The sequence below is a fragment of the Scaptodrosophila lebanonensis genome, unplaced genomic scaffold, assembly GCF_003285725.1.
Source record: "Scaptodrosophila lebanonensis strain 11010-0011.00,11010-0021.00 unplaced genomic scaffold, SlebRS2 tig00000159-arrow-arrow-pilon, whole genome shotgun sequence".
NCBI lineage: Eukaryota > Metazoa > Arthropoda > Insecta > Diptera > Drosophilidae > Scaptodrosophila > Scaptodrosophila lebanonensis.
Window position 1 is genome coordinate 853,943 of NW_022060596.1, and position 144,179 is coordinate 998,121.

General features: G+C 39.4%; 9 protein-coding genes across 11 annotated transcripts in view; 1 reads left to right on the top strand and 8 right to left on the bottom strand.

Moving 5' to 3' along the window:
- LOC115629550 (cytochrome P450 18a1) overlaps nucleotides 1-409 on the bottom strand; it is a 5,076-nt gene extending 4,667 nt beyond the window's left edge. The window contains exon 1 of the mRNA XM_030526034.1: nucleotides 1-409. This exon is cut by the window's left edge and continues 287 nt beyond it. Coding sequence (XP_030381894.1) covers nucleotides 1-101 — 101 coding nt within the window. The 5' untranslated portion in view covers nucleotides 102-409.
- Nucleotides 410-32,482: 32,073 nt separating this feature from the next.
- Nucleotides 32,483-89,714, bottom strand: LOC115629574 (cholecystokinin receptor type A). Its single transcript, XM_030526065.1, has 5 exons — nucleotides 89,402-89,714; nucleotides 49,445-49,645; nucleotides 45,926-46,411; nucleotides 33,070-33,349; nucleotides 32,483-32,986 (listed from the first exon to the last, which is right to left on the bottom strand). The coding sequence occupies exons 1-5, from the start codon at nucleotides 89,712-89,714 to the stop codon at nucleotides 32,581-32,583; spliced, it is 1,686 nt and encodes a 561-aa protein (XP_030381925.1). The 3' UTR covers nucleotides 32,483-32,580.
- On the top strand, nucleotides 34,776-38,104 carry LOC115629622 (probable cytochrome P450 308a1). The gene is made up of 4 exons (XM_030526120.1): nucleotides 34,776-34,966; nucleotides 35,406-35,945; nucleotides 36,148-36,717; nucleotides 37,760-38,104. Exons 1-4 carry the CDS (start codon nucleotides 34,776-34,778, stop codon nucleotides 38,037-38,039), a joined length of 1,581 nt encoding a protein of 526 aa, XP_030381980.1. The 3' UTR covers nucleotides 38,040-38,104.
- LOC115629626 lies at nucleotides 46,767-48,639 on the bottom strand. 2 transcript variants are annotated; one of them, XM_030526127.1, is made up of 2 exons: nucleotides 48,358-48,639; nucleotides 46,767-48,299 (listed from the first exon to the last, which is right to left on the bottom strand). In XM_030526127.1, the coding sequence occupies exon 2, from the start codon at nucleotides 48,150-48,152 to the stop codon at nucleotides 46,800-46,802; it is 1,353 nt and encodes a 450-aa protein (XP_030381987.1). In that variant the 5' UTR covers nucleotides 48,153-48,299; nucleotides 48,358-48,639; the 3' UTR covers nucleotides 46,767-46,799. The 2 variants fall into 2 exon arrangements, with proteins under 2 accessions (XP_030381987.1, XP_030381988.1); XM_030526128.1 differs by having other exon boundaries at nucleotides 46,767-48,182; nucleotides 48,358-48,456.
- On the bottom strand, nucleotides 75,551-76,761 carry LOC115629561 (serine/threonine-protein phosphatase alpha-2 isoform-like). Its single transcript, XM_030526052.1, has one exon. The coding sequence runs from the start codon at nucleotides 76,759-76,761 to the stop codon at nucleotides 75,679-75,681; it is 1,083 nt and encodes a 360-aa protein (XP_030381912.1). The 3' UTR covers nucleotides 75,551-75,678.
- Nucleotides 89,715-115,348: 25,634 nt separating the features above from the next.
- On the bottom strand, nucleotides 115,349-116,322 carry LOC115629607 (cofilin/actin-depolymerizing factor homolog). Its single transcript, XM_030526103.1, has 2 exons — nucleotides 116,222-116,322; nucleotides 115,349-116,143 (listed from the first exon to the last, which is right to left on the bottom strand). Exon 2 carries the CDS (start codon nucleotides 116,122-116,124, stop codon nucleotides 115,678-115,680), a length of 447 nt encoding a protein of 148 aa, XP_030381963.1. The 5' UTR covers nucleotides 116,125-116,143; nucleotides 116,222-116,322; the 3' UTR covers nucleotides 115,349-115,677.
- Nucleotides 116,323-135,077: 18,755 nt separating this feature from the next.
- Nucleotides 135,078-136,805, bottom strand: LOC115629618 (cofilin/actin-depolymerizing factor homolog). Of its 2 annotated transcripts, XM_030526118.1 has the most exons (3): nucleotides 136,640-136,805; nucleotides 136,248-136,570; nucleotides 135,078-135,354 (listed from the first exon to the last, which is right to left on the bottom strand). In XM_030526118.1, the coding sequence occupies exons 1-3, from the start codon at nucleotides 136,712-136,714 to the stop codon at nucleotides 135,294-135,296; spliced, it is 459 nt and encodes a 152-aa protein (XP_030381978.1). In that variant the 5' UTR covers nucleotides 136,715-136,805; the 3' UTR covers nucleotides 135,078-135,293. The 2 variants fall into 2 exon arrangements, with proteins under 2 accessions (XP_030381978.1, XP_030381977.1); XM_030526117.1 differs by having other exon boundaries at nucleotides 136,248-136,805.
- A 361-nt stretch (nucleotides 136,806-137,166) lies between these two features.
- On the bottom strand, nucleotides 137,167-137,967 carry LOC115629575 (transcription initiation factor IIA subunit 2-like). Its single transcript, XM_030526067.1, has 2 exons — nucleotides 137,793-137,967; nucleotides 137,167-137,418 (listed from the first exon to the last, which is right to left on the bottom strand). Exons 1-2 carry the CDS (start codon nucleotides 137,862-137,864, stop codon nucleotides 137,167-137,169), a joined length of 324 nt encoding a protein of 107 aa, XP_030381927.1. The 5' UTR covers nucleotides 137,865-137,967.
- Nucleotides 137,968-138,421: 454 nt separating this feature from the next.
- On the bottom strand, nucleotides 138,422-139,658 carry LOC115629614. Its single transcript, XM_030526112.1, has one exon. The coding sequence runs from the start codon at nucleotides 139,580-139,582 to the stop codon at nucleotides 138,605-138,607; it is 978 nt and encodes a 325-aa protein (XP_030381972.1). The 5' UTR covers nucleotides 139,583-139,658; the 3' UTR covers nucleotides 138,422-138,604.
- Nucleotides 139,659-144,179: the final 4,521 nt, after the last annotated feature.

A 144,179-nucleotide genomic window follows, 5' to 3' on the forward strand; every position in this document is an offset into this window, starting at 1 on the left:
GCCAGAAAGCTGAGGAAGACCAACAGCAGATGCTGGGCGTCCTGCTGCTGCACTTGGAACTGCCGCAGCAGAAACTTTATCAGATACGAGTCGGCCAACATTTTGGCGATAATGGCGATATAGTATGTACTATATATGTGTACTATATATGTGTGTATGCCTGTCTGCTTATCTGTTCGAGCTCGGCGCTCGACTTCAATGTTTCGTATTTAATTTGCTGATATTTTTGCGTGTCTTTTATTTGTTGCACTTTGCGGCCATTTGTCACTTTTGCTTTTATTTTGGGCGTAATTTAGGCGCGTCGCATGCTCTGCACAATCATTTGGGATTTGTTCGACGAAAAAAAATTATCTGTTCATTTAATTTGTCGATAGTCTTGGCCAAAAGAGTTTTTAGTGTTTCTTGGCATTTAAATTCAATTCAAAAAATTGCAATTGTAATTTATCATATGCATATAGATGTATATATCTATATATGTGTGGTGTGGCGTTTAACGTTTTTGGTTTATATATTTAATTGGATTTAAAAAAATTATTATTATTATTATTATTATTTTTTTTTTTTTGAAAAAAAAAATAGTTGCGTGCTCGAGACCCGGAGACGATTTCGCGTCGAGCGTTTATAGTTTTCGACTAATGGCTCGTTCGTATGTCCTTGCCACTTTTATAACAACTCGGCCGCTTCGCAGAGCAGCGCCGAACGAGTGATCGACGGTGATCGCGGCTCGGTCGCTTGAAGCGTGCGCGCACTCGCCGACCGACAGCAAGCGACGCCGTCGTCTGCGACGTCTTTGTGCTCTGCTCTGACTCTGGCTCAGCGCTGCTTTGCTTTGCTTTGCTCGCTGTTGTTGCTGTTGCTGTTCATGTTGGTGTTGCTGTTACTGTTGCTGCTGTTGGTGCTGCTGGTGCGTGTGATCGCCGCCGCTGCTGCGACGGTAGCGGCAACGCGGCAGCAGCGGCGTTGCCTCCAAAAAAGCAGCAGCAGCAGCAGCACTTTGGCTCTGACTCTGACTCTGACTTGGGCCCAAACGTTTTCGACGTCGTCGTCGTCGTCGTCGTCATCGTCATTGTCTGCACTCTTGGCCTGGCTGATAGCCATAACCAAAGTTGAGCGCTGCTGTCGCCGCTGCTGCCAACAACACGCTCATATCATATCAGTAAGCTCACAGAGTAAGCTAACAGAGTCTTGCGATCTATCCTCGCCCCGCGCACCGCGCACCCCCACCCCCACTCATCACCATTCGTATTACCACCAATCAACACAATCGCCAGCGAACCCAACCGAACCGAACCGCACTCTTCAAGCTTCGTCGCAATTCCACTCAAGCCGCGCAACATGTTCGCCCCAAACATCGAACCGATTGCAACATGTTCAAGCTCAAGCTTTCGACTCAAACGCACGCTTTGTTTTGAGTGTAACTTGGCACACTTTTGGCTCTCTGTTTACATTTTTTAAATGCGCCCAAAGCTCAAAGCGCTCAAGGCGCTCTTCGCTGACTTCTTCTTATCACAGCAACAACAGCACCAACAGCAACAACAACAGCAGCTGGCACGGCTACATTGATAAGCGTGGGGCCTTGCTTGTTAACAGACTCGTGCAATTTACGGCGCGAATTTGGAGATGATTGCATTTAATAGTTTTCAAAATCCTACAGCATTTAAGAAACGATCGTGTGATAAAGTCAAGCCTTTAGATAACAGTAATTACTTTGATATTGTTTGTAGTGTTATTTTTATTGTATTCGTAGTAATCTATACAAATATATAGATACATATGTACAATAATGATGGTACAATGTATCTATGTATGTATGTATGTGATATATACATAGGTATACAGTATGTGTCGTTTTCACAGAATTTAGGGATACATCTAATAGAAATCGGACTAATTCGTTCTAAGCCGATTCCGACTCTAGGCCGTGAACAATCTTCCCATGTCTACTCGTATGTACTGGTCTGTGAAGAATTTCTTGCAGACCTAATCTTTTCCAAAATGAAATCCACACAGAATTTCATATAATATATTGCATATTAAGTACATTTAGTAGATTTTTTACTTACAAGTAATTATTCCTCTTCAAAAATGAGCCTTTATTTTCAATCAAAATTCATGCAATTGGCAGCATGGAAATGTTTTTGGTGAAAACAAATGAAACTAACATAAAAAACCGATATTAATCAGCACTAATTTGGTGATTTGATTAGAGAGTGGAATTGTTGAGTCTGAGTTTTATTTACATATGTATGCATGTATGTCTCATATAGGTTAATTTGATTAGTTCTGATTCCCCTTTCATAGCCACATAGGCGGATTATAGCTTTGCTGCTTACCCAAAACACTCCACAAAACTTCGATCTTATAATCGAGCTGAAGGGGGAAACTTTTGCACTTCTTACTTCCTTGTTCTATTAAGTGGATGGCTGCATTCATTTATTTGGAATTTATTTGGCAATCGACTGACGATCTGTCGCTTAGCATCATGTGCTGACATTTTTGATTTGGTTGCTCTCCAAATCACATTCAGTGTTCATTTACATTTAAGGTCAACGGCACATCCTTCAGTGAGCGCAAGGTGTGCGTGTGTGTGTGTGTGTGTCTAACAGTTGCAATTGTATTGTATGAGAATTTCAAAGCAAATTATTAAAATAATATGAAACGATCGCATTCTTGCTAAATATTTCTCAGCACGCCCGCCAAAGCAAAACTGACGTCAGCTGACAATTCCAGCCGGCCAGCTAACAAGTGATTCAAAAATAAAAAGAAGAAACAAACAAACAACAAAGAAGAAGACAGGCAGGCGGCAGACAGAAAGACAGACAGACAGACAGACAGACAGTCAAGTTCAAAAATAATATTAACAATAAAAAGCAAAACAGATGCAAAAAGAAATAACAATAACAACAGTAACAGTAACAGCAACAACAACAACAACAACACTAACGATGAAATCGATATCGAAATCGAAACTGAGAATTTTGAAACGCACAAAAAATAAAACGAGACATACTATAAATTCAAAAAACAAAATTCAAATGCATTTGTAATGAATTCTGCAGAAGTTTCGATTGCTTTCGATTTTTATTTATGAGTTTATTTATTACTTGATTATTTTCTGAATTGGGCTTAAGGACAAGGTTCGACCCTCACAACACGGAAAATATACTATAGTATATGTATACTCGTAGTATACCCATATATACATACATACTTAAATATTTTTGTGTGTCTGCGCAGAATTAACCAGAAACAGACGAGGCGGCTGCTGACGCGGATGGTGGCCAAGAAATGTTACGATCTGTGCATGCTGCCATTGTTCAAAGAGCCGCTCAAGAAGCTGAAGCGAAACAGATAAATATGGCAATAAATATAAATACATATGTATATAGTATATCTTCTTAACTTATCAACTTGTCTAAGAAATGCATTAGCGTACGAAAGACTGTATGCACAAATAACTTCCGAAATCATGTCTTCCATAGCAGTCGAGCCTCGTAGTATTGTTTATCATTCAAATGAAATTAAAGACTGGGCAACAGTTTGCGGCTATCGATGGCAATTGGTCATCTCGTCATCTCAGGCACCTTCTCATCTACAAAACTATTATCACATTCTAGTATAATCAAATGTTCAATGCTATAGTTAATAAATTATATTGTCCCTTAACAGTGTGAATAAAATGAATATGGAATATAAGTTTCATGGGATTTCGAGTGTAAAATTATCGAAATCTTTTTAGTCCTAGCGAGTAGGGACATCAAACTCGGTATGTCGATTTGTCTTATCCTTACAAAATTCAAGATTACTACAAACCATATATATGCCTATTATATGATCAAACTCCCATAGGATCGATCCTTGAAAATATAACTTTTATTGTGATAACTTTTGTGTTGGTGAGGATATCTTGAAGAAAGTTTGCACTTCTTCTGTTCATCGGAAATAATGCATTTTATGGTAATCATGATTTTGTCCGACTTACATTAGTGGATAGTAGCACCTGCCTACTACATAATACCTACATGTACGACAAATGCTCTGCTGCTGTTTCTTGTTTAAGTTTTCATTGAAAATTTTCCATTCAAGGGGCATTCGCCCCTTTAAGAAAACTGGTTCATGGAGTTTTAGAAATATTTAGTTTTCAATAACAAATATTTACATCATTGAAAAGCTGCTAAGCTAGGTATTGCCTAGACTGAAGATGTTTTTGAATGCTATAACACTACAGGCATTACAATCCCTTATGCATTGAGGCGAGGGGCAAAAAATATTGCTGTCAGTGAAGTTTCTTTTTCTATTTATGTATAAATGTACAAGATGGGACGGATATCCGAAGGAATCTTAATTGTGTCGAGTCTATTAGAAACAGAAATATTGCAAGATATATGTATTATTAATTGAAAATAAAAAAAATGTAAAATAAAGAGAAAAGGCATGGCGAAGGGCAAAACTGGGACGGATATCCCAAGAAATCTTAATTGTGTCGAGTTTAATAGAAACAGAACTATTGCAAGATATATGCATTATTAATTGAAAATAAAGACATTTAAAATTTAAAATAAAAAGAAAAGGCATTGGCCAGTCGGGAGATATGCCTTATTAATTGAAAATAAAAACATTTAAAATTTAAAATAAAGAGAAAAGGCAGGGCGAAGGGCAAAACTGGGACGGATATCCCGAGGATAATATTGTATATTAAATGAAAATTAAAAGAAATTTCAAAATAAATATTAAAAGATTCAATTAAAATAAAATAAAATTTGAGTCCGATGCGCTCTATACGAGGCCAGGCATCGGACTGAAAATATTTTGCTAAAAGCGTCAGCACATGAACGGGGAAACGAACAGCCTACCCTAGTGTTGTTCAAAAGGATCATTAGTATTGGGCAAGGTGTGGTTTCGGCTGGCTGACAGGGTGCGAAATAGAACTGTTTTCAATCGAATCGAAATCGATAACGATATTCTCGCACACTTATCATAAAAGCCAGAAATAATTCAGCAACAGCAAATATTTATGCAAATTGCAGAGTTTTGTACAATTCATGCGCCTTTGTCAATTTTCGAATATATTGTCAGTGCCAGTGTGTGTGTGTGTGTGTGTGGGTTGCGGCCAATGAACTAATTTGCATCTTTTCAAATTCAATTCAATTTTCGAGCCAAGTGTGTGTGTGCCTCTCCGTGTGTATTGGTCGATGCCTGTGTGATTAGTATACAATTATAATTGTCATGATTCTCGTCATTATTATCAGCAACAACAGCGGCAATAATCAAATGCTGTGCTCGGCAAAATAATACTCACATATCGCACAAAACACACACACACACTAACACACTCGGCAAACATGTAGTCATCATTCAACAACTTACGTATTGCTCTTGCTTGTTGGTGTTGTTGCTGCTTGTCAGCTGATAGCAGACAATGCCATGCAAATGCAGTCATTTGCACACACACACACACACATTCAGACATAGATATATACATATATATGAACATGCATATGTATGTATGTATATATTATTTTGATTAATGGTACGCATTAGACGCTTCTGAAATTAGAATTTTGTGCAAAAGAAATCGCAGATCGGAACGCACGGTGGTGCAAAAAAATAACAAAAAAACCAAAAACAAAAAAAAAACAAACCGGCATTATGAAAGCTGAAACAACAACAACAACAGCAACAACAATGAATTTCGCGCACGCCAAATGCCAAATGTTAAGATCAAGGCTGCGTTCTACACGCGCCAAAAAGTGCACAGCAATAACACCAACAAGAATAACAATCAATTGAAAAATATGTACATATTACTTACTACTTATATATACATATGTATATGCACATACATTTTATGAATTATAAAATTACTATAAATTAAATCAAGTCAAATCAAATGATCACCGAATTGCTGATTAGTTGTTCGAGCCACATAACCGAAAGTTTTCTATTCAAGGCTCTTTGAGTGCACCTTGGGAGCATTTGCGCACTTCAGAGTTTTTCCCATTTCGATCGCTCGTTCTGCTCTTCTCGCCTCACTATATACGATATGTTTAAAAACTGATAGGGCTAGAGAACTAAAGATGAGACACACAATTCAGCTCTCAAGTGGGGGAAAACTTGTGAGGAAATCTGTGGTTCTTTAATGCGCTTTGGAGAACGAAAATTACTTTAATTACTTGATTTGTTATTTTCTCGTTTCTTCTTCTAGCTGTCTATCGATGTTATAGGAGCTTGAGGAGCATTCAGTGAACAGTATAAATAAATACAAGCATGTAGATAAAAGTGATGTGTCAGTTTTGAAAACATAATTTGAATATTAGCTTCATCGCTAGAGTTATGCAACTTTTAATTAATTGTGAAAATATTCTTTTATGCCTAAAACTAATTGTCCAGCTATCTTTAACTTTAACTTATATTGCTCATTTGTTTTTTGGACATTCACAATTACTCAGAACTGATTGTTTTTCAATATGCATTTTTTTTTTCAATTATAAATAAATACAATTATTCGAATAGATAATGACCAATTTAAATTTTGTATTGCAACAACTTCAGTCTGCAGTCTGCAGTCTTTTCGGGCTTTGTTTATTAAGGTCCAGAAGGGACCTGCATTGTAATGAGTTTGTCCCTGCATCCAAACTTTTGTAACAGCCCTCGCAAATACATATCTGAGACTATGTTGCGCCTTTGTTGCCGATTTGTGACAAAACACATTATCAATTGCGTGTTCATATTTATGTGCGTTCCTTCAGTGAATTGTTTCATGATTAATTACTTAGCTACTTTCGCGATGGTCGGCCTTTAGTGGTTTATTTTCTGACCTTTAATGTTGGCCTATAAGTGCAGACGACGTCAAATGGGGCTCGTGCTAATCCCTAGCTCGCTGTGTGTATTTGAGTTGAATCTCTGGCCACGGCTAAGGCTAAGCTGAATGAATGCAGAATGGTCGGCGAATGACAGGAAAACCAGTTGAGGGCCTGAAATTGGAAACTGAGAATGTGAATGGAAATGGGAATGGGAATGAGCCCAGAGATAGAATCAGAGTCAGAGTCAGCATCGAAGTCAGCATCAAAGTCGGAGCCTGCGCATATTTCTGCACTGACTCATGTCCGGCGCTGCTGGCTCAGCATCCTTGACGGCAGCGCCTACGTCGGCGTCGCAGCCGGCTTCAGCAGCGGCGTCAGCGCCGAGCAGAGTATGAGGGAAGAGTGCATCAAAGATGAGGCCGTGCTCATTTATTCTCAGACTGTACTACACGACATACTAAATATAAGTATTATTGCCTAGCAGTCATTAGCCTTTTGGCAGTTTCGTTGTTTACCAGGCTATGGGCGCAATGCCAGTTCCTGGAAAGGTCTGCCCTGCCGACAAGCAACAGCACTTGCACTCTGTCTATATACAAACATACATATGTACGTATATATCTATGTATGTATATACATACCTGCATATACATACATACGGGCCATTGACCGATTCCAAGGCCAATGTGAACCGTTTTATTTTACGCTGTTTTCTCTCTCAACTACACGTGCGCGATCCTGGCAGACATGTGCCGACCCGACCCCGACCGCGTCCCCAACCCCAACCCCGACCCCGACTGCCACTGCCACTGGCTCGAGTTCCCCGATTGCCTGTAACCACTTGAGCTGCCTGTTGCCTGTTGCCTGTGCCTGTTGATTGTTGTCCTGCATACATGCATTCGTGCATTGACCTCCAGTTGCTGTTGCTTTTGCTTGTTGCTGTTGCTGTTGCCGTTCAGTGTTGCTGTTGCTGTTGCCTCAAGTGCTTTGTTTTTGACTTTCTAGAATTGTCCTAGTTGCATCTTGCGACATTTACCCCGCCCTGCCCCGTCCTGCCCTGTCCTGCCCTGCCCTGCACGCTGATGTTGTCGAGCAGACTATATACTAGAGTTCAATGACTTGTGATGCCGCTTTATAGTTCTGTGATTTTCCATTGCCTGCTGGTCTCTTCCTTTTGGCGGCAAAGTCAACAACGATCCTCCAACAACAGCTTCTCTTCTCTGCTCAGCTCAGCTCAGCCCAGCTCAGCTCTTCACTGCTCTGCCTGTACAGTTGGCCTTTGGTTGTGTCGCTGATTTTCTGTTGCAACTCTAAGGAGTTGGGTGTTCTGATCTTAGGATATAGTATATGTATGTATAGTATGTATGTATATGGAAGAATCTAGTACTGTTTTAGAGAATTCTTGCTGACTAGTGGTTTTCCCAATCCCAGAAGTTCCATAGACTTTGTAAATTGTGAATTGTTCGCTATGGCTATTTATTCCCCTGGCCCGTTTCCTGATCACGCCAGCTCTTCGACCAGTTTATTTCCTCCTCTGCCAACTGATCCTTCGCAGCTTTAGTCAAGTTTCGCTTTTCTTTCCTTCCAGCTCTGAAATGATATTTGTTCCCTCATAGCAGCTCAACTGTCAGATACAAGTTATCCTGTTTCAAATATTATTTTGCAACTTATTATTTACATACCGTTTTAATATGCGGGTATTTTTCATGCAATTTAAGGAAAAATATATTCAAAATCTAGGGTCGACAGTTCACGCTTCACCGAAAAGAGAAAACAATCTTTATTAAATAAGTATTTACCGAAAATAAAGCAATTAAAGGGCAATGAAAAGAAATTAGAAAACATAACATAATAATTAGGATTGAAGTGTTTTTATAGAAGGATGAAGTAAATAATGTAGCCTGCACAATTATGAGAGGATGGCAAATACAAGTATTATGATTGATTTAAAACGGGGGATATTCTAATGTGTTCAACTATACTTACGACCGTGGTGGATAATTCAGAAGAGTTTATTTAAGTAGAGCTTTAAAATATATACAATATTTGGTTTTACTCTTCATTAAATTTTAATTTCTCAGAATTTTTGTTGGAACCATTTCAATTAAGCATTTTAAAACATTTGGTTATCATAGTCAGACAAAAGTTATTTCAATATTTGGTTTATCTATAAATTTCTTGCATGATTGCCTCCCTGAATGTTAAGTTCTGGGATATTCTTAGAGCCAGCTTCCTGACTCGATGGCTTTTCTTTTTGTTTTCTTTGTATTCTACTTATGATGTGTGGGGGAAATAATGAGAACAAATTTCCCACAAATAATGCCGCTGCACGGAACAATAATCTTTATATTAAGAAAGAGGGATATACTTGTAAAAGAAGAAAAAATGCTTCAAATAATATTTGCAGTGATAGTGGAAGCATAACTCTTAATACAAATATTAGTTCTTAACTCATGCTTTTATTGAATTTACATAAAAACATAAAATGTCAAATCGCACATAATTCGAATCTGGGACATACATATAAACGCACTGGAGGGCTGATCATGTATATAGCTATAAGTAGAAGTTGGCATTAAGCAGACTTCTTTGAAAACAGATATGGAATACTTTGAGTTGGGCTTTGTGGAGAGTACACAAATTATAGAGCCATTCAATTGTTGCGATACATATGCACGTATATAGTACTTATGTATGTACATATATACTATATGTACTACTACTTATCTATCAAGAATACTACACACGTAGCAGGCATTATTTTCATATGTATGTACATATGTACATACTATAGACTCGTACTCGTAGTATATTTGTGTATTTAAGTAACGTGATTTCAGCAGATTGTAGATTGCCATTAGTTGTCGTTCTTTGTTCTTCGATTTTGTCGTGTGAAGTGTACCGCCCACTTCCCCCTCCCCCTCCCCCTCCGTCCTCAAGCACCCAGCTACCATTCAATTAATGCTGGCTGCGATTGGCGATTGGCGATCGCGATGGCGATTTGTTTGCGTTTAGATCTCCATACATATTCCCCCTTGAAGCGTATTATTAGTATTTGTATTTCATTCGTGATGCAACATTTAGAATATTTGTTGTTCTCTCTACTTTGTCTTCTTCTTTTTCTTCTTCACTTTTTGCACTTGCTAATGCGCACGACCTTGGGGCGGACACACGCACACACACACACACACAAATAAAGCTGGCGGATAAGCAACAAAATTGAAATTGAAATCAAAACCATAACCATAACCACAAATCCAACGTCAGCCTGTTCTATACTTAAAAAAAAAAACAACAACAAATCAAAACGCCATAAATAACAATACAGAAATAATGATGATGCTTGAAATTAATGACGGTGGGGGGTGGGGATGGTTGTGAGGTTGCTTACTGAATGGGGGATTGTGAAGCTTTCTACATATTTAATTAAATTAGATGTGTGAGTATCTGGTCCTTTTTTAAAATTGGTTCATTAATGTTGTTGAACGAGCTATAGATACTACATATATAGTATGTGTATGCTTAGTATACATAGCAGATATAATTCGATTCATTTCATATTCATAATTTGGTTTCTAATTTACATTTTGCATGAAATTGTATTTAACTTTTATTTCATGGATATCATGAGCTAAACAATTCAGCTACATATTGTCTGCTGCACATTTTAGACAATGAAAGGAGTAATATATTTTGTGGGGAGAGAGAGAGAGAGGGAGGGAGAGAGCTGAAAACTTGAAGAAACCAATTAAAAATAAAATATATGCATGTATTTTTGCCAAGGCGTAAACAATTTTTTTCTTGTTCAGTATCGATGTCTTGTATTTAGAATTTTCTACGCAGAAAGGCAATGGGAGAAATCGGCGATTGCGCAAATTCTGTTGTCCTAGCGTGGCTGAAGAACAAGAGATATGCAAAATAGCAACAAAAAAACATGCGAAATTTAAATTACGCTGCTTTTGTTGTGGCCGTTGCTGCTCTTGAACTTGAAAACAGCAGCGCGAATTCCTGTTAAAAACATCATAAATAACAACAGCCTATCGAAAAACACAAAAAAGGCAAACAACAAAAAATATACATAAAATAAAAAACGAAATGAAATGAAAGAAAAAAGAATGTCTGTCGAATGACATCGCAGATTCAAACGAAATGAAGCAGCAGCCACATACTTGTAGTAAGAACTGTCCAGCCAAGTCCAAGCTCTGACTCTGATTCTGATTCTGATTATGATTCTGGCCAAACGGGAATGGAATGGAATATTATGAAATTCGCGACGAAAACAAAAATAAATCTCATAAATTGTTGAACGTACCATCGATTGGCCATCAATTCAGCCATCAATATGTTTAGCCGCTCTGGCCATTTCGGCCATTCAATGCCTTATTCAACTGCGCAACATCTGCATAATCGTCACCATCATTATCATGATCATTATCGGTATCATCATCGTCTACTATATGTATATCTACATCTAAATACATAATTTGTTGCCTCTGTTATGCTGCCGCTCACCTCGCAGCCGCCTTTCATCCTTTTTGGCCTTGAAAATTTATTAATTTTTATGCACACTAATCGATGTGACGACGTTGAAGTCGCCACCGAAGTAGTCACAGCCAGAAGCGATACTCGAGACAGCTTGAGAATTTCACAACATTCTTCAAAATGCTCATACATATACCTAATACTTCCGATAGTAGAACAGGTGATGCCCTATAAAGCTGAATGGCTTCAGTCTCACCTATGTACTTGTATGAGCAAAATGAATTCAACGAACAGATTCCTTTGCTATTGAAATGATTGCTGCAAAATGTTATAAAAATGAGGAAACAACTAGCACTATAATAGGTATATATATAGTATAAAAAAGTGCAAAAATAGAGATCACATCTGGAATGCATAGTATGTACTTATAGATGCTATGAAGAATTTAAGCTTCTGTGCAAGTTTCCGATACTGCTTTTTTAAATCATGCCGAAAAAAACGAGTAATGTGCGAGAAATGTCCAAATTGAAAAACGTTTTGTATGGTCCCGGGATACTGAAACATATTCTTTATACTTGTATAGATTTTCAATGTGTAATTTAAAAAATACAGAATTTTTGCAGGTTTTTTCTTTTAATTTTGCTTCTTTTTCATTGCAATTGATGTTTTTACCGTATTTTTTATTTTAAATTGCTTAGTCCATCTCCAAATTTTTGCTTACATTAATACAAAGTATCAGAATAAACAATTCGCATTACTAACTCAGAACTATTTCAATCTGGGATTTTTAAAATATTGTTTCTTTTTCATGTTTTTAAATTGTTTAGTCTATCTCAAAATGTATGCTTGCATTAATACAAGAACGAAATATATGTATTAGTTTATAATTTGCATTAATACCCCGTAGTCACTGAATATCTACCTGGGAATTGAAGTAAATTGTTGCCTTTACTTTAAATTTGAGATCGATTTGTAATTAAATGAAACAAATGTTAAGAATCTTTATGAAAAAATGAAATAAACGCAAGTCAATAATTTACTCTGAATGGATACAAACTAAATCAAAGTCCTGTTTTTGCTTAAATGCGAGCTCAAATCAAAATGATTTTTAAATAGATTGGAATAATCGAGAAAAGTGTGAGTTAAGATCTGCCTTTGATATATGTGTACTCGAACTCATATAATTAATGCGTTTGGAACTCTGCTGTTCTGTTGATGTAACACAAATGTGTCCAATCCCATTCAGACTTTTTTTTTTTTTTTGCCTGCGAATGCAAAATTTCAGCGACTATGGGACTTAGTGATGTAAAACAATATGTCAATAACATTTAACATTTAAAATTATACGACAAATTGTGTATTTTGGTTTGTGTTCCTCGGCTGAGGCGGAGGGAGGGGAGCTATTGTTTATGTAATTGTGTGGCATTCATTGACGGCGTGAAAGGCGCAGAAAATACTGAGTCTGCAACTTTGCGCTAAAAATTCTAAGCTTGCGAAATATCCCTCCCCTCTTGTTGTTGTGGTGTTCTTGTTATTGTTGTTGTTGTTGTTGGTGTCCGTGTTCTTCAGTTGCTGAATGCGAAATATGCATAGCTTAGAGATTTTTGAAAGGCGGGCCGGGCCGGGCCGGCCGTGTGAACCGTTTGTGGAATTCATTGAACCCGAAAATATGAAACTGCGAATATTGAAATCGATTCTCTTATATAATTTGACGCGCCATATACTTTTATTTATTTGTTTCGTCTTTACATATGTATGTGTATAAATTAATATTATTAATATATTTTTTTTTTGTTTTTTTTTTGTTTCGTAGTGAACAGGAGACGTCGCCTAGGCCGTTGAAAAGTTTGGGGCTGGTCGAGAAGAGAGAAGAGCTATGCTCGTAAGTATGCGTAGAATGTGCGTATTTCTTCTTCTTCATCATCTGCTTCGTTGTTTGTTTCATACTTTAGAGTTCATTAAACTGCCAGTAGCTGCTGCTGTTGTTACTGCTGTTGTTGTTGTTGTTGTTGTTAGGGCCTGGCTGAAACTGAAAACAAAACTGCGACATTTCAGCGGCGGGTGCGCGCTTAATTAACTATTAATACCAACAAATGATAAACAACAACAGCAGCAGCAACAACAACAACAACAAAAACAACAAATATTAAAAACACAACAACGTTGTCGTCAGCAATCGTAAGTTCTACGCAGGCGGCTAAGGCAAAGGCAAAGGCAAAGGGCGTTCGCCATTCAACCTGTTGCCGAGTGCTCGTTGCTGACTCATGCCGCAGGGCAGCCACAAGCGCTCTCTTCTTCTTCTTCTTCTGCTTGTTGTAGTTGTTGTAAATTGTTGTAGTTGTTGTTATTCTTGATTGACCCTACAGGTGGGCGCGTTGTTTACTACGTGATGTTTACGCACGTTATACATATGTAAGCAACTGATAGATGTCGATAGAAAGGCAGATGCTGTGACTTACAGATACTACAAGTATATACATATGTACGTACTATACTTGTACATACATATAGTACATACATACTACAATGCTTTACACATCAATAAGAGCTTTAATTATTTGCAACTCAATAATCTCGAGTGAATGAATTAGAGATAGAGATAGATAGAGGGATTAACACCACTATCAGGTTATGATAAATTTCTATGAGATATGGCAATTGCTTCTTAGTATTGAGTGGAATTACTAATTACTGTGTGGCAAAGGGCGTTACCCTCTCTTCCGTAGTTGAGAATGGATGGTTGGAAAACAAGTCATTGTCGTGGAATTTTGTTTACCAACGCCGTTTCTCCAAACATATATTTAAGTGCAATTTATCTTGAAAATTGTGGCATTTAATTTGTTTACAAAAAGGAAACTTGTAGATTTTCGAAGTGATGCTGAGAAAGTTCATATAAGTAAGTACTATATTATATTGATATATACTCGTAAATTGTTAATGGAAAAATTATAATAAAAATAAAACGTAAACTTAAATATTTACACTTAGATCTAAATATTTTCACCATCGTTTTTTCACCATAATGTGTTTTAGTAGATGCACACTTCAATTTCGAGTTTAATAATAAAATATTGATTTCAAAGTGTGACGAACGCCAAGGGTTTCTGTTTTTAATAATATACTATTTTTCCCACCTTTTTGTTTACTCTTCTAACGACACTATTCATTGTTTTTAAAATTATTTTGTAAATTGCATTTCGTATATGTTTATTCATTTTATAGAACAATTTTATTAGAAATTAATTTACGAATCAACTTGTTATTATAAATATTGATGTTTTCCGCTTTTTAAAGCTTAGTTTGATACTGATATTAATTAAAAAGTGAGAAACGAGTGATTAAATACACTTACTTGACAATTTCTTAACCACCAAATATGTCAGGATCTTACACTTCATATTTATACCACACAACAGCTGAAACCCGACTTGGGAATTCCAGTCAATGTTTGTCTCTATTTTGCATTTGAAAATATTCGAATTAATTATTAAATATATTACATGAAATACATTAAATGTAACTATTTGTTTTTTGAAGTGGGCTTATATGAAAATTAAATATGGTTCAACATTCAATCGACTGTAATACACTTTAATAACACAAATTCACACTTTGTTTTGAATATTATTCATATTTAAATCATTAATTTAATTTAATATGTTAATTTAATATGTTTTTAGTAAAATTTACGTTGTTTATATTTGATTTGTAAACAGTTATTAAATAGTGAATAATAAATTGAATATGGAAATATTCATTACTACTATGCATTTTTTTAGAGTTTATTCAAATATGTATGGGTATCAGTTTTAATATCCATCTAGAGAAGCGTCAATATAATAAAACAAAATATAGATTTGGTGTATAATTGATGGCGACTTTTTGCGAGTTTTTTAAAGAACATTTTCGCTTGCACTTAATTATTAATAGGCTTTTACAAGGATCTGTGCAAGGATCGTTTTCATCTGCGGCCAATGTGCAATGTTTGTATGCATATTTCAAATTGATTCGCGAAATGCATACAGGGTGCGCCATCGTTTATGTCGGTATGTAGATATTGAATAACTTTGTCATTAGTGAACCGATTGACTTGAGTAGACCAGTGTTGAAAACCTCAGTTCAAGAAATTCTACAGAACCAAATTAAATAAAAATATCTCATACTTGAAAATCGGTTGTTTATTTTCAAGGATATTCAATGTTTGCATGCCGACATAAAAGATGGCGCACCCTGTATATATTTTATAAACACTTAACATATTTGCAGCATATTTGTTTGTTGTTTTAAGAATTATTTTGATCGAAGTTATTTATAACGAGAGCTAAAGGCAATGAAAATATTTGAATTGCATTTCGTAATATTTATTTATATCTGCAGATAGATGACGACAAGAGTGAAAAATATGGTCAAGATTTCTTCTGAAACTGTCTTAGGAGACTGAAGGGCGCTGTATGACGTGCTTGCGCGTATTCCTATAGCCATGAACTTTGGTGGGCGTAGGTTCTAATTCCTAAATGAGTTGTTGTTGTCGTTGTTGTTACTGTTATTGTTATTGCTTCTGCCGTAGAGGTATTATATAATGCTAAGCGATGCGCTGCGCTCCAAGTTGCCGCATACGCGTGTACAACCTTGAGAGCGTACGCTGACATCGGCAGCAGCGGCAGCAGCAGCAGCAGCAGCAGCGACAGCAGCAGAGTTGACAGCAGCAGTAACAGTAGCAGAGTTGACAGCGTTGGCAACACGGCACGTCTCACGTCCAAGCCTCAAGCTTCAAGCCCGAAGCCCCGAGCCCCAAGCCCCAAGCCTCGATCGCGGTCTCGGTCTTGTTCTCAGTCTCAGTCTCGGTCTCGGTGTAGGTTTCGATTTCGGTTGCTGTTGCTGTTGCTGTTTCAGTTCCAGTCTAGATTTTTGAGCCGTTTAGCATTCTTGCTGCTTGCTGCTTGTTGCGCCATAACGTCCAAATAAGTCCGAGAGTTCAAGCACCTTAGCGCACCTCAACGACAATGATAATGTTGCCGGGCAGATATTCTCACGATGATGGGGTTGGGCGAAGGGGTTGCGTCCACCCAACAGCAACAACTACAAAATACAACAACAACAAAATACGCAAAACAATAAAAATATCTTACAATCCCATGACTTGGACTTGCGTCAGCAGCAATAGAAGCAACAAATTTCGAAAATATCCAACAGCTAATCACCATAAAGAATCAAAGCCAATAAAACCGACATGCAAATTCTGATTTCATTTCATATTCCTTGCCAAAAAAAAAAAATTAAAAACAGGAAAATTTTAAAATAATAATAAATACCCAAAAATTTGTCACTAAATAGGCGGCGAATTCGCTGAGATCTTCTAGAGCGACTAGTCGATTAACAACAACTGCGACAGCAAAGATAAAAGAAAACACGCCACACTTGTTTTGTCCTAGCCACTGGCACCTGTCAATGAACGGGCCCAAAAACTTGCCCTCCGCCCACTTCCCCCCAACCCCCCTCCCACCGCGATCCACACAGAAATCCAAGCTCAAGTCCACATCCACGCTCTGGTCCAAGTCCATAGATTTCCGGATTACGCGAGTTGACAAGAATCTTGGCATTAAAAAAAAAAAATGAAAAAAAAAAGAAAAAAAGCGCGCCAAATTGTTGAGCCATTTGTGCGCATGACTGAAAGTTCTTTGGGTTTTTTGCCACGTTCTTTCAATGGAGCCGGGCCTGTTCTAAAGCCACAAATGCCGGACCATTGGCATGCGTGGCCGCTTCATTGAAATGTCGTAGCAAGTTGTAAAAAATAACAAGAAAATGATGAGCAAAAAAAAAACAACAGAAAAACAAAAGCCGCGTGTTCTTTTGAATTATCATACGTGGAGCGTGTTATTTTCGACAGCCTAGGAACCCCCGCAATCCCGCTGCCGATCCGTTCCCATCGCCCTCATCCTCTTGACCGCTCCAACCACAGTCACAGTCTATTGGCGTCAACACTCTGTCGTACTCTCAAGTGTTTATGTTTTGATTCTGAAATTTTATTCGTGTAGTTTTTCGGGTTCGGCATTCAAGGTTACTCTTGTTTTCATGTCCATTGACCTATTTGGTTTTACAAGCTCATTTGAATGAGCATGGGTAGCTCTTAACGTTGCGCACCCTGCACTGGGATCGCTTGGAACTGCCACTGGCACTAGTCTACTATAATTGTCTAATTATACACCTAATTCTGTTTTTACACGCTTTGAAAATTACAAATGTTACATATGGCTACACGACTTTATTCCATTTAGCACGATTCATTTTGCATTTGATCAATGTCTTTTTTACACGGTTTTTTACACGACTTTTTTAGGAAGCAGTCTCCCGTGTAAAAACAGAATTAGGTGTCTTACCTCTCTGAGTTGCACGACAAAGGAAAGGCTGACTTACTAAATATATTGCATACCATGTAAAATCCCAAATATGTCACTTAGTTTCTTCCTCCTTATTTTTCAAATTTCAATTCAAACATGTTTTCAAACCTGCTTAATGTTTGCAAAACAGGACAAGTTTTTGGGCAAATTATTTCAATATCTGACCGAAGCTTTAGGCAAATATAATTGAAAATGTAAGCCGAATTGCGATATGAAAACTATATTAAGAAAAAAAACAAACTTTAGCACAGCCAGCATAATATTATAATTCAGTGTTACTGTATTTAAGTAGTGTGTGCAGTGTTTTTAAATATATAAGCATTCCAAATGAGTTCATCAAAACAATCATTTTTTATTGTACTTCAAATTATTGTTTATTGTGTAAAATTATAGCAAAAGCCCTGGCTCTAGGAAGGAATTCATTTAAATGAATTATTTTATATTATTTTAGCAATATATTTTGGAAAATAGCAGTAAGTTCAAAAAACATTTTCGTAGTCTTAGTTGGGGGAAAACTATTCGTGAGACTTTTCTTGACAGAAAGGAGAAATACGTAAATAGTTCAGATTAATTTTGGAAAAGCTTATGGTATTTTCTGAGGCAACATTTAGCAAATGCTTCGCTATATCTAGGTTTGATCAAGAAAGCAACAAAAAGCTGCTTAAATATTTTAAAAAATTGTAATTAATTTTTATTTGTCTTTAAAAATGTAATTCGATGTTTACTCTGTTTAAAAAAAAATTAGAAATTGCAAGGGCGTTTTATATAATTTCTACATACATATTTATTTCTAAGCATAATACAAATTTGATTAATTTTATTGACTGGCAGTTTTGTAAATTTGTAGCCATTCGAGCTCACATTCTTCATCCCATATATAAAATATTAAATTGAATTTAGTTATATCTTGAAAATTTGTAAAGAATTAGAATTAATATGAAAGTTTAGTTTAAGCTTTTCGTTAACGAAATTTGTTTAATTAAAGTATTTCCAAGCAAACGGGCAACATACATTTAATTGAGGCATTAATGTATATATAGTATGTTTGTCTTGTGTTAGGCTTCTATATATAAAGCCTAATTTCAAATTAGTGTAACCTTCTTGTTTCTATAAATAGTTGTAACTGCGATTTGGCAATAGTTTTTCGAAAGCATTCACGGCCTCGTGTAGCGGATGCTTCTTACCATCTGAACCGATTCCCCAAAGATCGCTGCCGTAGCCCATCGATTCCAACCACTTTGAAATTCGCATTTGGTTTTGCCAAAAAAATACGAAAATGTTGTTGTGTCTATTTCGCCAATTTGTTGTTGTTGTTGTTGTTGCCCACACTTATTTTTGTTCTATCGTCTTTCTCAAGAAATTGATATTGATTGCTGCTTGGGATTTTTTTATTGTCAAGCTTCGGACCCCAGGCGACCAGTCGACTGACTGCCTGAAATTGTTGCTGGGGCTTTAAATTTGCAATTTATTTAAATTTTAATAATGGGACCCTTGGTTTTTGGCTGTTTAGTAAGTGCATTAATCACAGTTGACATTATGCAATGATTACTGCAAGTGCCGAGTGCAGAGATCAGCAATTTTTGCCATTTTGGCGGGCACATGTGACGAATGGGCGTGGCACCTGCCCCACTTAATCACGGCATGTCGGGAGTTGGGGCTTTATCGTGGACAGTCGCACAGTGATGCGGTCCGTCGGTTTGTTTACGATGTCGAGCCCATGACACGGATGAGACGCAAGCAGAGTAGAGTCTGATGGCACTGCAGGGCGCTACTGTTACTGTACTGTATTGTGTAATACTCGTACTACATATAAGTTCACACACACAGAGATATACACACATCCGTAGTTATTCTACCCCATCAGCAATTGTTGATAAAAACAGCGCCGACATACCTGCGCTATTCACTTGACCAGTGATTAGGAACAGGCTGTCAGACCTTAGAGTCCAGACGGTCAGTAGCCAGTGCCTTCACAATCTGGTACGTATATGCACATAAATAATATTCTCACGTATATAAGTACATATGAATATATGTATATTTATATATACAAGTGTGTGAATGCATATCATGATTTGAAATACAGTCAGTCAGTCACCTGTAATCCGAGACGCCCGCTGAGCAGCCTCGCTGTGGATGATAACTAAGTGTTAAGCACATGCACACATCCATTCCATCTACTATATACTTACACATGTATGTACATACATACAAGTATGTGCGAGTACATACGGGTAATATACGAGTACGCATACACTGCGCGGCATAAATACCATACAATTATTTATTTGAGTAGAACTGTGGATGCGGAAATTAGGGAATGTCGATAAAAGAAGTCACCTTTCGTAGCAGAGACGGGTGCAGGGTATACAGGGGTCGGTCTCTTCTCGTTCCCAGTACCACTGCTTTAATGCTAATGAAGAAGCTTATTGTCAGTCGAAATATGTACTATAGCTCGGATATATGTCAGAGCTACAATTAACAATTATCAAAAGATATTATTTTTACATATACATATATTTCCATATAGGTTCGATCTAGTATACTTGCACTGCAGTTTTTCTAAATTATAGCAACACTATTTTGATAAATCTTTCGTTTTGTACCGTGAACAACTAGTGGAGTATATCGCTAGATGTGCAACATTATGAGTTTTATTTATTAAAGGGCTTTTATGTTTCAGCTTGTTGAGTGTAATTTCGGGTCGTCCTTTTATATAGTAAGTGGGAGGAGACGACAATTCAGAGTAGTCTTTCAGAGCTCTCTATTGAAACAGACAAGCAGACAAACCGATCAAATAGGAAATTATTTGATTCAGAAAAGCATAGAATCGTGTCACAGGATCAGGGAGACAAATAAATTGCAAAATCAGTCACATTTAAAATTCACAGATTTTCCAGGAATGTCAATGTTAATCTATTCGAAAACAGATCTCAAAACACTTGCTTGTCAACGATGACGAGTTTGTGTGCAAATAATTTGTCTATTTGCTTGTTTTTACTTTTCCTTTTGGGCTCAGAATTCAATCCAACCCATGAGGCAAGAGAAGGACTTAACGGACTTTGAATTTAAAATTGGGTTCGAACTGATCTTAAATATTTAAAATGTTACACTTTGAATGCTTTGCTATTTCCCACAATTTTACTTGTAACTTTCTGACTAATTTTTATTGGTTGCATTTAATTTTAGTATCAATTAAAAGGATTTGTACATATTGGATAGTCGTGGAGTGCATTAAAGCTCTTTTTTTATTTATTTATTTATTTACTCATTTATAAGCCTTACTTAGCCTTACAAGTCTGTTTTCTGGGAGTGTTTTCGTTATTCGCTACTGGCAATGGCTTAAAGACACACTAATTGAGGTTGGCTTTTTAATGTATATATATACATTAATAATTACAAGTCTATTGTCGGAATCAAAGAACTTTCTGATGCTCAGCTCTGAAGCTCATCACAATAATTGTGGCGATCAGTGTAATGGAGTATATAGCGTTGGTGGCAAATGTGCCTGATACTTTCTATAAATTCATTTCATGTTCAATTTGAAATTTGTGCTGGCACTGGCTGGGGTCGGTCAAGTGTGTATAACTTTTTGGCAGAGGCAAGAATTTGCTGCTGTGATTATCAACTACAAATAATCGCAATGATTAAATTGTGTGCACTAGTTAGTGCATTTGCATATGCATTTGCATTTCCATTTCTATTTTCGTTTGTTATTTTATTGAGCTTTGTTGTCATTGGCCTTGCCTACAATGCAGTTGTTGTTGTTGCTGTTGGCATCTGCGTCAGAGCAGATAAGCCCCACAAATTGCTTTTGAAATGTCGCATACGAGTGCGTCTGTAATACGAATACTTGAAAAATACGGCTAACGGGCTGCTTCAAAGGGCGAACTTTGCCATTTTTCAAACCCACATACATATAGACCGTTATTTTATCCATGTGTACGCGTATAAATAAATTATTTGTTATAAATAACTGACTCTGAATGCCCTAAGGGAGTTGATATACCCAAATGTTTAAGCGTTCAAATCCAGTAGAAACTGAAATAAACTCTGAAAGGGATCATAAAATACAAGTAGATGCTTGTGTAGCTCTTCAATGTAAAGTAGTTTATTAAATATTGCTCATTAAGTACATATACGTTGTAAAGTTAACTATTAATTATGACACACTTTCAAAAACGACCGATTCCATACTGGACCAGGGATGCGTCAATAGGGGATGCTGGCGATAGCCTTATGCCCCCATATCCTAAATTCAGCCTTCCTGGTAATTCGCTCGACCCGAACAAACTCTGCTGCTGTTGTTGTTGTTGTTGTTATTGTTATTTGTTAGCTTTCATTTTCCATTAAACATTGTTTAAACACCAGGTTACAGTTACTCCTTTGGCCAAGGAAATATAAGTTATTAGGTAATTAATGTTAGGTCATTTGAAAGGAATGCTATAAAATAATATCGAAATGCATTGCTGGAGAAATTCTTCAATATTATTTATAACTTAGCTTATCCGGCTTTTTAAGCTATCCGATGTCACAGCTTTTCCTATACGTCCTTCGCTTTTTATGGCTTCAATTGTCGGCACTGTCGTCCATCTTTCTACGTCTGTACAAAGGATTTGCATCGTTGCTTGAATCAGATGTGTTCTTGTTTCGTTTCTATGGCTCTAGATATGGATTTCCTTTCGCAAAGATCTCCTAAATGTGATTCGCGTTCACCGGCATTTTCAGCTGCACTTTTTTTGCACATCCTTTTTTTTACCAATAGATACTTCATTTGGTGGAACTTGTTTGAATTTGATTTTGCAATTTTATTTATTTATGAATAAAACACTGACAGACAAATGAAGAGAAGCAGAAAAAAGCCAGAAAACGATGGTAGATTGCTTTGACGAATGGGCACGAAACTTCACAGGATCAACCACGGGACTATTTTGAATATTGCCACAAAGTTTGATGGAAATCGGTTGAGAAGTTTCAGAGTCTATAGCGAAATTTGGACATGCATATACATACTTATATATATGGCTAGATAGATAATTGAAATATTCGATAGAGCTTTAGTTTGGATTCTTCCCCTTTTAATTATGGTTATATTTAATTGTTAATTGGAATTTTTCGCAATGTTCTTTACCAGCAATTGAAAGTTATGTTACTCATCAAATAATAAGCCTATGGCGCAGGCTCATAGGCCTATGCGCAGGTCTGGTCACACTCGTTCAGCTAAGTAGCTGGTTCTGTTCTTGGCTAAGCCGTGCTTACTAAACTGAACGCCCGGGGGCGCTGCAAAATTCAAGTGATTGCTAACATCGCTTGCTCTCCACAACAATATTGTCGAGAACTGTTGGCTGCTGCCTTTCACCAGCCGTGCAACTGTTTAATAATAAAAGCAATATTTAGGTCAAATACATTATTAGCATTGTTAGCATTATTACACATACATACATATGTATGTATGTACGAGTATACGAGTATAGGAGTGAGAAATCAAATTCAAAACAAATGCTGCATACTTGAAAATATCATTGCGATCGATGGTGGTCGATGGTCGATGATTGGTGGCGATTGTGGGTTTTCGGCTTTTGGTTTTTGGTTTTCGGTTTTTGGTTGTCGTCGGCCATTCGAAGGTCAACTGCATGAAATGCGCGAAACTTCTCCGAGCCTGCAAAGCGCGACAGATCAACAGTAATAATTAATATGCAACACATTTATTGATATTGGCGCAAAACCCGTTTCAGCTAAAGCCGTTAAGCAAATGTTAAGCAAAGCCGGCCAACGACGAGCCGATGACAATTGTATAATTGGGCAAAAGGGCGCGTGTATTGCGCAAAATCCGCCTCGGGACCACAACAATAACAACAACAACAACAACAAAACAACAAATTAAAGGCAACGACGACGACGCCAACGAAAACTGGTCAAGGTCATTAGTAGCCAGTCTGGCATTTAAACAGTCTGTTAGAGATGGTACAAGGGGATCGTGAGGATGTTCTTCAGAGTGAAAGTTCGTTAGAGGGATTGCATAGTTGTGGATAAGTCTCTAAATAGATTTACCAAAAATCAGACAGGTTTGTTTCTACAAACCAGAGTATTGTGAGCTCAGAAATCATCATCAGTCGGGGTCACCATTTAATAAGGGGATCGTGAGGATGTTCTTCAGAGTGAAAGTTCGTTAGAGGGATTGCATAGTTGTGGATAAGTCTCTCAATAGATTTACCAAAAATCAGACAGGTTTGTTTCTACAAACCAGAGTATTGTGAGCTCAGAAATTCACGAAATGGAAATGCTTAGTAGTCGAGCTAATCTTGAAGTGTACTGTGTATCCAAAGTGTTGATGGCAGCTAAAATCTGGTCATCAGTCGGGGTCACCATTTAATAAGGGGATCGTGAGGATGTTCTTCAGAGTGAAAGTTCGTTAGAGGGATTGCATAGTTGTGGATAAGTCTCTCAATAGATTTACCAAAAATCAGACAGGTTTGTTTCTACAAACCAGAGTATTGTGAGCTCAGAAATTCACGAAATGGAAATGCTTAGTAGTCGAGCTAATCTTGAAGTGTACTGTGTATCCAAAGTGTTGATGGCAGCTAAAATCTGGTCATCAGTCGGGGTCACCATTTAATAAGGGGATCTTGAGGATGTTCTTCAGAGTGAAAGTTCGTTAGAGGGATTGCATAGTTGTGGATAAGTCTCTCAATAGATTTACCAAAAATCAGACAGGTTTGTTTCTACAAACCAGAGTATTGTGAGCTCAGAAATTCACGAAATGGAAATGCTTAGTAGTCGAGCTAGACTTGAAGTGTACTGTGTATCCAAAGTGTTGATGGCAGCTAAAATCTGGTCATCAGTCGGGGTCACCATTTAATAAGGGGATCGTGAGGATGTTCTTCAGAGTGAAAGTTCGTTAGAGGGATTGCATAGTTGTGGATAAGTCTCTAAATAGATTTACCAAAATTAGACAGGTTTGTAGATAACCCAGAGTTTCGTGAGCTGAAAAATGCACGCAATGGTCAGCAGTTGAGGTCACCATTTAATAAGGGGATCGTGAGGATGTTCTTCATATAGTGTACTATATATCCAAAGTGTTGATGCCCATTTATTAAGCCCAGAACTGCAAAGCAATAATATTTTGTATTACCTATGAGGTATAATTACGTATAAACAGATCATGACGACTATTTCATTCCTTAAAAAGATTTATTGAATTAGAATTGATAAATGCATTCTTCAAGTCTAAATTAATTTTACAATATTTTGGCATTTTTGTTTCTATAACTAAGTATTCACAATATCAATTAGTTGACGGCATTTTTTTTTAGTGTTCCATCACGCGCCCATCTCTAGGCTCTGGTCAAAATATGCGAATGCGCGATGCCGCTTGGCCTAACTGTGCATATGGCCACCGTTAGGCTTGGACTTGGGCTTGAGCTTAATTCACGCTTTCAATGCAACCATATATGGACGCAATGACTTCAATGTATAACCTGCTACAGTTGTTGTTATTATTGTTGTTGTTGTTGTTATTTTGATTGCGGCTATTTATAAACTTTAATAAGTCAGAGTCAGGCGGCATCAAGTCCGTCTGTCCGTCCGTCCGTCCACTTGAAAGTTGAAATATGTATGTATGTATGTACATACGAGTATGTACTCGTACGAACAACAACAACAACAACAACAATAACGACATTAAAATATGTAATGAGCTCATTTCGCATGGATATCCGAAGTTTCGAAATTGTGTGCGTTACGCCACGCCCCTTCCCGTCACTGCTTGACTCTGCACTGAGTCTGGGCTGCGATTGCATAACATTGCATACAAGTATGTATGTATGTATGTACATATGTATATGTATGTATTTTTATTTCAGGCATCATAAGTTCAATATGTGTAGTCGGTGGCTATAATTGACTCTTTTATAATTATGGATCGCGTAAACTGTGGGTTGGGCCGCCGCCTCAACAATCGGCGGCATTTGGTGTGCAGTGAAATTTTAAGATGTTTACTTCTGATATTATCATTTGCATGAAATCGTATAGTCTTGGGGAGATGTACGTCGAGAAATTCGACAACTGGTACGAGTTTTTCAATGAAAACATTTTAGTTTATTTCCACAAATCAATCAGCAATTGAAGAAAATGCGAAATAAAAACAGTCTGCTATATCAAATGACAACTACTAAATGAATTTTTCACAAAACTAAGCCAAAAAATAGTATAAATAGTTAAAAAAATTAAAAATTTGTCAATTAACTAAGCCAATGCGAATCTTTAAAAAATTGAAGAAATTGGAAGATATTAAAGCACTCCATTCTGGAAAACCTCAGCTACTCTATTATTTTCAAGCGAAGCATACAAAAATAGTTAGCGACACCGAATACTTTTCGAACATAAAAAATCTGTCCATTTGAAATTGTATGTTTTTATATAAACTGATATAAAATTGGCATAATTCTGAGACAAACAATACAAGTACAAACAAAATCAAAAAACAAAATCTTGTTGCTACTAAAAATGTATTTTTTTAGAAACTAAAATATAATGTGGAAGAGCAAGTCTTTGATTTGGACAACAATCATTAAAAAGATACATATATGGGTAACTGTTCAAGGTCCAAAGGATTCCTAGAGAAAGTGCGAGTCGCGAGTATTCAAAACAGTAATTTGGCGATTTTTTGAACTCAATTTGTAGTAATCATTGCAGGGGACTGCAACACTCTTTGGCTACCAAAGGACATCTGCAGTAATTGTTGAATTAAAGTTTTGTATTTATTTGTTTGTTTCAGACAGAAATCGAATTACAAACACACATATACCAAATTAAAGTAATTAATTTAATTATCGTTGCACAGGAGTAGAAATTTACATAACGACTGCTCGTGCGTGTGTGTGTTTTGTGGTTGTGCTTTGTAATGCGAGGATTGTTCGTTCGCTCATCTGTAAATTTTAACGCCTACCCTACACTCGGGTAGTAACTCAATTGACTATTAATTATTGCAATCGTTTTAATGACTTAAGCCAATTAGCTAAATGCATTTTGCACGTAATTTCCCTGCTTTGCAGCCTGGCACTCGGCTCGAGTTCCCCCAAAGTGGGCAAATGAGCAAAGTCATCTTGCCAATATCCCGGCGATTTTTGTTGGCCGGGCACGTGGCAGCAATTCAATGGGATTTGTTTATAAATGGGGAAGGGGAGGGGCGGTGGGGGAAGTACGGGTAGATCGTGAGCACGACACCTGTCGCATATCGCGTGGCAGTCGCTAAAAATAAAAGTGAGGGAAAGCGCAATGCGGGTGCTGACACGAGCACATATACTCCATAAAACAACAGTCGAACATCATTATGGTGGACAATTCGTTGACAAAAGGTTAATAGGACTTGTACTCGAATGGAAGGGGCATCTGTGAAGTTGGGCACAATTTTAAATATCTACATGCTTATATAAGAAATGAGTTAGTTTTTATAATGGTACAAGTATATCTTTGACGGACGAGAACTTTGAATAAATTACAAACCAATATAGCTAGCTTTCTAAAATCAGCTCTAAAAGGATATTCTCTGATATGTTAGATTGAAGATGTTAGTAGTAATAGAATTTTAGTTTAAAGATTAGGAATGTTGCGCTCAACCAAATATTATGCATACACTATTATATTGTATAATTATAATCATGGTTTTTTCGTGTTTTAACAGATGGGAACAGGCTCTCTCTATTTGAAATTGTAGAGAGGACCCTAGCTCGAGCCCGCTTTAGCGAAATATGCCTGTACCTTATCACGAGTATGTATGTAAGTGACCGAGTCAGTGCAAGGAGGCCGAGCCGGGTGTGACGGGCATGACAGGTTGCTGGCTTTATTTCCGTTTGCGCCATCCTGCTTTTGATACATATAGTATATACAAGTATACATATATGTACATATCTATACAAATACACATAAATGGCCATTCATCAGGGGCAGTTTGCATTTGTATATTTGGAATTGCTTGAGAATTTGCGCAACTGTGTCAGGTGGGCAAGGCCCTTAAGTGCCTGCCGTTGTTTCTGTAGTTGGTTGGTAGCTGTTGGTGTTGTTGTTGTTGTTGTTGTTCGCGTGTCCAAGCCCGCTTTCAATTCATTTTACGTGCTCGCTACTACGTAGACATTGTCACAGTCACAGTCACAGTCAGAGTCAGAGTCAGAGTCGCACTTGGCCGATGTTGATGTTGATTTTGATGTTGCGGCCTCTTATGCTGGCCATGATCTGATTTAAATTCCAAGAAGGTTTCATGAACGCTCGCTGCTCACTGCAACAAAAATAACAACAGCAGCTGACAAACATTGGTAAGCGAGTCCGTCTCTGGTCGAGTTTAGTATTCTTTTTAGTGGGTCTCTATTTTGGGGGAGGGCGTGGTGGAAGCCGACTGCTTGGGTTCGCTTGTCGTGCACGTATTGTTGTTGTCTTTGCTGCTACTGCTGCTGTTGTTGTTGTTGGCATTCATTACGTGTAATAACTGCGGTAATTGTCACGTAGCGATCGTAACAGCTTAAACAACAACAACAGCAACAGCAAGAATAGCTAAGGACACTTCCTCGCTCGCATCATCGCTAAATTATGCCACCCAAACGGCCCATTGCAATTGTTACAAATAGCGGCACGAATCGAGAATTGGGATGGCGAATATACATACTTGTATGTGTGTATGTATGTATGTATGTTCGTACGGGTATGGCGGTGAGTTTGGAAATTGCCACGCGACATGCATTGCATCCAATTCGCAGTCGTTGCTCATCCCTTCAATTCCATTGCATATTATAGTATACCCTTCATCGTCATCATCATCGTCACCCTCGTCATTATCATATAATCAATGATGCATTAAATTGCTTTGAGTCTCGCCGAGTTGCCTCGAATTCGTTTTTCTTTTGCTTTCCAGCCATTTCAATTGCTGTGCTTGCCAACATTTTAATTGCAATAAATGTAATGAAACTGGGTTTCCCTTTTTCCGGTCTCGGGGTCTCGGCGCGTGCGACCACGTTCGAATCGTAGCCTATCAGTCAGCGCTCTGGGGCGCCTCTGCCGAACACGACCATCACTTATCATGCCTTATACTTCATTTATTCTGGTCAAAGTGTAATTGATTTCCCTTGACCAGCGCTCACTCTCATCATCCAAACACGCCCATATACATACATATATACATGTATATATATATACATGCTACATATACATATGTACATATGTAATGGATGATGGCTAGGCGCTGGGCAGATATTCACATGCTCAATGGGCAGGCAGTGTTGCCAAGTCAGCTTATTTCAGGTTAGCTGCTTAAAAAAGAAATGGAAGGCAGCGGATCTGGGACTGGTTTGATAAATATTTTCATGATTGAAGGAAGGGTGTTAATCTTAATCCTTTATACCCTTCACAGTTCGGGTACAGCCTGTACAGAAAACATCAAACATCATCATTGGCCACTGTATTAAACAGACTCATCAATTACGTGGGTAGTTATCTAAACCGAGTTGAAATTTGTTTAAATTACAAAAGTGAATATTTCATTCAAGTTGTATAATAATGGAAAAAACACTTGTAGAGAAGAAAATATTGGCACGAAGTATTGAATGTATAACAACGGAATTATACTACAAAGCTAAGTGATATACATTCGAATACTTACAAAGATATGTATGTTAGTCTATATCAACATGTTTTTTCTTTCTTACTTCTTCTCCACTACACTCGAATATTTAGGAAAACTCATTCATTGTTTTCGATAAGCAGTCTCAAGTTATGGATTAGTCATTTTTTTAATTAGCAGTCTCAAGTTAGGGAATGACCTTCTAAATGAGGACTGTAATACTTAAGTAAAGATCAGTTAGGGAATGAATTCATGAAAACAATTGCCTAAAACTCTTAACTCTCTGTTTTTGTTGAGCAGGCTTTGCGAATAGAGCTGATATAGGGAATAGCGGAAATAAATCAGCAAGCCACCGATCACGGAAATATGTTACAATATCAAATATCTGCTTTAAGTATTAAATGACATTTTACAACAAAATTATAACAATAGCGCATTTTTCAAACTGACAACAAAACACGTATTATTCTATTAGATAAGACTTTGTATGCATTTCAAGAATTCGCCTTGAATGTGCTTATTAAAAATGTCTATAAATGCGCCATGAATGCGGAATAAATATTGCATTTATATAGTTTTGAAATTTTTAAACCGATATCACGGTAATTGGGTAACGAAATCAACTACGCTATTTATGCTTACCGGTAAGTTTCCAAAAAAATAACTGATGTTTAAGGCACATTTTGATGGAATTTAGAATAATAATAAATTCAAACTCCACTTTCAGCATTGATTATTACTGCAATAGGTGTGGATGGTTGTAGTTTTATTCAGTTTTTTATATAAATTTCAAAAAATGCAAACACATTTCAAAAATATTTCCCTTTTGTGTAAAGATGGACGGCAAATGTTCTTTTCCTTACGTGAACAAGGTCGGGAAACCCTGTGATCAGTATTAATTGTTTGGCAGTGCCTATGCCAGCAATATTGCACAATCATACATGTGCCCACCCACTCACAAACACAAACACATGCACAAGTACACTGAAATACACACGGGCACACAAACACACAAGCAGATAGGCGAAGCGTAGAAAAGTCATTTGCTATGTTGTACATCATTATTGTTGTTTATGTGTTCTCCACATTGCCATTGTTTCTGACCAGACGCGACGTTTACACCCACATACACTCCCACACACACACACACACACACACCCCTTAATCGAAGGCAGTGCAGCAATGCGTAGTCTGTGTCCGGTCTACAGTGTCTGCTGTAGGTAGTCGGCCACCTGAGCTTGACAGCTTCATGCCCCAGTTGCTGGCTGCTGTTGCCACAACTTGCTGCCATTATGAGCATGTGACATCGGCAAGTCGGCTAGATTTATGTGTCCTTCATTAGCTGAAATGGGAAAATGGGAAATCAATGCTAGCATGGGATAAGCAGATCGTGGACCGTTTGTCATTTGCATTTATCTGCAGCAAAGCAGAGAAATCGCAGCCTGCCCAGCCTCAAGCCACACCACAAATGGACACATCTGGGTCCTTGGATTACAGTCCATTTAAAGCTAATTTCCAGGCATTCGTTTCATGTGAACTGTATGTATGTACTTCCTTTTGTGAGTGACTGTGTGTGTGTGTGTGTGTGGATCTTCGCGCAGGCATTTTGCATTTCTCTGCTGAGCCCAAAAGTATGCAACACCTTCTTTAAGTGCAATAAATTCCAATTCTGCTCTTTTTCCAGTTGCTTTTTTTTTGTTGGTTTAAGGTATTTATTATTTACATAAGACATTTAAATTTACATATTACATAATTGTAATTGTTATGTTCGTTGAAGTGTACAAGAGCGAAAAAATTACACATAAACCTTTATTCATTAAATATTCATATTCATATATGGAATGTACTTTATGAATTGTTGTTTGCACTGTTACGGTTTGCAAAAAAAAAGTATTTATATATGTATATATATATATTTGTTTCGGCAAAAGCGAGGGCTGAGCAATCAGTTGTGGTAATGTATTTAAAAAAAATGCAACAAGCTCGTATTTATATTTCATGTTCGTATTTTAGCTATTTTTGTTGATTCAACCATATAAACGCAACTAAAAAGAAAAAAGAAATAGTTTGCTGCTTATAATTTACAATTTAATATAAATTTTAAACAGTTTGCTGCTTATAATTTACAATTTAAAATAAATTGTTATTACGTATACGGTAAGTATGTCACAACAAAACTCCAGTATTTCTTATTAATAATGCAAGCGATATCGGAATAAATATTTTAAAAACTATCAACTGTATAAGAAATTAAATGTTGAGTATTAAATTATTATTATATTGTTCATTGAAACCTTTTATTTATGTATTGATTTCTCTCACTCGACAATCAAACTCGTTGCACAACCCTCGGCCAATGTTTGTTTGCATGATTAGGTTAATTTATTTAAACTTTGCTACGCATTTTATGCTGCATCTTTGCGCTGTTCTTATTACTTGATTGCTTGCACATTTATTATATTATAGTATATTATAATTTATGTAAAAAAAAGCACAAAAATAGCTTTAAAATTGCTTTACTTGGCGTCAGATACCGCAGATGCCAGAAAGCCTAACACGCTCTACTGGGCTCGCTAACGATTTACATTTAACAATAAGATGCAAAATTTACATTTAAAATACAATTCAACATCAATTAGGGCGAGGGACTTGGGTCGGGGTATCGGGATTAGGTGAGCACATTTGGCACCCACTTGGACACATCTAGAGAGTAGATTATTATGCATAAGTATAAGTATTAGGTTTTAAGTACACGTAGAATCGTTGACAACCACAGTTTCAGTTTCGTTCGTTCGTGTGCCGCACGACAACGAGACAAAAACAAAGTCGCACGGCACAACAACAACATCACATGTTACGGCCACGCTCGATTATAGCCACGCCAAGCACATCAGCTCCAGTCCGACCGCACTGCACAACACCGTAGCCTTGCATGCCGAAATGCCACGAATTGCGTGTTTGCTTGAAAATGATTAAACTCTTTAAAGTGCTTATTTATGTTTATTTAAATTCATTTCATTGCTCGGATTTATGAAATGGTACCAAAAGCCAAAGAGGTGAGGTGTACGAATGACACAGAAGCTCGACGAGATGTCTAAAAGCTGAGTCGTATGATAGACTAGACGTAAAAAATTGTAACAATTGTAATTAAAATCGTTAAGAGCATCACAAAATATTGTGGCAAATCGGCATGTTCGTAATTCATTTAATTGCTGCACAGTACCATTTACAGGGACTCGGATTCCATTTCGTTGCGACGACTCGCACGTTTGTCACGCGAGCGCTGGCGCCCTCATAGACGCGGACTCTCCAAGATCGTATGGCTTGACATGACCGAATTGGCGAGGGCAATCGAATTGCCAGCCACCGATAGGTTCGTTTCGTTCTTGGAACGTCGCCGACAAAACCGACCGCCATCGCTCAGTCGCATACCCTTAAATGTGTCCACAAAGGCGCGCCTAAAGCTTGCATTCATGAAGCAATAGGTAATCGGATTGCAGCAACTGGAGGAGTAGGCCAAAAGCTGGAGAAAACTAATGGCCGTATAGTCCACATACTCATAGACAGCGGGTCCAATGAACATGGTCATCGTATTGATTACGTATAGTGGGGTCCAGCAGATGAAGAATTCCAGCACGAGCACAAACAGCATTTTCACCACACGCTTCTTGCTCTCCAAGCTCTTGGTCTCATTGGATCTGTCAGAGAGATGGGGGTTGGCGAGAAGAGGGGATGAGCACTCAAAGCACTTAATTGAGGTTCTCCATGATCTCAGACTCACCTGCGTAGAGCAGCATCCGCGTTGATGCGTAGACTGGGAGTCGAAAGCGATTTGCGCCGTTCACTGTCCGTCATATAGAGAGACTGTTGTTGATGCTGTTGGCGTAGGAATCGTTGTGGGGGCTGCGATGAGTTTGGGGCTCGCACACAGCAATCCCCGCCCCCATTGGGGGTCTGACGTAGCGATTTAAATGAGGCGCTTCGTATGCAATACAAATGACGTCGGCCATCACAGGAAGTCAGCAACTTGCGTTTGCTCCCTCCGTGTCCAAAGCTGTCCGCTGCCATTTAAAAAGGGAGAGTGGAAATACGAGAGAGTGTGAGTATTTGCTTACATGTCTAAATCATAAATCACAAAAAAGCAACAATCACTTAAACTTGATTGAATAATGATGATGAATTTTAAATCACATAAAATTGCTTCGCATAATGATAAAAATCGACTAAAAACACTTGTAATAAATAGTATTCTGAAACTAGAGATTGGCAAAAAAATATTATATCTCAATAAATGGACCTAATATAGATCAACCTAGATAAATTTAATTTTATCTAAACCTTACCTTATCTAGTCTAATCTAACCCATGTACATACTCTAATCTGCTTTTCCCGTTTTCTACGCAGAAACCAAATTAAAAATGACTAAAAAGTTCTCCTAATCTCAAAGACTATCTTTGACTTTGATTGAAAAGTATTAAATTATTCAAATTAAATACAAGTAGTTCTCACAGTCTCTCCTATTCTTGTGGCCATAATTTATAATGTAATGTTTTTTTTTTCAATTGTTTTTTATACAGTTTGAGATTTTTTAGATAAGAGACCATTTTTATTTTTAAGCTGCAAGAAATGTTGAAATTATGCTTTTATGCGATGATGGTAGGCTCCGTGATTCGTGGGATGTCTGTTAGATCGTCGAGCTATGCCAGGCCCCAATAATGTAATGTTGAGTATGAAAAGTTTGAAGCGATATTAACAGCTTCATCTATAAGATCATCTTCTCTTTAGATGGCTGATTGAACGCTCATGTAAGGTAAGATTTCATTCTAGAGCAGCTGGACGCGCCTAGGGTTGGACCAATCCCCAAACCTAGATGCCGTAGATCCATGTTCGGACAACGACACTCTAATATGCAACCCTCCTGCATTTATTTATTTATTATTACAATTATTACAATTTTAATGACATCAAGCTTATTATTAGGTTATTTTCATATTATTAATTTAAGTGTTAGCATCAAACATTTTTATTATTCTTTACAATTATGTATATTTATCGCAGGGGTAGTTTCAACTTGTCAGCACTGATTGAATTCAAGCTCTTTGCTCAACAATTTTTGTATTCCAAGCGGTAAGATTTTCTAAATTTATTGAAATCTTAGGTCATTTCTTATAGATATTGGCAAACATTCATATCGAAATCCATGTCCATTGGCAATTAAAAAGTAGTTTCGGATCGTTTACGATCTCCGTGTCATTCAACGTAAATGATTTTCGTGATATTTGAAAATCGGTAGAGAAGATGCTCCAATACTAGTACCAATATGAACGGTAATGCTAAAATGATTATATGATTGGAAGCGCGTGCAGCTGATTGCGTGACTGCTGAGTGCTTGTAATGGACGAGATGCCGAGTAATGGACTTCAGTTGGCTGTAGGCTATAAGTCGTTTAACTTGGCCGGGAGAAGTCAGTGAAACGAGCACTGGTAATGACTGCATTGCTGCTGTTTCTCGTGAGCGTTGCTATTGCGCTGATTGGAGCTGGCATAGGGCGCCACTATAGCTACTGGCGACGTCGTAGTGTAAGCGGTCCCAGACCCGGTTGGCTACTATGTGGCAGCCTGTCGGATTTTGTGCGAGGCCGTCAGTCATATGGCGATATCTACGTACAGCTTTACAAGTGAGTTCATTTCGTCTTCTTTGAGGTACTAGTATATTCGCGAAGATTTTAAATGTGCTTTGTGACGCGAAATCATCATACAAATAAGAGGTATTCTTATATTGGAATTCAGCTTTGACTATGAACCGAAAGAATACAGACGAAAGCATAATCTCTTTCCCCAGAGCTGCTTTTTTTTTAAGGCAATCCCTTCAGAACATTCGTCCTTAACAATTCGACATAAGGACTGGATATATGTACTATATTACCTCAGTGTCAACAACATCATATTAGAGAAGAACGAGGCTCTCAAAAATTATTATTGTGGCAATAAAATAAAAGTAAAACTCTTGAGTAGTACAGAGAATAAAACGGTCTCGTTTTGTATTTAAAAAAATAAACAGTTGTAAACCGAGGGAAAGAACCTTTCATTCAATTATTTCATTTGTGTGTGTCTCAGGTCTTGGCGTACTTGGCGCTACGTGGGCATTTATCGTCTCTTCAATGAGCCCGCCATCCTGGTCAGAGATCAGGAGATGCTGCGCGAGCTGCTCATCGGCCACTTTTCGCACTGTGCTGACAATGCGGTGTGCGTGGACGCCAAGCGGGATGCCATTGTGAGCCATAATCCGTTTATAGCCAGTGGGGAGCATTGGAGGAAGATGCGGAGCGAGCTCATGCCACTCTTCACGCCGCGCCGGTTACGCCAGACGTTGCCACACATTGGCGCTGCTTGTGCACAGTTGCGGGACTATGTGGAGCAGTATTTGCCAGGTGAGCGCTTTGAGGCCAAGGACCTTGCCACACGGTACACGCTTCAGGTGGTGGCCTCGGTGGTCTTTGGTTTGGATGCCAAATGCTTTGAGCCCAGACAGAATGGTGAAATGGAGGGGGAGTGGTTCTCGCTGCTTGGACCGCTATTTCAACCAAACCCCCTGAGTCTGCTGGAGACCATAGCACTGTTGCATTCACCCACCATAGGTCGAATCCTGGGGTATCGGTGAGTAGCTCTCGATTTCCCTATAAAGACCATTGCATTGTTTTTCATTCGCAAAAAAAAAAAAAAACGTTCATTGTTCATTCTTCAAAATGAAAGTCTCCTACTTTTCATTTTCTATCAGCTGAGTAGCCTGCTTGAGGAGAAGCAGAGATACTGCAATTGCATTTGTTTTCTACTCATTCAACCGTCGTTCATTCTCTAGGTACATGCCGCTCAACTTGCAACATTGGTTGAGCAGGATTGTGAAACAGTTGCTGCAGAGCTGCATCGGCCGCCAAATCGATGGCAATGCCAGCTTTATTCAATCACTGGTGGATGCACGACAACGGGCCAACTTGCCAGTGGATGTGAAAACAATAATTGGCCATTGCAGTACTCTGCTGCTGGAAGGCTACGAAACGTCCGCCTCCCTCTTGGCCTTTGCACTTTACGAGCTGGCGCGCCATGAGCCGGCACAGCAGCGTCTGCAGGCAGACATTGATGCCTTGTCGGCTAAAAATGATGGTCAATTACATAGGCCCGAGGCACTTACCTCCCTGGCGTATGCGGAGGCGACGCTGTACGAAACACTGCGCCTACATCCGGCCATGTCCACGCTGCAGAAGAGATGCACAAAGCCGTTCGTGCTGCCGTCACAGAATCCGGAAGGTCGCAGCTTTTTTCAGGAGGTTGCGGGTCCGGAGGCCGAATACACAGAAGCTAATAGAGATACCCAGGAAGTGCATATTCCAGTAGGCATGGTATTCGTCATACCCGTACAGGCTATACACCAGTAAGTACACCTAACACGACCCCTTTAATACGAATTCGGTCTAGCACGATTAAACCTTTGATAGCTTTTCTCTTTGAACGCGCTGGAAACCTCGTTCTTACACAATAGACGTTGAGAACCATTAAAAAAGGAAGGGTATTACTTGAACTCACATTTTTTGTTGCAATATGCAATAAATACTAACTAAATATGAGTGCTTAGATACAAGTTTGTTCGTTCAAAACATACTAATACGAGTATTTGAGGCGATTAGGGTTTCGGTTGCATCGATGTAATCATGCCTTGAATTGTTTATTTCATCTCTAAAAGAGCTTAAGAAGGCAGCAGTGAATGGATATTGGAAATGATAATTATGACCAGCGGTTATTTACAATCGCAAAGCCCTTTATTTTTTTTAAAAAAAAGGATTCAGCAAGAAAATGGCTTTTAGATTATATGCCAATGGGACCAAATGGTTCTTAAATTTTATATTAACCTGCTTCAACCATTTCTTACACTTACAAATATTTTCCATTTATAATAAGATTAATCTGTTAATGATAAATATTCAACCTTGAAGTAAGGTTTTGTTAAATTTGAAAATGTTTAGACTTTTTTTAAACCAGTTCAAATTTAAACAGCAAAACTTTTTATGCATTTGTCAAAATCTGCGAACGTAACCCCATATTTTTTATTGGAGTCCATGTCTCGTTTCACACGAGTTGTATTCTATTATGGAGAACTTGAAGCTGTTTTCATGAAAGGCAAATGCAAAAATGCGAAAATCATGCAGGGGTCACAATTTATTTTACGATTTTCGATGTGCATTATGAAGGCAAGATGGTTGAAAACTGATGGTCTTCTGATATCATTTCAACAAGATGGTGCCAGGAGGAAAAGCCTAAAAGTAAACAGCAGTCGACTGCGTGGGTTTTTCAAGTTGAACCAAGAACCTAAGAAAATGCTCAAAGCACTTCGAAATAGAAAAGTGCGATTCATCAGCATGTTAACTAATCAGCAGAGTTCTGAGCTCAATTAATAGTTCATCTTTTCAATTCCACAGTGATCCCATGATTTACCCGGAACCGCAACTATTTCAACCGGAGCGCTTTCTGTCGCAGGCGCCACTGGGCTGCCGTTTTCTCGGCTTTGGCGAGGGTCCACGCATGTGTCCGGGGATGCGTTTCGGGCTGGCACAGACCCAAGCAGCTTTGGTCACGCTATTGCAGGACTACTCTGTGCGGTTGGCCGAAGGGGAAAGTTCCAGCCCGGTAGAGCATTCGCCGGTCACCTTTCTGACGGCCAGCAAAGAGGGTATTTGGCTGCGACTGGAACCAAGATGAGTGGGTGGATCTACACTTAACCACAGCAGTCAGTCGCATGCAATTGCAAAAGTTGTTCGTCTTGGCTTGGATAGTCAACAACTTTGTTATGCACTTTGTTGGATAAGCTGGGCGAAAAGTTTGTCTTGTATCTATTTATGTATGTATGTACGTATGTATGTATTGTACTTGGTTAGAGAGCAGTTGCTGCATAAGTAAAACTTTGCTAATGTTTTTTTTGAGCCTCTCCATGCGCACTTTAAACTTTACGCCATCACTGGAATTGATAAGCTCCCATCAGTTGGACACACAACTTGTGTCTGGTCACAGCAACCTTTGGCTTTGCTTCACATATTTTCCCCTTTGAATATCGTTCAGAAACTTGAACGAGTGCAGATCTCTGTTATTGATTTATGATGCCAAAATCCCCGAAGAGCTGTGACTGCAGACCCAAGGACCCCCTATGCCTACACCCGCGCTCCATTTTAGTGCATAGGCGGTTCACGTTTTTGTCCAGCGTGTGGTTCAAGGTTATTGTGGTTGCCACTGTTGTGGTTTGGCGTAAGTCGCAACTTGAGAAAATGCACCTATTAAATTCAATTCACACCTCTGCAGTGCTGCTCTGTGCTACACAATTCTACGACAGCCTGACCGAGAATACCCTTCCCAGTGCCAAGTTCAAGCCAAGCTCCAACAGTCTCGTGTCTATAAATCAATCGCAGACGGGTAAGTTGCTTGCTACATATCGCGGCATTCCCTTCGTACTGTGCAGAATATTTTGCTGGATTATAAAAGACCTTAATATGATTGCAATAGAGAAATTTCTTCTTTTCACAAATTGAAAGGGAAACTTCTAAGGTGCTTTACAAAAGAAGTCTAAAATCTATTTTAGCGTGCTTCGATTTATTTCATTTAATCGCGATTTTACCCCATTGCGGATCATATTCTCGCCAGAAACAGAAAAGTTAATGAACGTTAAGCACAATTATAATTCCATGATAATGGTAAAAAGCCGATAACTTGGCTGATCACAGATCCTAACTTATCTCTTCATGTTCTAAACATGCAATCGCATTACATGATAGATTAGGAATAGCTCCAATTTGTTTAAAATTTCAATGCTTCAGTCGGCCATAATACAATGATCATCAGGTGTCAACTTCTATGCCAATGGCATTCAAGCCATACGTCAGCGTGAAAAGTTGCTGGGTCCGAGATCTCAGGTCTTCGACAACGGCTATAGCAGTCAACTGATCGATCTGATTTATCGCACGGTCATGCACAGCAGCAACGATCCTGCCCGCCAGCAGGAGTTCGAGCGGCGAGTGGAGGAGGCACGCCTGGCCATCGAAGTCTCTGCAGCACTAGCGAGGGCCGAGCTCTCAGAACCTTTTCATGTGATCACAGCCTCAAATATGGGACCCATTAATATGCACGGCCACATCGATGCGGATGGTAAGCTATGTGTTCAGCGCAACATACTCGTATGTTGCCTAACCAACTGAGAGCTCTATCTAGATCTGGTGGCTGCGGACGATTACAATTTCGAGCACTTTGACAAGGGCAGCAATCATATCCAAGAGCGTGAACTGATCGTCTCTGGGGCCTCGACTGACCCGCCTAGCCTAAGAGCGACTGTTTCAACGGCTTGTGCTTTCATTTATGGGGAAGAGGCGCCTTTTCTGCTGCTTGGGGAGTATGGACCGCCCTATGTGCTGGAATAAAACTCAACTGAGGATGTTAATATATATTTTAATTAAATATTTTTGCTATGCCACGGAAGCAAGCCAATATCTAGTTTCATTTTTAAAGGATAACAATTTTCCAAAAACAAGCCGACTTCAAACAATTCTAACACAAATTAATATGCGCTAAAAAGTAAACAAATAATTGTGCATTCCTTTACAATTATGTAGGTAGAACTATTGCTATTTTTGGAGCCAGTGTCAGCCAAGGACACTACAATATGCCTAGCAATAATAATATGAGAATAAGAAGAAATATCTTTATAAAAATTAACTTTTATACGAACGACTATTGAACTCATTTGTAAATTAACTTTTATACGACAGTATACTGAGACAATATCCGCGACTTTAAAACGGTTAAAAATACAATTGACAATGGTGAGGGCATAATCATATTTGGCAGTTCAAGTAGGGGAATATCGAATAAGAAGCTATTTAACAAGTTGTAGCGTTTAAAGTCATAAAGCTGACCAGCCAATGAGCTACTCTAACGGATATCTATAATCCATTTCCTCTTAAGATTTAACATAATTCACACCCAAAGCCTTTAATAAATTAAAGCAATTGCCTGAAAGTATTATTTGTGGCTACTGAAATGGTAAAACAGCAATTTAAATATCGACAATACCTTTTATAATAATAATGATGCAGAATTTGTACATTTGTTTTAATTAAAGGTAGTGCGGTTTTCCAATTATATATATAACAGATATTGTTAAGAGAAGGAGAGACTCGCAATCAAAAAGTGATGTTTTATTTCAGACCGTTCTGATTCGGTTTTTGATTATTAAATACAATGACTAATTATAGTAATTGCTATTAATCTATTGTATTGCAGCATTCGATGCGCTAATTATAAAAATTGGTAAATAAGTTACATTTATTTCGATTTGTTTATTAAATCGTTTGTGTGCGTTGCAATAAAATGCATATCAATCGATGGCGTAATTAAACAAATGTGCACATAATATATAAGAGTATGTATATATGTAAAATGCTGCAATAGCTAGCCAATTAAATGTTTAGGCTGAGCTTTTGAACTACATACTTTGACTTTGGATGCCATGAAAAATACCTATGTGTGATGTGTTTCTAATTATATGGCACTTGAATATGCAAATTGCCAGCGAACTGTGAGACGATGTAATAAACCATAACCAGCTAACATCACAGCAGCTGCCAACCGTCAGCTAACCCCACCCCTTCGGTTGTTTCCCCCCACCCTAACTGGACCGCTTTATGGCAATTTATGCAAGGCATAGGAGAAACGAGACATTTTAAGCTATGGCCGTAAATTGCACGTACTTTTTGAAATTTAATGAAATTTATTGTCACATGGCAGTTGCTGGCATCCTTCCTATACAACATATATGCTTGTACGTGGCATGTGAAAATGTGAGCTGTTGCCGCCTTTGACAATCGACCCGCAAAGCACCCAAGGAGCATCTAGGCCCAGGCCCGGGCCTAAGCTCAAGCTCAAACCCAATAGCAAAGCTCTATGTTCGTGCATGTGGCCTGACTTACTTTAGTCTAGATAAGGGATTTTAACGAGCGCTTAAACGCTTGCCTTTTGCATAATTTACAGCAATATTTTGACCCATTCGCCCCCCTTTTGGATAGAGAAAGGGTTGAAGCTGGTAGCACCAACCACCTTGTTATCCTTGGCCTGAACTTAATTTACGTTGCTACATCATAATTCATTTTTGACTGGAACTTAATTGCTTCCATATGTGTGTGTGAAAACACACAAACACACAAACACACACACACACACTCGTAAATAGCCACACTGTGTAGATAGAAATTCACAGTTGATTTTATTAAACGAGAATTTTGAAAATGTTGCACTTTGTTTTGTCATGACGCATGCCATGGATGGAGTTATTGGCTAAGTAAATCACCACAAATAAATGAGATGACCTTCTGCCGTGCTTTTTAAACAAAAGTGATTTCCCAACAAAATATTGTTGTGTTGAAAACTAACTACATAATGCAACATAAACTTTGAATATGCGAACAGGAAATTACATTCTGTTTTAATTACTAAACACCCTAAACATCGCACAAACATACATAAATTGCTCACATGTTTGTCTGATATAATAATACTAATCGAAATTGAAATCAGCATAGCGAAAGGCTGTTGCTACTTTGATTATATTCATTTAATATTTATATATTTAAATGAAAGCTAATGTTTTGTTTCACTTAGCAAGCGAATTATGCACGAGTACAATGAATATATTCTGGATTAGTGGAAAGTCAATTGTCGGTTTAGTTGAAGGATAATTGTTCGCACGTGCGCACATTGTGGGCAGCCCTATAGCTGATGTGTAAAGATAAATTAGGCAGCATTTGGCTTCAAATTATTTGCCGGTCGTACATGCTGTGAAAGCAACAAATTAAAAAAAGCTCTCAGCATTGAATTAAAATTGTATTAAAATGAAATGAAAACCCCTTTTCATGGAATGAGGCGATTAGGTATTTATGGATAAACAGGCAAAATTTAGTCCAAATTGTAACAAACTCCAACCATTCCTTCCTGCTCATGTTATATTTTTTTTTACAGCTGTGTGTGATTTTGATGATATCAGATGCCTCAATTTATTTGCACAGACTCGTACACATAAAAAGCAATTATGTAAATTTAACACATTACATCAAATGAAATGTAACCAATAACATTTTCTGATGTCTCATTAGTCCGCATAGTTACCGGGGACATCGATATGCGTGTGCGTGTATACTCGTACACTCGTTTCTACATTTCTCTCTGTCTATAATGTACCTATATCTGTGTGAACACTTCACATGGCAACTGTCACAAGTTGTATTTTATGTATGTAAGTAATATCGGAAGGTGGGCTTTGTGCTGGGGGCTTCATTATGTCAGCCACCCACTACCGACTAAAACCGACTTCAATGGGAATTAAAACATTTTTTTCCAATTTTTCTTTCAACGTTTCCAGGAGTGATAAATGAAAGGAAACGGCGCAGACTTTGCGACAAATGTAGTGTGGAATTCGAGGGGGATACAAAATGTTATAAACGGAAATCGGTATAAAAAACGAGAAGGAATTGATTTGATGTTGCAATCTTGTGCGCCCTCATTTTTATTTCTATTTTATTTCTTACTCTTCGATAAGTTATGCCACTGATTGCGAAAGTGTGAGTGCGAGTGAGCATGTGAATGTATGTGCGCGCGCGTGTGTGTGTGTGTGTGTGTGTGTGTGTGTCAAGCATCAAATGGTCCAACCATAAGAGCACCGGTAAACTGCCGAAATGAATGAAAATGAAAATCACTTTGACATGACAAAGTTTACACTGCGCTGCCGACAAATCCATCGCCATCAAAGTCCTTGTCTTGGCTGTGAAGCCCACTATGTCACCGTCATTGTCGCCGTCGTCGTCACCGTCACCGGCGCGGTCGCCATCGTCCCGGCCGTCTTCCATATCCACCTGTACTCCATCTTCCATTAAGCGTTTACTTTGCCATCGCACTTGATGCTGTCTACGTGTCCGTGTTGCTAACGCCATTGAAAACGCAATGCATCGAATAATTTGAGCCCCGCACATTTTATCTTAACGAGGACTGCACGTGAAGTTATCTTATTGCGAATATAAATAGTCGTTTTCAGTATGCCACCGCAATTGTGGGAGATACGAATATGTCAGCAATATTTTTAGTTGCAGTTTGAAGCTACGCCGACATACATATGTATGTATGTATGTACATATAATTTGCTTAGCTGCGCCTTTTCGTTAGCACTTTCGCGCGACTGCAAATTGTTTGTTTTCGGCTTGTCTTTTAATAATATAGTTAATTGCTAATCTGGTACAATTGCATAGCAGCAGTAATTTGTTATACCAATTAGGCGCCTTGTTTTACACGTTTTTATAATTAAACAATTAATTATGTACATAATTGTATGTATGCACTGAAAGACAAAAGCCATAATCAAAACAGTAAACGGTTGAAAAAAAATATGTACACATTGCCATTCCAACTGAATTTGAAAAAAAATTTTCATAGATGGCGCAACGAACACTCCGTATATTCATTGAAAATGACAAAAAATGACAGCCGATATGAGGCAGTTAAGCCAAAAGTCTGTTAATTAGTGATGTAAGTCCGAAATGAACATCGATGTTTTACATCGGAAACGAAAATCGGCATAACAACACATGCTAGATCCCGTTAGTTTTAACAATGACAACAATCGTTTGTATAAATATGTAACTTTCGTTTTTTATTTAAATTTAAATCTTTAAGATATTTCCTGGGTTGAACATTATTCAATTTTACGAATACTTTGAAATTTCATTCAGTCTTCTGACTTGATGGTTGCGGCGTGACTCGAACCAGAAAAATTTTATCCAATTCGGTCAATTCTAAGAAAGGTTATTAGCGAAACAAATTCTCGCCAGTACAACCCCCACAAACTGCAGCAACAAGTTCGCTCTTCTTCTTCCTCTTTTTGCTTCTGCTATGGGCGCATCTAATCTAAAATCGATTTTTTTTTATCACTACTGTTAACTTGAATGCACCAAACGTAATTATTTTCATACAAAATCAACTCTTAATTATTCCAAAAGCAAACTTTTGTAAGCAACTGTCTTGCCGATGCAGCTAAGCAAATACTACTATACTCGTATAATTATAAAATAGCTTAGAGTCAAGATATTTTGATATAAAAGAGTACGAGTCAAATTTTAGATTTTTCCTATGGGAATAGCACATACTGAAACAGATATAACCCTCGCAGAAAATATAAATACCCATGTGCGTGTACAAGTATGTATGTATGTCAACATCATATATTACGCATACGTCACGTGGTCTGGAGTGCTGTCTATCTGTCCGTCCCTTAGACTGTGTCGCGCATCGACATTGCATAATTTGCTGCTCTTGTTTTTGCTGATGTCGTTGGCGTTTGCGTTGCTGTTGCTATTACTGTTGTTGTTGCTGTTGTGGCTGATAAATTGACAAAAGGCGACACGGTAGCAAACTCAAACTTAATGCCGTTATGGTAACCAGGAGCAGCAACAGCAGCAGTAGCAGTAGCAGCAGCAGTTTCTCTGCTCAGCCCAGTTCAGCAGCTGCTGAGTGAGTGCCCCACTAATGGCACTTGCGACATCTGAATCGCTACGCACATACATATGTATAGTACATATTCTTGTATATATAGCAGTACATACTTGTATGTAGGTGTGTGTGTTTGTTGCAGCAATTGCGCTGACGCGACATTGAGTGAATTCGTCATGCAAATCATTCGGTGCGTGACAAGCTTTGGCATGTAAATTTTGCGGGCAACCAATTTGTGATGGAGGGATGTGGATGTGACTGACACCTGGTATTTTGTGCTGGCGTGGATAGCTGCGAATGCAACGTGCCGCCATCATGAGATGAGGTTGCATCCATGCCCATATGGCTGACCACACAAAGAGCATGAACATGAATCCAAAGCAGAAACCGCTGGGCTAATTGACGGGATGGTAAGCGTAAATTCGATTGATTAATGCGTAAGCGCAGTGTTTTTTTTTTTTTTTTTAATTAATATTCAACTCGTGGATGACTTTAATATTTCTGTAAAAACACTGATTTTTTGATCACCCTCCGCTATAGTTTCTAGATAAATATACATGAGTCTTTTAAGCTCCGAGCCCTGTTGTTTTGATGCTAGCTGGTTTCACTTTGCAAACGATCCAAGGACTATCTGTTTGTCGCTTTGTCTTCGTATTTATTTTTAAAGACATTATTAGACAAAATATAATAATAATTGCCACAATCCAAAGACGACTTTTAGTTTTATATGCATTTTCTCTCTTAAAATAAACAATGAACATGAATAATAAATTGGCTTACAAATTTATGAGAATATTTACTTTACAAGTATATTATAAAATGAATAGCTTGGAAATATTAAACGGCAATATATTCTTATGACGGCACTAGTTTTTTTCATTTAATTCAAAGTGTATATATGGTATCTAAAGTGTTAAGTGTCGCCTCACTCATTCACAAATATAAATACAACATATAGTATATTTAAAAGCAATAGAAGGACGAATGTACATAACTTTGCAAATTGTATAAAGTATGCCTGGGTCTTAGAAAAGATACGGCGCAGTGTTTAAAGTGCGAATGGCTCTACTTACCATAATAATATTGGGGTGCTGCAAACTGTTGTTGTTGCTGCGAGTGTTGTTGCTGTTGGAAGAGCAACTCCAGCTCTGCAGCGCCATCCATGCCACTGCCACTGCCATCCACTGCACCGCCACAGCTCTGACGCAATTGAAAGCGAAACGATTGATTGACATTGCCATGATAGTTGCTGCCGGTATAGCTTAATTTGGCGACTCTGGCTCCAGCGCCAGCACCACAGCTCTGGCTGCTGCCACTGTTAGGTAGTCCGGCAACTGCGACAAGGCTTCCCGGCCCACTGCTGGCGGCAATGCCACTGCTCCCAAAAATCATGGCGCGCTCATTTCGCATGCTCACGTACAGGGTTCGCGTGATCAGAAAGTACGTAAAGCTGAGGACGAGCAGCGGAAAAACGAGAAGTGCCAGCACCAGGAATATGTTGTACGCCCGCTCGTAGCCTAGCGAACCAGTTGGCCAATGCTCGCGGCACTTACGCAGACCTGCAATCAAGTAGGAAGTAATAAAAGGATATAGAGATCGCACAAAAATAAATAAAAGCTTGCCTTTACATTTATATGCTTAATCATACTCCACACGAATATTCATCGACGAGCATCGTTATGATGGAATACTCTTGCGATTTATTTATTCAGCTGACCCTATCGACTCTTTCTCTAACCGTCCAAGAGTTGTTGCCTCAAAAGAGTAAGGGAAAACAACAATGTCAGATTTTATACACATCAGATACATATATTTTCGTTAAATGTCTACTCGCCAATTGTCGATTGTTCGTAAAGAGGTACGGTCGAGAACCACGGAATTATCCTTTCGAAATATGATTAGACACAATTACAATATTGCTCCATAGTTAATTTTATTGCGCTTAGTTTAAAAACGTCTAGACCCCGACATGTTTTGGAGCTGCTTCTTCTCGAAAATCTCAGAATCAAGCTCATAGATGAGATAGCTGGTGCGTCCGTCCATGTCGGCAGGCGAAAGTTTCTCCAGGTTCATAACCAGACGTTCGTTCATATTCAGGTCGCTGACTAGCTCGACCATCATCTTGTGGGATATACGCAACATGGGAGTTCCCATCTCCTGCCACAGCGAAATCAGATCATGGTTTGCTTTCAGTTCCTCGTCACTGAAGAAGGTTTGATAGTTGATCCGACAGCCTTTATAGCCATTCAGCTCGATGTCTTGGATGGAGTGTCCTTCGACGTGGTAGATGAGAGCACGCGGCTGCTGTTGAGGTCCATGCAAGTCAGAGGTAAGAGCTAATTTAGAGCGCAACAAATGTATCTGATGGGTATCGATCAGCAGCAGCAAATAGAGCAGCTGTCCATCTGGACGGACTGTTTTCAGGAACAGACGGGTCTGCTCAAAGCTGATGGGCACAGCATCGTGAAGCAGACGCAACATCAACTGCACCGAGGTCACTGGACGGAATAGTTCCATCAAATACTGCGACGGAGTGCCATCCGCATTCAATCGGCCAATGCACAAAGTGTCCGCCCACAGCTGCAGGGCTACGCCATCACCCAGAATATCGCCCAGCTGCTGGAGGCAACTGTTGCAATGCACATGCATTCGATTCTGCGTCACACAGCCTTCGAACAGACGGGGATTGATCACAATATGATTCAGTCCGTAGAAGATCTCATTTTCGCTTGGAATCAGCGGAGTCTTGTTCTTGGGGCAGAAGTAGGAAGCTGCCTCCATGGTGCACACCGGAATAGCGACCGGCCCGTAACGCCGCATTGGAACCAACTCGGTGGCACAGTGGCCACAATGTAGGGCGATCGGAGTGTTCTCATCGAAACGCAGCTGCAACGGATTGATGCCCACCTCCACGGTATTATTGTTTAGAGCCTCGTCATCCACGCACTGGAGACTCAAGCCCAAGAGTGTAGCGTCGCCCTCTGGGGAGCGCAGGTAACGCACGTTGCTCACATTGCAGCTGTCATTCTCAGAGCTCGCAGTGTTGCCAGGATTGACGGAACTGCCGGAACTGCCGCCGGCCTCACCACCGGTCCCACCACCGGGGCTGTTGACACCCTCAGTATTGATCAGGAAGTACTCGCTGAGAAGCAAGCGCTGTTCACAGTTGCGCTCGATCCAACGAATGCCATTAGCGCTCACATTGATGACCTTATTTCGGGACTCCCCCGAGTTGAGCATCAGGACGTTGATCCATTTGTTGCTGCGCATCATCGAGATGACAATATGGTCCAGCGGCATCGTGTACTTTTGGTTGGTCTGATTCGCAAGCTAGTTGTTAATAATTTACTACTTTAGTTTTTCAATTTTGTTAATTTTGAAATCCCCAATACTGAACAAATATTGGACTGGTTTTACTAAACAAATTGAGTGTATTTTCGAAGCCAACTTGGATGAAAAGAAAAAAAGTGTATATGATTCGATTTCAGGAATTTGCAATAATTACCTTATGGTGTGTTAACACTTTATAATCAATCGTTTTCACAATTCACCCAAGTATCGCCAATTGTCCGTAGGATTGCGTTTCTATGCGGAACACCCTCACAATCCAATGCTTTTTTTTTTTTTTTTTTTTTTTTTTTTGGACACAACTATGTTTGTTTCAAACGCAAAATCAAGTTGAAGACTTAAAGTGTGGAACAACGCGGTTATTTTATTCTTCACGTCTGTGCGAATTCACCTAGGGCTAGCCGAAAAGATGTACGTATGCATGTATGTATGTATGTATGTGTTTGTTATGTGATAGTGTGAAAATGTGCTCTATCTACAATCACAATCGAAATTACTAATACGAATGAGCTCATTGGCAATGCTTGCTTCGGCTTGTTATTTGATGCTCTCCTCAGACGAAATACAAGTAGAATGATAAAAAAAAAACTAAAGCTCCTGTTCAAGAGATGAGAGGTTCTCGGAAATGTACATTTTTCTCAAGAAAACCAGCTAAGCAATCCGTTTGCTTACAGAAAATAAACTCTGGAGCAAAAATGCCAACTTGCTGAAAATTTGAACTGTATCGAATACTATGTATTATCGATTAAGAAGGAAACGTATAGAAATTATGAACTGAAAATGTGGAGCTTTAAATCAATGATAATCGATAATATACATACATATGTACTTACTGTACCAGAAAGAAATAATTCCAATTAAAACGTAAATAAATAGGCAGCAAATTAATGAATTGTTTATTTATAATAGGAAAATGTTTGCGATGCCTTTCGTTGTTGATCAACGAGCTTGCTTTCGTACGACTAGTATGTACATACATATGTAAGTACATATGTATGTATAGTAAGCTGATGAAAAAAATGAGCTCGGAGCTGCATTAAATGTAGAAATAGGGAATAAGTAAGGGTCTTTGAGGTTGCAGTCAGATTTATGCAAATAACGACAAACACTGACTAAAAGCGAATTTATTTATTTCACTTATTGCAGACCCTGCTGTCTCTGGATATACATACATACATGTATGTATGTATGTATGTATGTAAGTACATATGTATGCAAGTAAATAATACTATTTGTGCACTTACCTTGTCGACTTGTGGGCATCAGTTGGCTAAAGACCGCAATGGGCGTCATGCACGCCAGACTTCCTAGCCAGATGAACGCAATGATTTTGTTTGCATGGTTGATGGTCTGCCAGGTGCGGGAGCGTAGGGGATGGCAAATAGCATAGTACCGCTCGCAGCTGATGGCCACCAGAGTCCAGGAGGAGACGGCTACAGAGGCGGCTGCAATGGCACATTGAAAGGCGAAAGGCAAATGATAAATTGCGAAGCTTTAGCATTTGATGCCAGAACATTTGTAGTGATGGCAGCTGACCAACCATAGACGCATCCTTTGCTATGGACGAGTGCTAGAGTTGTGTTTTAGAGTCGCCTTTATGCTGACCTTTGGCATAATTAAAATGTTAATGCTTGTCTGAATGGCTGCTAGTTGCTGCTGCTGCCTGCTGGCTGCTGGCTGCCATCGTCTACAAACAATTTCACTTTTCAAAACAAATGAACCTCATTTGGTTTCCTGATGAGCCAACGATGACTGCGTGACTTGACTGCTTGAGCGACGAATTGGCGCTGGGGATGGCCGCGTGACTTTGTTTAAAATAATGTTTTGTCAAAAGAATATAAAACTATTCTCTGCTGAACGACTAGCTTTTGTATAAATAATTATCGGATGGATATTTCTGAAGGTTTTTTTCAATAAAAATAATCAAAATAAATTAAAATTGAACAATATGCATCTTGAAAAGTAAGCAAATTCAATTCAAATTTCAGATTCCCTCCAAAAGTTATTCAATACATCGTATCGAATTGATGAGCACTAAACAGATAAGTAATCAAAACTATTTCGTAGCTAGTAACAAAATGCGCTTCAACCATCTATTTCTGCGTGATTCGCTGGGCGCATCGTTTCGTCACGAGCCCATCTTATCTTGCGATATCACTGGTAGCCCTCGCGCCTAATGTTTCAGACGGGTAGAAAAATGTTGGCAATTAATCACTTAAGAAAATCGCTACAAATGTTTTTGCACATCCGAGAGGGTGCACAAAATTTAAGAAGCACACGTCTGCTAGGATTTTTATGCTCTGTACCCGAAGCGTAAAAAGGGTATGTAAGGTTTGTGCAAAGTAATAGGGGGAAGAAATCATCTCTGATTCCGTAAATCAGCATGGCGGGAAAAATAGATACAGCGATGTCCGTCTAGCCGACAGTCTGTCTGGATGAACGTCTGGAGTTCGGAAATGGTTGAGCCCACATTGGCAATACTTGGTATGAGGACTCTAATTATCGACGGACAATAAGAGTTTCTTTTTTTCCCCCCTCTCCCCGTTGTAGACTTTCGCTAATCCTGTCAACCACGTATTTAATATATAATTGCTATTTTTGTTTTCAAATTCTATACAAATTTGTAAAGTTCAAAGTTATTAGTGAAAGACATTCACTCCATCACCTCTTTCTTTTTTGCTTTCGCATGGTACAGAGTATTTCATTGTCGGCCTTGCTCGACAGTGCTCTTGCTCGAGGACTACCTTTAGGTAGGTCAAGGCACTGGGCGCAGATACCTGTGCTGATGAGCATGCAGCTTGTCAAAGGCATAGTCGGAACTTTTTGTTTGTGTACTCGTACAGCACAACAAATACAAATAGAGAAGGAAAGAATTTCGAAAAAGTGAAAAAAATTAGACAAGCTGCGCTTAGTCCAAAGCAGCGACGACTGTTCTCTCTTCAAAGTCAACAAACAAACAAACAAACACAGCGCAAATACACGCAAGCAGCCAACCAAGTTGCTAACCCATATACCCTCTCCCTTGCTCCCCCCTCCCCACCCAACCCCATACTCCCATACCCATGACTTGCAGCACGCTTAGCCAGAGCTCAAAGGGATGCGCCAATTCGGCGTGGGCGACGTTCACATTACAGTTGGCAAATGCTAAAATATTCATGTCGAGCTTTAATAGACCAGGCCGGCCGACAGTGACAAAATTCGCGGATGTCAGAAGCAGGGCAGGTGTGGCGGTGACGGTGGTTGGCGGTGGTTGGCGGTGGTTGGCGGTGGTTGGCGGACAGTGGCAGCTTCAATTTGGCCATTGGGCTTGAGGGTAAGCAAATGGTTCAACAAGCCGAGCTCATTAACAAAATTAAATTTAGCTCTGTGCGCATTTGGACATGGCTCAATGAGTAGCACGAGCTGCCTGGACAGCTGGACCTTCCAGCTTTGTTTGTTGGGTGCCTCAGCTGCGGGCCGTAACAAAAATGGAAATTATATGCAAATGCTTAAAAATAGCAACATTTCCATCGGTGCGAACGGGTGGCAGAGGAAAAGTTAAGGTACTAATGCAAATAATTAAGACAGAGAATACACGACAAATACTCTGCAATGTGTGGGTGCTTTGCTGGTGCTTTGCTTGCTGAAGCTGGGGGCGAATGATGCTTGGGCTCGATCTGAGGTCTGCTGGGCTGATGGGCTAATGGGCTGATGGGCTTGTTGGCGTGTACATAATTTCATTTTTTTATGACAATAAATGGCAAGTGGCCGGAAGCTCTGCGAAGTTATGTAGTTGGGTCCGCAGCGGTGTCGCTCATTAAGCGTTAGAATATCTGGGTGGTTATGCAAAATACGTTTGAAAATATGCCAAAATTAAACCCCTCATATTTCGGGGTTGGGGATATATTGCAATGCTTCTTTGTGTTTAAATAATTGTACCTGCAGAAAAACAGGCAAATACAGTTTTTTAATAAGGTTCTGATCACGCAATACTATAACTTTTATATTTAAAAGAAATTCACCTCAAAAAACGAATACATTTTAGCAAATATATTTAACGAATATATTAATGCTTTTATAATCTTACAAATCTAAAAATATAAACCCTTACTAATTCTAAATTACAAACAAAAACTTTCATTTGATCGTTTCTATTTTGTTAAAATTCTGGTATATTGTGCCATATTTTAAAAACCACCACATATCAAGAATAGCTTTTGAAACAAAGAAGGTTTTGCGGAATCGACTGATTGTTCCTGCCTCAGCTATAGGCTAAAAATCAGCCATAAATTATGACTAAAGACGGCTAATCAGAATCACCTATATTGATTATATATTGTTCTATAACCAAATCAACATTTCATTGCTTTATATACAGTTTTAAAATTAACGGAATAAATAGATATGCAATGAATTCGTTATTTAAGCTTCTCGTCCGCAATCACCTCGCAACGAGTATAGAATTTAGTACAGCTAATTCTGTTTTTACACGATTGATTGGTTCCAGAAACAACCGTGTAAAAAAAGACATTAATCATATGAAAAAATAGGTGATTGGCTCCTTATCTTTATGTATATGCTATTTTTATTTTCAAAGCGTGTTATATCAAAATCGTGCAAAATATATGTAGCGTGTAAAGGCGTTGCCAACACAAAATGATGATGGAATGTAGTTTTTTTCACTCCATCGCATTTTGCAGTTCTTTTCAGAAGGCAGCATACAACAATTATGTAGTATATATGTATACCTATTCACATTTCACAATCGTTAAAAGAGGCAAATTGTCATACAAAATATCTATAATTGTTTGTGGATTTTTCTTTTAATATTTAAAAATATTTTAGCCCAAAGGTCGTGGGTTTGATTCTCCCCGAACACGAATGTCTTCATTGTTATGTTTTTTGGTTAACATGATTTCGAAATGTAATTGAAATGTTTTTTTGTAACATTATAAAGGCTATGTATGTAAAGAGACTTTGTTTAGATTGGTTAATGAAACGCTAAATAAATAAGACGTCTATTTCATTAGCACATCTAATGCAAAGGCAGCCAGTCACACAATAATTTCTAATGTGCTTTAGTAGACGGCTTGGCAAGGCTTTTGTGGCTAATACAGTCGTTTGGTAATTCTCTGACATTTAGATTGTTATGACTGCCTACTCATGTAGCGAATGCAGACTAGCCGACACTTAACTACCCACACACTTACACACACACACACACTCACATAGACACGCCGTCGCAGTTGCAACATTAATTTCATTATACAAAATGGCCCAAAAAAGCCCTTGGCGCCCATTTGCATTTTAGCTGCAACCCACACGCAAACAAAGAAAACAAGAGAAAAGGAGACAGAGAGAGAGAGAGAGAGAGAAAGAGAGAGAGGGGGGAGGACGCATATGCACTTGACCTTTAAAGTGGCAACCGAATTGCAATTTAGGGTGCACACTTAATGTATTTGTGGGCGTGCCCGCCCCCATTGCGACAATGGGAGCCGCTTGTCTTCTTGATTTGCATTTGAACTCCGTCACAAAATGCCGCTGATGGTGTCAGAATCAAGCAAAAGCGATACCTTTCCCATTGGGTGTATTGCCAGAAAGTTTATTCCATTAACTTTAAATTACGTATTTCATTTGATAAATGCGTGCAAACTTTTCGTTTGACATTCTGGGCTCGCACTCGACTTCGGAGAACTGTTAAGCAGATTTTCAGCAAAACTCATGCATAAAATATAGTATACGAGTATATATGTATAAACATATAAGTATATGCTAAAAACACATAAAAAAAACAGCCATACAAAAGCACACACACAGACACACACACATGTGGAAAAGTCGTTTTTACACACTCACACATTTGGCTTATGGACAGAGAGTATTTTGTACCTTGTCAAGTTATTTAGCTCCCCAAAAGTTGGTCATGTGTGTATATTTTTAACAAGATATTCTGTGCCCTATGCTTTTCAACAGTTAATTGCTTTACCCGGCTGTAAGCGTGGTCGCCGGAGTGGACGGGGGTGTTCAAAAACGCGTGTGTGCTGCTCCATGCAATAATGGAATGGAATTTATTGGCTCTTGCAAAGCACCGTGCAACAAAATGGCAACAAAGTCAATTTCTGAGTAGAAATATGTTTCCTTTTTAAAACAAAAATAAATATACATTTTATAATAAACTAAATTACTACTTTTGTACTATTTTATTTTAATAAAGGTGTCTTTAATGTATCATTAGCGCGTTGGAGAAATAGTAATGGAGTAATGGAAATCCATAGGAGTGTCTTAAGATTTTCTAATTTTCTGATTTTCATTTGAGCAATAAGAAAAATGTTTTATTTTCAATTAAAAGTATAAGTAAGTTATCGAATTGTTCAAATAGGTAATGCCAACGTTTGATTTTTTTACAGCACTGCCAGGCCAAAATAGGCACGTGACTCAGCTTTTTACAAGTGATGTCTGTTTTTTTTTTGCCTTTGGCAATGCTGAGAGCAGAAAATTCAGGAAAGCGACATCAACTGATTTGTATAATATTTGCAGTTGGTATGGCCAGCACAAAACACAATCTACTCGATGAATTGGAAGAGGCCTTTGAGGTGGGCGCCCGTGCCATGATGGCATATATCGACTCCTGCTGCAATGGGATCGACACTGAACAGTCTGTGGACATTATGAATCGCGGCGCAAATCACTTCGCACAGCTATCCCAGGATCTGAACGCATATTTTGTGACACAAGCGGAAAAAGCCGCTCGCCTGATGCCTCTGCAAAAACTGAAGGCGGAGAACGGGGAGCTGCGAGAGGAGCTGCAACGCAAGGAGCAGTTATTGGTTGAGCACGACGAGCGCTTTCAGAAGTGGAAAGCTGAGCTAGATGCCGTGAATGGGACTATTGAGGAAGCTACAGCAGCATACATGGAGTTCAAAGGAAAGCTGTACAAGCCAATGCCGAAGGTGGCATCGCCGGTGCCTCTAGTCGCTTCCTCGGACAGCGAAAGCGAAGTCGGTTCTGAGACTGGAAGAGACTTGGATGATGTCGTTCTGTCCGACGAGTCGGGCCTCAGCGAGATCTCTGTCCCGTCAATAGTGATTAGCGAAAAAGGCGATGACAAGACAGCTGATGTAGGAGGCTCGCCAAAGGCGGAACGTGAAGCGGATGGAAGCGACAAGGAGAACACTTTCGACTCCACCTTCAGTACACCTAAGGCAGAAACCGTGAAGAAGCGCTCAATTTTTGACACCCCATCGGATGTGGGTTCTTCCGAGCAGGACGAAGCATTATAGGGAAATGCAGAGCCCAGAAAAGTCTGGTATTGATAGACCTTGAAAGGAAATAACTAGCTCAATTATAATTTGATAAAATTTAGAATTGTGTATAAACGTTGACTCGTACCACTGTGCTTGGCTTGTTTTATGGCCACTTTATCTATATAAATGCAGACACGCACCGGTTGGCTAGAAAGGCAAACTTTTTAGTTACCACCGACCTGTGCGGTTCAAGAGCAGATGGCGATAGTCAGTTGGCTAGAAGGGCCACTGCTGTGCATCAATTTTGGCCAACTTGCCAGCCAAGTACTTACATTTAATTACGCTGGACAGCCAAATCCACCGCCACAGCCACAGCCCTTAACCCGTTGCCCGTGCCTGTTGACCCCTGGGCAGACCTGTTGAGCATCGTCCGTTGGCGGGCAAGTCGAGATGGATAATAAGATGAAATGGGTGTAAAAGTAGTAAAACTTGCCAGTCGCAAAACTCACTGAGACCGCATCAAAGTTATTTTCTGTGGAAAATAAACAAAAAGTCAACCAAGTTTCAAAAGCGGGTACCGAGACCGGGGACTGGGTACAGGGTATCTCCCTTTGGGTCACTCTTGATTGGGACTCAAGACAGTTTGCAGCAGCAAATGTGCTTTCCACGCTCGATTTTGAGCTATCCTGCCAGTGTTTTCTCTTTCCAGTCAGGTTTGTAGGCAAAAGCAACAATTTTAATGCCAATTAGGAGGAACAGACCTCTGGCCACCAATGCAAATGCCAAAGACAGTGCCAAAGAGGCACACCGAAAGCTCCCTGCTTTTATCTAAATCGAAAAATGGGGTCCGAATATTCAATGCACTTTGTGTGCACACACACACACACACACACTAACATTTACACACAACCACACCCATTTGCATATTGTTATTTGAAACCGATTTTAAATGCAGCCTGCAAAAATATGCAACTCGTATATACTGCTATGTATGTATGTATGTATGTGTATAACATCCTCTCATTCATACACACAAATGCGTTTTTACACGATTCAATTGGCAATGGCTGAAAGGATTCGGGCAAAACTAAAAACAACAAGAGCAGCAGCAGCAGCAGCAGCAGCAAGAATTACACAAATGTTCGTTGTTTATAATCTAGCAATCAAATTGAATAATTTAGTAATAAATAGTTAATAAAATATAACAAAGGCTAATTCCAGTGGGAGGACAAGAATGTTTCGTAACATAAATGCAGAGAGAGAAAACAATATACATACATACATACATATGTATGCATATATTATTTAGCGCCCAAATCGATGAAAAGCACTGAAGAAGGTCAAAGTTTTTATACTCTGTGGCAGACCTCACAAAATATCTATGTACTTACATACTGCAAGTATATGTATAATCCTAATCGGTATATCTTCGCCCGTCTGTCCCCCCGACCGTTCAAATGCGTGCACGCAATTATCTCGGAGAGTATAAGAGCTGGAATAACGCAACTTGATAGTATTTATAGGTATTCCCTTAAGCCCCAAGCAAATCAAGTATTCCCTTTTTTCTGATATATCCCACACTCTTCTGCTGCTAGCGATTTGTACTCGAATTCGCCAAAGGCTTCATCCTCATGTCATCGTATCTGAATTATAGGCTTTAATGTACTGCTCCTGCTTTGTCAGCTAGCTGCTGATGTTGTTGTTGTACTGCATATAGTTGTACATACATACTTATATAGGCACGCATAGATAAATGTATGCCATCGAAATTGGTACACGCCCCACATTCTCTTCAGATTTTCATTCATTATTTCAAAAACTGTCATGTTTGTTAGCAAACAAAAAAAAAATACTTTTTGGCTATAATTCCCAAATCATAATTCTCCTGAATGCAAAAATTTTTTTTGATATTTTATTTCCCCATGCACATTTGTATGCCATCTGATTCAATTCTTATTACAGAAACTACCAAATTTTAATTATCAGATTAAATGCTCTGCTCTGACAAATTATTACAACACTTTTCGCCTAAGATTAGATTATGACTAGAAGGGGCTCCATTAACTTGAATAATGCGCCAATATCCTCTTGCTTCGATCGACGATGTTTGGTGACCGCGGCGGAGTGAATCGAACCCGGGTATTCTTATTACCTCTGGGTACAAAACTCACTCATGTGGACCCGGCTAGCTCGCTTAGCTACGCCGGACACAAATAACTGGCAACGAATGGTCCTCATAAGCTGACATGGCAGACAGCGTGTAAAGGCATTGCCAGCCCAAAATTTTGGTGGCACTGTTGCCAACCTTAGACTGAAGGAAAAAAATCTATTTTTGCCGGGAAGAAGAGTAAATAAAGCTAATAAATAGCTAATACAAAAAAATCAAAATTTCTGTTTGCAAAAAATGCTAAGAAAAACATTTTTGTCACAGTATTTTAATCATCTTGATGAACATTTAATATCATATTCGCGCATTTTGTTTTAACATAAAGATGGTTTAAGATGGTGGTACCGTTGGCAAATATTAATAAGGCTGCCACGATTCCACTTTTTTACATAAATATTGGCAAAATTATGTAAAAAATATATGTATTTTTAAAAAGCTAGAATTCCCCCGTCTTGCAATTTTTTCCCGTAATACGATTTCAAAATCAACCAGATTTGACGGGAAAAAATTAGCAACACTGCTTCTCTGCATGTTTATTTCTGTTTATTTTTTTTATTTATTACGTGTGTGAAATGCAAATAAGGCACCAACGGCACCAAAGTTTTATACTGTTAGTTAATAAAGAATAAGAAATAATGATAACATTTAGAAATTCTTTGTTACATAAATTCCTTGTGTGCTGTTTGGAGGGGATTATCTTAGAAAGATTGGGGCACAAAACTGGGGGTCCTTTTCCAGTAAGTTCTGCAACCAGTGAACGTTTTTTCTACTTTTGACCTAGGCTTATATGAGCGACAAACATGGCTTCTTAGTTAAATTTTGGATAAAATAATATTTCTTAATAATGCTTTAATGCATTAAGCTTGTATTAATACTGATTATCAACCATAGACATAGGCAGTTATTTTTAGCTGTTTGTTATTAAAATACACAAATAGCTATGTCCACGCACGCGAGCATGTTTTTTTTTTCGCATTTCTAGGCAGTGTCGGGCCACTAAGCCATGGCCGCAACAATCACCTTCTACCAAAATTAAATTCATAGCCATGATGTCAATATTTGGTATTTCAGAGCAGCCATAAACCAGAATTGTGTTATATATGTACATACTTGTATACTCGTACGAGTACCTCTCTGTTTAATAGAATAAATAAATTCAGGCTAAAACTGGCCACCGTCTAGTCATATATTCTTCAAGCTCAGCCAATTCGGATTGAATTATCCTGTACGACATTTGAACTAATGTGGAATGGCAAATGATGTGCACAGTTTATGCTAGGGATATGGTGATTAGCAGCCACAGATTCCTCCTGAATATTCAACTGACTAGCTGCATATCACACTCGCGAGTACAATACGAGTATGTAACTCTCTCCCATCTACAAGCCCATACCTGCATACATACATACATACTCGTACTAATGCATCAGCATTAGGTATACTTGGCGGGCCCTGTTCTTTTTCCACGTGCTTTCGAAATTGTTGGCAAATATTTGGCATTTGCGTTTCGCTGTTGGCACTTGTGTGGGTGTGTGAGAAAGTGTTTGCATATTTTTGTATGTAATCGCTGAAATATTAAAGCCCCAACCGCAAATCAAAGCCAAACAAATATGCATTTGTTACATCGCCGCAATTGTTGGGATCGCCACATGAAGCCAATTGTTTCATATTCGCATTTTCCTCACACGTGGGCGTGCATATTTCATGTAATTTATATGCACAAATGGCAAAACAAAAGCCTAATTTATTATTGGTAGCAGCATCAAGTCGATAGCAAATTTGATTTACATTAAGTGCCGGCATTGTGTTGGGTGCGAATATTGCTAAAAATTGATGGGCTCTTTACGAATAATGACGCAGTCCATATATGAAAGGCCCACCCACACAAATCGACAGACTTTGCAATTTCAATAATGTTATCTGTAGCATATAAAATACCGATTACACCTAATTCTGTTTTTACACGGTTTTGATTTAGCACGGTTTAAAAATGAAAAAATTGTTATATGGTTACACGACATTGTTCCATTTAGCTAACGTATGATCAATGTATTTTTTACACGGTTTTTTTTTACACGTCTTCTTCTGGTACCGATCTAGCGTGCAAAAACAGAATTAGGTGTATTTATTTGTGCCGTTATGGTCATATATAACAAACATATGGGCATTTCCAAAGAAAAATGTTCACCATTACCGAAAAACTAAAAGTTAGTAGATAAGTAAAAAGTTCAAATTATTAATATATTAACAAAAAATGGAACAAAACATATTTAAATAAAAAAAAAAATCAATACAAAAAACAGATTCTAACACATATACCTGGCTTGAATCGAACCCACGATCATTTCGTCGACTTCGTCTGTTAGGCTATAATGCCGAAAGTAACTATATAGATTGAACAAATACGATTATATTTAAATGTATATTAATATATTCATTTGCAATTGGTTGCAATATCGTTTTCGATGATACTTTTCATTACAAGTTGGTGAATACTTATTGGGAAACGGCGTTATAACAAGCGGTCAACGATTCCCGCATTTTTCAATAAATGTGCTATAAGGACAAACATATATAGCATAGATAAGGGATTTAAATAATTGTTAGTAGCATTTCAATTCATGTATACTAGTTACTGCACTGTGAAAGTGTGAATTATGGAGAGCGGGCGGTTACAAAAGGTCCTTTAAGCTATATAAGCAGTAGTAGAGGCCTTCAACGGTTATATTCGTATAATTTTGTGAAAATCTTCTCACTAAGTGTATCTAATTTGTGAACATGTCTGAGGGTAGGGTATGCAACTTTGTTTGCAAGCCGAACTCATCATTTTTTCGTTTCTGTACGCTAGTTGGAAGCGTTTCATTCAGCAGATAGTCATAAATGGGCCTCCACGGGCTAGTGCTGACCGTGGGCGACGGGGTGGGCCACGAATTCGGCATCTGTTGTCTCATAACTTTGGCGCGTGCAAGGCTCACTTTTATGAACTGGGCCTTTTTTCGGCCTTACGTGTGTGTGTGTGTTGGACACACATATTTGTAGGTATGAATGTGTGTGTGTGTGTGGTAACATACATACACACATTTATGGCCACAGCAAAAAGAAGACATTCCAGCTAGCCATTTCACATCTCGCACGTTATCAATAAAAATAATTTCAAATTTACAAAAACAACAAAAAATGGCAAGCAAAGTTTTGGTTCACTTTTGTAGCCATTGTTTTTGTTGCTGCTGTAAAAACTCATTTGTTTCAATAGACATATTTTTCTTGTGCCCCAAAACTTTGTTGAAATTACAAAATTATATATAGATATACATATATAGTACATATATACAGATATGTAGATGTATATTTGTGTGTGTATGACAAAATTGCTTTTTATTGTTTTTATTGATACGAAAAGTTATTGCCAGTCAGGACCAACTGTCACGCCATTTTGGGCAGCGGCAAGCAGCTGAGGGCCTGTAGGGCCCAATTGAAATGAACTTATAAGGAAAATTGTAAAACATAACGAATGAAAATGTCAAGCATAAATGGCGGGAGAGCAGAGCGCTAAAATACAAGACCCCAATCCACCCACTCACGCGCAAAATGCCGACATACATACATGCATACGTACGTATACATACATTCATACGTATATGAACGAATATATATGTATGTATGTATGTATGAATAAATCAGTGTGCGTTCGCTCGAATCATCAAGTTTTAATTGCTAATATCTGTCTCACAACCCTGGTAGCTGTCAAAGTGACTAGTCGACTTTTTATTGTGCGCTCCGTGAAAAATTGTAATAAATTCCTCTTTTTCAATTATTTCGCGTATAGTGCGTTAAAAAAAAAAAAAAAACCACCCGGAAACCTAGTTTCACCTTGGCTTTTTGGCAATCGTTTAGTATCCTTATTTTCTTGGATTCCAATCAACAATTAATCTGCTGTATGGGGCTGCTCTGCTGACGTATACACGTCATCGGAGCAGAGACAGCCCAGAATTTTTCTTCTTTGCTTGTTTTGCAAGTCATCTTATCTCACGTAAATGAATGCTGATGAAGACTCGGCCGCTCTCGGAGCAGCTGAGGAAGTAGTCAATAAGCTGCCGAAGTACGTGGAGATGAGAAAAATTTCTGGTAAATCACCTTCGGAGCTGAGAGCAAAAATAACCAAGGACTTGCATATGTCAATGGGAAAACCATACTTAAAGCCGTCAATCTCAACCAGTAACTGGATTGCCTCAACCACTTGTACATCGACTACAAGTACCCTAACATTTTCTGTGGTGAACTCTCAATCAATGTATACTACAGTAGCGACATCAAATGGCAGTTTGTGCTCCACACCCGCCGTTGTGAGTACACCGGCTTCAATGACAAACTTAGTTGCAAATCCAACTCTGGACAAATTTTGCTCGTTTCAAATGCCAGTACCCGGTATTAATAGGAAGCGGAAAGGAGCCGTCGAGTCACTAAAATCGGCTCAAAAAAATAAGCCAACTCCTGTCAATACAACCCAGGGACAACGAACTGCGTCCTCCTCTCCGCCAGCGCTTCAAAATAATAGATTTGCAGCCCTTTCGGAAGAAGCTGATTCCATTATGGAAATGGAAGAGCCAGATTCCGAAGATCCATCGAGCCAGCAAAATGAAGCCAGCCGTTTCCAGCAGGGAAGTAGTATTCCTAAGCCTCCTGCTATATGTGTGCCACAAGTCAACAAATTGGATAAGCTGGAGGTGGCGCTCAATTCTGCTGTCTCCCCTAACGATTACGACATACGCACATCGAAATCTGGGATCTCGCGTATTTATACGAAGAATTCGAATGCGTTTCGTGCAATAATCAAATTATTGTCCAATCAAAATTGTCAATTCTGGCACCACCAGTTGAAGGAGAACAAACCCTGCAGATTGGTGCTCAGAGATATTCATCCCAATGTACCCAGGCAATTAATAGAGCGCACCTTTACCGACAAGGGCTTTACAGTTTTGAATATATATTGCCCCAGAAAACCGGACTGGCGTAACATTCAAATTAATGAGGAGGATGGTGAGGACATAAATAATGTTAAAACAAGACAAAATATGTTTTACGTTAACCTCCAGAACGCACCCAACGTTGCTGAGGCACTAAAAATAACTCAAATTGGTAGACACAGGGTTACAATATCAAAGGCCAAACAGAGTAAAGAGCTGGTACAATGCTTCAGATGCCAAGATTTCGGGCACACGAGGAACTATTGCCTTAAAAAGCCGGTTTGCGGTAAATGCTCGGGGGACCATGATACTGGCTCAAAATCATGTAACCTGAATGATAATGGGGAATTTATATGCGCTAATTGCGGCGAAGACCACATGTCGAGCTTCAGAGGCTGCAAGGTAAGAATTGATCTAGCCAAAAAACTTAAGCCAGCTGTGAGGTTGCCGAAAGATGGACTAGTTATCGGTAGCAATAGGAGTTACCCAAATAACCAAGGCACTAAAGTACAGTTTATCTCAAACTCTACTGTTAAGAGTGGCTTCTCTTATGCTGATGCAGCTAGGCCAATTGGAGAAAAACGTACCAGCGCGCCAACAAACCAAAACTCGCCCCGATCACACAGTTCCGCCGAAGATTGGCATCTAAACAACAAATTTAGTATGCTGGAAAAGGCGATTTTAGATCTAAACGCAAGAATGGATCAAATGTATAAGCTCATACAGGAAAATATGGATTCCAATAGAGCCTTCCGTGACTTGGTACAAAAACTAATATCCAAATGTTAAATCCGCTGTTAAAAATCGGATTATGGAACGCACGGGGCCTGGTCAAAAACAATGATGAACTCAGGCTTTTCCTAAGTTCAAACTCGATCGATATCATGTTAATAACCGAAACGCATATGCGTCCTGGCTTGAACGCATATTTGCCAGGATACGACCAGTACTACGCTAATCATCCTAGTGGCACCGCTAAAAGTGGTTCTGCAGTCATCATTAGATCAAGTATCGCTCATTCACAGAATGAGCCAATTCTAAAAACAAGCATCCAAGCGGCCAGCGTAACTATACCGACGAATGGTGGAAGCATCAAAGTCTCCTCCCTATATCTTCCTCCCAATGAAGCTTGGTGCAGGGCCGACTTTGATCTATTGCTTGCAACCTTAGGAGATAAGTTTATTGTAGGCGGTGATTTTAATGCAAAACACCAATGGTGGGGTAATTCCAGATCTTGCAGGCGAGGAAGGTGTTTGCAAGAGGCCATAGCTAGTACTACTTGCCAAGTTCTTGCTACTGGAGAGCCAACTTTCTACTCTTACAACACACGACTTAACCCCTCTGCACTAGACTTCTTTATTGTCAACAGGATTGCCCTAAACAGACTCACCGTTGAAACAAAATATGAGCTCGCATCGGATCACCTTCCAGTAGTAGCGACGCTACATCATGCACCGCAATATAATCCCAAGAGGGAATATATTCTACCACCTGGCTCCCGTATTGATGTTTTTAAAGCCGATCTCGAAAGAAGAATTAACCTGAACGTCGAAATTAACAGCCCAGAGGATATCGAAGACGCGATATCAATCCTCATGAAGAACATTTCACTGGCTGCGTCTTCTGCTGCACCGAAAACTTTACGCTTGCCAACCCAACATAGTCAAGCTAGTCTACCACCAACGGCTGCTGCGCTCTTAAGCCTGAAAAGAAGAGTCAGGAAAGAATATGCAAGAACTGGAGATACTCGCATTCATCAAATCTACAAAAGACTGTCCAATCGACTGCAAAAAGAGCTTGCTAAAATCAGACAAGGCAGAATTGATGACATATTGGAAAGTGCTGGTCCAGATGCATCATTTAATTACTCGCTCTGGAAGCTTACGAGGCGATTTAAGAGGCTGGTCATCCCTAAGACTCCAATTAAGGATCCTACAGGTGGATGGAGCTACTCCAGTCAGCAGAAAGCTGAAATCTTTGCAAACAGCCTAGAGGAAAGATTTAAGCCTTTTGACTTTACAACAGCAGATAGGCGAAGGGTAGTCGAGCTTAGGCTGGAGATGCCATTCCAAATGGCCTTGCCTGCAAGCCCAGTTACACTTCAAGAAGTGGTACAGCAGATAAAAAATCTAAAGGTAAAAAAAGCGCCTGGAGAAGACCTTTTAGACAACAGGACGCTGAAACTGCTCCCCACAAGGGCTCTGCTGTATATTGTCTTGCTCATGAATAACATACTCAGGCTGAGGCACTTTCCAAACTGCTGGAAAATGGCGCTAATTACGATGATTCCAAAGCCAGAGAAACAGCATACTGAAGTAGATGGATATAGGCCGATTAGTCTGCTACCTGCCCTCGGGAAGATGATGGAACGCGTGATTCTGGACCGGATTCTCCAGCTCGAAGCCGTGACGCGCAGAATTCCAAAATGGCAATTTGGTTTTCGAAGAAGTCACGGAACACCGGAACAGCTCCACCGTGTGGTCAACTTCGCCCTGGAAGCCATGGAGCAAAAGATGTACTCAGTGGCTGTGTTTATGGATATTAAACAAGCTTTTGATAGAGTGTGGCATGATGGTCTCCTCTGCAAATTGAAAGGCATGCTAACTCCTCAATTGTTTCAACTCATCGAAAGCTTTCTAAGGGACAGAAGCTTCAGAGTTGCTGTTGATGGAGTGAAATCCACGAGGCGCTCAATTTGTGCAGGGGTGCCCCAAGGCAGTGTTCTCGGTCCTACCCTGTATACATTATTTACTGCTGATATGCCTGCACCGCAAGAGATCATTGGAGTAGACGAGGATGACGCACTAATAGCTACTTACGCAGACGACACTGCGGTGCTTACCAGAAGCAGAGATATCGATGTAGCTTCGGAAGCCTTACAGCAGTATGTAAGTAGTTTCGAGAAGTGGGCTCTGAATTGGAACATTGGTATCAACGCCAGCAAGTGTGCGAATGTCACATTTACAACAAGGCCGTCGTCATGCGGAGATATCACAATGTTGGGGTCCACGCTCAGTCATACAAATTCGCACAAATATCTTGGTGTAATTCTGGACAGAAGACTCAACTTCAGCAAGCATACAACAATGGTGAAGCGATCGGTCATGGCGAAAGCCGGAAAGATGGCATGGCTGCTTGCACCATGCAACAAGCTGTCCCTGCACAGTAAGGTGACAGTATACAAGTCCATATTAAGTCCAATATGGAAGTATGCGCTACCAATTTATGGCATTGCCGCTGCTTCAAACCTAAACAAAATAAGAGTTGCGCAAGCTAAAATACTTAGAAAAATATGCAACGCTCCCTGGTATATGCGCACTAGGGACATCGAAAGAGACTTATGTGTCCCCAAGGTTGGCGATGTCATTCAAATGCACGCAAGCAATTACGAGAAGCGACTCGGCAGTCACCCCAACGCACTAGCGAGGCGGCTCCTGTCCAAACCTAAGAAGAGAAGACTGAAGAAGTGCCATCCAAAGGATCTCCCCACAAGAGCCCTTGTATAAAATACATAGTATATATCATAAAATATAATCATTTTTCATGTAAAACATTGTAAATATTGTATATATGTACATAGATATAAGTGCGTCCTATAGATGCTTACTATAGACAACTTTTGTATTCCCTAACTTTCAACTAGCTTAAGCTGCCATATTGGTAGTAGAAAACTAGTTTAATAAATTGTATATATGTAAAAAAAAAAAAAAAAAAAAAAAAAAAAAAAAAAAATATCTGTCTGCTTTAATTATTTGCATACAGACTATATATGCTACATATTATACGAGCATGTAAATATGGATCCTGTGTGTGCATGCGATTGAATTTTATTTGATTACGTGATGTCATGAGATTGAATATGAACGCAAAAATCTGTTGCATACTTTTATGGGCGCACAAAGTCATGGCGCATTAAATCCCGCATTAAATCACGCCCGTGCAAGACATATTTGATTTACATTCCATTGCACTTAAAATACAATTATTGGGCATTATAACATCAATAAACACACATATGCATATACATATACATATAGATAAATAAATATGATTACATATTTTTGTAAATACTTACAGTGTATAAGACTAGTGTTTGCTTCGAAAGCTTAAAGAATATTCATTTCACTACATTTAAATAACCAAATGAATACATTTGTCTTGCACTTACAGAAGCTATTATGTTTGCAATGGTTTCAAGCTAATCAAAAAATGTACATTTGTGGAATTTGGCAAAATGTCAGTAAATCCTGCGACAGCACAAAAGACTACAAAGAATTCAGAGAAATGTCGCCTGCAAATTAAACGGAAAAACACAGGCAACCAAAAGAGACGGGAAAGTGAGCTCAGTCGCAATTCAAATGCAATTAAAATTGAAATTCGAATGGCAGTTAAATAAATAAAATCGTCTCCAACTGCTTACAAGCCATTTAAATTACCTTTAGTCTAGCCCGCAATTGCAGACTACCTTGTCCTCAATAATTTATTAAACAAGCACGTAAGATAAAAAATGTTTGCTTTAAACATAATGGGAAAAACTGTACATTATTATTGCTCCTTCAAGTTTACTTTGTCAGCTTATGGCCATTTTTCAAATATAATTTTCTCCTTTACCTTGCTCTACTTTCAGTTTCTCATCTTCTTCCAGCATAGCCCACACCATCAAGGCGTGCCCATCATCATTATTATTATCATTACTCGCTGAACTTTTGAGTATTGAGTTTGTGTCGCGAAAAATTGCATTTATGAATAGAAAAAAAGCATACTCTTTGCAATTACCACAGTTGGCTCATTCCTCCCGGCATTATGTGCTCACAGTAGGTGAATGCAGAGTTTTTCTGTAAAGTCCCAATGAATGTCCATTTCTGAGCTATGACACAAAAGACACGCCTTGCGCTTCAATTGTTTAAGCAACCACTGGCCGAGTAAACGTGAAGTCCCTATCTGAATGGGAAAAATTCCCGACCGTAAGTCAAGTTAATACTTCCTATAGTTCTCTTCTTCTAGTTGTTGCTGTTGTTCTACTGCGGCTACTGCTCCTGATTGCAATTCTTATCTAACGCACACCAACAACCACGGCATGGTAGTAAAACTTAAAGAATAAGTTGAAAAACTAAATTCTGGTGCCCCGACTTTGAAATACTCTGTACTTATGTATGCAATAATTATATTAATTTTAAAAAAGAAACAACAACAATGGAAAAACGAATAAATAGTAAACGATTTCATAATACTTCCTTCGGGACTCAAGCTCACGTAAAAGCTGCTCATTTGCGTGGGTATTGTGCCTATGTGTGTCTGTGTGCGAGTATGTGTGCAGTACAGAAATGGGTCAGAGCTTGGGCAGAGATTAGATATGTGGCTATAACTTCTTCTTAACCAAACATTTGATTTAAAAACTCTGCGTACACATAAAGGCAGCTTGTGGGAAATTTGGTGTCTCCAGCTTGTACAGTCTTTGAGATCTAGTTGTTCATAAAGGGCTAATCGACTCGTCTTGTGTGTGTCATGCGGATCAAGAATAAAAGTATATATAGTTTGCTTGTTACATTTTTGGACTCGGCACAAATCTAATATACTCTTGCACCTTTTATGTAGAGAGTATAAAAAGTGTGCAGCAACCGCTACAGCAACTAAACAAATATTTTCTAGTAGCCAATGTGGCAAAGTGAATTCCGAGCGTGTTTGTTACACAAAACCCAACCCTGTCCTCAGGATACAACGCCACACCACCACCGTGGCACCAAGGCGTCACTGCACGTGCAATCGCACAGTTCCCAATGCTGCTAGCCTATTTGGATAAATTTCTTTCTCTCCCAAGCATGAAATTGCTAAGAATATTTATTTTTCAGTTGACTTCATATAACTGTAGATGTGTGTTCGCACTTACTATAAATACGATACGAAGTATATGCCGAAATTGCTATTGTAGCCCTAATTTGTTTTATTCCTAGACATTATTCTAAAATTAAATTTAAATATTATGTCACAATAGCTCTTATGCCTCAATTTGCATAAAACAGAGCACAAAATTAAAGAGAAGACTTATTTATGCATCTTCGGTTTGGAATCTGAGAAACCTGCAAGTCAGGGATATAAGCAGCAATCATTTTGAAAGTCTATTTTAAAATGTATTCATAAAAGATGTACTTTTCATCTCTAACTTAAGTGTTAAAACAGTTGAACAGTTTTTTTCAAATAATGATAGATATAATGAACTTTATTAAAAAGCTTTCTTGCCAACTCGCACATAAATGTGTTACTCAGGTGAGAAATCTACGAGTGTTTGCCAACTTTTCTAGCCTTTAAATAACAATTTATTTTATGAAGGCAAATGCAGTTTCATAGAACCAACAATAGAAGCAACATAAATAAAATTCCACTGCAGCAGCAAGCACTCAAAGAATTATATTAAATTAGATATACTTGTATTTATGGCTGCATCGATAAATAAAGGAGATACAAATACGCCTAAACAGATCCATTGCATAGCAATTAATCTTACATATATATATACATATTTGAGTGAGCACATTTTCATGAAATGATCCTAAGACGCCAGCTCAAATACTCTTTACACTTGAGATTACTTTACACATAGATTACTGAGTTAATCCACTGTGCAGTACGCATCATCACACCAGAGTGCAACACACCTTGATAGGGATAATAAAAAATGCAAACAAGGTTCCAAGCGCTGTGAAGGTAAAAATTGCAAACACAATGGCATGCTCAGTGTGGTAAGGGGAGTTGTGGGTGGTGGTTGGTGTTTGTGGCTGCGTTGAACGGTTGCCCAGGCTATTTAAGCAAATAATAACTGTTGTTATAGCGGCGAAGAGGAGCAAACAGCGCGACTGGCTGGCAAGAGTTGTGTAAGTTGTGGCAAACTTTTTTCATTTTTCGTTCCTCTCTCTCTCCCTCCCTCTCTCTTTCATGTTTCTTTTTTTTGTTTATTTCTCAGCGCGGTGTGCTGACAATAAATTGCAAGCAAATTGAGTGTTGAAGGTGGTTTCTCTTATGTGTGTGCGTGTGTGTAAGTGCGTGTCCGTGAGCTGTTGGCTACTTGGCCATTTTACGATGAAAGCTGCTTTTTTCTCGAACTATTCATAAGGCATGTAATGCTGCTGCTGTCGTCACTCATTTGAGTGCACCAACAAAAGCATTTTGGGTCATCCCCTTCATCTTCTTCCTATGCAGCAGACCTTGTTCATGCTGCTGCTTTTGCTGCTCATGTTGTTTATGTGTTGTTGGTGTAAAGATGAAAGCGCACAGGTAGTAATTGCTCATGTTTATGTGGGCGAGAATTGCGAAAAAAATGGAAGAACAACAGACAGCAATAATCTTGCTAACAGCATGCAGTGTTTCATTTACAGTCAAGCACCCATAAGTCGAATTATCAGCTACGTCGAGTATTTTAAAATATTCCAACCATGTTTTAAGTTCGAATGCCCCTATTATACATACAAGTACATTTGCTTAAAATGTAGCCCAAAACAGGTTGATCCTAAAATTAATCAAACCTTTTTACTTTGCCCAACTAACGTTTTTGATTGGGATGTTGTGTTATGAGATATTTTTTTAACTCAGAAACTAGATATGAACGTTGTATGGATGCACGTGCATGTAGCATATGTTTTCTCTCCTTTATTAGTCGAACGCAATGTATTTTATTCTTTTATAGCAAGTAGTGCTTGCTGCATTTTCTGAAAACTTGTTTAGCTTCGAGTTGGAGCAGAACAAGTTGTTAATAATAATACTTTTAGTTTGACATTAAGCTAGATAAGCTATTAAAAGTTTTTGCGAAACATAATTATGGACTTAGACTGGCGAAACATGCTTTTGGTTGGCCTCGGATGTGCCTGAAAGCTGTACGTTAAGCACTCAATCAAGTTGTGGCCATTGCGTGGGAAAATCGAAATTTCTCATTAATTAGAAGAATTATTGTTTAACATACGAGTACCTACATTCTATAAGTAGAGCGAGCCATTTTCTTCGACATACCTAAATACCGTGCTGAAACACTTTAAAATACAGGTCTTTCCAATGGTAAAACTTCATATGGTATGGTAGTTGGTCTTAACATACGCGTACACACAACGTAATAAGCCCACCAATCTTATCTTTTATGAATTTCATTTACATTTGATGTGTTTATTTATTTTATTTTTAATTCACTTTGCTAAAATACGCCAGCCTTCAAGTATAAAACCTCGCACTCGATGTTGTGTGTTGTTTTTGCCGCACATTGTAAATAAAGATGCTGTTTGCCTTGTCTGCTCCTAACCCTAACCCTCCCCCTCTCCACACCGTACTGCTCTGTACATCCTGCTTCTCGACTGGCAAATCAGCGCTGCAAAATATTCAAATTGATGAAAGGCAAATGTGGTGCCTTTAAAAAATGGCTGCTCATTTATATGCCACACGCACCTACACACACACACACGATGCACACACACACACACACACACACGCACAGACACCCATTGGCATGTCCTGCGAAGCCCCTCTGCCCCCGTTGGGCACATCGCTGCATTAATTTTGCTCTGCTCGAAGTATATTTCATTGCAGCAAATTCCCCAGCATATTAGTCACACTTTGTTGTCAGCTGCTTGTGTGAGCTCGTGTGTATGTATGTGTGTGTGTGTATGATGGCACCTGTACATGGCCCTCTGCTCTGTCAGATTTGGCCCGCAGACATGTGTGCGTGCGTGTTTTTCCTTGAAAATAAAAGTGAGGCTGCAAGAAAACAAGGAAACTCGCTTGTCTCGGCCTCGTGTCATGTCAATGCCCCTTGCCACAATTTACGCTAATAAAAGATTAAATTTAAATTATGAAGATTTTAAAATGTAACCAACACATTACAAATAAACAAACAAACAAACAAGTGCTGGGGCTCGTTATAATCGTGCGATACATAAACATAAATCCTAGACTCTGCCTTAGATTTATGGCATAATTAGTCGACTTGTGCTCTCGACATGCGCAACATTTGCAATTTTAACTGCTTGGCAATTATTTACAAATTATTTGCAACATAGACCCATTTGTCTTGTCAATGAGTGCCACATTTTGTGCTTAATTCATTTTATCGCACCGTCCGTTAAAATTCGAATGTGGAGCTTCGGGTTCTCATAAGAGATCTCATATAAAATACTTTGATTCACTTGAATTGTAACAGAAATAATATCTTATTTTTGTTTGGCCCTCTTGAAAAATTAAGTAGAATGCAGTTCAATGTGTTCTTCGATGCATTTATGGCAACAAACGAAAAACTTTCATAGCGACTGTCACAACAAGAGTCCATTTATACCGCTCCCAACCATGAAGCGTGCTCTTAGTTTACTTAACTATAGTTCATATGAACAGCTAAAAGCTATAGCGGGAATATATGAGTTAGACTGTGTTATAGCATTATATAGATATATTGACAAAATTCTAAAAATAAGGGTTTAAATCTTTTGAAATAACATTCTAAAGTCTGAAAAGAATCGGTGGAAATATTCATGAAATATTACACAAGTGAAAAATTTTACTTTAATACATATATGCATTATAACATATCATAAAATGAGTTCTCAAGTTCTCATATGTAAATAATTTTTCATGGTAATGCTGATTTTTTGTGAAAAATTTGTATGAATAGTATGGGGATGGAGATCCAATTACCAAATAGCTGTCCAATATATTCCGAGGATTCAATTGCATAAAAAAACTGAATGCATATTTCGTCTTTAAGAGTTGTTGTTTTTTTTTTTTAAATTTTTGCGAATTTCCCGAAATTGCGCTTAAGGTCAATAATAACTTGTATGTACGAGTATTTTCAATGTTCAAAATATTATTGTTTTATGCCTAAATATTTTCTACGTTGAGTTTATTATGTTATTCTCAAAGAGCTAGTCCAAAATAGGCGTCGATTTGTTTGAGTAGTTTAAGAAGCGGGGATGAGTTTGTATGGATATGCTATCCAGGACTACAAATATGCATGTGTTGCTACAGTTCAGTGGCAACTACGCTGGCAAAGGGTGCAAGCAGGTGCGCAAGGGCGGCTCCGATAAGATTCCACAGATTCCGGCATCGCAATCGCTAACATGGGCGCTAAACAAACCTTGAAAATGTTTCGTGTGGTGCCAATGCTACGTAGCGGCGTAGCGAATCGTTGGGGGGATGTGGATGTGGGAGTGGGCAGGGGCGTGGGCGTGGGCGTGGGTCTGGGAGTGGGAGTGGGCGTTGATGTAGTTGTTGGCATGAGGCATATGGCGTGGGCCGTGCAGCATGTGCAGCCTGTGGAGCCGTGGGGCTTTGGGGCTGTGAAGCTGGCTGAGTTTTGCATGCGTTGGCGTCGTGTTTTCGGTTGGTTAACTCTTATTAAAAACTAGAGGCAACAAACAAACCAAAAAGTTCGAGGCAAAAAAAGAACTCGCACAAAATAAGGCAAGTTTAAATTAAAGGCAAAACTTTGTGCGTGTATGAGTGGCAACGCACATACTTGCACTGCGATGAGTGTATGTGTGTCTGCGTGTGTTTATGTGTGTGTGTGTGTGTTTGTGTGTGTGTGTGTGTGTGTGTGTGTGTGTGTGTGTGAGTGCATGTGTTGCATTCCCACATTTTGAATGAAATGGAATTGCAATTCACATTTATTTATTTTATATTATTTGCTTTTATTGGCACATTTATTTGTACACGTTGCGCTTGCTCCGCCTGTGGGCATGTGGCCGTGGCCCAAATATGTATGTGTGTGCGTGTGCGTGTGCGTGTACCAGTAGTTGGTTTATTTTAAGCGCTTTTGCTATTCCTTAAAAATACACAAGAAACTCATACATAGGAAGATGAATGGCAAATGAAAATGCATGTACAGTTGCATGTCGACATAAATGTCGTTAACACGAATGTTGACAAGTACATACACGCATACATACATACATACATATGTATGTACTATATGTGCGCACATAAGTATGCTAAAAGCCGTTTACTGCCACCCACCCATCCCTCTCCCTTGTGAGCGTCCCATGCAACAGTTGCACTTGGCAATCGCTTTTGCATTGTGAAGTTGCCTCGCCTCGTTTTTGCCACTTTTCGCCTCTTTTCGTGGCTTCGTGCTTTTCGCGCTGGCTTAATTAATGACTCTGCTGCATGGTGTGCTCAATGATTTTTTTATATTGTACATATATAGCTTTTGCTTTTTTCATCATTCTATTTTTGTGCGCCAGCTTTGCTGCTGGCGAAAAATCAAATTAATTATTAATTTGTTGTGCTGTCAGCGCCTTAATGAGCCCGAGGCGGTCGCCTACTTCGGGTGCTCGTGGGGTGTTGTGGCAAAAGGGACGTGGGGGTCAGGGTGAAAACTATAATCTGACACTGTTGTCAGCTTTTCATTTTCATTGTCTTTGTCTTTGTTTTTGAACCGTCTTTTTATGCTTCTTGTTTTTTGTTTGCTATCATTGTTGTCGTAAATTCAAGAACTGCATGTGGAGCACACTTTTGCGCTTTATTGCTGCCTTTGTTGTACGAGTATATAGTAGTGCCAATCAGTAAGTTAATAAACTTGGCTGGCACAATGAAAACAAGGACGCTATTTTCATTGCTGTTTTCATTTTCAATTGAATATGCTGAGTAATAGTGGAACGAGTAGAGTGTTAGAGTTTTTGCTTGATAGCTTTGATATCTGCACCGAGTGCGGGGCGCGTAAATACTTAGACTGGATTAAGATATTTGCATTAACAAGAATGTCATCATACAAAGAGTGCTTTTTTCACCGATCGTTCATACGCCAGCTAGATATGTGAACGTAAGTGTATTTTAGTTATTGAACAATTTTCATATGAACATGCCTTTATGTTTAGTTTTAACTGGTCATGGGAAAAATTCTGAATCTAAATGTAAAACCCCTAAAATAATAAAGAGAAAACATGAGCAAGGTAATACCCTAACTGTTGATGATTGTTTCAAATGTTGGCCCAATTTCATATCAATTATACATAACTTAATATAACAATAGTCATGGATTAGAGCTCTTGGTGCATTCTCTCCCACACTTATTTGCTTTAGAGCTCATTCTAAACTAGAATTGTATCCCTTGCAGTGCTTTAACGACTCGCATTGATTGATTGAATCAAAGTCAATAAAGTTTTCTTCTATTTCTTTTCAGTCTGTTTAGATTAATTCGTGTATATGTTCGTTTTGTAGACTATGCAGCTGGCTGCTTGCATAAGCATAGCGTATATATCTAATCTATAATGAACTTTTCGCAGCTGAGCTTACTGAGTGGCAATTATGAGAGCTTTAACAATTTTACGTTAAAAGTTTTTCAATATAAACTTGTACATTTAATTTTTGATTACATCCCCTATCCTGTTCGGCTGTTGACTGTTTGCTTTGACCTGGGTCTTCCTTAAGGTTTCTTTTTAGCAAAAGCTAGCATTATTTGGCTTGTGTAATGACCAAGCCTTATTATCTTAACTGAGTGTGAACTTTAGTGCAGGTGTTTGTGTATAATTCTTCTAAATAAATTATCAGTCGGGGCACTTGAGGGCACGCGCCAGAATCAGAATTGTAACCTGCCACAGTTGTGTATGTCTGTAGTTAACTATTTGTTACAGTTCACCTTTTAACATTATAGTATATCTACGAAAATCAATAAAAAAGGCAATTCAAACATAAGATAATCCAAACATGTAGCTTGTAGCGAGAAAGCATCAACAATGAGGTTCATATGTAAAGCTAGTAAATAACAGTGTTGACAAAAATTAAATATTTATGGCTGCCAAAAGTTTCAGATTTTAATTAATAAGTGAACTACATGAGTGCCAAGACTTTTGCCAGCTAAGGGAAACGCTGAAATCAATCAAAATGGCATTACTTGGATAATGTAGTATGTATGGGCTATTTGTTTTAAAATGTGAATCAAGACGTGTAGTATTGTCTATTTCTTTAAAATTCCGTGTTGCGCCAGTATTTTGTAGAAATAGACAATATATTGAATGAATGATATACACTTAGTACAATTTTTAACTTCGAAGAGTTATATATTTGAGAAGATTGTGCACTTTATATTCAAGCCATGGAATGACATTATTATATTTGCTTTAATAACTTAAAAAGCTGATTAATTACTTCTTTCACTAGCGTTATTGCTTCTTTGTTTCCCGAGTCTTGTACCGCAACAGTTGTTCGCCCAATCCCGGCTGGTTTTCTGTGGGCATTGACTGTAAATTACGGATCCTGACCTGTGGTCCTGCGACCGTAATAATGTTAGTAATAGCTCTACCACCAATTTTGGGTGAAAAGACATGGAACGATATCTTCAGATCCGAATTCAAGTTCATCGTTGCGCCGGCATTGTCGAACTCGCCACAGTAGTTGGGTGCTGAAAAAAGTGTGATCAGTTGACGCTTGGCGAAGAACTCAAATCCCTCTTCGACTACTTGGTGTGCTCGAACGATCAAGTCAAAGTCGTGATTACGAATAAAACGCTCCACTATATCACGCCCGAAGGTAACGCTCACGCCTCGATTATTTTTACCCCATCCGAAGATGTTCTCTGGGTCCGACCACATCAAATCACAAAGAAGTCCCTTAACTGGGATCTGTGCTGGGCGCTCCAAATGATTGATATCCTCAATAGTGGACAGATCTGGACTCAGGCCACCGTGGCAGCAGAAGATTCGGTTTGAAATCACCGCCGCAACTGGCATGCAATTGTAACAGTCCACGAAAGTCTTAAACAGCTTGATTGTATAGCGACGCTTGCATTCGTCATAGAAACCGTAGTGCATGTTTAGGACCTCGCTTTCGTGGTTTCCCCGCAGCATGTACAGGTTATCGGGATACCTTAACTTATAGCACATTAGCAGCACGATAACCTCTATGGAGTTTTTGCCTCGATCGACATAGTCGCCCAGAAATAGAAATCGTCTGCTGGACGGACAATTGTTGTAGTCGAAGATGCGAAGTAAGTCGTCGAACTGGCCGTGTATGTCTCCCACCACACATAACGGCTCCTTCACCTCTATGCACATCGGCTGCGCCAAAAAGGCTTCTCGCGCCATCATACACACCGACCTAATGTCCTCCACCGACAAAATCACGTTGCGATTGTGTATCGATCCTCGGTGCTCGGTCGTAAGCTGGTGAATTATTTTATCGATTTTCGCCTGAGAACTTGACTGGCTTGATCGCCGTTTGGTGTTATGAGTAGTTATCCGTAACATGTTTTGACACTAAACAAAATATGTATAAGTATGTTCAGACTCTCTGAAATTTTGAAAAATATGCCAGCAACACTCAAATGTCTAAAGTGTGAGGTATGTACTAAGTACCCCCATATACTATGTATGTATGTAATACTTAGTAAGTATGTACTATGCCAGAGCTACATTCCTAATGGAGCTCTGCAAGTTTTTATAGAATTCTTTCATGTTAATGCTGGCACATTTCAATTAATCTGTCATCATTTATCGACCACTAGAAGGAGAAAACTGAGCAAGGTAATACCCTAACTGTTTTTTTGATTGTTTCAAATGTTGGCCCAATTTCATATCAATTATACATAACTTAATATAACAATAGTCATGGATGAGAGCTCTTGGTGCATTCTCTCCCACACTTACTTGTTTTAGAGCTCGTTCTAAACTAGAATTGTATCGCTTGCACTGCTTTCAAGACTCGCATTGATTGATTGAATCAAAGTCAATAAAGTTTTCTTTTCTTTCTATTTAGTATTCCCGCAAATACATATACGCTTTGGTCTGTTTAGATTAATTCGTGTGAGTGTTCGTTTTGTAGACTATGCAGCTGGCTGGCTAATTTATAATGAACTGAAGCACCAATTGAAACTGATTCGGAATTCCATATTGTTTTTAAAATGTACATTTTGGTCCGTATTTCAGAGTGTCACGATTTGTTTTCATCCCGTATTTCTTTTGTTAAACAGTCAATGTTTGTTGGCATAAATAAATAAAAATATAATTTTTAATGTGCAGTGCCCCAAAAAGAAACAAGAGAGAACGCTACAGTCGAGCAAGCCTGACAGTAAAATAGCCTGTACTCTCCACAAAAAAGGAAACTTAAAAAAAAGAAAAAATTAAAAAAAAATTAAATTATTAAAAAAATTAATTAATTAATTAAATTAAATTAGAATACATGTTTATGTTCAGTTTTAACAGCATACATTTACATCACGTACCTATGCGTGTTTATATGCGTGTATGTATGCAGCACAAAGTTGAACCAAAGCAGCAACAACAACAACAGCTGCGGGCAGAGCTGCAGGCAGCGATTTTATTTATGGCTATAACTTTCTTCAGAATTGACCAATCATGATGAAACTTAATATACGGACATGTAATCACTAACTGGATGTGCAAAATTCCAAGAATTACAGGAGTTATGAAAAAGATGAATTGGGGTGAGTGGGGGGTGTGGGGGGTGTATCAAAAAAAAAAAAAAAAACACTCGCTCGTCCATTCTCGGACTTAGGAGAATCTGAATACCAAGTTTGGTTATTCTTGCTCTTGTACTTGCTGAGATCCTTGCGTTCATACAGACAGACGGACAGACAGACGGACATGGCTATATCGACTCGGCTTGTCACCCTGATCAAGAATATATATACTTTGTGGGGTCTGCCACGCCTCCTTCTGTGTGTTACATACATTCGCACAAAACTAGTATAGCCTTTCACCCTTTGGGTACAGGCTATAATGAGAACTGCACCGATGTCGACAGCACAACGAATGTGCGTAAACAGTGTTGCCACCCAACTCATATGTCATCTGACGGAAACATCGAGCATTAATGAACTATCTGGCATACCCTTTTTCACATCACGTTGCCACTCTCAGCAGCTTCAGCAGTGAAGAGTTGTGTATACTACTTGTATGTATACGACTATATCTAAAAAGTCTCAGATCTTGGTTTTAGCGAGATAAACATGAAAAGGAGCTCTAAGAATTTCTGCGTATCCTGTTGTTTACTTAATATACATTTAAAGGACAAAATACACAGTCGAGTGCTGCAACATTTCTGAGCATTTATTATTCGCTTACTAGCCAGTAACTAGGTTACTTTTTTTTAGTGGTTACGATGAGACAACGTTGTTCAACGTTGCTCGAGGAAGTTACAGCACTATTAATGAATGAGCTCTCCAGCTGCCCTTTATTGAAATATATCCTTCATAATCATTCAATTATTGAACCGGTATGGAAAAGCTGCATAGAAACTGCAACATCCGTTTTGATTTCGGGTTATAAATTGTCTTCTGTTCGTTTTACAACATTGCGAGCAAAAGGATGTCGAAGATTAACAAATATTCTGCACCCTGTCTGCAATCGAGAAGGCAGTTGCCGCGGAAACCAGCGTAATACTGTGCTCGAGGAAATCCCCAGCGTCACTTAAATTCCATGCGAAGCAATCGTGAGCTGCTTCCGGCATTTTGCATCCAAAGGACGCTGCCCAGTCGGTAATCCCATATCTGTGTAATCGCAAACTTATTTGCAACAATAAGCAGAGTGACTGAAATGTTGTGAGCATTAAATGTATTAAATGGCATCATTAACAATCGAAGATATTACATATTTGCATTCAATGTAGCTGTAGCTTAAATATCTTTGTTCTTGTTATAAAGGACCGTCCATTGATTTTTTTAATGCTTTCCACTATTTGTTCGCATTTGGTAGAGTGTCATCTTTGCTGGGTTAACTATTTGTGCTTGCAAATTTAAGTGTATTTACTATATGATATTTCTCTTCCGACACTCGCTAAAGTTTCTAAAGAGTTAATTTCCCAAATAGCAAATTACTTTGGTACGTTTCGAGAGCTAAAGTAAATAAACCAAGTTTAAAGCTAATCGGATTTATGATTTTCTTAATTATCTTCACCATAAAAGACAACTTGTTTCCAAATTTCAGCGTCCTAGCTCTTACCGTTTGGGCTGTGGTCTGCTGATTGTGTTCCCATATATTTGATGCCCCGGAAAATGGTAAGTAAGTAGTGCTTTTGGAATTCATTCATAGTTTACATAATCCAAGTTTGAAGCTAATCAAATGAAAATTGCAGATTTTTCATACAATCTTTTCCGTTAGTTGGAATTTTCCGAAACCGCTTGTTAGTGTTCACCTATTTCAGCTGTACTATATCAAGATTTTCCAGATTCATATTAAAAACAAGTAAAACCAGGAAACGAAACCATCCAATGATACGTATTTCGAGATTGCAAATCGAATACATATACTCGTAATTAGATTAAGAGAATACTTCGACCTACTTGAACAGGAACGTTTTATTCTCAACAGCTGATTATTAGTTGAGATATTAGTTTCGAGTAGTCGGTTGGACAATTTTAGCTTTTCTGCGAATCAACTTCATTTCCAAACTCTGCCATGCCTAATGAGCCACGCACACTGCTCTGCTCGTCACCGTTCTCATTAGCGTGAGTTCGCGTATCTGAGCGTATCGATGGTACGCTCAGTGGGTTTCGTGGTTTTCGTTCCAGGAAACGATGCGAAGCGGGTTCTTACTAATTTTGTAACCGAAAATCCAATTTTCAAATGAACGCAAACATAATAATAAATATTCGAAAGGCAGACTATGATGTATTAAGCCATATTTGATGGAACACTTTTGCGGTATTTAGACACCCATCAATCATATTTAAGTCCGTATTAGGCAATCGTATCGCGTATGCAGAATACTAAGTATAACAAGTTAAATAGCTTATCTATGAATTTCGTTGCTACCGCCATTGAAACAAATGACTGTTTCCTAGAATTAAGTGTTGGGCGTGCAAAGATTCCCTTTATTCCTCAACTGGCTTTACTCAAACATAACACAACGTTTAGAGTCTGTCCTTTGCTTATTGAAGAGGTGGCGCATTGTTTTAGAAAACCTTTTTATGCTACTTTGAAGAAGGCAAGCAAAGCAAGGACAACAAACTAGTTGAGTAAACAAAAATGTGGAAAACCATTTAATGGCTCGTATTGATTTATAGCTGCTTAAATTATTTAGATTTTGGTTGCTTCTTATTATGAGTATTTCAATTATCGGGTTGTTTTGTTTTGTTCCCAACAAATGTTAAAGTGACATCTGTTTTTCGTCACACGGCATGTGGGCGACGCACTGCGTGCAATACAAAGTCCTTTGGTGTCAACACGTGATCCCCTCCATCCCATCCATCAGGCATTATCCACCTCCCAAGCCCCCACATTGTTGAGCTGGCTAAGCATGGGGATTGAATGGGATTGAAGTGAAGCTGCTGGGTTGAAAATTGAATGGCAAATGCCAGAAGAGACGCCCACCTGCCCTGATCCCATGAAGCGATGAAGGCTTGGAAGTCCTCAAACGTCGGGGCACAAATTAAAAAGCTTAAACAATTCCATAATTAGACCCGTGCTGACAATAAATCACGAGATCTAATGCTTCTGGCCCCATTTTCAGTTGCACTTCTCAATGCCTTTTCCTGCTCACAGTCAAGGTTGTGCTGGAAACTCGAGCGAGTTGCGGCAACACCCACAGTGCTTGCAACAAAAACAACAACAACAACAACAACAACAGCAACAGCCACCACCGTTTCAGCCCATGGATGCATGTGTGGGAGTGCGAAGGTGTGGAAGTTGGGAATCACGTTATAAATTAATGTGATGGCAACCCAACACGACATTATGGCAATGCAGCAGCTCCGCAGGTGGGAAGTTGGATGAACAATTACCCGAGCCCGGCACCTGATGGACTGTGCGGCAGGTGGGCGGTGGTTGCAATGCATTTGACATTTATTAATTTACGAGCAGAGAAGCCTCAAGTCGTGCAAGACTAAAGACCGGGCTCTAAGGTGACTGACATTTTCTGGGTGGGAAAGTTTCTACCTAATTAACAATTGTAAGCGGCTTACAATTTATTGCTCGACTAAATAGACAAATCGATGCTGTTAGGTTTATTTAATTTCGTAATAATTAATGACGGTTGGTTTCTTTAATTTCTAAATGCTTTTGAAAGGTAAAACGTAACGAATTTGAATTTGGTGTTCCTGTTTATGGTTTAAATAGCAGCTGGGTTTTATTTTCGAATCGGTAGCTATTCTTAGGAGACAATCACCCCCTACCCTTCCGCTATAACTGATTTTCCATAATTGATTCGCGTCATTTTGGAATTTTATATTGAAATTTGAAAATTACATCTAGTAGATAGTACTTGTGGGTGTCTTAAAACATGCTTGTCAATTATGTACATAGATGTATAGTATGTGTTGAGTTAGTCAAATAATTGCTACAAAGCATATACCCAAAGGTGTTATTGTCAGTCGTAGTTAAATTAATCAGAAAATATCCTTATTCGTCGAATTAAATAAATAAATGAAGTGCTCTACAAAAAATGGTCTGTGTGTCGCACACACATGAATGTAAAGTGCTTTCATTCTGGAGTTAAATATGGAAATGGGAAGCTCAGATTTATAGGAGGATGCAGAAACTCTGCAAAGAATTGGAATAAATAAGTACGTGTATCTATTAGTTACCAACCCACTTGTTTCCCACTCACCCCCACACTGTTTGCCATTCCGTAACCTATTCTCCCACTTTGAAGGCAACCTCCTTATCCATCGTCCCCATCGTCCCCGCAAGTGTGTTTGCCTAAGAAATTGCAATATGGCTGCGTGGGCGTAAGTGTTTGTGCTTCATCTCTGCAACTGTATGTATGTCTGTATGTGTATCTGTATGTGTATATACGTATTTATGTGTTTGTGTGTGTGTCGCTCAAGTTGTTTGCTTCCGCTGCTTGCCATTGTTATTATGTTGTTAATAATAATAAGCTGGCCATGTGGGTGCTGGGGTGGTCGTCAGTGTAGATGAATGTCTGGGCATGTCTTACCAAAGCAATTTGAGGCAATTGGCCGGGCAGGCGCCGATGTCGATGGCGATGAGTAAGGCGCCAGAACAGACGTCCGCTGCCGTCAAGTGGCGTCCCACGCAAAGCGTTATTATGCCCGTCACCAGCGACACGGACACGGACACGGACACGGATCCGCCAACAGTGCTATGGCGGAAACGGAAACAAGCCATGAAACTGCACGCGCCTCCAGTCGTGAGCCAGCACAGTTAGAAGTACCGAGAGCGGCCTCAAGTGCCTGATAAAAAACAGCATGATACAATACTCCAACAAAATGCTGCAAGCCCGAAATGGTTATGGGAAAGAAAGGAGAAAAAGAACAGAAAACTTAGACGCAATGCCTTCCGAGCGGATGATTGCACGCGACAACAAGAAGAACAGCAATTAAAGCAACAAGGGAGAATAGAGAAGAGGGACGAGAACAGAGCAGAACAGAACAGGATAGGCAGCAGGAAAAATTCATTTTTAGTTTTGTTTGTTCCAAGTACAAAGTGCTTTCTTCATCCCAGCCTAGCAAGCATTTTGTTGTTCCCCTCCTCATTCCCTCATCTTGGTTGGGGTACAAGCTGAAGCCATGTTCTTAAAGCCCTATTCTAGGCCATATTTCGCAGTTTAGGAAATAAGTCTTCTTTGTTTAAGAATACAAAAATGCATTTATCCCGAATATAAAAGGAATTTACGTTTATCTGGAAACTAATGATGAAACCAGCTACGTAGCCGTGCTATAACTTTTATTTGAATAATACATATCTCTCTCTCTCTCTCTCTCTATTTGCAACTATGTATATACAAGTAATGTACATTTTTAGCATCCAGAGTGAATCACGCTAGAAAAATGTGCATGGAAATTAAAGATAAAAGTAAATGTTTGCTCCAAATTTGAATCGACATTTCATTTAAATAATTTGAATTTTTTCTCCCTATTTGTCCTACCATATCCGAGCATTTCCTTAGAAGTTTTGCGAATAAGTGGCAACTCTGTCTGAATATGACAACCTGCGCTTACGCGAAGCGCACAATTCGCCATTGAAATTGTGAATCACTTGAGCATTAGACGCAACCTTATGCTTTTGCACGGATCTCTGCTTCCACCTGTTTGCCCCTTTGCCCCATTTTGTGCCAATGGCAGTGCCTTTGTTCTCCGGCTTGCGGCTTAGCCACGCCCCTTCGCCTACAGTCTGTCTATGTACGCATAAGTCGCGACTGCTTATTTACATTAGGCAGAATTTGCAACGTTTTTTGCAGATTTAAATGCGACACAAGGCAGCCGTGGCAGCCGCATACGGCATGTGTTGGCATTACAAATATGCCGCATATACTAGTACGAGTATGTACATTAAACAAACATACATCGGCATACATAAGTGCAATGTGTGTGTGGTGTGTGTGTGTATTCGTGTGTAGCTGTGCGCTAGAAAACTTCAAGGCATATGAATGTGTAAACTTTGGGCTTCCCATTCCCTCTGACATAGGGAGGAGGGGACGAAGCAAAAATTGCACATTGCCTTGGCTGTAGTATGAAGACAGTTTTGTCATTTTTTAAAATTTAAAACGCTATGGGGAATTTGAATTAAATTCATTAATTACAACTGCCATTTTATGATGCACTCAGTAAAGCTCTCCCACCGAACATTATTTATTTTTTGTAAACGTGAGATGTCTTCCAAACACATTGATTACACACCTTAGTAGACAGTCCGAAATGGGCTGGGCGATTATGAGGATAGGGGCTCCGCAAAGCTATACAAACACACGTGTCAGATCCATGACTCCGACTCATTCTGAATCTCTATCCGTACATCCATTGTGTGACTTTGATGCTTACCTTCAAACTTCAACTAAATGAGGTGTCCAAACTGATAAGCATTTGTGACAGGTGCCATGTCTAGTTTCTAATCCCAGAGTGTTACACAGCAAATTGGCAGACTACACGGCCGAGTCGTTGGGACCCGAACATTTCAGCCGAGTTCACCTTAAAGCTGAACTCAAGTCAAAGGTTTTGACAACTGGCGCCACTTGGCTGATGTGGGTCACTGGACCACTCATTGGTATGCAGGCGCTTATGTGCCTCCTGCCTGCTGTCTGCTATCAGCTACGCAGCCTACGCAGGCTACACAGTCCTAACCCATAATAATTTTGGCCATTAGTCCTATAACCACACCCCACATTTAAGCGATTTTTAAACAGCAGCAGCAGCAGCATCTGCTCCAAAAAGTGCTCTTCATGTCAAGTACTTAGCCAACTGCTTATTATGTGGCCGCTCTATCAAACTATATATAAGTACATACAACAATGTGGGACAGTGTAGCATCCCTATGAGAAATTCGTACACTTAGTTATAAATATCGCTTAAGGCTAATGAAATGTTCGCACCGTCTGATAGCAAGGCTATCAATTGCTATATCGATAAAGACTTAATGTGAATGTAAATTACAAAATTAATTTTATCTAAACTCGTTGCACGTTTCAGGGCTTAAGAGATTCAAAATTAACGAAATTTTATGTTATATACTTGTAGTATTGTGCATGATTGCGTGGTATTGCGTAGTATTGTCCATGTTTGCGTGGAAACAAATTTAAGTATTTTAATAGACAACAGGTGATGGTTTAGATTATCTTTTCTACACACATGTATGCATATCAGGAAGTGAATGAAATATATTAATGAACTACTGTTCGTATAACTTATCAGATAGTAATGAATCTATTAAAACATAATTACGGTTCGTAGTTTTTGAACCACTTTGCAGTTCTTTTAAATCACACTAGCTTTGTGCCCTTTATAGTCCGAAAATATCAGGTTTTCTGTCATAATTTTACTCGCATTTGAATGCTGTACAAAATCTATTAAACGGCCATAATAACGCTTTAAGGAAATGGGAGAAAGAGGACATAAAACAACATCAAATGCCAGTTCTCCTTTAAAACTTCAACGGCGCAACCCTCTGAAGTCTCCTTGAATTATGCAAAAGAGTTTTAGATGAGTTTATGGTAATTTATGGATGTGAGTCCAAAATGTCGGTCTAAATTTAAGTTGCACTCCATTTCAAATGAATGAGTAACTGCTAGGAAATAACTTAGAAATTATTTGGAACCATCAAAGCCATATTCAGGGAAATGGAAACAGTTGTACTTTTTGAAGTCTTTCAATTTATTCACTTATTCGAAATGCAGTTCTACTAAGAAGCCAGCCCGTACTTTTGGTCGTGGGGTACGAGTATGAGCGTGTGTGTGTTTGGATATTCAAGCCCTAGAACCAGCCAACCGCCCAACACGCTGCTGTTGGCATAGTTGGCAGCCTGTCTCGGCCGAGACTCTTAAATATGCGCCATTATTGGGCCACATAAGCAAATGGGTTTGTGGGTGTATGGAGGACTTTTGAGGCCTTAGCACGCGAGCTTTGTTAATTTGAATTATGATTTCGCCATAAATAAGCATGGAAATTGTGTGGAAAACTGATTGCTGTTACCCTAAGCGGAAAATATGAGCAAATAAAAAAATGTAATCTAGAAATTAAATATTTATGAACTTGACCCAAGGCCAAGGAAAGTGCGCGCAATGGCGCTTCGGGTTCAAGCATTACTTGCATCAATGGAACTGAGAAAACGTGTGCTAATGGGCGCTGTAATAGCTCGTTACGCTTACGACGATGATGATGCCGATGACGTTGATGAACTGTCTGCCATGCTGGAACCAAAAACAACAGGAAGTTCTCAGGCAAGGTCAATTAAGGCAGACGGGACAGCATTTACTATATGTACATATATAAGGAACTAAGCTGGGGCACACGCAAGGCCACTTTATGTCGCAGTCCTCGACATCTGAAGAAATGAGCCTAGTTATTGAGTCTCGTGCTGCGCGCACGCAAACTTATCAGAGATAACGCACACACTTACGCGCTCAAGGTCCTCCTCCCTCCCCTCCTCAACACCGCCCACACCCACACCCACGCCCACGTCGCCGTCCAGGGCACAGCTCTTGGGAGCTCTGATAAGGTGCCAGCCAGCAAGGACTTCACAATGCTCAGTACGCACACTGGTAGCTCCACACTGGAAAATTATACAAACTAGCATTTTTTATTGCTCGAAAGCTTCAGCCACCAACATTTTCACAGGCTTTGGCCCGTTTTAGGGTTCGCTATCAACGCAATTAAGATCGAAAATGGAAACAGGCTCATAATATTATGCCCTAAACTTTAATGAGAATCGATAAATGGCTCTGTCCTGAGCTCTGTCCCAACATCCAAACATACTTGTATGTAAAAGGAAATATATTTGTACTTAGAGCAATATGGATTTGAACAAAATTGAAATTAAACCGCTCTCGCATATGTTTATTTCCTTTTCACACAAAGTCTTCGTGTTTTCCAAATAGGGCTTCATGAGTAATTTCCAAGTAGATTGTCCCAGAAATAGTCAAATTCAATAAGGAATTGCCAAGTGCTTTACTTCATTATTATATATTTATTTATAAACATAGTTTAGTGAGAAAATCAAAGATCGAAATGAGGAGGGGCCATATTGAAAGTTTAACGTTTGCAATCTAGTCGATCAAATATTTTGATATCAATTTTGTAATCGCACGCAAATGTTGCAGTTTCGTTTTTTCATTTATCTATATTGTTCCAATGTGGCATCTGGCGCGAATCACATTCCGCAAGTCGAGTGTCTGCCACGCTTTTATGTTCGCCTATACTTATTACTACTTATTTCTCTTTCAGCTTCCTCCATCGCCGTTCTGGGGCTTTGCCAAGTCAACATAATAAAACTATGTCCCCTGCGCCTATGCCAGTTGCTTTACACTTGAGACACCTGACAGGCGCACACAAATACAAGCCCAAACACACACACACACACACACACACACACGCATACACCCACACATAGTCACTGGACAATGGAAAGCATTAATTCAAGCGCGGCTGCTGCGGTCGTGAGGCAAATTGCATGAACGCCCGTCATTTATGACCCAACTGAGAAGGGAAAGGCTTAAAGAGGCTCGTGCCGCTTGTGCCGCATGTGCCGCATGTGCCGAATGTGCGTGTGCGCCAAAGTTTTTATCTCTGAGCTCATTAGGTCGCCTTTGGGTACAGCTCAGAGCTGTCTGCCTGTCTGTCTGTCTCCTCGTCTCTCTCTGTCTCTCTGCCTTTCTGTTTGGGCATTGATAGCAAATCTTTTGAAGGCTGGTGCGAAACATTCTTTTATATTTGCACTAAAAATTTACTACACTTTGTTCAACAGAAGTGGATGCACTCAGTGTTATTAATTTGTTCGCTGTTGCTGCTGCTGCTGCTGCTGCTCCTTCAACTGCTGCCGCCTCTTCTCCATCCGCTTCTTGCGCACAAAATACTGGCGTGAGACGAGCTTAATTGACCCCATGAAGCACTCCATGCACGAGGTCAGGCAATTGCGCTCCGTGTCGTTCAACTTGGTGTCGGGTAAGTCAACGCATCTCTCAAAGCACGCCTTCGACATTTTGTGCAATAGTTCCTGAACGTTGGCCAAGGCGATCTGCTGCCTCAGTTCTTTCATATTCCAATCGCCTGGGTCGATGTCCATTCGAATAGTTCGACAAGTCAATTAGGTCGGAATTGGTCGGAGAAATTTTCAATTTATAAGGAACAACCAATAATAATAAAAAGGCAGGTAGCTAATTACTTCAATTACTGCGATAAAATAAAATGAAAGGCCTACTATTCGTTGTACAAGTATTTGACCATCTTAATTAATTATTTAAGTTATGCATAGCCGGTTTGTGTTTGTTTTATGATTGTGTTGTAAATAATAATGGTGTGTGCTCTCTCTAAATTTTCTCTGACAGCTGTGCGATTTACCGAACAGTTCTGATAGTAAAACTACCTACAGTATTTCTTTTCTCGATTCCTCATATACTTGAACTATCGACATAGCATCGAAAACATTAATTTCTTAACTGTGCAGATCCGAAGCCATTTTAGTATAAAGGTACCATAACGAATAAATGTAGGTGTAATTTGCGGGCTTCCTTGCTAAACAGGCGTCGCTGATCCTATGTCCAACCGAAGCATGCTAAAACATTTTTAAAATTTTACAAGAACTAATTCGGTGGGGCACAGTTATTCGGAAAAACGAGCTTTTTCTTTATGAAGTTTTTTTTTTTGATGTTCGCGTACATTTTATGCAACGTTAATTTTGCTGGAAGTTTGTTGATTTGGAAATTTAGGGTCTTGTTTTCTTTTTTGAAAGGGTCAAGTGAGCGTTTTTAATTCTATCTTATTCACACTTTAAATATCTGTGTTCATAAGGGGTTGGGGGGGGGGGGTTAAAACGTAAAACTAATTTAAGTCAATTTCGTAGATACAACAATTATGAAATCACCTTCAAAGCTACTTTCATTCATCGTTTGGAGTGAACGAGAAACGGATGCAGCTTCCGCAGAATATGTTTAGCCAGATTCGTGAATATTTGCCTCAGGCAATAAGAAATGCTTGATGAAATCCGTAGTGTTAGAGATTTAAAATAAACAACACATAAATAAAAAAATCTCTTATCAAAACTTGCGACCTTTCGAACTGTCTCCTTGACTGGCTGTCTGCCTGCCTGCCTGCCTGTCAAAGTTGTGTAATCATGCATCTTTTTCGCATTGTTCAGATGTTGTTTTTCATTCTACTTGCTACTTGTTTAAAATATTTGTGTAATATGCTTTTGGTTGACACTGACGTTGTCGAGCACAAAGGCCAGACATTTGCATTTATTACATCATTTGGCAGCTCTTTAATCAGATACTGAGATGCTCAGATGCCGCAGGCAAAATATGAAATATGAATATTATTTGCCGTCTAGCAATCAGGTTGGCCCACTTTATGTTAGCAAGTAGCTAGGAATATGAAGCTCAGAAGTTGGGTGCGCAGGGTGTATTTATTTATAAAAAGTAATACTCGAACATCATGCCCAGTGTGCTTAGTATTTTTGATTGAGAAAGGAACTCGTTACTCACCCTGGGCAAATTGTATGAGCTTGCAGAGAAATTCGCCAAAGATGAAATGACGCAACAGAGTGCCCACCAAAGTGACGGGCATGCAAAGCACACCCAGCAATATGTCCGAGATGGCCAGGTTGAGGAGAAAGACGTTCGTAATGGTGCGCATGCGGCGATTCTGGACGAGGGTGAGCACCACCAACAGATTTCCAACGACAGCACAGAGCAGTATGATGCTATAGCAGGGTATTACCCAGATCGGTACATCGGCGCTCACGCGTGGCACGCTCACCGAGCGATTGGTGGGCGGCGGGGCCAACGAACCGACCATTGTTGTAGGCGGCTCGGTGTCCAGCGGTGTGCTTGGCTCGTAATAGAGATCGAGAGAGACGTCGCTGCCGCTGACGGTTGTCGAGCTGAGGATGCCGTTGCCGTTGCCGTTGTCGCTTCCACTGCCGCTGCCGCTACCACCGTACAGCTCGTCCGCGGCATAGCTCGCATTGAGCTTCGCAGCGGCAGCAACTGTGGCTGCCGCTGCCTGCAGTGCGAGGGACGACAACAGCTGGCGATAATAGGACAATGGAGCACCAATTGTGAGGCCGTTTATTCACACAATGCACAGCAGCAAAAAAATTTAAATAAACACTTGCACAAACACACAAGGAGCGACCCCGTCGGTCAGCGTAGTTTCTTTAATCAGGGTTTCAAATTTTTTCAGTAATCCATCAAAAACAACAAAAAAATTCTAAAAAAAATTAGTATTATTTTTGTAGATAATTTGTCGCGCCGAATAACGGTATGTTACTTTATTTATATAGAAATGTTAATTGTTTGGCTCGTTTATCGGGTGCCGCGCCTCGTGCCGTTGCGTCGTAGGCTTCGTTGTGCACTGAAATTCCATTTTAGAGCCGGCCATGGCCTTGATTTCGCAGCATGTTGCTGGCTAACTCACCTCAGCAACATGTTGCGCTGGCAAACTTGTTGCTATCGCAGTTGCTGTTGCTCACAATGCATGCAAATAATATTCTGGCATACTCCTACACCCGTATTACGGGGCGATGATGCAAATAACTGGGCACTGCCATTAATTATCCAAAATGCGGCGTGGGCTTAATGTATACAAAACTATGCGTGTGTTTGTGTGTGTGTGTGTGTGTGTACAGGTCTAAATAAAATAAAATAAAATAAAAATGTAAGAAGCGAGCTCAATTCTAATTTAAAACATGTTAGAATACTTCGATTCGTATCGCCCACAATCCATATCCTCAATTCCTTTGACTAAAGGCAATTCATATTCCATTCCAAGAAATGAAAGAGACCTGCACAATAAGTACAAGTATTTACCTTTCGGCAATCATTGAAGACTTTCTGCAAAAATACAATAGAGTTTTGTTTGTTTAGTTATTTTAACAAACAGCATTCCGTAACATGCTATACACACAATTTATATTACATCCCGTGTCAAAGTTGAGCTTAACCCACAGTGTGCTTTACAAATTTGTATTTATAACACCCTCGTGCAGAAAAATCACTTGGTAATTACAGCCCAAGGTAACAAAAAATTGCACATTCAATCATTGTGTGAGTTCCTTCTCTTGAATATCAAAGCAAAAGTTTCTTTTAAACACCTTTACTACTGGCTCTTATATTCAAATTTTCGGATTAATTTTAAAATAATTTGTTCCTGGAATGGTTTTTTTTTTGGCATTTTCTTCAGGTTTTTGTGTGGGCGTGCTTAATTTCGATGCCTCAATGCCTACCAAAATGTTCGATCTGAACCCTGTACCCTAGTTGCCAATGAGGAAGTCGCTCCTCACTGCATCCGCCTTTGTCATCGCACCTTGCCCAAGCCAAGATAATTTTTAATTTTAGGTGGAAAATCTTCATCTTTTGAGCATATTTCGCAACTGTTTTAGATAGATACATACTATATAACAAACTCATTCCACAGTCGTTGATGGCTATCAAATTAGGCACATCGGACGCTTTAGTTTCGGCCATTCGTTATGTGTTAGGATGGGCACCCCTAGCTGCCTTCTTAGACACTGACTAAGCATGTTTAATGAATTTGGGGACTGCTTCAGCTATAAAACAGCTAATTAAGATACAACACGCTGATAAGGAGCTCTTTGTATAATTATTAATTACTTAATAGCAACAAACAGGCACACACTTGCAATGCCAACTTTGTAATTCATTTGCATATTCATCAAATAAGCTAACTGCCAAAAATTTGCATGCAATAAGCGCGAACAACAACAATAACTGCAAAAACAACCGGCAGAATACTTGTAAGTAGTACACAGTACACAAGCAACAACTTTGGCAACAACGAGAACGACAAAATTATCATAATCAAGAGCTGGCTGGCAATGCATGGCGATGCCTCCGCTTCCGCTTATGCTCCGCTGACGAACACCAACGCCACATTCAGCCCCAGCCCCACCATCCTCAGTAAACTCCCATTTACAGTCCCTGCATGTCATATTCGGCTTCCTGTTCGCATTAACACCAACATCACATTTGTCAATTTAATTATCCCGACCTGGTGCGGTGCGGTGCGGTGCGGCGCTGCTTACTGCGGCGCAGAGCAGCGGCTTTTGTGTTTACACCTTTCGTTCATTATTCAGAAATCTTTGTCTTGTGAGTTTTTTCGAGGTGTTGGCATTGTCGTTACAGTATCCTTCATTGCCTGTTGCGACCCACCAAGTGGTTTCCAAATCACTGGCTTTAACTTTAAGCAAGCAAATGAAATTCAATGCTTAAATCTTCGAGCTCTCTGCTCAGTTGCAGCCGCAAGACAACAGCGAAGAGAAGAGAACAGAGCCGAGAAGAAAATCAAAACCACAAAATTAATTTTAGTTTGCTTTACTTTTCACACGCACACCCACACGCCGAGTGGGCCTCAAAGTCAGTCAGGAAGACAGACCGACAGAACGACAGACCGACAGACAGGCGGGCATACGGGGAGGCCAGCTGGCAGACAGGCAGGCGTTAAAGGTCTGCTTCTGACCAGAATTTGCATTTTGCCCAGAGGTACCAAGTTGTCCTTTTTTGCGGCCGCTTTTCTTTCGCAATTCTTTTCGTTTTTGTTTTCTGTTTGTTTCTTGCCTGTATATAATTCTTTCCTTGGGCCAAATTGATTAATTCAATTTAACTTTGCACGCTGCATAAACATAAGTATAAATAATGGTCGTGGCAATAATTAAAACTTAAGCGTGCTTTCCATTCATTCATTTCACACCGAATATGGCGCACTTAATTAATTTTAATTATTGTATTTGCACTCTTTTCAGTCCACCCAGACGCCTGTGTTCGAGAGTATGGCCGAGGCTGCAATTTCGCTCAATAGGCGCATGATTCTCGATTCCTATCATTTAATTGCATTGCCGACACGTGCGACGAGTGCGCCCGACCGCCATAAATAATCAGTCTAGGGGGCACTGTACAGTGTCTATAGCCAAGATGGATGGATTTTCTGATATGTGCGCGCAGGAGGCTTGATTTTGCAAGAGCCTCCAAATGCCACCCGTGGTGCCAAATTGATTGAACAGAACATTAACGCATAAATGGATGAATGATTGTGTGTGAACGAATTGGCCGCCCACTGGGCTGAACTGGTGACGGAGTGGCATTTCTACCAACTGACCCATTTTTCTCATTTTTCTCACGCTCTCCAGCATGCAGCAGGTATGGAGAAAAGTTTGATGATGCTTATCGATTTGCCATTAAACCGGTGGACCACTCCACAGCGCAGCTCTCAATGTGGGCTCAGCACACAAAATTCTACACTCACACACGCAAAGGTATAGAAAATTGAAGGTAAAAAAAAACAACAACAAAAATAGCACAAAGTACCAAGAAATGAATGCTCACAACTTTCTGTTTGTCCTTCAATTCCAATTGTGCGGAATGGCGCAGGAAACGCGGATGCTGTAATTGTTGTCTTAAGATGCTTTAAGCAATTGCAAGGAACTCAACTACTTATGTGTTTCCTGGAATTATTCCTCAACAATATTGACGGAAATATCCCTCATCCTGAAAGAGAGTGGTCCACAAAGTCGCGAAACTACATTTTAAAAGAATATATATGTATATTATGCGAATTTATTTTGTAGCCCATTCAACTAAGTATGTAAAAAATGGAAAATAGTAAACTACAAGTATAAATTGACAATCTTTGAAAACCAACTAGTGGGCATGTATAATAATAATAATAAAGTATATTTATAATATAATGGAATACAGAAAAATCAAGCTAGGCAGTCGTAGGCACTGTTCAAATGATATTAAATTCGAGCTCTGAACTAATCAACATGAACTAAGAGCTCATCAGCACAATGAGATCAAACAGGTACTTTTATCAAAGAGTGCTTCATTTTGGAAACTCGCCACTTGTCAACAAATGTTATCCCACTTTTGTGCGGTCTTTGAACACTCGACAATGCCATTCTGCCACAGATGGAGGAGCGAAGGAACAACAATGGCAATGGCAATGGCAAAAGGAAAAGTAAAACGGCTGCAAAGTCGCCAAATGTTGAGCCTTAAAGTGCTGCCAACGCATTGGGGCCATAAAGGCGCTGACAAGAACGACTAAAGCGACATCAACGACTGTCACTCACTGACTGTGACTCCCTTCACAGTTCTTGGCAACCGCAAAGTGGAGGCGCCACCAAGCAAGCTGCTGTCATTCTGCTTATTATCAGCAATGTCCAAGTTGCCAAATGCACTCGATGTTCAGTTATACCGAAGCTATGTTTTGTGTTGGTGTTGGTGTACGTGTCTGTTTGTATATGTATCTGTGTGTGTGTGTGTGTGTGTGTGTGTGTGTGTGTGTGTGTGTGGCAAGATAATTATGGCAAGTGTGTCCAATGCAGACCACACACTCACACACTCACAGGCGCACCCACACACCCGAGCGCCCTTCACACTTGGCCGCAAATGGATATTAAATTTGACAGACGCGCAGCTGCTTCTAATGTTTGGGCTTGGGAAGCGTGGTCTGTATTTAGGCTGCTGGCCCCTCTCACTAACTAGGCTTAAAAGTTATTAAATTGTTTCATAGATTCGAAGTGTGCCGCGTCGTGTCGTGCCATGCTGCGTGCTGTGTCTGTCATCTTCTGCGTTTATTATGGGCTTATTAGGGGTAGGGGGATTTGCTAGGGCTAGGCATGCTGCAGCATTTAGTCCGATTCGCCGTGCAAGAAATACAAGTAATCCAAACAAATGTAATGTAGCCCCCCAATTTATTTGGCTATCAAGTAATTAGAATTTCCTTCTTTGTTGTTTCTTTTCGTTTTGTTGCCTTGTTTTTGTTTTGCTTGCTTTTTTCACGAACCCAAGTCAACAGCAGCGATTCCGTTAACTTTCTTTTGCGAAATTGTGCTGATCCTGGCGCCTTTTGAACCACCTGAAAATTCTAAAATGTTTCATATTGAAATGGGCGTATTACAAATGGAGTCTATGCGACGTCTAACCCAGTAATCAAAACGGGTTGCCTACTGGAGAAAATACATATGTATAAGAATTGCAAATTCAAAAGCACGTCCGAAGTATATTAAGGTATTTGCAGGCGTCTATTTAAAATATTTTCTTTATCTTTTGAACTAAAGAATGACGGATTGGAATGAACGGTCCATATTTTGAACGGAATATGAAGAATTTAAAGGAGTATTTTGCCATGATTTGAGTGTTTTGGGGGAATACTCTTTCTCTGTCTACATTATTAGCAAGTTAATATACAGCAACAAAAATGAGTTCTTAAACAATAAATGATTGAAAACATGTTTACAAATATATTGTTGGCTTAAGAAAGTGATACGATTATGTTCTTAATGTATTTTTGTACCGTTAAAACTTACCCAGATAGTGTTACTAACATTGATCAATCAGCCAAAGTACTCGACAAATAATCAAAACATAATTTATTGATCCAAAACACGTTGAATGTACACATAAAACAAATTCTAATTAATAAACTGTATCACAATTCAACGCCGTAAACTGTAATTTAAATACATTTTTAATGCTTAATTTTGGTTACACTTACTACATTTTTAGTAGCCAGTATTGTTCGGCATTGAATTGTAGCGCAATGAGTCTTGTGGTAAAGCCGGCAATCATTTTTTGTCGCTCGTAATGCGTTTGCTTTCGTTCGGTTTATTGACTTAACTCAAGATCCCTTTTTTGGCAACGCTCTCCCATTTACACACACAGACACACACACACACACACACACACACACACCCACAGGCATTACTCACCCACTCATACACACGAGCAGGAACTTTTTACTTGAGTTTTGAATGTTTTTCTTTGGGCAATTTCTGACGCTTTTGTTCATGGAACCATTTTATGGCAATAGCTCTGACCTTTTTGTGTTGCGCTGCCGCCACTGTTGATCCCGCTATTGTTGTTGCTTCTTCTGAAGTTTCTGCGTAAATGTGCAATGCACATAAAAAAATAAGGCCGCATTTGTTTTGTTTGCCGTACAGGACGAGAAACACTTTACAACATTACAATGGTATAAAAGTCCTAGAAGGAAGAAAATCGCGTGGGTCAAGCGAACAAATCACAAAAGAAACAGCCGTCCGAGCCGCTCGCACTTGTCCCCCACGGTTAAAAGTTTGGTTCGTGGTTGCCTGGCTACCCGGCTAAGTTAATTAGCTTGTAGCTTACCAGCTTAGACATCGCAGCCAAACTAAAGCGCGATTGTGATAAGGCAAGATTAAAGAGTTGGACATTGAATATTGTTGACTGCACTTAAGAGTGCAAAAGAAACGCATCAGTCGTGCCCGTTGTCGTTAATGGCACGGCAGCTCATTCGCAAATGTCACTCGCAAATGCTTCTAAATGTGGTCTGAGTGCCTCGGAGCCTGAGTGCCCATTTCGATCTGTTAGCATTATCCTCATTCCCAATGCTATGCACAGTTCTAATGATGTCTCCTCATGCCGACTGCTAAGGAAGTGGCCACAAATTGTTGCGTGCCGCTTTCAGTCTCGCTCCCTATAAATTAATAATTTTCGACATGAAATCCATTTGTAAACGCTTGTATTTATAGGATAGACGAAGTTGTTTCTCTTGTGTTGCTTGCTGTTTTTCTTCTTCTTCTTCTTCTTCTTCATCTTCTTCTTCTTCTTCATCTGGTTGGTGCTGTCATTTGTAAGTTGGCGCGCACGCATGATTAATATCGTATTTATGCACGAGCAGGATGAGCATTCAATTAGTGAGGACAACGTGATGGCAGCGCCAATGGCCAATGGAAGGTACGAACGAGGAAAAAAACAATTTAGATTTGTTCATTAATTCTGGAGTTACATTTGAAAATTTTCAGTTGTTGTAAGGATCTGACAAGAGCAATCCATTTGTAATATTTGCAATTTCAATTGGTTATTTCTGTAAAGAAGGAAACAGGCAGAAAGGAAGCAACTCCAGCCCCTTAAAATGATTTATATTCTTAATCAACATGATGGGAGAACTCCTCCGTCCATCTATCTGTTCAGCGGTTGAGCCCAAATTGACAAAACTTATGAGGCAGGCTCTCATAGTTCCCAGACACTTGAAGAGAATTTCCTAAATAATTTCTACAGCTCGGAAGGTACAAAAAAATAAACTATTTACACATCGTTTTTAATTATAAGCTTAAAACTTTCTTTGAATCGGTCAATATTCAGAGAAGTTAATAGCGAAACAATTTGGCGCCAATTTCTGTTATAACACAGCAGGAGCTGCATTCAGCCGTTTGATAAACAATTACGGCATCCACAATTGCAAGGCCATGCATCAGAGCTCAGAATGGAGTCACGTACCCATCCCTAGCGGATTACGGAAAGTGAGTTCCACACACATTAGGCGCATTTCCATTGCGCATTTGTAAGTGAGGCACGTTTTTTCGGTCTAAACACCCAGAAACACACACCCACACATTCGAACAGGCACATTTTTTCCCACACCGGCACGCGCACATGCGGCTCGGTCAGCGAACATGCGATGCACGTCACTCATACGCCCTGTATGTACAAGTATGTTGAATGTGGGATGTGTACGAGTATGTGCACACGCCTACGCTTACTGCAAATGTTTATAAACTCAGATCGCTCCATTCCTTCTTCTTCGTCTTCTTTTTATTTTTCTGCCTTTATTTTCCATCGTCATCTGCTCTTATTCGGGGGAACCGCAGCCGCAGCCGCACCCGCACCCGCACCGGCACGGCCATTTGCATTTTTTTCTCATATTTCGGTGTAAAATTACTACGTGTACGACATGTTGTCCAAATAAATCAACTTGCCGGGCGACCATTATAGACGCACCCACACGCACACACTCTCCGACGCATATATGCTCAGATTACGTTGTGTTTTGATTTGCTACCCATTAGCTGTCTCAATATGCCCGATGCCGATCCGGAGCACATAAACATACACGTCTGCATGTATGTAGTTGTATGTATGTAGGTAGGCAGATGCGTAAAATACAAAAACCAATGGATGCGTGTGAGTTCCCACAATAATTTCTTGTATTTCGGCAGTAAATGTCATAAATTCGCTTGAAATTGAAAAACAAAAGCATAAGCATATACACACAGGAATCAGGAATCAGGCAGCAGGCAGCAGGCAGCAGGCATCAGGCATCAGCAAAAAGAGCAGAGATTGGCAGGCATGTGAACAGTATTTGAATGACCTTTGGCCGCCCACAATTTGGCCAACTGCTGGACGCTGTTAAACAAGCCGCAAGCTGACCGGACGACGAGTCATTGAAAGCGAGTGCCATTCATCCGCCACTCAATACTATTTCTGGCCATTTTGGGTTTGTATTTTATTTTTTATTTTCGGCCACTAGCTGTTATTATTATTATTTTTATTTTTGTTCTGTTTATTTATTTATATTTGTTTTTTGGCACGCTTCGACGCATGCCAAGCAATCAGGCAAAAGTTTGATGAGCATTGGTCCGAGTTCTGACAGCGGCACGTGGTTGATTAACTTACGGAAGAGAGGAGGAAGATACATACGTATACGTAATACTGCTGACGAGGAAGAAACGGACCGTGGTTCAAGTGTCATCACCTGAGCAAACGGTAAACCAAGCTGGCAGGTCATCAAAAAGCCAGACGGATGAACGTAGCGGAAAGCAGGCCGGCAGATATGCTATACAGAAGTAACAACAAAAGTAACAGCCGAAACAACAACAACAACAATGGGGAACAACAAATGTATATATAAATCAATCAAAACCATTTGACTGTGTGGCAAGAACAACGCAAGTACAACAAAAACATCAGAAACCCAAAAACAAACAAGCAGCATTTAGCTTGATTTTAATTTTGATTGATGAGTGTGGCAGCATTTGGGCCCTTCGATGCATAGATGGTACTCGTATCTGGGAAAGGTCGTTAAGGAGGTCATCGTTATTCTTATTCAACGACAACGCAACTCGGGTGAACGAGCGCTTAACCCCAATCTATCTCCCCGTATTGCAGTTGATGCCGAGCTACTTGTACAACATAATAATAGGACAAGTATTTGGCGGAGGTCGCAAAATGAAATCAACACCATTATTAAGTGATGAGTGCGGGAAACGAAGACAAGCAATGAGGTAGGGTGCTTTGAATGGGCAAGTAGTGTGCCAACTTATCTGCGAGGCTCGTCAGGTACCGGAAATTAATTTACATATCTTTCTGTGTTTTTCAGAACTCAGAACTTAATGTATGGAAAATAATATTTTTTGCCTGCATTTACTGTACGAAATAATAATAGCAATGAAATGAAATACTGGACGTTGTAAAGGTTAAGGTAAATCAAGAGCGTTTGGGCAAGGGCGCCATTTTCTTACACCTCAATGAAAGCGCACACCATGTGCAGGATACTGAGGGGTGCACAGGAAGCACAATTCAAACGCGATTCTAGGGAAATTCACGAAGCAAATGAAGATACTGGCAGGCAATTGAACACTGGCCAAAGTTGCTATGGTAAGTCCAAGGGATGAAACGATATTAGAATAAAAAAAATTGCAGCAAGAAGGGCTGTATTTGGGGATGGATTGGTATGTGTGGAATGGCCATACCCAAGGCAGACAAAGACCATTGAGTATGGAGCCAGATTTGCCACGGAAACCTCATAAGCTGCTTACCAATTCAATTACAAGGCAGTAATTGTGGAAGCGAGTCTCGACACATGTATAGTATTGTATCTGCCTGTGTCAATGGCTATCTATATACTTGTACACTTATGTATAAATATATATATCAGACGCTTAAATGTGTTTGATTTTTGCCCAAATTCTGCCAATTCCCAGAGACTGAACAGTAGATTATGTGCTATTATCCTCTTTACTGTTGGAATTCATGAATTTTAACTAACAATACCTATTCTAGTAAACAATTGTTCACATCTGTATCAAGTAGTTCTAATCCTTAGAATTTGAACACTCTATTAGATTGTAATTTAACGAAACTTATATGGACAGCTTAGAGGAAATTGAAATTGAAATCGTCTTCAGCATGCAGAGCGACTTGAACCCCAAATGCTGTGATCATGATCCACCAGGTGGTGTCCAGTTGCTGGCCAGGTGTCGAAATTGCATCTCTCTTGCCTGCCACGAGGACGCACTTTAATGCGATTAGTGCGATGTTAGTGGCAACGCATTCCCATTCCCATTTCCATTCTCTATTCCCATTTCTAAACAGTGCAGATTTGAAAATCGTTTACCGGTTTGCGCCCAACAAAGCGAATTTCAATATCCGTTTACAACAGAAAGGAGAAAAAAACTTGCGCACGGAAGGTGGAGTTACGGAGCGGGCGATGTTCTTGGCCAACTCGAGGCATTACGCACGCACGCAGCCACGCAGCCACGCAGCCAGAGTTAAATAAATATCTTGAGTCGTTGTGCTTGCTAAATCATTCGTCTGGTTTTTTCTAAAAATAAAGTTATCAGCTGTTATTTTCGTTCTGCCATAAAGCAGGACGAAAAAGTCTGTCCAATATGCACATAAAATTAATGTCTGTATGTACATAAAAAGCGAAATAAACTTTGACCAGCCGGCAGTCGTCACTGCTGGTCACAGTCCTGCTCTTCCTCTTCCTCATTGCTGGGTCAACTTCAATTTTTTTTCCTTGGGCAAACTTTCACACTCGGCGCTTACAACGGCTTATCAATGTTTAAGCAGCGCTGCAGCAACAAAAACAAAAACACAATCCTTAATCTGCTCAAGACGCCATTTCATTACAATTCGCAGATCCAGGTTGCTTCAGTGTTGCTTCTGAGGCTGTCTGGCTGTCTGGCCGTCTGACTCTCTGGCTCTCTGGCAGTGTGGCAGTCACGCTGCCCGTATTTTATTATTAAAATATTTTTCGGCGCCTCCTGTGTGCCTTTCTGCGGTTTGGCATCAAAAGCCTCAGGGCTGGCGAAATCTGTGTTTAAAAAGGAAATGCAAAGGCTCTTATTGGAATAAAGGCCGATAGGCGTAGACTTATTGAACAGCTTAACACTTTTTATTAAGGCGCCAGCTTTATATTCGTAGTATGCTCGCAAATTCATAATTTCGTTCGAGATTTGATTTCTTTTGAAAGAATCAACTCACAACTTGGTAATTATGCTTAACGACAAATAATAATAGAGATAACTATAAACTTATTTAATATTAAAAACGGCTGAGACTCTTTAATGCATTTAAAAAAAAGGAATAAGCATATTAAATTGTTAAGAATTCGTAAAAATATTGAGCGAAAATATTTAATATTCACAGATATTTCGAGTCCGGAAATCAGACACTGATTTGCCACATCTGGGGTCAAAAGTTGGTCATTGGAAAAAATTACATTTGTGTTTCAGAGCACGAGTACTGAGAATAAACGCGCTGTGGGCTGTTTCTGTAATGAAATGCATATATTCAGGTGTAAGTTACAAACTTTGAGTATAGTATGTATATACTTGTAGTATATAGTATTTACATATTTATTACTTTTATGTACGGTGCCACATTTAAGGACACTTCGCCTTATCTCTTATGGCATGAGTAAGCTCTTAAGCTCTATCTCTGATGTACATAGTAAATGGCATTATGATTTGCAGCTTCTGTTATCGGCCTTCGCCTTTGGCATCTGCATACTCGCATGTGCATGACATTGCAAACCTCTATTGGAAATTCAGGGAAAATAAATAAAGAGAAAACAAATGACACCCACAAGGTATTGGGGCAATAGAGCAAAGGCTAAAGTGCATATGCATTTCTACCATTTTAATTAGTTTCGACTTGCAAATGATTTTCTCCCCCCTCCTCAGTCGTGCCTTGATTATCTCTCTTCTCGGTCGGCCACTTACTTTGCTGTTTAAGGGGGAACCACTTGGCGGTGTTCGGAGCACTCTTTCCCTGTCTGGTCATGTTATTTGCTCGTGGATGCCAATTATGCCAATGTTGACTGCTAGGTGTACAAGTATTGCTGGTCATTGAACTTTGATAGCGCACCGTTCACACACGACAGCGATAAGAGGACGATGCTGTGGGATATCGGTGTGGGTCGTCACAAATCCGTTTTTAATTAATGAGCTTTTGGCTTGCTGTCCCCATTCTTCTGCCGTAAGCTGTACTTCTGTCCGTTTGGTTAGCCGTCTGTTGATCTGCTGCTTTGCGGCTTTGTTGGCCCACATTGTCAAGTTAATTAGAGGCCACTGTTGCCACTGAAGCCCTTTGGCGGGTCGACACTTGCCAGCTGACAGTCGAGGCGACACCTTGGCTGGGCCGCTTTTCCATTATATGAACACGCGCTCTCTCTTTTCTCTTTTCAGGGTCTGGGTCTGGGTTTGGGTCTGGGCTTGGGTCTGAGACTGGGCCTGGGCCTGGGTCTGGGTCTGGGTGTTTGTGCTGGGTGCTTGTGCGTAGGCCTTTTTTAATGACAATTTCATTGACTTTGTTTTTATGCTTAGCTGTTAAAGAGGCCATGACCAGACGCAACGTCGCATCATAGGGTCCAACCGCCAGCTGTTGGTTTTCCTGTTCATAACTTTGGCATTGGACTTTTATGCTTTTTAAATTTACCCATCATACCACGAACCTTTCTTGGTGTCTGCCATTTGATGGATTAAACGGGTGCCAGCATGACCTTCGCAGCAGCAGCTATCACGCAATTTCATTGGAATGTGAAGTCTAAAGCTGCATGTTTGTGTGCAGGCGGAAATTTAAGTGCCACGCCCCTTCCACTGGTAGCTGAGTTGGGCGGCTGGGCACGAATGTGAATGACTATGTAGAGTCAGCTCCAGATCTTGCACTAAGCGCATTAATGTGCGTCTTCATAAAAAATGCAATTTCCCGGCCACTTCTTTCACTTCGTTCTTTATATATTCTATTTACCTTCCGCCTGACGCCTGCCGCCTTGAGTCTCAAACTAATGGAATTTGTTGCAATTGGACAGTAAATCATAAAACTACCGCAATACTTAATTACAAATCACAGGAAACATTAAACGAAGAAAGAATGAGGGAAGAGTAAATAACATTAAAATGGATATTAAGTTACAGTAAAGAAGCTGAAGATGTCCTGTCAGGTGAGCGTAATTGATGAAACTATCTGGAGCAGTTCATCAGGGTGTGAGTGGAAATTGTCGGTCGTTTTGTGAATCAAAAATATCATGAACTCGTATTTAAAATGAACCTTGAATGAATTGCCTTTTGTGTTGTTAGTATTGAGAGAAAAATATAGGAAATGAGCAATAGAAAACAATAAAGGAATGCTAAAGTCGAGCAGGCTCAACTCTTAAATACCCTGTACCCACAAAAAAAAATGTCTAAAAAAATCATCAGAAAAAATGAACAAACTCGTCCTTTCTCGGGCTCAGGAGAATCTGGATACCAAGTTTGGTTAGTCTAGCTCTTATACTTTCTGAGATCCTTGCGTTCATACAGACAGACGGACAGACGGACAGACAGACGGACAGACAGACGGACAGACAGACGGACGGACAGACGGACATGGCTATATCGACTCGGCTTGGCATCCTGATGAAGAATATATATCGTTTTTGGGGTCTGCCACGCCTCTTTCTGTGTGTTCCATGTACACTCGCACAAAATAAAATACCTTTTACCCTTTGGGTACAGGGTATAATAAGTTATGAATTATTTATCTATAGTCACGAAAATTCCAGCTTTTTGGCTGACTGGGAATTTATATTCATTTTAGTGAGCTATTCTATAAGTCAAGTTAATATTAATCTAATTTATTTATAACAGACGGGTACAAGTATAATATTGCTTTAAGATTTAATTTGCCTCATTTATTTGCTAAAAATTGTCAATATTTGTGTTCAAAAGATATCTTTTGATCAATTCAAATATTATTTAATGCGTATTATTTGCACGAGCCTTAGATATTTTCACTCTGGAATTGGTAATTGATAAAAATGTCTACTATATATATAAGTGAATAGCACCAAAACTTCATCAAACTGCGTTGTTTGAAATTGTGAAGCCCAATTCAGTTGAAATGTTATATTTATTTATTTTTAATTATTATTATTTCCTAGTGCGACAAGAAAAATTCCTATAAATTACTGCACTAGTCACAGAAACAAACAATTTTCGTAGAAAAACATTTGAGACGATTTGATTAACCTACTTAACCTATTTTATAAAATGTAAGGATTATTTATTTATTTATTTATTATTATTTCCTAGTGCAACAAGAAATAAATTCTTATAAATTAATGCACTAGTCACTAGAAACGTACAATTTTCATTAAACAAATTTAAGACGGTTTGATTAACCTGCTTAACCTATTTTATAAAATTGAAGTTATGCATTATTTATGACTACAGACATTTTTGCGATGCACTGCTAATTTTCTTTAAATGTTGTGTTATATGTGATTCCACAGGCGAATAGCATGAATAGAGACATTTTTATATTATTGGTTCTTGTGGAGGCACTATAACGCAGTTTTTCATGCAGATAGCACGGTTCTTTAGTATATTCGTATATTAAAGGCAGCTGAGCATGCCGTTTGAGTTTTCCAGAACTATCGCAGACTTTGAAGTCGACAATCAGTATTTGTCCTTAAAGACTTCCTTGAAATCATTCGCTTCCAAGCTTTTCTCGGATTAAAGAACAAATATTGATACAACTTGTCGCTCTCTTAGATTTGCTTCTGATTGGAGGCAGGTGCAGATAGTCCTGGCTATTTGTATTGTACGGCTATATGCGCACATGTAAGAGCATATACAAGTATATCGTGGTATTTTGATTTGCCAATGAAATCGTTGACCCTACTCTCCCACGCGCCTGCCTGGGAAATTCTCTACTGATGTTTCGACTATTCGACGAATTTTAATTAAATGTTTTGTGCTGTTGACAAACCGAAAGACATGTGTGTCAACAGACAGTGGCGACGAAAACGACGACGTTTTGCTTGGGTATTTGACGACATTGTTAGGGTCTGCACGGAGCAAGAGGAACAAGATTTGGGGAGATATGTCACTGTACGAGTATGTGCACGTGGGATTGTTGATTTTTAAACAAAATTCCTGTACTGCCCGTCGGCACGTAATGCCTGCCTCCAGCCGCCCTCTCTGTGGAAGGAGGGCTGCGGGGCACCATCGTCGTTTCTCACTTCAGTTTTGTTCCAGCACATGCATTGATTCGCCCGTGCTTGCTTTGCAGCCCCCGTGCCGCCGCTCATCACACTTTGTGTGCACAAATTGCATTTGGGACTCGAATCGTGCCAAACCGAAGTCCTCTCCGACCAAAGTCCTGCATTATTCCAAGTAGCCACGTGGCCAGAGGCCACACAAAACATTACTCAAATCGTTTGCATGTTGCTTCATTTATATTTCATAGCAGTTTATGGGCAAACGTACAAGCTGGGTGTGCGTGAGTGTGTGTGTGTGTGTGTGTGTGTGTGTGTGTGTGCGTGGGTGTGTGTGTGTGTGTGTGTGTGTGCGTGGGTGTGTGTGTGTGTGTGTGTGTGCGTGGGTGTGTGTTTGTGTTTGTCCGAATTGGTGCCTAACGGCGCCGGCCAGCAAATTTATTTTCGGTCCATTGCAACTGACAGCTGTGCTATAAATGTCTAATCAGGAGCCCTCCCCGGGAAATCGGACTGCATTATTGGACGGATGTATTTCGTCACATATAATTGAAAGGACGGCAGTTGCTGGCAGCTTTCAGCTGGCTTCATGCAGCAATGCTCATGCCCAAGAACAATTGTTTTCGAGGATCGACCAAGAATAATAAGCATCGGAGAAATTCACAAGCACACAACAGTCGGCATCACTGCTCCTGAGAGTATTCCCTTCATCGTTATTCATGGGTTATTTGCAAATATTACCAACAAATTTGTCAGCGTACATTGTAAGGCACTTCATAATTTAATCATTTTATGCTGATTTGTATGAAGCACTAGTCCCAACAAAAAAGTCTCAGATTATTTGTAATTCTCAGTTATCTGTAACATAACATAATAAGTTTCAAACTATTTTGGTTTCAGTTTGAATTCAATTTATAATTTTTTTCGCTTCTTTTTCCATTTTGCCTTCCTTAACCTTTAATAGGCAGCGGGAGAGTTTCTGCGAAAAAAATATATTTGTATTGATTTAAGTGTTAAAGTCTGCCAAATAAAATATCTTAAAGCTGAGGAAAAAACAAAAAATACAAAACCGCAATACACCACGCAAATATGTAATAAACTATTACAATATTCATCAAAGTGTAAGTAAGTGGCTTTGCCTACAAGGGAAGTGCTCCAAATAAAACTGATCAAATACTTATAGCCCTAGGGATGCACATCGAGTCACCATTTATAAAAACTGTTGAGCTGTTCATATCAACGTGGCATTAACTTAACTAATGCTCATCAATTTATAATTACCTTTACGTGAGAGTTAAGCAGTCTGAATTTATTTCGCCATATTTTATAAATAACAATCCAAGTCAAGAACGTAAGATAATTACTCGCTACGACACGCCAATTCAGTATTTATTTGTCTTTTGTCGCTAATGCTGTTGAGAGCATTAATAATGTTGTGAATTAATTGCGTCTGAGCAGAGGTCTTACCTTGTTTTCCGCATTAAGTGAAATAAAATACATTTAACAAGGTCTATCCAAGCTTGAATAATGTACACGCGGCGTATACTTGATTTGTATATGAACATCGCTAAGCAAATATCTGCAAGTCACGCTAATCTTGGCTAAGTCTTCTTTAAGACGAACCTTAAACTTTGCCAAGCCTCCACCTTTTTAAGTAGGCCATATGCCGCCCATTTTCAATCAATTGCTAAAAAAAAACAAATTACAAGGCATTTATTTCTTTTCATTTGCATTGAACATGTTGGCTACAATTTTGCGAAATTTTGCGTATTCTCAAAACGAGTTCTGCCTTTGAAACGCCTGCTGTTTCTGCTCGCTGCCGATTGATTGCGTCCAATACGTATGGCCAAGGGCAGTTCACTGGCTTTGCACTAATGTGGCGAAAAGGTTCAAAGACCGTTGTCAACAACAACAACAACAATAACAATAACAACATGCATAGATACTATTAATGCGTATGTTATGTATGTCTTAATCGCAATGCCGAACAAGAGAAATATGTGTGTGGGCACAATATTAAATATTTAAGCGTCAAACCATAAAAACAGAAAAATGCCAATTTGAAATATAAATTAACTTTTTTCTTTTTCTTTTTTTTTTTGGGTAGCAAATATTTCCTTTGCCCGTCTGCACGTCTATGTGTGCGAGTATGTGCATATGTGTGAGTGTGTTTTGAGCAGTGTTTTGCAATTCAAATGAAGTTCGCCTGTTTGTTCCTGCTCGTCCATTGCTCCTGAGTCTGGTCTCTGGTCTCTGGTCTCTGGTCCCACCCTCCCAGCCTGTTTGACCAACCGCACGATTGCGAGAAAGTATGCTACACTTTTCGCCCGCCGGCCAAGTTGATGTTCAAACGGAAACAATTTGTATTTGCTGTCGATGTTTTGCATACATTTTGCATATATCAGCATATAGAGGATTTCCCTGCTTTCCAGCTGCGTACTCGGAACGTCCTTGCCCAACCATGCGTCCTATACCATCCCATCCTGTCCAGACGCGACCAGCTTGCGGTTGCAGCTTAACTCTCACAGCTGTTGGCAATGTCGCACCAGCCAAATGAGATCCACAGAATCAAGGACAATGACGACTCGCAGATTGCAGTGGTCCTGCGTTGCAAGTGTTCGTGGTTTTGGTTACGTCATGCGCCGCTACAACTAACCATAAGGCTGTTGTTGGTGCTGGCTGGAAAAACCAGAGACCAATGTTCGGCGAAATCTTGTCACAAATAAATAATATATATTTTCACCTACTTAGTGAATCCTAATGGGCGGCACGCTTGAAGCATTTAACTTTAGGGCTCATGTAAGCAAACAGAGATGAAAATATTAATGATTCACAAAATGAATAATATACAAATAATAATTTTATTGAACAAGCTCGTTAACAAAAAGACTTGTACCGATGATAATAATAAATAAATAATATATTCAAAATGAGAATGGAAATGTATATTTGTGCTCGCCAAAAAGGGGTTTTAAGCTTTTATTTGTTTACATTATTTATTTCATTTGTTGGCATTCCTTTTTAATTGCGTTAATCTGATGGCAGACCATAGTTTACCTATCACGATGAAGCTCTATACAGACAAGCATATACTATACTATATGTATGTACATATATACTTAATGAGGTGTGTTAAATAAAAAATAAGGCAGTTTTTTTAAGCATGCTGAATTAATTTGTCATCTACAAGTATGCAATTTTTATTCTTTAATTTAGTAATCTTTATTTAAGATCTGTCCTAGATGGGATAGTTATTAAATTTTATGCTAAGCTTTGACAATTTTTATCATGCTTCTGTGATGATAGACCGAATATACGTTGTGAGATTCCTGCTAGCTCTTTGAGTTATATAAATGTTAATTTTTCTCGAAGCTTAATATTCAATTCAATAAAAAACTGGAAAACACTTCTCGTTACAAATTCTCTCCTGGCCATTACATATACTTAGGTCTCTGTGGTTGCTTGAATATTGTCACGTTTCCATCGTTAATCATAGTATTGGACTGTGGATTATGTCGATTGCCATCAGAGTGCGTGTCCGAGCAGTTGGCGCAAGCTTCATTTCGATCTTTGGCGCCAACAGTGAAATGGCGTGGTGCCATTCGGCTGCTTGCTGAGGAATAACTAAGTCGGGACAGGGGCTGGGCAAAGGCAGAACTGGATCCTGCAATTTGCATTTACTTGTATTGAGAGATGCACAGTGCTTGTTGTCAAAACTAGAGCAGAAGCAATAATAAGAATAACAACAGCATCAATGCCATTCGTCTGAATGTGAAAATTGCACATTGTTGATTGACTTTTTGTTGGCACGCGCTTTCCGACCAAACAGTTTGTCTAGTTTGTCTAGCGACCAAAATGTTGGCGGAAATATTAAAGTTCAGCTGCAACACAGCCAAAAAATACACACACCGATGCATTTTTATGTACATATACGTGTATATATACACGCATCCATGTAACATGTTACCAGCAACATGCCACAACATGACAAGCTTGAGCGCATTTCGTGTCAACAAAATAGTAGCAAACTTTTAGTCCAGCTTCTGTGAATACCCCTAGGAAAAGGAATGCAAGAAACAGAGGGGATTACCACATCCCCCTCCCCCATTGCCCTTTTATTACGTTGCAGAAGTTGCTGCTGTTGTTATTGTAACCCATTGGTTATACACGCTTGACGAGTCGTCATTGAATCATTACTTCAAAGCTGCACACTATTTGACATTACACGTACACCTCATGTGTGCTCGGAACGCAGAAGTCACTTCATCACAAATCGAGGCAACAACCGATATTTAATGTGTAGAGTGCAGGCCTTAAAGTGATTTGAAATACTTGTACATACGTGGCACCGTAAATAAATTCCATTCATTTGTGCTACAACTTCTGTTCTTGAGCAGCCAGTAATGAGAAATAGTTAAGCTAGATATCATGAATTGGTTAACGTAACTTTGTTAAGTGTGGCGTCCTTTAAAATGTAGTTAATAGTTATGTTTTGGACTAAATCTGAGAACTGATTCATAGTAAAATAAAAAAGATATAATACAAAAAATGGTTCCTTTTGTGTTTGTTTGATTTCTAGTTTTTCCAATGCAATACAAATATTAGTATAGATCGGATCATTGTTTCCAATAAGTATTAGGTTATTAATTATTTCTTGGTGTGTAGTATTTGAAGTCCGTGCTGCTTCCTGATAACATTTGGTCGATTCTTACTAAAAGTATAAACTATTTCAACTGCAGGATAAATAATATAAAACAAAACTAAAACTTGGTCAAACTAAAAAATTAAACAGTAAATTGTAAGCAACTAAACAAAGCAATAGTTTTTTCTTTAACTTGAATGAAAGCATTTAATTTGTCATTTTAATATTTCATAAGAGTACGAACATTTTTGGCCGATATGGTTTAAAAATTATATATATAGTATTATGCCGAATACTGTTAAAATAAATGTGTAATTATGTAATACCTGCCACAATATTTAGTTCTGGGCTGTCGATGCTTTCAGCAGTTTATCAATGTCATTTTTGGTTAAAGACGAAAGTTCCTTTTGCGGGTGTGGGCTGAAAATTCTTCTTATTTACCTTTCGATTTTGCCGGCAATGCATTATCTGTGTATGTATGTGTGTGTGTGTGTGTGTGTGTGTGTGTGTATGTGTGTGTGTATGTGGGTGTGTATTTAAATGCATCCATCGTGGACTCAAACTCGATGCCTTTGGCACGTGCCCAGTTTCAATTTAGTGTGCACTGCCAGCGTTGTTTTTCCTCGTGCTGTTCTCGCCTAAAATGTTAAGGCGTAGCTGTCAAAGAGAATTTTACGTGCACTTGGTCAGCAGTTTGGGCCACTCTGTGGTCCGGGATGCCCGAGGACGCGTCAGTGGCCAGCAGTGCTGACATTCACAACAGACATTATTTCCAGAGCTGAAATAACAGCCACACCCCCCTAGTTCGCTGAGCTAGTGCACATGGTTCAGTGAATTATCTGATTACCATACTATACTCGCATGCTCGTAGTGCTGTGCAGTCAAGAACTTCAAAATTAAGTGATCCACTTAGACCTCTACTTCTGTGGTACAAAAGAGTATTTTCTGTGCCATTAAGTGATTCAGAAATCAATTGCACTTGTTATGGCTGATATCGAACTTAATTTAGAAATCCAATTTACTTTTTGTAACCTTTATTCATTCAATGCTAATAAGTTGCTTTTTTTCATGAATTATTGTGGCTTTAAAGTCTTTCTTCATGTTGAGATTCTTCATAATTGGCGACTAGAAGGAGTACAAATTTAAGAATATTTAATTTAATTGGGAAGAAGAAAAAAATGCATGACTAACTCTTACTGATTTTTATTTGGTCTCCGGTAAATTGCTTCAAGAGTTTTCATCCAGTGCATGCAAAACCGCTCAGTACAATGATTCCCAAAACAAGCTTATTTCCTTATCTCGCTATAGAGTCCACGAGTGGTCTACGTAATGTATACGTGTCGGGACGACAAACGTGTTAATCACCCAGAATTCGTAATTAATTAAATCAGCCAAAATCTTCCATTAAATTAATGGAAGTGGAATAAGGAGTCTCTAAGTCAACACTTTGTCGCATTTTAACCGAACAAAGGCGTCTGTGAAAGGTTGTTCTTGCGCTCTTTCACACAGGAATTCAGAATCCAATGTTCAACGGACTTTTTTTTTGACAAAAAATCACATTTAATCCCCCAACCAATTCCCACAATCGCCTGATTTGGGTTAGTAAATGTTATTAGTACATTTTTGGGGAGCTGCCAGCATCTGATAATAATGGAAGATGCTCTCCAAGTGGCAGAAAAATTATCATAACGCAAGTATGTATAAGAAAAGAAATGCAAATAAAGATTTAGCATATTTGTGAGGAAAAAAAGGAATCAAAACTACTTAGAAGGAAACTACTGAAAAGCAGACTTTGCAAGCAAGTTTTTAATTTCATGAAAACTAAGCACCTGAATGACTTTTAACTTTGCAAAATGTTGCTAATTTGTGCATCTCTTGTGAATTGTTTATAACGTTATACGGTGCAGCAACCACCTGCTTTTGAATTTGAGTCAAGTACTGGAAATAAGAAGACAAGTTTAGTTAAACTGTTAGTTGGTTGTACAAAGTCTTGAACTTTGGAAAACTTTACTAGTAAATTATGTCATTTGCATGGTCAGCTACGATGGCTCGTCAAAAATGTGCCTTGGACTTGAGAGGCGAGCGCCAAAAGGAGCCGATGACAGCCAAAATATTAACAACAAATAATGAGTGCTACGATTACGTAACGCCGATTCTTGTGTACTCTGCACACGCCCCCCCTCTCCCTAAGTCATCTGAACTAGAATAAAGGTAATTACATCAATCGTTGCTATGTGACGATTTCTATGAAGCCTCGAATAAAAATGATTTTGTCCTTTTTTCACCGATGAGTGGTAAGCTCTGTTTAGCTTTTATGGTTCAATAGCGGACGCAGGCAGACGGGCATTTAAATATCGGTTTCGATAACGGCGGACTTTTGATTATACTTGTACTCGCTCGCCATTCCGATATTGTAAGTATTGCGAGGGTATAGCAACAATCCACATGCGATGGAGACCGGCAATAAGAACAACAAGTAAGTATAATTAAATAAGATATTAATAAAGGCGAGACGTGCTGTGACTTGTGTAATGCGCGCGAATTTTGCGACTCAATGTCGCGCCTTGGCGGAGGCGTTTGCCTCGGATTTTGTCCATCTGCCTGTACCGGTGTCTGTCCGTTTGTCTCTTTGCTTAGTGGCCTGGTGTCTAAGCCGCTTAAATGTCTTGGTATGCGGCATAAGCTCGTTATGACAGTATTGGTTTAGTGTCGCGTGGCACGGCAAGCAAATTGAAAGCGAAAATATTTTGATAGGGCGGATTGACATGAGTTGTGTGGGGAGCTAAGAGGTTGGGAACTAAGTGGTCCGGGGCTATGCAAAACTTTTGTGCAAACTCATTTAAAGTTATGAGACTAAAACTGGACGGAAACTAAATTAAAGGCAGGCATGTTTGGGCAAGCTATGCGAAGGCAAGGTATGTGTGGCCCGTAACCTTGACTGCCCTTGCTGCTTAGCAACAATAACACCACTTAAACAAATATCAAACAGTTTCTGTAGGACTCTATGATTAATTTTTATTATCTGAATTGTTTTATGCGTGGTTGGAATACTTGTATTTTTGGTTTGACATCTTCATTTAAAGTTTGATGAAAAAATGTTGGCCAAAAATTAAAAAATTCAATAAAAGCAATGATTCAGTTTCAAAGAACATATTAATTAGTAAATGAATGTATAAATTGTAAATAAATTAAGTACTATACTAAAAAACTATTTTTAGTATTCGTGTGCAGTGTCATAAATTATTTGTCAACATTTTCTGTGCACTCAAAAGTTTCTTTTCAAATATTACACTTAAAACTATCACGACTCGCTTCTTTAGTCCGTTTATTGGTTCTTTGTTAATCTTTTTAGGCCTGGTAAGCTGCAATGTTGCAAAGAATAATCAACAAAAGCAACAATCAAAATACTTATCGTTCGGACATAAACATAATTTTTAATTATAAATAATTTAATGCATAGATCAAATACTTATTAAAGCAGGAATTCACAATAAGCACATGCAATACATTCTAGTTATTGATTTACTAATATTGTTAGAATGTTCAGCTGGAATTTTCTTTATTGGTGGCACCGTAACTTTTGGCTGAGCACTTAACCGACAATTTTAATTGCCAATTTATGTGCAGTGTCTGGACGTTTGCAGTAATTTAGACAGCCACATACAAGTACACCACAATTTTGGGCATTTTAATTAAAAGCCAGCAAAAACATTCGCAATAATAATAACAAACTGCGCCAAAGCCATAAAAACTTACGCTTTTGGCACAATTTGCAGTTTTTACAAGCGGTAACGAGTTGGCGGTCACAGGCAGTCGGGCATGGCAGACAGACTTCGAAAATAATGATGCTGATATGGACTGATAAGGAAAGTGAAGCGTTTCCAAACTCCTAACTCCCATCCAAAGATGGCTAAGTGTGTCTGAGGAGGGTGAGGGTAAGGGGGGGGGGGTGGGAGGAGGCAGTCTGATAGCCGCAAATCCACAAAGCTGTGAAGGCTTCGAGCGATTGTTCATAAAGTTGCATGCAAATGAAGTTGGCGTATCCCGAAGTATGGAAATCCTTTGCCTCCACAATAAACTCTTGTCCACACCCCTTCCCTTTCCTTCCCCCCGGACCGCCAGACTCGCACTTTCTATCAGTCCCTGGCTGGCATGCATAAATTGGCAAAATTTTAATTTTCCACTAGATTTGTGAGGATTTTTGGCTCGTGTTTCTTGCTCTGTTCGATTTCCCTTTTGCATTTGCTTTGATTTTTAACCGAAACATGCATGTGTGTGTGTTTGTGTGTGTGTGTGTGTGTAGAGGGGTTTGAGTATCTATACTTGGAATTTATGGTTAAGCACATTTTTTGAAACTTTTGTTGTCTCTTCTGTCACGTTCCTTTCACATTTAGTTACGTTTATTGAACTTTGTTCACGCTTTGTTTCTTAGATCTGCGATTTTTCTGCAATCGCGAGGGAATACTTGCGGCATTTCGTGGCAAGTGCTGCAAACTTGTGGGGGGTGAGCAGCAGCGGAGCGACTCGAAGCGATACTGCCCCAGGTCGTTGGCACAAATGATGCGACATTGTTGCACTTACATAGGCACTTAAATGCCGGAAAATAGTTTCTCTCTTTGCAATCGATTTGCTTGCCTGCCTGCTAGTGGATTGCAATCGCAGTTGCAGTTGTTTGTTTGCAAATTCGATTGAATTCGCGTCCACACAATTCTGGAGCATCGGAAGGAAGGAAATATTGAACTGTGTAAGCCCTATTCGATCTTGTAGTTGTAGAATAAAGCTACGATGTTTTAAACATATAACATTTGTTGTGCACTCTCATTATTTTAGCTTATAAATATTTATGGAGTGGGAGAAATAGTTTTATAGAGCAAATAATTAATATTTTTGTGGCTGCTTATTTAGCAAACCTTTTAATATTTATTGTAGGCATAGTTGAAGTTCATCCTCCGGACGATGATTAGGGCACACCCACCAAATTTTTATTGAAACCATCCACCAAAATGGCTGCCCCATTTAAAAAGTCTTACTGATTATCGCTTTTAAAATTGGAATCTATGGGATAGTATTTAAAAAGCTTGAAATAAATCGTTCGTTATTATTGGCACAATTATTTAATTAGGCAATCTTATTTATACGAACTTGTAGCGAAATAAAAACCAGCTCTTTATCATGGCCACCTCTTAAACCTCTGTTATTCCTAGTTTTATAATAACGCTTAGCCCCCTTTATGCCCGACAAAATGCTAGCATCAAGTAGCAGTTCAAATATTGCGAGAGATGTGCTATGCTGCTCCCCTTCAACTAATGGTTCTTCAATTCAAACCTGGCCCCGGTCCACTTGATGTCCGACGTGCTCATCTTTGATTCGATTAATTTCACTAAACTGGCGATGAAATGAAAAGTTTCGCCGAGTTGTGGGAACGGGAACGAGATAAAATCTCAAATGCAAAACTTTTGCGGCGGTTGAACTCGCTCGCGGTTTGGCCTCGATGGAATAAATGGGGCGCAGGTCGAAGGGCCGACCACAGCACAAAGAAGTACAGAAGGCGGCATAACAAATTACATTTGGTAAGTTATGAGTGTGGATGTATATTTGCCTTCAAACATTTGCAAAGTGCCAATGGGAGCGCCCAACCCACTAGCCAGACGTAACCCTTGGCCAGAATCGCAGGACTCTTTGGGAGGGCTCAACGAAATCAAATTAAATTGCAGCCGTCGGCTGTCCCCCCACCTCTTAAAACTAAGCAACATATGTACACACATGTTTATATTCAGAAGATGTATAAAGATGTGTGTGGATGTGGCCGACTGTTTTGATTGATTGAACTTTGAAACGGTGATGGGTGACCTGTGACCTGGCTGAGAATAGACAGAGATATTCCATGTCTATGCACGTTTGTCTGTCGGCCTCCGATTCTGTGTCCTTTTTGGTGAGCATTGCAAAATGCTCGAGTTGCCAGAAACATTGGAAAAGATATAAACGTAGAAATTTGAAAATATTACAAAATGGTGGCGTGTCGCTTATGTGGATTGTTGTTGCTTCTCGATCTTGCTTTCGTTCTTGCACTTGTTCTTCTTCTTAGTCGCGATCCAGAGAGCGCAGCTGATCCTCGACACATTCGCGGCAGGCTTCGTCCATTTCAGTAGCTTGAATACACTTTTGGACCCCTATGAAGTCCTTCTTGAGAGCAGCAAAGGAGCTGGAGTAGAGCATCTTGTCCTTGATCTTAGCCTGAACAGGGCACCAGAGCATGAGGAACAATTTCTCCTTAAGGCAAGTTGAGGAAGCGCCCTGGCACTGATGATAATAGGCGTAGTCGTAGACTGCATAGCGGCACTCTTCGGGCCCGCCCTTGCGCAAATCCTCCAGAAAGTTCTCGTAGTTGGCATCGCGAGGTCCCACAATCTCAACCTCAATCTGGCGCTCGCCACGAATCGCTAAAATGATGTAACGATGCATCTTCTGTCTACGAATCTGCTCGAAGGCGTTTTTGCACTTCATTGAAACCACAATGCCTGATGCCATGTCTATATGCAATAGCAAACTGTAGCGTTGGAGGGAGTGCGGAAGGAAGGACGGATCATCACCACTTATCAGCCTCTATGGCAACAGATGCGCTTACCTGGTACAGCTTATTTGCAAAACTCAATATAAGGAACTGTCTCTGTGGATTTGCAGTTAGTTATTCCTTTTCCTTGTTCCCCTTTTGTTTAGTGAGTTTGATTCAGAATGTAAGGTTCTTATGCCTTCTGACATTAAACATGTAGGCCTGCTGCTTAGTCGAAATACAAGTAGGAACCCCGACTGCAACAATAAATCAACGTCCGAACTGCTGGAGTTGCTTCATTTTTTAGAGGAAGGCAGTAGTCGACTTTCCAGTTCGTAAGTAAGTAGTAGGGGAATAGTTTTGAATCAAGCTGTCAGAGATACTTAAAACAACATTTTCTTCAATTCAGAGATGAGCGTGACCACGATCAATACTCTAAGATAGTGGTACAATTGGCTAAATAAGGAACAGGTATTTAAGTTAGACGACGGCTGATACCTTCTTCTATAGATAGATATAGATATTTCCTTGCTGCCTGTGTAGTGATGCCATTTTGTGGCTAAATCAACAATATGGGTAATACTTTGACAGCGATTGTATGTGATTGCTTTCCAAATAATTAAATACCTGATTTTTGTGAAGTGTGAACTTCAGTTAAATAAAGTGCCTGCCGCTCCCTAAGTGCGCATTCATGGCCTTGAAATTCAGAAGCAGTGGCACTGGAAGTAACCCTCCAGCACACGCTTGCAAAGTGGCTCGTGAGCAAAGCCCTTATTGGCCATATGCTGTCCATCTGTGTTGTGACCTATGATTAATTCAACAAGTGCTCTTCTGTGGACGCTCAGGAATTGAAGCCATCTGATTGGATTATTTCACAAAGTATTAATTACTGTAAGGTCCGGTATCTAATCGACTTATATACTCGTATTTTGTCGTACTGCCGGGGCTAATTGCTTCGGCCCACCCCAATTGACCACGGAAAGCCTTTATTCGCCAACTCATCCGGCATTTTGTCCGTTCATAATTGGAATCATTGCAGCTTAGTATGATGCATGTGAGGACCCTCGATGAGTTCGTTGGCAATAATGTGAAAAGAACATTTCCATTTATTTACCCACATGGATGAACGCTTAAACTTAGAGACTAATCGAATGTGAAATACAAAGCATCGCATGAACAACTCTCCGATGTTGCTGCAAATCATTTAAATATACATTCATTTATGACATTATCACATTAATTACTCTTGCATGGCACAACACATTTGTGGAAAGTGCACTGAGATGTGTCATTTAAAATTATATTTATTTTTCAAATTATACTTTGCATTTTGCCGACACTATTGATGACAGAAAGTGACATAATGCCCAAGTGCTTATTGCTTAATGAAATATGTAGCTATAAATTTTATAAAATTGTGCAATGGTCTTATGCAAAGAAATCCGTACATGTTTTTCTGTCACAATGTCGTTCGGCAATGCCTTAAAAGACGACCTCCTCGTACACCTATATACATACATATATACATATACATCTATATACATAGCTGTGTTGAGCGCCAGAGCGCTGATGCGAGTGCTTAAGTCGAGGACGAGTTGAAGCCCGAGGGCTCCGAGTGCCAGTGAACGAGTGCAAGCTGTTAAGCTGGCATGGGTAATTTAATGCTTCATTTTGTCCAAATGGCAAATGGCAAATGGCAGACACACACTCACGTATTCACACACTCGCACACACTCGCACACTCCCATGCATACGCACAGTAGTGTCACAGAACTGGCAAGAAAGCTAAAGCTGAGAATGGAATGGAGGAAGGAGAACTCTTCACGGCGATGCCGATCCCGCTTGTGGTGTCGACCCCAACTCCACCGTCTTCCACGAACGCCAGAAAGCGTGTCGGCAGCAGCTGCTTGTGGCATGCATGTCAAGTTATCCAGTCAGTGTGTCAGTCTGTCAGTCTGTCAGTCTGTCAGCCAAATTTTCCATTTGCATGTCGTTCACACACGCGCACATTTATTTGCCACACACACTGACGCTTTCCTGCACGGGATGTGCAACTTAATTAGCATTAAATATTTAATGCGTTTGCATTGAGAGACGCGTGAAGTGCGCAAACAATTGTTATTGATATCAATTTCGCAATAATTTCACTAACTACTTTGGCAGTGCGTGACGGCATGTTTGCTTTTTGTTTCTGTTTGGTTGTTTATGTTTGACAAACACCTTAATGGCATATAAACAACTTCTTGTTACATGAACACTCACTCATATATATATTCATACACACACACACACACACACACACACACACATGCAAACAATTGAAGTAGCTGTATGTACAGAAAACAGCCAGAAGTGTGTATTTACGGCTAGAATTGAGTCTTCTTAACCCCAAATAATTTAAAATCAAAAGGCTTCAATGTATGATGTTGGCAATGAAATTTGAGCCATTATAATTTTAAATCCAAGTCTGGAGCTTGTAATTATTAAAGTTGTAGAAGGACTCTTATTTATTTAAAGATGTATTTTTTAAATTTTTAATGCTAGCTTTTTTCATTCCATCTCTTGCTCACATTTTCACTTTTATTTTCTTAACTGGGTTTGATTTACACGCTTATATGTATGTGTAAAAGATAAGTTTCTGATTTTATTGTTGAATAGCATTGTTCTGTCGTCCCTTAAAATACAGACCACTATTGAGAGTGCCAATATTATTTTTTGTAATATGCAGATACATTAAATGACAATGTTGCAACAATTGAAATTTCCAAAAAAAAAAACCCATATATTTTCAATTGATAATGCAAGTCTGATCCAACGATGATTAATATATTGAGCAGTGAAGTTGATTGTCATTTGCGGAGCATATCAATTGCAGTCGAAAGTTAATCAACATTTTCTCAGCACTTAAACGTTTACGTTCCCTTCAAGCGCATGATAAGCGCCCAATACTATTGCGATACAAATCGTATCGAAAATAAATTTAGCCTTGATGCTCTGCCTACGCACACAATGCAATAAAGCCAAGCCACAGTCTCAAACAAACTATTCCCCTAAATCGCTCTAATCCCAATATATTGTATTTGAATTCCAGCAACTTTCATTGCCACACAAAGGCGAGTCTAGCTTGGAAGCGCCGAAGCCCGCCCAAACCCTACACCCTACACCCTACACCCTACCCGCTCATCATACACGCGGCACCTAAAGCCTCGACAGGGCCAGAATCCAATAGAGTCCTTTGCAAGCGTAAACAATACAAGCCGCTAACATTATGGAGCTTAAAGCTTTCGGCTTTACCTTTGTGCAACATTTAATTAGTAAATTAAACTTGCACCGATGCATTGCGAGTGCTCTGGGTGTCTGGGTGTTTGGGTGTTTGGATACTTGGGCGGGGCTGGAGCGAGAGTGGGGTGTGCGGAAGTGAAGAAAGCTCCAGAAAAGCGGAATGTTGGGAGGGCGGCTAATGCTTCAGATATGCGCCAAAAGCAGGAAGCGTTCACTTTGTGGATTTTGTTTTTGCTGATGTCCTGTTGTGGTTGTTGGTGCTATGAATGCTGGTGTTGATGTTAAGTAAGGCCGTGAATGCCAACACACAGGCAGAAGGACCCAGGCAGAACGATAAGTAGCATCATTTTCCATTGCCAAGCCGTCATTCATTTAGTCCGTCGCTCATTCACTCATTCACCCACCCACTCACTCACTAACTAACTTACTTAAATACTAATTCTCTCATTCTGCATGCTAATACACATAATGCGCGAGTGTGTAGTTGCTTTCACTTCGCCACAGGGCTGCAAAGCATGGAAAAATAAGTAGTATGTGTGACTTTATGGATAAGATCGTAATGCAAACCGTTTTAGTTGGAGGCTTAAAAATATTTCTTCAATATGTTCCTACCTCATCAGCTTTCAGCAGCTTTTACTTTGCTAGCAAAACGTGCAGTTGATTGGATCCCTCTTAAAAAATATCTCAGGCCTTTTACTCTTATCCAACATGTTGAGACCGTTTTGAAAACGGACATTTATTTCGTTTCGCTAATGTGAAAGCATCAATTGTGCATACAAGTATTGCAAAGATAGTGGAAATGGGTGTTTTGTGAAAAATATTCCCATTCATTTTTTAGCCTTATTTAGCTTTATATATTTGTATGTCCTTTACTGATAACATCCAGAGGAAAGAATGGTAGACCACATCAGATTGTCGAGACAAATCCAAGTCGCAATACCGCCTGTCCGTCCATCTGTCTATTCCAATTAGTACCCCACATACAGTTTAAGAGCTATTGTGTTGAAGCTCTAACACCGTGGCTTCTTTTGAACATGTCGTTCGGATCATTTTATCATATAGCCGTCATAAAACCGATATAATTCAGATAGAGTTTTTGCATGAAAAACATTTGGGTTTTTGGGACATTGGAACCAAATTTAATATTGAGAATGATGTAAACAAAGTTAGCACCCATGACCAAATGCAAAAAAGGTGAGGAACGTTTTCTACTAAAGAAAATTCTCGCGGCCCATTACCTTGAAGAAAGACAGTAAGGAAAGATGGTAAGGCACCATGAAGGGTATACAGGTTCCTTCCAATATCTGAGCTCGTTTGAAATAAATTCTGGGAAAAACTTTCAATATTGTATGAAGTAATTCTCTGGAAACAGAAGTAAAGAAAAAATGGTGTGGCTCAATTTTTTGTTCGCGTCCCTCATTTTTGTTTGCAGCATCGCAGTTTGCCGCTGCCTGTCGTTTGCAGCATTTTAATTCAATACACTTCCTTGCTTAAGCATATTTTAGCGCCCTCGTATAATATTTTGTATGTGTGTTATTTTATTTATTTATTTTTTTTTTTTTTTGTGTAATCAACATGCATAGCTCATATTTAATGCTATTAAAGGACGCGCAAATTTTCCGTTATGGGTATTTTGGGGAGAGCTCTGCGGCATCTATTTATACAAAGGTGAAGTACACAGTGCCATACGCACTCACACACCCGCACATACACACTTACACTCACACACACACACACACACACACACACACATACATAGCCATGCAGATTTTCTAGATACGAGTACAGCCGCAGAGCTCGCTGCCGTGGCCGTCGTTGTCGATGTGCACGTGGCGAGTACGGAATACAAGTACATACAAAATACATATAGAACGAAAAGCGGCCTTACTGTAAATTAAATACAAAATAAAGTAAAGTAAAATACACTCCAGGCGACCCATGGGCAGAACACAACAGCAACAAGAACTGTAAACTACATTAGGGACTTGCACATTGGGATTGATGGGAAATTTCAAATCAAAAATCCTAATGCGAATTTATTCAAGCATTAATTTTTGTTAGAGAAGTGCACATCTGAAATCTGTATAAAGTCAAATTATTATAATTATAATTATTATTAGTGGTATGAAGAGTATCGAGAATAAAGCACCATTTGCTAAAAAAATAACCATTTAATAATGTTTCAAACGCTGCAAGCTTTCTTAAAATAAATTACGAAGAATTCTTTCTTTGAGGGCTGCCTTGATTCTCTAATATGGAGAAAATAATACACAATACGAGAGGAAATTAAAAATTGATACCGACGCTCTTGAATTTATTAAACTAAAAAAAAATGCAAATCTTCTTCCATTCAGTACACTTAAAAGTATATGTGCGTAATAGATTTAGGAATGCCGTCCAGAATTGTTTGGGGAATTGATTTTAAATATCACAGACGAGTCAAGTTGGTGGCTTGCTAAACCGTTTTTAACAATTTGACAAATAATTCAGTAAATTGTTTCATGGTGCCATCGTGACGGCAGCGAAGAAATAGCAACAACAACACCGTGAACAACACGAACAACAAACATAACAACAACAAAAACAACAACAATATAAGCAGGGCAGCATGAGTAACAAGTTATGGGGCATTAAAGGCCGCGGGCTGCGTTTGGCCATTGTTGAGTGGAGATTTCACTTTTATTACGCGTAAATGAAAGATATTTGCAGTTGTTGCTGTTGCTGTTGTAGTTGTTCCGGTTTTTGTTGCCACTGTCGCACGTAGGGACAACGTGGCAAGCTGGGTTCTGGTCAGGCATAATGCCGCCCAAGTTTCGTTAATCTGTGCGATAAATATCGGTTTTATGACCGCGAGGCTGCTCAAGTGAAACAGGCGACAATAAAATGTTAACTTAAACGCAAAATGATTAACAAGCAATCGAAAGACACTTACAGGCACGCACCAGCACACTAACAGTTAGACACGTGAACGTACAACACACAGAAATACATTTATACGAGTACGGCGCGTCCGTCCGGCTGTTTCTGAAATTAAACTTTCGAATTAATGATGCTGGCATTATTCATGCACCTTTTGGTGGCACAGACAGGTGCTACACACCTTCACGAGACTGTCACAAACTCAGTTTGGAGTTTAATTGATTTTAAGCCATTGCTCCCACCAGCATTGCCAACAACAGCAACAGCAACAGCGACAGCGACAGCACCAAACACCAACAGCAACACCTACATGAACAGCGACAAGAAAAGCACCGAAAAGGTACAAGAACGAAGAAAGAAACTCAGAAATTCATTTTCGTCATGGTAAAGTTTATACGCATACATACATATGTACATAGAGCTATACATATACATATATGTGTTTGTTTATATATGTGTACTTCTGTACTTGGAAGCTTCTGCGAAAGTTTAAGATTCATTTCGTGTTCAACTAATCTGACGGCATTAAATAAGAAGAGTGCACACACATAAATATGTAAACTGAGCAGACAGTACTCTGCACAAATCTGACGACATATTTTGGGCATTAGTTCGGCATTTAAATATTAAATTCGTTGACACAAATTTGGTGTCTTATCCGTACTTTTGTCGTTCCTTGCGTAAATAACAATATTCGTTTAAACTCATATCCATTTAAATGCCCAATGGATACAATTTAATTCGTAATTCGTTTGGTGTATTTTGTTTCCTTTTTTAAATAATCTAGCACATACACTCCAAACGCTTTCCCTTTCTAGTTGCTGTTCCTGTGTTGGATTGTCCCTATCCATTTTTTCTTAATATTCACGTTTCCTTGATGTTTGATCCCCCATTAAGCCGAGAAATGTATTTTCAGTTTTTTTTCGAATTATGACCACGATATCGTGTTTATTTTAAGAAATTAGCCCGATTGAATAAGCAGCTTATATAGACAGTGGGGAAAACAATCCGAACGAGAAAGAATAACATGAAATGTAGAAGCGTTTTCCTGGTTTATATTTAACATTCTAAGCAATAAAAATATTAAATTAAATCTTCTCCGAACTTTCATATGTATGTAGTTCTCTTTATTGCCAAATTCTGAATAATTTCCGTTCCCATTTTTCAATTCAATCTTAAAAAGGTATCCATTACTTAAACGAGTACATTTAAAGAGAGGCAGTTCATGAGCCTACAGGGCGCACAGCATCGTCGCCATCGTCATAATCATCGTTCGCATCAGCAGTATCAAATTTATCATATACTATATGTATGTATGTGTATGTATATGTACACAAAGGCTTTTCCAAGCCCCGTGCTGCACAGGCATTATTAGAATGCTGCCGCAGGCATACATTTGCTGGCAGGCAGCAGGCCAAATTTGAGGGCGAAATGTCGACGACTGCCGCTAATTAAGTTGATAAATGCCGCGCGGCTATTGTGCGGCCAAATGAAGCCCGAAATGTGCCTGATTGAGATATTTTTGTCACTGTCGCTGGCGTTGTTGTTGTCCTTCCGATTGTTGTTGTTGTTGCCTTTTATTGTGGTCGTCTTCTCTGAAATGGCATCCAAACAACGGCCATTAGTCAAGGACAAAGCCACATTGACAATCTCAAGACAGTCTCAAATGTTGATTGCAGCATCGCACAATGTTGCTAGCAACATGATGCCAGGTTCGACTGCTTTGCGCCATAGCATACTATTCTGCGCATAAATGCGCTGGCAAGCAAGCATTTTCTCTGTTGGCATGCAAAATAAAAATAAAGCCTCGCATTTCCCGACACGCGCAACGAATAACTTCCGACATCAACTTATGAAAGGCAGCTGCATAAACAAGCTGCAGGTGAAGTTTGCGCGAAAAGTTTCGTTTTGCGCAAACAACACGCCAGACATGGGCTAACACGATGGAAAATCCGAGGCCAAGTCCATAACAAAATTCCCGACTAACATTCGCAGTGCAAAAGGTCTCAAAGGCATTGCCTAGCATGCGCCAATGTTTGTTCAGGCGCTCTTTGGCGATTTTCATGGCGCATTTGGCTATTACGCGCTATTAAAGTGCAACACTCCTCCTCTGTGTTGTCCAAACACACAGACACACAGACACACAGACACACAGAAACACACGACCACCTGTGCCAAGCAAGTTTAAACAGCGATGGTCCCGTGAGGCGTTCGCGCGAGTGAAATGGCATTTAATTCAATGGAACACATATTCAGCCACAATTTTAAAAAATGAATTTATGATGATGCGTATGCACATTTAAATTGTGGAATGAAAAGTCTATTCAACTTGACAGCTTATTAAAATTCATAACATAAATAATTAAGACTCATAAATTTTTTGAAATCTTTTAATCAAAATTATTTAAAAATACAAAAAAAAATTACAGTAAGGTATTTAATGCACTTGTTTTAACATGTTTTTAAATTAATATAATAGGAAGAAGAATAATGAAAGTTGGAATGCGACGGCATTGTTGTAAATAAAAATAAAACTCAAGAAACCACGCTTGGTTTGCAATATAAATCCACGAAACAATACAGATACTCCTCTCCAAAAAATAATTTTAAGGAAGATCAAGAAGGAATAAGCCAGCAAAAACTTTACAAGCAGTTTTTCCATTATCCTTATTCTCTCCCTCTCCATCTCTCTGTCTCTTTCTATTTGTGTGTGAAGTTCATTAAAGCCAACAGCAACAGAAATCGCCTGTAGCGAATTGCATGTTGTTGTTGTTCTTGGTATCCTTCTCAGCGTGGCCTCGTGTCTTGCATTAAAATAGCAAAAAGCAATGGTCGCTGCTTCGCTTTCACTGCACTATCAAACAAAAACTGCCTTCTCAAATTCTCAGACTCACGAAAGTGTATCTAAAACTATATTGGCCGTTTCCGAAACAGATATGGCGACACCTTTTTGTACCCTTTAATCAAAAATCGGTTTATGACTATCAAAATCAAATTATTTGTCTGTCGGATGATGTGACTTGTTGTCATGCAAACAAATTACAAACATAACACACAAAATCCCTAAATTGTGTTTTTATTCTCGTAAAAATAATGTAATTGCTTGTCCGAGTTATGCAAAACTTTATTTGTTTAATAACGAAATAGTTGGACCTGTGAGCTTTCCCTCTTTTGTTCCTTAGTGTACATACATGTTTGGGTGGGATGTCGCGTGAGCTGCATAAAAACCAAATGTCCCACACACTTACACACACACACACATACCACCGAGACCCTTTTGGTTTTGGTTGATGTTGTTGTTGTTGTTGTTGTTACCACCGTTGTCGCTTGTTCCCATCCATGCGACAGTCGGTGTAAGTGCAACTCGGCGGACATATGTACAGAGACACAAGCAATGTTCATGAAGTTGGACTTTATTTAAAAAACCATTAACTCGCTGACAGAGGGCAAAGTCCAAGACAGGGGTCGTTGGGGCTCGGCTGTTAATTTTTAACCGGACACATGTGCCGCATATGTCGGCAAAAAGTTATCCAAATGGTGCTATACACTGGGATTAAAAAGTCGGCTTAAGCAGACAGTGGAAAACTTGTAAAAGGGAAAATGTTACTGAAAATGAATGAATGTCATGAAAATAGAAAAAAGGCTTTGAGCAACAGGTCAATCAATTTCTTTGCAACTCACAATGAAACTTTGTTGGCAATGCTATTAATAACATGAACGAACGGGAAATTCCCTCTTTTTGTGATAAAATTCCATAGTTAGTTACTCGTGTGTACATCAATAAAATCTATTGCTAGACTTGGTAAATTAAATATTCAAGCTTACTGCTACATCAAAGGCAATTTAAGGCAATCATCAGCATCACCAAGTACGACATAGACAATAGTAGTCAAGAAATTAGCACTTTTCGGGAATCGAGGATTTCCTGCTTATATGTTTTGGCGTTTTTGAAATGAACTAATTAATCAGAAAATATAATAACATCACCACGTAATTGAATAACAGATTTAATAACAAATGCAAACATTATTTTAACATCAGCACACTTAGTTGCTTAGTCACGTGCCCATTCCCTAGGGTGTGTTTTCTTTTTTTTTTTTGGTCATACTTGCAACATCAAAGCGCATAAAATAATATTAACAATATGTATTCATAATTACTTGAGCAAAAATGTTCGCAATTTGCAATAGCTTGGGCGGGCACTGGAAGAGGCACGCACCTCAAAACACACGCCCATCTACACACACACACACACACACACGCACAAATATAGATACCCACACACACGCGTGGCGAAGCCAGCGAAAGTCATGAAAACGGTTTCCTTCAGCCAGGAGGAGCGGATGAAAATGAAAATGACTTGGCTGATAAGCAACGACACACACTTGACGTCGCTCAGTGTTCCAGGCTAATGCGCAATAAATTCAGATTTTCGATGCGTAATTCGCGATGTTGCCTCCCAAACCCACCGCATCCCGAGGCATTGCTGCGCTTCACATTTTTTTAACCACAAGAGATACTCTTTGTCCTGTACCCCCACCCTTGGAGCGGAGCTTACGCGCAATTTCGCTTGTCATGTTGTCGCACCTGGCTGAGGAGAGGAGCAGTTAGTGGGAGCAGGGAGTGGAGCAATGCTTTCTCTCGGCCTGGCTTTTCGATTTGCGCTGCCGGCAACGCCTTTGCCAATTTCTTTTGTGCCCGTCTTCATTGCCGGCTTCCGCTTCCGGCCGCTCTCGTTCGTGCCGCCTTCTAGCCTTCTAGCCTTCCGCCAGTCCGCCCCTGTGTCCCCCCGACATCTGTAAATATTTTGGTGGTGCGCCTGTAATCGAAACAATGGCATGCGATGACACGGAGCTTGGCATTTCCATTGATATGATCGCTTGTTTGTACACATCGCCAACATTCCTAGGCACAATTGGTAACCCTTTGTTGCTCTGTTGCTTTTCAGAGCGCAGCAATACCATCCATTTGGCTTGAGTTGCACTCATACACGGATATACACATACACATACCCATACCCATACACGCTGACAAACATAAATAAATGTCAACGAAGCAACGGTGCGTATGAGCGATTTCCAAATACTTGCCGTTGGTGTACGTGCGGCAAGTGTGCGTACATTGTATTAAAATCCGTCAAAGGACGTATCGCCAAAGTGTTCTGAGAAATTTGTCGACGACACCAGTCCATAATAAACTGCATACTCGGTTCAGCTGAGCTGTGTGTACTGAAATGCAGGGGTACGGGTATATCCGAAATGCAATTTTGTTTGACAAATACAGATTTAACCTGCGCTTCGTCCCAGTGAATATTCTCACATCCCAGTGTCATTAAAGCTCCTCGTATGTAATTTGCAGTCAATCAATTCTTAGTTAGTTGAAAGCTGAAAAGTCATTTTGTTGTTGTCAGATAATTCGAGAACATTCGAAGCACAGAGGCAGAACTTTTACGGCTCCTCTTCAGTAGCATGAAGCACTCTTTCGGTTCGTTCAGGCGCCTCTAAGGATGCATCGCACTGCCTACTCCTTCTGCCAATACATACTATTTATGCGGAGAGTTCTAACAAAATTGTGTAAAGAGAGTAAAGTTAAATGCATTTCCCATTCCATATATTTTAACTAATATAAAGTAACTAGATATATTGCGTGATATTTCAGAACAGAATTTTAATTGCGATTTTCTTCCATTCAAGAATTATTTTAAAAATATTTTGTGCTTATAATCTGTAATCTGCAAGAGCATTTCCAAGTCATCGTCGCGATGCTTTTGGAACTGCTTTTATACCCTGCACCCAAATTGTAAAAGGGTATATTAGTTTTTTGCGAATGTATGTAAAACACAGAAGGAGGCGTGGCACATCCCACAAAGTAAATACTTTCTTGACAAGGGTGACAAGCTATTTCCACATAATCATATCCATCTGTCCGTCTGTATGAATGCAAGGATCTCAGAAAGTATAAGAGCATGAATAAATGAACTTGGTATCCCGATTAATTGTTTTAAAATTAATCTTTAAATATATATTTTTTCCCCCATTTTTGTGGGAGGTGTGTGCAGGGTATTCAAAAGTTGAGCCCGCTCGACTCTAGCATTCCTTTCTTGTTGTTTCTTGTTAAGCAAGAGATTGACTTTTTTCTTCTTTATTTTTCACCTGTTCTCATTACATCCTAGAGAACGAGTATCTGCGCAAGCTGGTATTAGAATATTTTATCCCGTAACGAGTCCCGGCAACTTGGCAGGAGTCAGATATTTCATTTGTGCAGCACTTCAGTGGAAACGGAGCTCGTATAAGTTGTACTAAAAGGTAGAGAAAAACTTTTAGAGCTGTTTGAATGCAGAAAAGGTAACTGGATCGACCGGCATTGTTCGCATTGTTGCACCCTCCGTGCCAGGGACGACAATGTTTATGTGCCGGCAAAGTTTACGGGCCCTGACTTCGACTTGGATGTGGCCATGGCCCTGGCTCTGGCTCTGGACGTACAAGTGGACATGGACGTGACTGTCGTCTTTGTTGCTGTTGTCCCCATCGTCTGTGCCATCAATTGCAACCTGGCCAGCTGAACGCCATAAATAACAGGCTACACTGCAACTGGTGGTCAGCACGATGGCGAAGGGGGGAAGGACAGAGGTGTGGCGAAGCCGTCATCGCTTCCATAAATCGTTTGTCGCCTCACTCACAAGGTATGACACAATATTCGCAGTACAAGCAATTGCAGAAATGTTTGCATTTCATGAAAATTGCCGGACAGCATGTCGGACAGAACTGTGGTCTACGGGCGACCGTCGACCGTCGACGGTCTCTGGTCCAGTACCGATCCCCTTAAGTGAATTGAAATGAATTAAAACAACATGTTAAGCAGTGATTAATACTCGTATAGTATTTATTTCATTTCGTGCGTAAATAATTGCCTCGAGTGGGCATGGCAAGCCAAATCCCACTCCCATCCCCCGACCGCAATGTATTTGCAAATAATTGCCTGGCGTTTTCCTCACCCGACCCACTCCCGCTTTCCAGCTCACCCTCTCTCCCCCCCGCCCACTCTCTATATCTTTTTTTCTCCAGTCTCTCAATATATGGATGTGTGTGTGCGTGTGTGCAGTGTAAACAGCGCGTTTGGCCAATGAAGCGTGGACTGCAAAGGAAAATGGCAATGAAAATGAAAATGGGTGCACACGGCAGTCAACGCCATGGACAAAGGCGAAGGAGTCTGAGGTGGCACTTCGTTTAACGCAATGGCGCGCACTGAACGCTAAACGATTTACGGACTGTTATTTATATACGAGAGGATGTGCGTCGCCCTGCGACTGCTCCAGCTTTCCATACTCACTTACTTACATACTTACACCTACTATTTACGTATTTACGTTTGACTTCGCATTGTAATCCGGTCTCGAGTTGACCAATTTATACAATTGCAGCGCTCCTGCAGTGAGCGGGTGGAGACTGGGGGACATGGCAGCTACATACGTCGAAGTAATGGCATTGCCGAGCTGCCCTTTGCGTGAGCAGCTCCGTAATACACACACACACACACACACACACACACACATACGAGCGTGTACCGCTTTGAGCGCTCAATGGGAGTGCAAATCGAACGTATGCGAATACCTCGTTGCATAAATAAATGCAATAAATCCCATGATATAACAGTTTCGATTAAACACCATAGGTTTCACTTACATAAAACAATAACCAACCGAACATGTAAACCGTTGCTGTTACATAAATATTTACATATGTGAACTGAACTTAACGTTTTTCCCATGTTGGTGAACAACTTAAGAAGTGGAAAACGTCATTGCCTAGCGATATCGACATAATGTTTCTTTCCTCTCTTCTCCTATTTCCCATAAGGGCTGCTATTTATCAGCGATAAACTTAGATATTATTTAAAACAATATTTCTTGTTAGATTATGAATCATACACACATGTATTACGATGATGATCAGATTGGTTGTTTTTATATTTATTAAATATTCATTTACTGAACTCAAATAATGTTAAGTGTTTAAATCTTGCTGCTGTTGTTATGCAATCACAGACCATTCATCGAGGGAAACCAATTACGAATAATTACTAGACTTCGTATACAATACACATGTATATATTACAAATTAAAATAAAAGTAGATTGTTCAACAACAATTAAATGAATTAGACAATTTTCAATTAAAAAGTTAAAAAAATAGCAGTAATTTTTAAAGGATTAGTTCGGTGTTGAGTATAGCTTTGTGCAACACTTGTGTGTATCGTCTTACCTAGTTTCTCACACAAAGGAGCACATCCTGCTCATCCTAACGCTGATCACACACGCCTGGCGATGAAATAACACTCAAGGAACATTGACGCATTACGCTTAACGTCGCACGTTTGCGAGAGCACGTTACCTTATAAATTATGCCAAGTCCTTGGACGTTGTTTGGCGCCGAGTTTACGTCATCTGGATGTGGTTATAAAAAAGCAAGAGTGGCAGCCAAAAAATGGAAGTTTCGACTCTTATATTGCAGTCGTAAATGGCGACGTTAAAGTTTGTGCAATTAAACTCGCAACAAGGAAGATACATTTATGTCAGCTGTTGCTGTTGCTGTTGCTGCTGCTGCTGCTGCTACCTGCTTTTCCATTTGTATTCATGGCCGCACACACACACACACACACACACAAACATGCATGAGCTTGTCATTTATTCGACACATCATTTGCGTGCTGGTCGGCCCACCAAGTTTTTCTCGCATGCAAATGAATGGCCTAAGGATGAGGAATGTAGTTGCCGTGTGTTGTTCAGTTTTATGGGCAGACCATTTGTGACTATAGCAGAGGAAGAGAATAAAAAATAAACACAAAACACAAAATACGAGTAGGAGGAAGCAGCGAGGGAAACAATCTAATACAAAAATATTATTTCATAATTAAGTCATAATGGCAAACAAGCAGGATATCCTGCCGCACAGTCAAAGCCCACATCTACAGCTCTATATCATTACATTTTGCCGAGAGTCTATGTGCATGTCATATGAATGCTAATGCCATTGCCAATTCTGGTTTTGATCTTGCTTTTGGCGTCGGTCTCCAAGCTCTTAGTTTCGAGCTCGACCGACGTGCCCGACAATTTGCGACAACGAGCACGCAGTTTGCATATTTTCACATAATTTCGCATCTGCAATTTCAGTCGCTGTGTCAACGGTGCGTATGCGCAATTACACTTTCCATCTCACCCCCCCTTCTCCAGCACGAATCAGCATGTCCTTACATCGCCGAATGTCTACGCCGGTCTGCCATCAAGTCAAGCACTGCATAACTTTTGACTTATACGAGTACGTTGTCGTTGTCCCCCTTTAAGGCGCCCCACCCCTCAGAGGCTGCACGCCGCAATACCACAATTGCCGCTGCATTCGTTTGGTTTCGTCTCATCCCAGCTCATCCTACCTCATCCCGCGTTCCTGTGCCTCCTGCCCCTCAAAGCGCCACTACCGCGGCCACAACTCTGGGAAAATTACAGAGACTGACTGCTGCGTGTTTAATTTATGAGCCGGCTCGCAATTGTAATTAGTTGTGAAAAGCGGCACCACAAATCAAATGAATGCTCCATGGCTCGGGAAAGGGCGGTGGATTCGCGCTGGAGCTTGCTCGGCACTTGGAAGAGGAAATTTGATGTTGGGCTGTTGCCCAACTGCTACCGCGACCGCTGAGGCAAATCAAATAAGCGTTACATCCGCCAAGCCACACTGTCGTCAAAGATCATTTTTTGTTGCGAAAAATAAAATATTACTTTATTACTTTCATGGACAAGCCGAAAGTTGCTTTGACACTCGATGAAAATGAATCAAACAATATTTTTTTATATCGCGTATAATGACATTCAAGAGACTGGCGACATACAGTCTTTATAGTCGTTGTTCATTTAAAACGCTGCTAAGCTAAGTAGTAATCCGAATTTCGTCGTTCGTCGATATGCGATACTGACTGTATATGCTTTTAACTTTATAATTTAAGAAGTTTATAATTTCAGAAACGTTACTAAAAGTTACTTACTAATCATGTTACCTTCAAAATCAAAATTTCCACAAATGCGTAGCTGACCGAAAATTGTACCTCAATTTTATTTAATTATTTCATTTATGCTTTGCTCAAAACAAAAATGTAGTTTCAATATTTATTTAAATACATTCAGCAGACCCAACTTAACAAATCAAAGAAAGACAAACTCTAGTTGGGTCAATTTGTAAAGCTAAGTATGTGCATGTATTCCGCAAACATATTCCTACCAGTACAAAATAAGCATTATCCAGAATTCTAAATACTCAGCTTAAAAAAGGATTAATATAGGAAATTAATTACAAAACATAATATTGAATTATTGCCTTTGAAAATTACTTAAGCACCCGTTTTTGTTTTTATTTTCAATGCATATACAAGCATGTCCGGTTTCTGAAAAATACTTCTATATAGTATAAGTACATACAAGTATATTCCCACAGCTGAAATTGATTTTGCGAATTCGATTGCGAATGTAATAGAAAGTCCGCACTGTGCAGGCTCCATTCAGCTTCACCCAAGTTATCAATCAATTAATCAAGAGTTGATGGGGCAAGTTGCAAGTTCAAGTTTGTGTAGGCAATGCCACAAACAGAAATTAAATTTTCACGATTTTTTTGTTTTGCTTTTTGCCTCTCCCTTTTCCCCCTCTCTGTGTGCTTGTTGGTCTTTGGTTCGGTAATGAGCCATGAGCATTCGAAGAGTAGGCCCAAAATAAAGAGTTAAGTGTGTGTACTTTGTAAACGTTTTGAGGCTAAAACTCATTGCTTTTAAGTGTAATTTGTTTTGCCAGTCGCGCACGCATCAAGGCCATGTCTAAAAATACTTTGGCTTGAATCTCTGAAGAGGTGGGGTTAAGTGGGAGCTCCAGCTGCTGCAAAAGTTTCGGATCTGACTTTTTATCTCTCGCGCTAACGATAAGCAAGTTGCGAACTTCCCACCATCACCGCTGTTATGACTATATGAACAAGTCATATACATATATGTAGCTATATATGTACGTACATACTTGTACATATACATAAAGTACATGGTGCATAGGTACTATACTTGTATGTATGCATAACAGAGCTTTCCATTTGATTTGGCAGTTAAGTGATATTAATCAAATCGAAGTTGAGCACGTCGGGCACATGGAACGCAAAGTGAGAAAAACAAACAAACAAACAAACAAACAAATGGCTTACAAATTTTGTTGATAACTTTTGCCGTTCAAGTGGGTGAGGGCGTGAAGAATAATAAATGGCAGCCTATATTATCTGCAATTGCAATCCATTAGGAGCCAGGCAAGCACCTAGAATGCAAATTGTGAGAAGATTTTCCTTACCATCAGTAGAAGTATAGTAAGTGCTTCGCACTGCAACAATGTCAAATGATATGTGGTAGGGACAGTGCCAGTGGTAGCGATCTGAGGCAACTTCCTCTTCGCAAGCAACCAATAAATACTAGCTTAAAAATTTGGAAACAAGCTTAAAGTTCAATAAGCGTAGCCGAATGTAAAGGGAACGGATAACAAAAGTTACAAATATTTGTTCAACTATAAATACAAGTATAGACAAGGGAAAAAACAGTCGACACACACACACACACACACACACACACACACACACACACACACACACATACATACGCGCTCGCATATAAAGCCATTTTGGTCGAAAATCAAAGCGAATGCAAAAAGGAAATCGAACAGAGCAAAAAACACGAGCTGAAAATCCGCACAAATCTAGTGGAAAATTAAAATTTTGCCAATTTATGCGTGCGAAAGAGCAAGCAACAGACAGCATGCCAGACAGGGATAGATGCAGTGATGGGGTGCCAGGGCATTGATATTGCGGAGCAAAAGGATTTGCATGAGTAAAAATGTACATTCTGGCAACTTTAAGAGCCGCTTTAATGCCTTCTCAGATTTGTGGCCATCAACATGTCAGGCTCGCCATGTCTACGCATTTCCAGCACACTATACGGAAATGAAATGAACATTCCACGTCTTGGCCGGCATCTTAAAGCGCGACGGAAATGAGTTACCTGGCATTTGGCATGATATTTTTATTTTATAAGCAGGAAGCCCCTCTGAAGGAGACGTCAAAGAACTCGTTCATTTAATTCGAATGCCTTTAAGTGCGCCAAATTGTGCAAACGTGTTCAGCGGAACAACGGGAAGAAATTAGTGTGTACTTTGGCAAGCAAGCTCGAGAATGCCGTCGGCAAAAATACAATTTGGAAATTAAGGCTTAAAGCAACAACAGAAATAACGAAGGATTCGGTGGGGGGAATAATTCGCCACTGGTAAAATAAATACAAGTACAAGCTGGCCACGACAACAACAGCAGCGGGAACATACAAGTATTGTTGGCTGCATTTATATACCCACATTGTGTGCTCGTATTACACACACACACACACACACACACACATTCGCACAGCCCACACGTAAAACATATTGCGTTTTTTACGCTCAGTCAGCCAGAAGTTTGACCAGCGAATGTTTTTAAATCCCCTCCATCGGAGGTAGAGTAAGCCATCATTACAGACAGCTTTCGGAGAGCGATTACTGCCAGTGTTGTGGCATGTTTTATAGCTGTTTTTGTTAAGAGATAATTATGAGATTAAAACAAAAGTTTTCATCATGGCCATTTTTTCGCCGCAAAAAATGTACATACATTTTTTAAATTGCTTCTACTAGTATCCTTGATGGTTTGTTGATGCAAGCCTTGAATTTGCAACCAGAAAATTAAATTTAGATTTTTTTTGCCATACTTATACAATTTGCAGGAAATGATGCCATCAGATTAATTTTCAATTGTAATTCGCTTAAAGCAGCCGGAAACGCTTTCTAACCGAGCATTGTTTACCTCCTTTGTTCTCGGTTCGGAGCTCCAATCACAATGAAGATGTTATATCTGTTCTCGTTACGTTGCTTCAGCGCTGTGTGGCTGGACGACTAATGGAACTTGAGTTGATAAAGGTACACTGAAAAAAAAAAAAAAAACAGTTCTATTTCTATCAAAGTCCAACACAAAAAGGCTCTGAAAAAATTGTTTTCAGACAAACTATTATATGTATGTACATAGGCTGAAAGAAAAGGAAAACATTTTCACATAAATCGCCATTCTTCAATGCTATAGTATTTCTTTGAGATTGCATTTGCTTAGCAGTTCTTTATAATAAAGAAATATGCATTGTTTGGCAGAGATGCTAACATGGATCGGTACAAAAACATTGACGAACAATTTCGTAAGAAAAAACTGTAATAAAAGAATCAAACTTAAGCGGAATTATTTATTAATCTACTTCACAAATAATATGATTGAGCATTAAATATTAAAAATGTTTTTGTGTGCCTTTTGATGACATTTTTCATTAATATGGGCGGACTTAACCGGCCCGATGTGATTGCTGTCTGAAAATGGTTTCGCTGGAAATTGAAATAAAATACAAAAGTGTGTTTTGCTACCAAAAGGCCGCACAAGCCCAGTGATGAAAAAATAACCTGCGTGTGCCATCAGAATATAAGTATGTAGGTATGCGACCCTAAGAAGTGCAAACAATCAAATGAGATTATTTAATACTTGTATAAACAGCATTTGTTTATGGCAGTACACCAGCAAATGGGGCGCTCGGGTTTTGTTAACAAATATGGAAAGCGGGCTTTAAAAGCAACTAGAGACTTGTGGCAAGCTTTTGGAACGCAGTCCAAATGGCAACGGAGTTTTTGTTGCTGATGTGCTGGTTTTCGCCTAAATTTTAATTCAACTATATTGTAATCAAAATTTGACAATCAAAATATGTAACTAGATAAGGAACTACAATTTATCGAACAGCTGATTCGGATGTGTGTAAAGCCCTCCATTCTTTACGTTTACCAGTCCAGAGCGCGACATTCCTCAATAGCTCGGGCCAGAGTTGGCTCCGCCAAGTCTGTGGCCTTGATGATCACCTGCCGCTCGCCCAGAATTTGGTGCAGTGCCTTTAGCCCGGCCGCATAGAGCATCTTCTTGGTGTCGTCTGCACCTTCGGGACACCAATGAACTAGTAGCAGACGATCGTGATAGCCCGGCGAGTGAATGCCCCCGACACAGTCGCAAGCATATTCAATATCGAAGATGCCAAAGCGACAATCGCCGGCGCCACACTTGTGTAGATCGTCCAGGAACTGCTCGTAGTTGCAGCGACGCATTCCAATTTTCTCAATGTCAATGACATTGTCAGTACGTATGTAGAAGATCAGGTAGCGATAGAGCTTGTGGCTTCTCACCTGATCGTAGAACGTCTGGCAGGAGCGTCCAACGCTGACATGAAACTTAATGGAGTTGCCCAGTAGGTTGTCCATATTATGAGTGCTTCGCGTTGGTGCAATCTAAAATTTGGCCGGGAGCAGAATCTTAAACGTTTCCGAATAGAGTATTGAGTTCAACAGACGAATTTGTATATTGAAGCGAGATGTGTCTGACAGGTCAATGGTTACTGAGGGAGGATTTCAAGTTGTGTTTTACTTGAGGAAGTAATTTTCACATAATATACAAGTATTTAGAAAAGTAATTAAATACTTTAATTAAGAGTAACATCGATTGTTCTTTTCAGGCGCACTTGCTAAGAATCGTCCATGGAAATCAATAACCAATCAACCCAATAATAAGTGTAGAATGAAGCGTCGGTTTATTGATTAATTAGTTGAGGTGATTACAGCATTTAAGACCTTTGCAGCATTTGAATTGAATAATGAATCCTAATTCGCTCCAAGGTCCTGTGCTGTTGCTGTTTCTGTAATATACACGTGTACAATCAGCGGCAGGCACCTACGCGCCCATCGCAAGAGACAATCTTGAGACGGTCAATCTTCAGAAACTCGTTCTGCTCGCAGAACGTCACATCGCTCAGGATCAAGGTCCAGACATTATCGCAGCAGCGATAATTCTCCAGCTTGCGAGCCTTGAAGGTGACGCGTGCGTGGGCGCGCTGAGGGAGCACCTTATTGACACTAAGATCGTATTGTAGCAACATCTTGTAGGCCAACGACTGTGGTATCTGGCCCCACTGTAAAACAAAATGCATACGCAGTTAATGGAAGAAATGTGAGAAGGAATTGCGTATTTCCATATTCTACACATTTAAATTTTCAAGTCTTTATTGGTCTTTTTGGTTCATCCCGAAACTTTAAGGAACATTTCTGTGTGATGTCCAATTGGATTATATGTTATATACATATACATATATATATCTAAAAATCATTAAAATCACAAAAAAGTTCGCAACAATGCTTTCAAAATTTGAACTGTTGCCTAATTTTCAATTTACATCCATATTTACAGCACATTGAAGCTTTTAGGAGCGGATGTTTCCAGATTAAATTAGTGGAAATCTTGATTGCCGCTGCTGTAATTTGTGTTAATTTTGGATCTGGAACTTACTTGCATAAATTCTTCTATAGTATCTTGTAGAGTTTTGCCTAAAGTACTAGCGCGGTACATTTGGTAAGCCATTCTAAAATTTGATAAAATTTCTCTTTTTTCTTTGTAAAAAATAAAGCTTATTAAGATGTAGCGCTGAAGGGCCCGTCAATTCGAAGAAGAAGAAGAAAGAAAAAAAAAACGGTGTCAGTGTGGGACTTTGTATCGATATATTGTTCAGTGTTGTTAACCGCACTTTGCAACTGAACATGCTAGGAGCGAAGCTGGTGGCAATACAACACTATTCAACACTTTTCTGTTTTAAAATCGCGGACTTAGATGAAGGCCGCAATAAACAAATTGGGAAGGCTGCTTACAACCCAGCATGATCCTAAGTCCGAAACCATGAACATAAGGTAGAATAAGAAATGCCGATATTGCTGTGACAATTGAGACAAGAGCTGACTGCTATGAAACGATTAGTCAAATGCTCCAAAAAGGCAATCGTACGATATATAGTACATGTATACTATGTATATGAGTATTTCGTATTCAGAAAAATCCCAATGGTTCGACTGATTACCCTTTTTTGAGCAACGGCTCACCTGAATTGGATGTAAGGACACCTTTAGCTTATAATGAAGGTACGAGAATGTGTATGTTTGTATTTGCTGACTAAAATTATTGTTTCTGTAAAAGGATCACGTTTTTCTTTTAAATTTTGGATTCGGTCCCCATTGCATGGATACTTTATTTGAAGTTGGGCGGTGGTTAAAGTCAGTGTCTCTCCTTAACTCCTAACCGGGGCGTGCAGCAAACAATTGAAAACAATTTCACTTGGACATATCGCTGTTGCTGAGTCGCAGCGTCGGAATCTGCTCCAGCTCCCGAAATCGCGCTGTGGGCGGCATTATTTCCAGACCACTGCGCATGCGCGTGGAACGACGGGTCCGCAGTTGTTGTCGCACTTTCCAGTGCATGCGATAGAGTTCTTCCTCATCGGAGGGTAGCAGCGCTACAGAGTCCTGCGGTGGCACCATCGGGATCACCACAGCTGGCGGTTGCGGCTTAGCTCTGTGGTCCAGACGAGGACGCGAACGTTCAAAAATGGCCATCGGCTTTTTGGAACGCGTGGACATCTGGGTGCGCGATATCGACTCGCCTGGATACGCTATCAGCTGCGGAGACGATGGAGGCGGTGTGAACAATGTCGATTGAGGTCGATTAGCCGACGCAATGTCACTTTCCAGTCTTTCGCGTGTTGCGGTCAAGTTACGAAGACGCTGATCCTGCAGAAGACGCTGCTTGACTATAGAGGCTATGCTTGGCGGCTTTGACACTTCCGACTTAGAGCTGGACGTTGTGGAGGTTTCAGACTTTGCCTTGATCGAGTCCAAAAGGCTACCAGAACTTTTGCTCTCTTTTAGCAGCGCCTCTTCATTCGCCACCGCCGAGACCTTGTCCAGAAAAGCAAAGCGATCCATGTAGAAGAGCTTCTCCGGTCGCTTGCTTTGGCCTGCGCTCATTTCATATTCAATTTCCTGCAGTTTGTAGACATTTAGTCTATAGCGCATGCCATTGATGCGATTCTTCACGAACTCGGCGGTCACTCGACCCCCCAGGGCTCGTGCAATAGACTCCCAGGCTCGCCGTTTGACAGCAACATTTTGAAATTCCAGACAGTTGCTGTTCCATAGACACTCGTATTGCCCATAGAGGTCTACTAGACGCAAATAGAAGTCCTCCCGCTGATTGGATGGTAGCGCCGAAACGATGTGGCTCCTTGTCTTGAAGCGTCGTAAAGCTTCCATGTCGAGACTCAATTAAGTATATTTAAGTTGGGTGTGTTTGTGTGTGCCTGTGTATGTGCTGTGTTAACTTCAAAGTGATCGACTTTTCCCCTGACACTTGGGTCAACAACCACCCGATGACAGTTCAAATCCACTCGAAATTATACCCTGCGGCTAAGCGAAGTAGAAGGCAAGAATGATGAAACACTCAATCTCAGGGCGTTAGGGCGAGTAAATTCAGAGATATTGGTCGAAAAATCGAACAACTTGGTTTTGAAGTTATGCCAGCAAGTTTTCTGTTTGAGGTACATTTTCATACAGTAGTTATAGTCCTCAATATATAATTTATGAGTGATTAGCCGCAAACGAAAAGTCATTAGATTCATCCACAAAATAATCTCTCACGCATTCTCCATCTTATGCATAGTTCGGAGTAAAAGTACATTTTCCTTTTTCCTGTTATAGCCTGGGTGTGATATTTTGAATCGAAATTCTTTGAAGCAGCAGTTATTGCTACGATGAACAATTATTTATGCATTGTGAGCTTTTGAAAGATTAAGTGTTAAAAATTTTAAATATAAGAACAAACGAAATAAAACAAACATGAAGAAAATACAATAACGGATCTGTCCAATGTCAACAAGATTTATTTAATTTGAAGCATGTTCTTCAATAACATCGGCACTCTTGGTTGGATTAGATGAAAATCATTTAAGAACAGCTCATCTCCATCCATACAAACATATGTTCATTGCTCGTTCGGGTTGGTATAAGTAAGGTATTCTAGAGTCGAGATAAAATAATATATTTACAGCATTCCATTCATTTGGGACACAGCAAGTCGCAGGCGAGACATCATGCATGCTTGGCTCTTTTACAACCCAAAATGCTTATTACCATATTGATTTCCATATTTGCCGATGACAACAACAGCCATAAAATGTTTTTATGCATTTTTGCCATTTTGCCAACCAATGTGAAAAGCCACTGAGTAGCCATGGGGATGACTGAGCGACTGTTAGCCTGTCAGGCATGTGTTTTTGGCCCTCAGCGGGCCTCACAAATTCAATCATAACCAAATGTGCGTGGGCAATCAAAATGTATGGGACCCAAACAACTTTAAACAATTAAATTAAAAATGAAATAATAAAATATGAACATTTGTTTATGGCAGCACACACAAGCCCCAACAGCCCAGGACAGGATTCGTATCACCGGGGACTCTCGTACACACACAATGCCATGAAAATTATCTTCAAAAGCAACTTGAGACTTGCGGTTTACGTCCAAGACATCTCATCTCGTGTTCTTGGAAGCACACTGCGGTATGGGGACGTGAGTTAGGCTTGACATAACATTGTTGCCAACATTTAAATAACATTTATATTGCACCCAAGCCCATCCACGAACAGACAGGCACACAAACTGCAAAAACTTCCCCACTTGTGCAACTTCCAGTACATAGTTGCAGCTGCAGTCGAGGTCTACGAAAGGCCTTGAAGGCCAAGCCAGTAGTCGTGTGACTGGTCATAAACGTCAAGGCGTTGGCCAAATGGGAGGCGTTGCAGCCATCCAGCCATCCTGTCTTCCTAGAGATGGACACAGTTCTTGGGGCAAGCTAAATATTTTTAATTGAATGCATACATTGATGATAAATAATAAGATATACTTATAAGTTAGAACTACCAACAATTTCGTATTGATATTTTTAAATACATAAGAAATAACTTATGACTTATAACAAATTCGTTTCAGTTGAATTTCCATTTAAAGACACCGAAAAAAGGCAGCCGTGCGAAATAAATTATTCTTTAGTCACTTAACAATAGTATGGAGATTTCTGCAACGTCTAATTTGTCAAATGTTCAATGAAAATCAATTCAAATGTTTTCCCATTGACAACCGAAGAAACAAAAAGATGGCTGCCCAATGAATTTACATTTGTATGAATTGGTTTTTGATGTCTATTTATGTATTTCACTTGTTCCGCTGAGATCGGGATGAGTAACACATTTTGGCAGCATTACCCCAGCTGCCAGGGCTATACTTGTACAAGTATTAAAGCAAACTATTTACTGACCAGAAAAATATATATTCATCTGAATTAACTTTACCATTAGACGAATTAAACATTGCAGGAATATTTTTATAACTTTAAAAGCTCCTGTAAAACAAATTTATAAACTGAAAGAGTGATCTGAAAGTAAATAGCTGTCCTTAACAAAATCTAAATCAAATCTAAATCACAAATAATGATCTGTTCCAGCTGATTGAAAAAGAGTTTTTATTTCAACAACGACTCTCCTTGTACTAAACAAGATAAAACAAAAATTATGGGTTTTTTTATTCGAAAGTTCTGGAAGTCACCGCCTATAAAAGTCTCATCTCTGAACATTTTGATCGCCTACCAAGGGCGACAAACTTTACAACTCGATGTGACAATGCTATGTAAGTTGAGTATGAATTGAATTGACTGTCATCGATGGATTAAATAAAATGTGCTTACTCTATGTTTGTACGCTGTTCCTATTCTATGCTCTATACTCTAATACGTTAGCAAACCAACTTGCACTTATATATATTATAAACATTCAACTAAAAAGTTCAGCTGGTAACTGGTTCGGATGGTTGTGGCTTAAAATGTCCGTAACTCGTCACAATCATAAATAATGTAAGGAGGGAGGGTTTCGTAGCATTTAAGCATCAGGCGGGACTGCAGGAAGCATCTGAATGCCGGTGGCACTTTGAAACTGGAAATAAACTCATTTAGTTGAAGTTTATGAAAATGAGCCCTTGACAGAGGCAGGTCTACAAATATCATCACACATGCGCATCTTTAGTATGTAATCATGTCAAGCTATATATATGTACAAATATATAAATGTTAGATGACCCCGTTGCAGCAGCAAAGTTGGACCCAATGTTGTTGCAACTCAGGCTCTCGCATTCCATATCCTAGCCGTGCCTTGCCTTGTAACTTTCTAAATAAATAACGAGTTGGTGAGGATGCATTTGTCTTGCAGCCCTCGGCATCCAAATAGATAACAAAAAAAGACGTATGACGTAAATATACATATATATTCGTTCTATATACATACATATATAGATGAACGTCATCGTCTTCGCTAGCCTTGATGCTGTCTTTGGCGACAACGTCGAAAACGACGCCGCTGGCCACAAAGCTGACTTTGTTGCACAGCTATATTTAGTCATATTATAAATTCATGGCAGCAAGGCGTAAATCCGGGCTTAATTTGGTTTTTTAGCATGGTTCGTGCAATGGCAAAATCTGTTGTTGCTTCTGCTCTTGCGGCGGCGAATGTGCGGTGATTATACAAGTAGATATACTTGTATGTACGATATATCCAATTCTCTTTTACTGTTAAATTCATTTAAAAGAAAATTTGCGAAACAAACTAATGCAGTGATCCTTTGTTGGAATGGTGGGCGTGCTTCCATCTACGCTCTTCTATGAAAATAAACAAAATTAAATTTCCAAGCAAATGTTAGTCCTAAGTAAAATATATATTGACTTGCGTGCCTTAAAAATTATTATAAGCGGCAAATACGTACTATGCATATTTACTTATACACTCAAAATGATGTGAGCTATCACTTAATTTAAGCACAGATCTGTTAAATATGAATAACAAAGAGCTTCCCAAAAATATATTAGCTTTTTGTTAAATAAAAATATTTAAAGAGAACATTTTGAGAAAAACTACGAATTGCGGAAAGTTTCTTTGTTTCCAACATTGCTCTTATTATTTTTGAAGCCCAAAAATTTACAACAACATTTATAGTAGCATTGGTGTTCATTAATTGTAATGTTGATTTTATTGTTATATAGGCGTCCGACTTTATATTTCAAATGAAATTATGGCTGCCTAACCAAGAAGATGATAGACAAATAAGGAACCTCCCTCAAACCAAACTACGACATTAATTATGTTATTTATTTTTATAACCATTTGTTAATGCTGAATTATAATATTATAGTTGAATTTCTCCATCCGTTTGGGGTGGAAAAAACCCAAAATCTAAGATTATTTTTCACAAAAATTAATCACACATCTAGTGTACCGTGCATTGCGCATCCTAAAAGTATGCAACAAAAAATTTCCACCTCTCTATATTCCCGCAAATAAGTATTGTACTAGTAAGCAGGAATTATGCAGCTCTTTGATAAATATTTAAGCTTCATAAGAACGAGACGCCCATGTGTGAATCAACTTGTCAAATATTCTTGCTTCCTGTGCTTGGTGATTCTGTACCTCATAAGGCTGCGACGACCGGCAGATGGGCGCTGGTCACGCAAAAAATCCAAAGTTCGTACGCTTTTATCCGTAGGCATGCTTAAGGGAGAGGAGCAAATAGAAATATAAAAATAAATGTTTATAATCCTACATCTGAACTTTGAAATTTATAGCGCAATGCTATACGACTATTAAATGGTCAACTGTTATTTTTGTCGGTATTTTTGTTGCTGTTGTGGTGCTTAACTTTACTTTATTTCCGGTTGATATTTTAGCAAATGTTGCGCAGGAAACACTTGCGTTCGCGCTGTGTAGAGCTGCAAGTACTTGCCCAATGCGCATATTTGCTTCAACCTCGGGCC

Bases quoted from the DNA above. Each gene is read 5' to 3' on its own strand.
- LOC115629575 (XM_030526067.1), bottom strand. From the start codon at position 137,864: ATGGCTTACCAAATGTACCGCGCTAGTACTTTAGGCAAAACTCTACAA. The intron at 137,419-137,792 runs GTAAGTTCCAGA...TTTGTTTTACAG, and splicing joins CTATAGAAGAATTTATGCAA to TGGGGCCAGATACCACAGTC.
- LOC115629614 (XM_030526112.1), bottom strand. From the start codon at position 139,582: ATGGAAGCTTTACGACGCTTCAAGACAAGGAGCCACATCGTTTCGGCG.
- LOC115629561 (XM_030526052.1), bottom strand. From the start codon at position 76,761: ATGTTACGGATAACTACTCATAACACCAAACGGCGATCAAGCCAGTCA.
- LOC115629618 (XM_030526117.1), bottom strand. From the start codon at position 136,714: ATGGACAACCTACTGGGCAACTCCATTAAGTTTCATGTCAGCGTTGGA. The intron at 135,355-136,247 runs GTAAACGTAAAG...TTTTTTTTTCAG, and splicing joins GAATGTCGCGCTCTGGACTG to TGTACCTTTATCAACTCAAG.
- LOC115629626 (XM_030526127.1), bottom strand. From the start codon at position 48,152: ATGCCGCTGGACCATATTGTCATCTCGATGATGCGCAGCAACAAATGG.
- LOC115629574 (XM_030526065.1), bottom strand. From the start codon at position 89,714: ATGGTCGGTTCGTTGGCCCCGCCGCCCACCAATCGCTCGGTGAGCGTG. The intron at 49,646-89,401 runs GTGAGTAACGAG...GTGCCATTGCAG, and splicing joins GCTCATACAATTTGCCCAGG to CCGCCTCTGTAGCCGTCTCC. The intron at 46,412-49,444 runs GTAAGTGCACAA...ACTTGATTGCAG, and splicing joins GATGCCCACAAGTCGACAAG to GTCTGCGTAAGTGCCGCGAG.
- LOC115629607 (XM_030526103.1), bottom strand. From the start codon at position 116,124: ATGGCATCAGGCATTGTGGTTTCAATGAAGTGCAAAAACGCCTTCGAG.
- LOC115629622 (XM_030526120.1), top strand. From the start codon at position 34,776: ATGACTGCATTGCTGCTGTTTCTCGTGAGCGTTGCTATTGCGCTGATT. The intron at 35,946-36,147 runs GTGAGTAGCTCT...TTCATTCTCTAG, and splicing joins GGTCGAATCCTGGGGTATCG to GTACATGCCGCTCAACTTGC. The intron at 36,718-37,759 runs GTAAGTACACCT...TCAATTCCACAG, and splicing joins CCCGTACAGGCTATACACCA to TGATCCCATGATTTACCCGG.